Source organism: Cherax quadricarinatus, unplaced genomic scaffold (genome assembly GCF_038502225.1).
Source record: "Cherax quadricarinatus isolate ZL_2023a unplaced genomic scaffold, ASM3850222v1 Contig238, whole genome shotgun sequence".
Classification (NCBI taxonomy): domain Eukaryota; kingdom Metazoa; phylum Arthropoda; class Malacostraca; order Decapoda; family Parastacidae; genus Cherax; species Cherax quadricarinatus.
Window position 1 is genome coordinate 6781 of NW_027195264.1, and position 144179 is coordinate 150959.

Below are 144179 nucleotides of genomic sequence, written 5' to 3' on the forward strand. Positions count from 1 at the left end.
CTTCTCCAAAGATCTTAGAAGTGAAATTAGATCCCTGATCTGACTGTATCTCTCGTGGCAATCCAACCTGGGAGAAAAATTTCATCAGCGCTCTCACAATAGCATGAGAATTAATTTTTCTCATAGGAATAGCTACGGGATAGCGTGTTGCAGCGTCCATAATAGTAAATAAGTATTGGTTTCCTAGTTTGGTTCTAGGCAAAGGACCAACACAATCAATAATAAGACGTGAGAATGGTTCACCATCCATGGTGATAGGAATGAGAGGCGCAGGTGGAGGTGTGTGAGCTGGCTTGCCTGTCACTTGACACACGTGGCAACGTCGCACATGATCAGCTACTGTTTCCTTCATCTTTGGCCAAGCAAAATGTTTTGCCAGTTTACCGAGTGTCTCCTTGACACCCAAATGTCCTCCTATGGGACTATTGTGAGAAAAATCAATGGCTTGTTCACGAAATGTAACTGGTAACACTACGAGATGCTTGACTGTGGTGGAAACACTATCAGCTGACAACTTGCATGTATTTTTCTCCATCAGTACACCGTTACTATAATAGTAACAATTATCAAGATCTTTTGCTTCACTCTCAGTAACTGCTATATCTCTCAGTCTTTCCAGTGACTGATCAACAAACTGATCCTTGATTAAATCATCATGAGTTAGAATTTTAACATCAGGTGTGTCCTGACTAGGTTGATGACGGGGGGAGTCAGTGTTAATGATCCTGGGCGCAGAGCATCACTAAACAACATATTCAAGCCCAAATCATTGTCATCCACTAACTCAACAGGAGACAAGGATGGTTGTTGAATCTTTGACATAGCTCTAGTAATTGTGCTGAGAGGAAATAAAATAGGCTTCTCTCTACAAGCTTCAATGGCATAATTATCATCAGTGTTATTATCAATCACAAGTGGTTCTTTACATATACCAGCATGAAGGATATCGTTCCCTATCAACAAGTCCACTGACCTGATGGGAAATACACCACTGGATATACCCACTGAAATATAACCTGTATAATAGCTTGTTTCAATGTAAACTTTGTGCAGAGGCACTTTTATAGCAGCCCCTCCATAGGCTTCTAACAATACATCTATCTTGCAAGAGGTATCGTCAGTTATGGGCAGTACATCTTCTCTTAATAACGTGAGATAACTGCCAGTGTCTCTGAAAGTAATTATCAAAGTTAGATGTGATTCGTCAAATCCTATTCTACCTCTTGAAAAGTAAGGACTCATCGCTGAACGAATCTTTTCGTCAGATACACTTTCTGACGCTAGTCATCTATCCTGAGTAACATTATCTAAAACAGTAAGATCAGAGATATTACTAGGATTTTGGTGCCTTTGTTGCTCGGAAGAAGAAACAACTTGTGTGGGGGCGCCAGCCGCACGACTGCTTCTCGTATCTCTTTCTAACTTATAGCAATACTCTCTAGCATGTCCTTTTCTGTTACAATATGTACATTTAACTTTCTTCTTCTCGATATCAGATTTCTGTCTAGCCACAGAGACAGATTCAGGATTATGTGTTTTCCTGGTAAAGGTACGAGAAGTTACAGTAGCAGGTACATCAGGCCAGCGATGAGCAGCTGATTTAAGTTGCCAACTTCTAGGACAATTTTTAGTTAACTTGTTTCTCTGTGTTTTAATACGTACAAGTTTGTGAGAAATCTCGTAATTGTCTGTTAATGCTGCAGTTTCCAGAATATCAGAGGTAGTATGTTCGATCAAATATTCTTGTATGTCAACAGACATACAGTTGTTAAACTCTTCGTGTAGTAACACCTGAACAAGGCTGTCGTAGTTGTTACACTTGGCAGCTCTAGACCATCTCTCAAATGCAACTTTTTTCCCACGAGCAAACTCTACACAAGTTTGATCTTGTCGTCATTGTAATGTACGAAATGCTCTTTGATAATTTACAGGTAACAAGTTAAATGTCTCTAGAATAGTTTGTTTGACAGCGAACTAATGTACTTCGGAAATGGTAAAGCAGCAGTACAAGTTTGAGCTCTTCCTGTCAAAGCTGTATGCAACAAGGTTGCCCAGTGCTTACGTGGCCAGTTCATAGCACGTGCCTGGTTCTCAAACACATCAAAATAGGTGTCTAAGTCACTCTCAAAAAACTTAGGAACCATCAATGCGGCTTTCTGTACATTAAATGTGTCCTGTGATCTATCAGTCTTGTCTTCCAAGATGAATATTTTCTCTCTGGAAATCTTCTTCGTTCAATTTCCTCTGAGCCTCTATTTGAGCAGTCTGCAACATAATGAGGCGTTCAAACCTCTCAAACTGTTCCTGAGAGATAGGACCAGTGGGTAATGGAGGAGTAGGGAAATTAACATGGTCTGGACGGTCCTTAGGTCGGACACTTCGTCCAGCCGTCTCTAGAGGGTCTAGATCTGGTCTAGGATAAGTAGATACAGGTGTAGCATACACTGTACTATTATTAGGCTGTGTCATGCTAACAGTTAGGAGGGAAGGCGTGAGCGAGAACTGAGCTACACTAGGCTCAGACACTAGGCTCACTTCTGCCTTAGTTGCTCTTTCTTCTTCATCAAATAGAGACATACTTCCTAATTGTGACACTAGGCTTTCTGAATCTGAATCATAATTAGACATATCTGTATGAGCAGGAAACAATATATCTTTAATTAACGCTCTGACAGTTTCTGCGGTGTAATTCCTGTTATACGTCACACCGAGATATTTGGCTACTCGCCAACACGTCTGAAGTTTTAATGTACTTAACTCAGACAAAGTCAGAGTATCAATTAACTGTTTCACTTTGGCATACATCACGAAAATAATTGTACTACGAGAGAGTGATTATAGGAAACTATAATCCTAATAGGAATTTTAGTGTTGGTTGTCTTAGAGCTAGAGCTCATAAACAGTATTTCCATCTCCTTGGATCAAGAGACTCAGTCAGGTACATACATCCACCTGGTATGTTGTACAAGACTAAACTCAAAGTCTTCAGATTAGGAAAGTACTCAAAGTGTTTGATCATAGAGTTACTAGTATGTCAAACTGGACAATTTCTCCAACACCTTGGATCAAGAACATCCCGGACAGGCCCCATTTGTTACAAAAAACGCGATTCTAAAAGCTTAGAGATCTCCAGTGAATACTAGAAAGGACTGCCCTTCTAGCATCCAGCCTGTTACTGGGTTTTCCTAACAAGTAGTCAGTATCCTTGTCCAATTATCCATTAAAATTCAGTATTATTCAATAGTGCTTCAGGATTACAACTGGTAGGCTACTAACTAGAGAAATTAAAATTTAATAAATTTATTAAGTCTAGAGGTATATTATCAAATTAAATTAAATTAAATTAATCACAATAATCAAAATAATATCACTTCTCTCAAGTACAATATTATTGTGCTGAAAGCACATATCGCATTATCATTCTTAAGTACCGTCTGGTACATTAACATTTAATAAGATATTACAAATATGTACAAGTTTGTGTGTATGTGTGTAAGTGCTCTAAGTAGTTCGCTGTCTCACGACTCGACTAGACTTAAACAAGTGACTGACAAAGTCCCCTAATAAACTAACTTCTTGACCGACTGGCAACCAGAACAGTCTGCTTGAACAACAAAAAGAATGCTAAAGCCCAATAGCAATACAACAAGCAACTGCGACACAGAATCAGGAACAAGGAGATAATATAACGACACTAAGTAGGGATCATCAGCAGATCCTCCACGAAAGTACAAAACTCCCATACTACTGAATCTAAGTTCAGCATAAGAAAATCCCCGACTGTGATAATACACAGATACCAGTACAAATTAGGTCATAAGCTATAGTTCAGGACCTGAGTTACTCAGAGTGTCTATGAGACACACAACCTCAGTACAACGTCGAAAATCACTAAGTCTACACAAGGTTCTGTGAACAGAGTTCTACAGAACTAACAAGAATAATGAGACAGACAATCTGTCCAACCTCCAAGAGAGTCTAGAGCAGACTGAATACTTCAAGCGAGGTGAGGACACCCCCCTTGATCACGTGATAGTTCCGTGGGTTGCTGTCGCTGCCCAACAAGAAACCGGCAGGGAAACAAGCAAAGAGCGATAATTACAGTAGTTAGACAATCAAGACTTGAATCCAACTTAACAACATAACTACGTCAAATAACAATATAAAGCAATACAATTACGATTTAGCTATTATCGCAAATATAAGCAATATAAAATTAAATGAAAAGGTAATAATTATATATATACATAATAATCATTGCAACCCATTCAGGGGTTCCAACACACCACAACTGTGACTACAACCACTACTACCACTACCACCACTACTACCACTACCACCACTACTGGCACTATCACTACTAACACCACGACCACTACTGCCACTACCACCACTACTACCACTACGACCACTACCACCACTACTGCCACTACCACCACTATTACAACCACGACCACTACCACCACTACCACCACTACCACTACCACCACTACCACCAGTACTACCACTACCACCACTACCGCCACTACCACTACAACCACCATGACCACTACTGCCACTACCACCACTGCTACCACTACTACCACCATGACCACTACAACCACTACTGCCACTACCACCACTACTACCACTACTACCACCACGACCACTACCACCACTACCGCCACTACCACCACTACTACCACTACTACCACCACGACCACTACCACCACTACTGCCACTACCACCACTACTACCACTACTACCACTACTACCACTACTACCACCATGACCACTACCACCACTACCACCACTACTACCACTACCACAATTACTACCACCACGACCACTACCGCCACTACCACCACTACTACTACTACTACCACCACGACCACTAGCACCACTACCGTCACTACCACCACTACTACCACTACTACCACTACCGCCACTACCACAACTACTACCACTACTACCACCACGACCACTACCACCACTACCGCCACTACCACCACTACTACCACTACTACCACCACGACCACTACCACCGCTACCACCACTACCACCACTACTACCACTACTACCACCACGACCACTACCACCACTAACACCACTACTACCACCACGACCACTACCACCACTACTACCACCACGACTACTACTACCACTACCACCACGAAAACTACCACCACTACCGCCACTACCGCCACTACTACCACTGCTACTACCGCGACCACTACCACCACTACCACCACCACTACCACTACTACCACCACGACCACTACCACCACTACTACCACTACTACCACCACGACCACTACCACCACTACCACCACTACCACCACTACCACCATTACTACCAAAACTACCATCACGACCACTGCCACCACTACTACCACTACTACCACCACGACCACTACCACCACTACTACCACCACTACCGCCACTACCACCACTACTACCACCACTACCGCCACTACCACCACTACTGCTACTACCAGCACTACTTCCACTACTACCAATACGACCACTACCACCACTACCACCACTACTACCACCACAACTACCACCACGAGTACGGGGCACTCTCTCTGGCTTCTGCTTTGCCATCTGTCACCGTGGTGTACACTTACTATTCTCTCTGTACATATTGTACATAGTATACATACCTTATATATCATATAGTGAAGGTAAACATACATCGTAGTCTACTGTTGAGTTTTCTGTGCTCTACATTCCCATTACGACCAGGTCTCACAAGCCATTCTTAACCTGTGCTCATAATAACATACCTATAAATGTACATTTAACAATGCTGTAACAAGCACTTATCAACGTGTGTGGATTGTGGTCGGTCAGAGAATATTCCAAGAATCTCACTAAATACGTATAAGACTCGACGTTTGGACCAGGATTCATGGAACAACCTACATCGTAGTATCGGAATGTGTACATGTGCATGCTTCCACGTCTGTATCACCACAACTGAAGGCTGCTAAGTGTCTTTCACTGTTACAAGGCTTTTACAAGAAAGCTCCAGGCTCATGAGGTGGGGTGGAAGGTCTCCACCCAACAAGGGTATAACAACCCAGGGACAATAAGGCCTGTTATCCAGGGTGTAAAGAGGACCAAGGAGCACAACAAACACAGTTGAATGACTTTGATATATATTTTCCATCACCAAGGTTACGTACTCCTTGCATGCCACAATGAATCACTAAGAGGCACCTCACTTCTCCTGTTTTCCAATAATATGTTTATTTTTAACCTATAATCTACCGAGTCTATATTTACTATCGCATTTGTTGTGTCTCCTTCCGTAAGGTCATGTCCAGGATCTTCCCTTAAGTCACTGTATAACTTAAATCTTGGTAGAGGTCTGAGCTTTGGTCAGACCTCTACCACCACTACCATCACTACTACCACTACTACCACTACTACCACTACTACCACTACCACCACTACTACCACCATGACCACTACCACCACTACTGCCACTACCACCACTACCACCACTACTGCCACTACCACCACTACCGCCACTACCACCACTACTATCACTACCACCACTACCGCCATGTTGCAACCCCTGGATGGGTTGCAATGATTATTATGTATATATATAATTATTATCTTTTCATATAATTTTATACTGCTTATATTTGCGATAATAGCTAAATCGTGCAATTATTGCTTTTTAATATTATTTGACATAGTTATGTTGTTAGGTAGGATGTAACATATGTGCTCAGTTCAAGTCTTGATTGTCTAACTACTGTAATTATCGCTCTTTGCTCGTTAGACTGCCGGCTTCTGTTTCTGAGCTGCAGCTGTCCACGGAGCTATCACGTGATCGAGGGGGGGTGTCCTCACCTCGCCTGAAGTATTCAGTCTGATCTAGACTCTCTTGGTGGTTGGACAGATTGTCTGTCTCATTATTCTTGTTAGTTCTGTAGAACTCTGTTCACAGAACATTGCATAGACTTAGTGATTTTCGACGTTGTACTGAGGTTGTGTGTCTCATAGACACTCTAATCAACTCGGGGTCCTGAGCTGTAGCTTCTGACCTAATCTGTACTGGTATCTGTGTATTATCACAGTCGGGGATTTTCTTATGCTGAACTTAGATTCAGTAGTATGGGAGTTTTGTGACTTTTGTGGAGGATCTGCTGATGGTCCCTACTAGCTGTCGTTATATTATCTCCTCGTTCCTGATTCTGTGTCGCAGTTGCTTGTTATATTGCTATTGGGCTTAGCATTCTTTTTATTGCTCAAGCAGACTGTTCTGAGTGCCAGTTGGTCAAAAAGTTAGTTTATTTGAGGACTTTGTCAGTCACTTGTTTAAGTCTAGTCGAGTCTTGAGACATAGCGAACTACTTAGAGCACTTACACACATACACATAAAATTACTTGTACATATTTGTAATATCTTATTAAATGTTAATGTACCAGACGGTAGTAAGAATTATAAATGTGATATGTGCTTTCAGCACAATAATATTGTACTCGAGAGAAGTGATATTATTTTGATTACTGTGATTAATTTAATTTAATTTAATTTGATAATATACCTCTCGACTTAATAAATTTATTAAATTTTAATTTTCTTTAGTTAGTAGCCTACCACTTGTAATCCTGAAGCACTATTGAATCATACTGAATTCTAATGGATAATTGGACAAGGATACTGACTACTTGTTACGGAAACCCAGTAACAGGCTGGATGCTAGAAGGGCAGTCCTTTCTAGTATTCACTGGAGATCTCTAAGCTTTTAGAATCGCGTTTTCTGTAACACGCCACTACCACCACTACTACCACTACTACCACCACGACCACTACCACCACTACCGCCACTACCACCGCTACCGCCACTACCACCACAACTGCCACTACCACCACTACTACCACTACCACCACTACAGCCACTATCACTACTACCACCACGACCACTACCACCACTACTACCAATACGACCACTACCACCACTACCGCCACTACCACCACTACTACTCCTACTACCACCACTACCGCCACTACTACTACCCCTACTACCACCACGACCACTACCACTACTACCACCACGACCACTACCACCACTACCGCCACTACCACCACTACCGCCACTGCCACCACTACCACTACTACCACCACGACCACTACCACCACTACTACCACCACTACCACCACTACCACCACTACTATCACTACCACCACTACTACCACTACTACCACTACTACCACCACGACCACTACCGCCACTACCACCACTACTACCACTACCACCACGACCACTACCACAACTACCACCGCGACCACTACCACCACTACCGCCACTACCACCACTACCGCCACTACCACCACTACCACTACTACCACCACGACCACTACCACCACTACTACCACTACTACCACCACTACTACCACTACCACCACTACCACCACTACTACCACTACTACCACCACGACCACTACCGCCACTACCATCACTACCGCCACTACCACCACTACCACTACCGCCACTACCACCACTACCACTACTACCACTACCACCACTACTACCACCACTACACCACTACTACCACCACTACACCACTAGTACCACCACTACACCACTACTACCACTACTACCACAACGACCACCACGACCACTAAAGCCACTACCACCACTACTACCACTACCACCACGACCACTACAACCACTACTGCCACTTCCACCACTACCACTACTACCACCACGACCACTACCACCACTACCTCCACTACCACCACTACTACCACTACTACCACTACCACCACTACCACCACTACCACCACTACCACCACTACCACCACTACCACCATGACTACTAACACCACTACTGCCACTACCACCACTACTACCACTACTACCACGACCACTACCACCACTACCACCACCACCACTACTACCACTACCACCACTACTACCACTACCGCCACTACCACCACTACTACCACTACTACCACCACAACCACTACCACCACTACCGCCACTACCACCACTACTACCACTACTACCACCACGATCACTACCACCACTAGCACCACTACCACCACCACTACCACCACTACTACCACCACGACCACTACTACCACTACCACCACTACCGCCACTAACACCACTACTACCACTACTACCACCACGACCACTACCACCACTACCGCCACTACCACCACTACTACCACTACTACCACCACGACCAATACCACCATTACCGCCACTACCACCAATACTACCACTACTACCACCACGATCACTACCACCACGACCACTACCACCACTACCGCCACTACCACCACCACGACCACTACCACCACTACTATCACTACTACCACCACGACCACTACTACCACTACCACCACTACCGCCACTACCACCACTACTTCCACTACTACCACCACGACCACTACCACCACCACGACCACTACCACCACTACTATCACTACTACCACCACGACCACTACTACCACTACCACCACTACCGCCACTACCACCACTACTTCCACTACTACCACCACGACCACTACCACAACTACCACCACTACCACCACTACCACCACGACCACTACCACCACTACCACCACTACTACCACTACTGCCACCACTACTACTACCACTACTACCACCACGACCACTACCACCATTACCGCCACTACCACCAATACTACCACTACTACCACCACGATCACTACCACCACTACAGCAACTACCACCACCACGACCACTACCACCACTACTATCACTACTACCACCACGACCACTACTACCACTACCACCACTACCGCCACTACCACCACTACTTCCACTACTACCACCACGACCACTACCACAACTACCACCACTACCACCACTACCACCACGACCACTACCACCACTACCACCACTACTACCACTACTGCCACCACTACTACTACCACTACCACCACTACAACCACTACTACCACAACGACCACTACTACCACCACGACCACTAACACCACTACCGCCACTACCACCACTACTACCACTACTACTACCACGACCACTACCCCCACTACCACCACCACCACTACTACCACTACCACCACTACTACCACTGCTACAACCACGACCACTACTACAACTACCGCCACTACCACCACTACTACCACTACTACCACCACGATCACTACCACCACTACCGCCACTACCACCACCCCGACCACTACCACCATTACTACCACTACTACCACCACGACCACTACTACCACTACCACCACTACCGCCTCTACCACCACTACTACCACTACTACCACCACGACCACTACCACCACTACCACTACTACCGCCACTACCACCACTACCGCCACTACCACCACTTCCATTACTACCACCACTACCACTACCACCACGACCACTAAAACCACTACTACCACTACTGCCACCACTACCACTACTACCATTACCACCACTACCACCAATACTACCACCACGACCACTACCACCACTACCACCACTACCGCCACTACCACCACTACTACCACTACTGCCAGCACGACCACTACCACCACTACCGACTCTACCGACTATACCACCGCTACCACTACTACCACCACGACCACTACCACTACCGCCACTACCACCACTACTACCACTACTACCACCACGACTACTACTACCACTACCGCCACAACCACCACTATTACCACTACTACCATCACGACCACTACCACCACTACCACCACTACCGCCACTACCACCACCACGACCACTACCACCACTACTACCACCACTACTACAACCACTACTACCACCACGACCACTACCACCACTACTACCACCACGACCAATACCACTACTACCACTACTACCACCACGACAACTACCACCACTACCACCACTTCTACCACCACGACCACTACCACCACTACTACCACCACTACTACAACCACTACCACCACCACGACCACTACCACCACTACTACCACCACTACCACGACCACTACCACCACTACCGCCATCACCTCTACCACTACTACCACCACTACCACGACCACTACCACCACTACCGCCACTACGTCACCACCACTACTACCACCACTATCACAAGTAATACCATTTCCCCTACCACCACAACCGCCACCACCACTACTACCACCACTACCGCCATGACCACTACCACCACTACGACTACCACCACTTCCACTACCACCACTACTTCCAGCACTACCGCCACTACCGCCACCACCACTACTCCCAGCACTACCACCACTAACGCCACGACCACTACCACCACTACTACCACCACTACCGCCACTACCGCCACCACCACTACTACCACCATTACTCCCACCATCACTACCACTACTACCGCCACTACCGCGACGACCACTACCGCCACTACTACCACCAGTAATACCACTTCCACTACCGCCACGACCACTACAACCACTACTATCACCACTACCACCAGTAATACCACTTCCACTACCACCACTACCATCACCACTGCCACGACCACTACCACCACTACTACCACCAGTAATACCACTTCCACTACCGCCACGACCACTACAACCACTACTATCACCACTACCACCAGTAATACCACTTCCACTACCACCACTACCATCACCACTGCCACGACCACTACCACCACTACCGCCACGACCACTACCACCACTACCGCAACGACCACTACCCCCACTGCTACCACCAGTAATACCACTTCCACTACCACCAGTACCGCCACGACCACTACTACCACCACCACCACCACCACCACCAGTAATACTACTTCCACTACCGCCACGACCACTACCACCGCTACCGTCACCACCACTACCACCACTACCGCCACAACTACTACCACCACTACTACCACCAATACTACTATTAATACCACTTCCACTACCACCACTACCACCAGTAATACCACTTCCACTACCACCAGTCTCGCCACGACCACTACCACCACCACTACCACCACTACTACCACCACTACTACCACAACTACTACCACCTCTACCACCAATAATACCACTTCCACTACTACTACCACCGTATTACCACTTCCACTACCACCACAACCATCAGAACTACTACCACCACTACTACCACCTCTACCACCACTATTACCACTTCCACTACCACCACTACCGTCACTACCACCAGTATTACCACTTCCACTACCAACACTACCACCACTATTACCACTTCTACTACCACCACTACCACCACTATTACCACTTCTACTACCACCACTACAACCATTACCACCACAACCACTTCTACTACCACCACCACCACTACTACCACCACTATTACCACTTCCACTACGACCCCTACCACCACTACTACCACTACTACCACTACTTCCACCACAACCACTAACACCATTACCACCACCACTGCAGCCATTACCACCATTACCAGTACCACCACTACTACCACTACTACCACCATCACCACCACCACTACCATACCACTACCACCACTACCACCATCACTACCACCATTACCACTACCACCATCACTACCACCATTACCACTACCACTACTACCACCATTACAGCGGCAGCGTTGTTAGGTGACCAAGGTAGCCAGTCAGAAATACCACAGTCTACACTAATACACACATTGGTTAATGGGGTTTAAAGTCTATCTACTACACCAGTGTCATTAAGACTGGTTGGTTGGTTCATGGGGTTTAAAGTCTATCTACTACACCAGGGCGTTGCAACCCCTGAATGGGTCACAATGTATATAATGTATATTACCTTTTCATATAATTTTATATTGCTTATATTTGCAATAATAGCTAAATCGTAAATATATTGCTTTATATTATTATTTGACTTAGTTCTGTTAGGTAGGATGTAACAAATTATGTGCTCATAGTTCAAGTCTTGATTGTCTAACTGCTCTAATTATCGCTTGTGGCTCGTTACTCTGCCGGCTTCTCGTTGTTGCTGAGCAGCAACTGTCCACGGAGCTATCACATGACAGAGGGGGGATTGTTCACACCTTGCCTGAAGTATTCAGTCTGGTTTAGACTCGCTTGGTGGTTGGATGTATTCTTGACAAGAAGTGCCTAAATCTCCCTTATTGGCCCTTGTTGGAAGATCGTCTGTCTCATTATTGTTGTAGGTTCTGTGGGACTCTGTTCACAGAACATTGTATAGACTTAGTGATTTTCGACATTGTACTGAGGTTGTGTGTCGCATAGACACTCTGAGCAACTCAGGTCCTGAACTGTAGCTTCTGACCTAACTTGTACTGTTATCTGTGTACTGTCACAGACGAGTATTTTCTTATGCTGAACTTAGATTTAGTAGTATGGGACTTTTGTGACTTTTGTGGAGGATCTGCAGATGGTCCCTACTTAGTGTCGTTATATTATCTCCTTGTTCCTGATTGTATCGCAGTTGCTTGTTATATTGCTGTTCGGCTTATCAGTTGTTTTATTGTTCAAGAAAGCTGTTCTGATTGCCAGGTGGCCAAGAAGTTAGTTTATTTGAGGACTTTGTCAGTCACTTGTTTAAGTCTAGTCGAGTCGTGAGACATAGCGAACTACTTAGAGCACTTACACACATACTCACAAACTTACTTGGACATATTTGTAATATCTTATTAAATGTTAATGTACCAGACGGTACTTAAGAATTATAAATGTGATATGTGCTTTCAGAACGATAATACTGTACACGAGAGAAGTGATTATTCTTATTTTGTTGATATTAATTTAATTTAATTTGATACACGCCTAGACAACTTAATAAATTTATTAAATTTTAATTTCTCTAGTTAGTAGCCTACCAGTTGTAATCCTGAAGCACTATTAATTCTTATTGAATTCTAATGGATAATTGGACTAGGATACTGACTACTTGTTACGACAACCCAGTAACAGGCTGGATGCTAGAAGGGCAGTCCTTTCTAGTATACATAGTATTAGAAATCTTCCTTATGAAGAAAGATTGAAGACTCTTAAGTTACATTCACTTGTTAGACGAAGAATGAGGGGAGACCTGATCGAAGTGTATAAGTGGAAGATAGGTATTAATAAAGGGGATATTAATAAGGTCTTGAGGATGTCTCTCCAAGAGAGAACACGCAATAATGGATTTAAATTAGATAAGTTTAGATTTAGAAAGGACATAGGAAAGTATTGGTTTGGAAATAGGGTAGTTGATGAGTGGAACAGTCTACCTAGTTGGGTTATTGAGGCTAGGACTTTGGGTAGTTTCAAATCTAGGTTGGATAAGTACATGAGTGGGAGGGGTTGGATTTGAGTGGGACTTGCATATCAGAACTTATTTCTTGGGTAGCATTGAAAATTGGGTTGGGCAAATGTTTTGTTAGTGGGATGAATTGTAAAGGACCTGCTTAGTTTGGGCCAACAGGCCTCCTGCAGTGTTCCTCCTTTCTTATGTTCTTATGTATTCACTGGAGATCTCTAAGCTTTTTAGAAATCACGTTTTTTGTAACAAGTGGGGGCCTGTCTGGGAGGCTCTTGATCCAAGGTGTTGGAGAAATTGTCCAGTTTGACATACTAGTAATTCTATGGACAAACGCTTTGAGTACTTTCCTAATCTGAAGACTGAGTTTTGTCTTGTACAACATACTAGGTGGATGTATGTACTTGACTGAGTCTCTTGATCCGAGGAGATGGAAATACTGTTTATGAGTTCTAACTCTAAGACCACCAACACTAAAATTCCTCTTAGGATTATAGTTTTCCACAATCACTCTCTCGTAGTACAATTATTTTTGTGATGTATGCCAAAGTGAAACAGTTAATTGATACTCTGACTTTGTCTGAGTTTAGTACATTAAAACTTCAGACGTGTTGGCGAGTAGCCAAATATCTCGGTGTGACGTATAACAGGAATTACACCGCAGAAACTGTCAGAGCGTTAATTAAAGATATATTGTTTCCTGTTCATACAGAGATGTCTGATTATGATTCAGATTCTGAAAGCCTAGTGTCACAATTAGGAAGTATGACTCTATTTGATGACTTACAGAGAGCAAATAAGGCAGAAGTGTCTAAGCCTAGTGAAATTTTGTTCTCGCTCACACCTTCCCGCCTCACTGACACAATAGTACAGAGTGTAGCTGGTAGTATGACTCAGCCTTGTACTAGTACCATGTATGCTACACCTGTATATACTTATCCTAGGCCAGATCTAGACTCTCTAGGGACGGCTGGACTAGGTGCCCGACCTAAGGACCGTCCAGAAAGACATATTAATTTCCCTACTCCTCCGTTACCTACTGGTCCTATCTCTCAGGAACAGTTTGAGAGGTTGGAACGCCTCATTATGTTGCAAACTGCACAAATAGAGGCACAGAGGAAATTGAACGAAGAAGATGTCCAGAGAGAAAATGTTCGTCTTGGAAGACAACAGACTGATAGATCACAGGACACATTTAATGTGCAGAAAGCTGCATCCATGGTTCCTAAGTTTTTTGAGAGTGACTTAGACACCTATTTTGATGTGTTTGAGAACCAGGCACGTGCTATGAACTGGCCACGTAAACACTGGGCTACCTTGTTGCATACAGCTTTGACAGGAAGAGCTCAAACTTGAACTGCTGCTTTACCATTTGCCAAGTACATTAGTTATGATGCTGTCAAGCAAACTATTCTAGAGACATATAACTTGTTACCTGTAAGTTATCAACATGCATTTTGTACGTTACAAAGACGACAAGATCAAACTTGTGTAGAGTTTGCTCGTGAGAAAAAAGTTGCATTTGAGAGATGGTCTAGAGCTGCTAAATGTAACAATTATGACAGTCTTGATCAGTTGTTACTTCACAAAGAGTTTTACAACTGTATGTCCACTGACATACAAAAATATCTGATCGATCATACTACCTCGGATATTCTAGAAACTGCAGCATTAGCAGACAATTACGAGATTTCTCACAAACTTGTACATACTAAAACACAGAGAAACAAGGTAACTAAAAATTGTCCTAGAAGTTGGCAACCTAAATCAGCTGCTCAGTGCCGGCCTGATGTACCTGCTACTGTAACTTCTCGTACCTTTACCAGGAAAACTCACAATTCTGAATCTGTCTCTGTGGCTAGACAGAAATCTGATATCAAGAAGAAGAAAGTTAAATGTACCTATTGTAACAGAAAAGGACATGCTAGAGAGTATTGCTATAAGTTAGAAAGAGATACAAGAAGCAGTCATGCGGCTGGCATCCCCACACAAGTCGTACCCTCTTCCGAGCAACAAAGGCACCAAAATCCTAGCAATACCTCTGATCCTACTGTTTTAGATAATATTACTCAGGATAGATGACTAGCATCAGAAAGTGTATCTGACGAAAAGATTCATTCAGCAATGAGTTCTTACTTATCGAGAGGTTAGTTAGTTTAATATGTTTATTTATGCACCCCATACCCATCCTGTGGGCGGTAGTCAAAAGATTACAGAGGTACATAATGGGTCCAGGGACTGGGCCTCAAAGTTTTGATAGCTGAGCAAGTTACAGAGGTAATGAATTCACAATTTACAAAGGTAATGAACTCACAATTTACAAAGGTAATGAACTCCAGGTAGGTCTAGTCACAATCATGACAAGTTACAAAGGTATTTACAGATTACAGAGGTACACAATGGGTCCAGGGACCGGGCTCCAAAGTTTTGATGGCTGAACTAGGTACAAGGTAATGAACTCACAAGTTACAAAGGTAATGAACTCACAAGTTACAAAGGTAATGAATACTGTAAGAATGGTTACTTACGTTTATACATGGCTACAATCATGAACAAATTTTAGAGTAATGAGCAATTCACACTTCCACACCCGGTCACAACTGTAGTGAGTTATTGGTGCAAATGTTGATTGCTGAGTCTCTCTCTCTCTCTCTCTCACACACACACACACACAAAGACAGGATGTTCCAGGGAGGGGACACAGAAACAAGAGGCCACAATTGGAAGTTGAAGACACAAATGAGTCAGAGAGATAGTAGGAAGTATTTCTTCAGTCATAGAGTTGTAAGGCAGTGGAATAGCCTAGAAAATGACGTAGTGGAGGCAGGAACCATACACAGTTTTAAGACGAGGTTTGATAAAGCTCATGGAGCGGGGAGAGAGAGGGCCTAGTAGCAACCGGTGAAGAGGCGGGGCCAGGAGCTAGGACTCGACCCCTGCAACCACAAATAGGTGAGTACAAATAGGTGAGTACATACAAATTCATACACACACACACACATAAACACACACACACACACACACACACACACACACACACACACACACACACACACACACATACACACAAACTCATACACACACACGCACACACACTCATACACACACACACACTCATACACACACACACACTCATACTCACACACACACACACACACACACACACACACACACACACACACACACACACACACACACACACACACACACACACACACTCACACTCATACACATACACACACACACACACACACACACACACACACACACACACACACACACACACACACACACACACACACACACACACACACACACACATGCACATATGTGGTAATGCTTTATTTACAGCTAGCAAAGTCAGGGTATTTCTCCAGAATGGTCTGTAATATACCACTGTGGATAAAATACTTAGCCATTTCTTGAACACTTCTGAGTGAGTTGTTTCTAAATTCATTAATTTTATCGCACTCCAGTACATAATGACGCAGGGTGTGATGCACTCCAGTACATAATGACGCAGGGTGTGACAATAGTCCATCTGGCAAAGTTTACATTTCGTTTGGTCTACATCTGGTGGTGGTGATTTAACCTGCCAAAGATACTTGTAACCCAGCCGGAGCCGGGCAGTAGTGACATCCAAGAGTCTGCTTATTTTGTTGGATGCACCATAGACATGTGGCTCCTCCTGCATGATAGAATGATGATAGATGGACTCACTGGTGTCAATCTCCCTGAGCCTTAAGTCCATAAAATTCAGCTGAAGTTCTTTTCGTATTATTGTTCTCAAACTACTACCTGACAAGCCAAGATTGTAATCTACTGGAACGCAGGAGGGAGAGATACATGATTATATACACCTGGAAAATCCTAGAGGGACTAGTACCGAACTTGCACACGAAAATCACTCACTACGAAAGCAAAAGACTTGGTAGACGATGCACCATCCCCCCAATGAAAAGCAGGGGTGTCACTAGCACGTTAAGAGACCATACAATAAGTGTCAGGGGCCCGAGACTGTTCAACTGCCTCCCAGCACACATAAGGGGGATTACCAACAGACCCCTGGCAGTCTTCAAGCTGGCACTGGACAAGCACCTAAAGTCAGTTCCGGATCAGCCGGGCTGTGGCTCGTACGTTGGTTTGCGTGCAGCCAGCAGCAACAGCCTGGTTGATCAGGCTCTGATCCACCAGGAGGCCTGGTCACAGACCGGGCCGCGGGGGCGTTGACCCCCGGAACTCTCTCCAGGTAAACTCCAGGTACTCCCTCTTTGAAAGCATACAGCTTAGCCAATTTATCAGTTCTATCATGACCATAACTGACGATACCTATTGCAAGATAGATGTATTGTTAGAAGCGTATGGAGGCGCTGTTATAAAAGTGCCTCTGCACAAAGTTTACAGTGAAACAAGCTATTATACTGGTTATATTTCAGTGGGTATATCCAGTGGTGTATTTCCCATCAGGTCAGTGGACTTAAGATAAGATAAGATAAGATTTCGTTCGGATTTTTAACCCCGGAGGGTTAGCCACCCAGGATAACCCAAGAAAGTCAGTGCGTCATCGAGGACTGTCTAACTTATTTCCATTGTGGTCCTTAATCTTGTCCCCCAGGATGCGACCCACACCAGTCGACTAACACCCAGGTACCTATTTGGTGCTAGGTGAACAGGACAATAGGTGTAAGGAAACGTGTCGAAATGTTTCCACCCGCCGGGAATCGAACCCGGGCCCTCCGTGTGTGAAGCGGGAGCTTTAGCCACCAGGCCACCGGGTCACCTTGTTGATAGGGAACGATATCCTTCATGCTGGTATATGTAAAGAACCACTTGTAATTGATAATACCACTGATGATAATTATGTCATTGAAGTTTGTAGAGAGAAGCCTATTTTATTTCCTCTCAGCACAATTACTAGAGCTATGTCAAAGATACAACAACCATCCTTGTCTCCTGTTGAGTTAGTGGATGACAATGATTTGGGCTTGAATATGTTGTTTAGTGACGCTCTGCGCCCAGGATCATTAACACAAACTCCCCCCGTCATCAACCTAGTCAGGACACAACTGACGTTAAATTTCTAACTCATGATGATTTAATCAAGGATCAGTTTGTTGATCAGTCACTGGAAAGACTGAGAGATATAGCAGTTACTGAGAGTGAAGCAAAGGATCTCGATAATTGTTACTATTATAGTAACGGTGTACTGATGGAGAAAAATACATGTAAGTTGTCAGCTGATAGTGTTTCCACCACAGTCAAGCATCTAGTAGTGTTACCAGTTACATTTCGTGAACAAGCCATTGATTTTGCTCACAATAGTCCCATAGGAGGACATTTGGGTGTCAAGAAGACACTCGGTAAACTGGCAAAACATTTTACTTGGCCAAAGATGAAGGAAACAGTAGCTGATCATGTGCGACGTTGCCACGTGTGTCAAGTGACAGGCAAGCCAGCGCACACACCTCCACCTGCGCCTCTCACTATGTTCTCTAGTAGCAAAGTTCAGTTCATCTGGACTAGTGATTGTTCAGACTTGTTCAAAAGGTTGAAGCATCTGCTTTCCTCTGCTCCAGTGTTGAAAAGTCCTAATTTTAATCTTCCCTTCTTTTTACATATAGATGCGAGTGGTTATGCAGTGGGCGCTGTGCTGCTCCAACAGTCAACATCCACTGATATTCTCCATCCTATATGTTACTATTCATCTAAGCTTAAACAACACCAGAAAAATTATGCCACTATTGAGAAAGAGGCTCTAGCTCTTGTGGTGTCCTTGGAACATTTTGACGTGTATTTGGGCACTTCCCCATTTAAAATTAACGTTTTTTCAGACCACAATCCACTCATATAAATACTATGAAGAGTAAGAATGCTAGGATCATGAGGTGGGCACTCAGAATCCAGCCTTACTGTATTAGTATAAAACATATACGTGGTCATTGTAATGTAATTGCTGACGCTCTGTCATGTCCTTAATAATTATCAGTTACATTAAATTAACGTAATTTTATGCCCAAATACCTTTTGTTACTTGCTATGTCAAATTCAGTAAAATAACGTAATCTCTCTAGCCCATGTTAACTATATATACTCAAGTCTAATTAATCTATTTATATATTCACAGTAGTGGGGATATATGTGTAAGGAGGCAGAAGCTGAGTGATGAGTTTGTAGTGTTGTGTGACTATGTTACTGCGTGGCGGAACACTCCTGCCGCAGACCCCCCCTTACTACACACCTTGAGCTGTCTCATACTTAGATGTCCATACTGCCTCACATTCCACTACCACTACTTAAGAGTGGAATGCCATCTCCTGTCTATAGCACAAGACTATTGTTCATATGCAGTCTCCACTACTATGATCGAGCCTCAACGTGTCATGCTTGTCTACGCTATCCTGTCTCTACACTGATGTACATAACCACGAGTATGCAGAGGTACTGTGTATTGCCCTAGTACTAGGGGCATATCTTAGTGAAATAGACACTGTGAAATTATAGAAGTGCTTGGCACAAGATTGACTCTGATTTATTTTTTATATTAAATTATATTATTAAAGTAACATGAGTAATCAGTAATAAAGTGAAAGACATTAACGCAACTCCTAGTGCGACCGTGTGTCGTGTTGGGGGGGTGTTGCAACCCATGAATGGGTCACAATGTATATGATGTATATTATGTATATGTATATAATGTATATAACCTTTTCAAATAATTTTATAATGCTTATATTTGCGATAACAGCTAAATCGTAAATATATGACTTAATATTATTATTTGACTTAGTTATGTTGTTAGGTAGGATGTAACCTTCATATATTATTATTATGTGCTCATAGTTCAAGTCTTGATTGTCTAACTACTGTAATTATCGCTCGTGGTTCGTTACTCTGCCAGCTTCGGTGTTGCTAGGCAGCAACTGTCCACGGAGCTATCACGTGATCGAGGGGGGGGTGATCACACCTCGCCTGAAGTATTCAGTCTGGGCTAGACTCTCTTCATGGTTGGACGTATTCCTGGCAAGATGCCCCACACTCCTCTCTCTTGTGGGCCCTTGTTGGAAGATCATCTCTGTAGCTTTCTTGTTGGTTCTGTAGAATTCTGTTCACAGAACATTGTCTAGACTTAGTGATTTTCTACGTTGTACTGAGGTTGTGTGTCGCATAGACACTCTGAGCAACTCAGGTCCTGAGCTGTAGCTTCTGACCTAACTTGTCCTGGTATCTGTGTACTGTCACAGTCTGGAATTTTCTTATGCTGAACTTAGATTTAGTAGTATGGGAGTTTTGTGACTTCTGCGGAGGATCTGCTGATGGTCCCTACTTAGTGTAGTTATATTATCTCCTTGATCCTGATTCTGTGTCGCAGTTGCTTGTTATATTGCTATTGGGCCTAGCATTCCTTTTATTGTTCAAGCAGACTGTTCTGATTGCCAGTTGGTCAAGAAGTTAGCTTATTTGAGGACTTTGTCAGTCACTTGTTTAAGTCTAGTCGAGTCGTGAGACAGCGAACTACTTAGAGCACTTACACACATACACACAAACTTACTTGTACATATTTGTAATATCTTATTAAATGTTAATGTACCAGACGGTACTTGAGAATTATAAATGTGATATGTGCTTTCAGCACAATAATACTGTTCACGAGAGAAGTGATTAATATTATTTTGATTACTGTGATTAATTTAATTTAATTTAATTTGATAATATACCTCTAGACGTTATTAATAAATTTATTAAACTTTACTTTCTCTAGTTAGTAGCCTACCAGTTGTAATCTTGAAGCACTATTAATTCTTATTGAATTCTAATGGATAGTTGGACCAGGATACTGACTACTTGTTACGGAAACCCAGTAACAGGCTGAATGCTAAAAGGGCAGTCCTTTCTAGTATTTACTGGAGATCTCGAAGCTTATTAGAAATCGCGTTTTTTGTAACAGTCATTAAGACTGGTGAGTTTAAAGTCTGCTACACGAGGGTCATTAAGACTGGTTTGTTGGTTAATTTATTTATTTATTTATTTATTTATTTATTTGAACATGATACAGTAAGGTACAAAGTTATTACAGTGCAACATGCCAAAGTCCCTTGTATGCAGAGCATTATGGGCAGCTTAAAATTAATTTAAGATTAACTAAGCAATGATATATTCAGGGGTAAAAACATTATTGTAAACAGATAACAGTTTAGTACAAATGAGTATTACAAAGACAGGTCATATGGTCATTTACTGTGTTAATGCGTAATCAGTAGAATGTAATCAGTAGAATGTAATCAGTAGAATGGAGTATTATGTTAGGTTATGAAGTTAAATAGTAACAAAGTTTGACTGGGTCACAGGTTGACATTTATGAGATACAATAATGAGATACATATATGAGATACAATTTATGAGATACAATTATTCAGTATTTATTTAGTTGTGGGTGAGTAAGAGATTTTTGAGAAGAGACTTGAATTTATAAACAGACAGTGTTTCTTTTATATTTACAGGTAATGAATTCCAGATTTTTGGGCCTTTTATGTGCATTGAGTTTTTGCATAGCGTGAAATGGACTCTAGGAACATTAAAGAGTGATCTGTGTCTTGTGTTATGGTCGTGTGTTCTGTTGAGGTTGGCAAGATGTTTGAGGGGAGGGTTTATATCAGAGTTAAGTGTCCTATGTATGTAGTAGGTGTAGTAATAAGTATGGATGTTATGAATGGTGAATAGGTTTAGAGTTCTGAATATTGGTGGAGTGTGTTGTCTGTAGTGGGAATTTGTTATCATTCTGACTGCAGCCTTTTGTTGGGTAATTAATGGTCCGAGATGGTTTATTGTTGTTGAGCCCCATGCACAAATTCCATAGGTGAGATAGAGGTAAATAAGTAAGTGATATAGGGCCAGGAGGGCTGACTGTGGAACATAGTACCGTATCTTCGATAGTATGCCTACGGTCTTAGAATTTTTTTTGGAAATTTGTTGTATATGTGTTTTAAATTTGAGTCTATTATCAAGGTGGATTCCTAGGAATTTTCCCTCTGAGTTTTGTGATAGGTGATCCATTTATCATTATGTTAAGAGACACATCTGTAGCTCTGTTACCAAACTGAATGTAGTAGGTTTTGTCAATGTTTAGAGTAAGTTTGTTGGTCCTCATCCAGGTTGATATTTTCTGTAATTCGGTATTTACAGCATTGGCTAGCATGACTGGGCTCGTATGGGAGTAGACGTATGTAGTGTCATCTGCAAATAGTGTGGGCTTGAGTAGTTGCGATGCATTTGGTAGGTCATTTATGTATATGAGAAAGAGAAGAGGGCCTAGGACACTTCCCTGTGGAACACCGACTGTAATTGGCTGTGCGGAAGAGTTTGCCCCATTTGTGTACACATATTGGCTTCTGTTGCTGAGGTAAGACTTTAAGTAGTTGAGGGAGTGCCCTCTTATACCATAGTGCGACAATTTTATATGGAGCAAGTTGTGGCCAACTGTATCAAAAGCTTTACGTAAGTCTATGAAGATCCCCAGTGGGACTTCTTTTTTCTCTATTGCTGTATAAATATGTTCTAGCATGTGGATAATAACATCATTAGTATTTTTATTAGGCCTGAACCCAAATTGACAGGGGTTGAGTATGTTGTGGGAGATGAGGTAGGAATAGATATGCTTATGAATTAATTTATCAAAGATTTTAGAGAGAGGGTGTAAGTTGGATATTGGCCTATAGTTATTCAAGTCTGTGTGGTCTCCTCCTTTATGGATCGGGGTGACCCCTTGCTATTTTGAGAACTGTAGGGAAGGTAGAGGATTCAATGGATTTGTTAAAGAGTGTTGCAATGATTGGTGATAGCACCTGTGACACTTTTTTGTATATAAAGGGTTGTAAGGTATTTAAATCTCCTGTCTTGTTTTTTAGTTTGTTGATAATAAGGGAGACTTCAGTAGGGTTAGTCGGAGCTAGGAACAGTGTGTTCGGGTAGTTGCCAGTGAGGTAGTCATTTGGTGGGGTATCTGAGCTTGGGATTTTATTGGCAAGGTTTTTTCCTATAGTGGAGAAGAAATCATTGAGTCTGCAGTTTCAGTAGGTGGGAATTGGGGTTCATCTGGTTTTGTTAATTCAATTTCGCTATTTCGTGTTATCTTTTTTGTTCCTAGTATTTCTGATAGGATTTTCCAGGTCTTTTTTATGTCACCTCGTAAGTTGGATAATCTGTTCTCATAATACAATTTTTTAGCCCTTCTTATTAGGCTGGTTAGGAATGACGAGTAACGTTTTGTTTGGTCTCTGGTTATGTGGCCCATTCTGTACTGTTTTTCGTATAGGTGTTTTGTATTTATGGATTTGAAGATGTTGGGTGTTAGCCAGGGACTGTTCAGTCTCTTAGCTGTCATCTGTTTAGTTTTTTTAGGGTGGTGCTTGATGTAGAGGTATTGGGTCTTTTTTAGAAAATTGTTAATACATTCGTCAATATCTGTATAGATTTCTAGCTCACTGTGCCAGTCAATGTTTGTCACTGCTGCTGTGAAGTTATTGATAGCTACCTCATTGTGAAGTCTGAAAGTGACTTTAGTAGTGTCTTGGGTTAATTTGCCAAGGTTTGTTATGAGGAAGGTAGGGTGTTATTAGGTAAGACACATATGCAACAGTTAGGTATCTTTATTTTGAAACGTTTCGCCTACACAGTAGGCTTCTTCAGTCGAGTACAGAAAAGTTGATAGAAGCAGAAGATACTTGAAGACGATGTAATCAGTCCATCACCCTTAAAGTTTTGAGGTGGTCAGTCCCTCAGTCTGAAGGTAGGGTAGTGGTCTGTGGTATTATCTGTGATTATGCCTAATTTTAAAGGGGATATGGTGTTGGTCCAGATGTGGTCAAGTAGGGAAACACTAGTCTCCGTAACTCTTGTAGGTTTTGTTACTGTTGGTAGCAACAAGCAGTTACTCATAGTGTTTGTGAATTCAGTAACGTGTGGGTCCTGGTCTTGCAGGAGATTTATATTGAAGTCACCTGAGAGTAGTAAGTGATCTTCGTTCATGCGTGCATCAGTTATCATACTTCCTAGGTTTTGACTAAATCGGCTAATGTTTGACTGTGGAACTCTGTAGATGTTTATCACTGTGAGAGGTTTTTGTAGGTATTTGGATTTGAATTTAGCTATTATATATTCCCCATGTTCATCCCTTGTGCAAGTATTAGTGATACATTCTAGTTGGTCTGAGTAGTATATAGCAGTGCCACCCCCTTGTTGGTCTGGCCTACAGTTGTGTATGGCTGTGTAACCAGGAATGGCATAGACATCTGTAGTATCAGGCTTTAGCCAGGTTTCAGTTAGTGTAATAATGGACATATTGGCATGCAGGGAATTTAGTAATGCTATGAGGTCATCGTAATGCTTGCTTAAAGATCTGATATTGTACTTAAAGATAGTTATGTTGTTGTTGGCTCTGAGAAGTGCCTTTGATTGTTCTGCAGTGTAGTAATTAGAGTTACTGGGGTTTAAAGCCTACTACACCAGGGTTATTAAGACTGGTTAGTTGGTTAATGGGGTTTAAAGTCTCTCTACTACACCAGGGTTATTAAGACTGGTTAGTTGGTTAATGGGGTTTAAAGTCTCTCTACTACACCAGGGTCATTAACTGGTTAATTATTATGTCAGTAATAATAATAATAATAAAAATAAAACAAATTATGTCAGTTAAACTTTATTGATCGCTGGTGTTGGGCTCTTGATCCGAGGAGCTTGAGATGCTCTCTTTTTCCTCGGATTAAAGTTTATAACCAGCTGGTCAAACAAGGTGCTGAGTCAACCCTTACGGGTCTATAGCTTAATAACACTAATAACAAATAAATACGACATATACACCTCAGAGTGTATATATACTGAGATATACACCTCAGAGTGTATATATACTGAGATATACACCTCATAGTGTATATACACTGAGATATACACCTCATAGTGTATATATACTGAGATATACACCTCAGAGTGTATATACACTGAGATATACACCTCAGAGTGTATATACACTGAGATATACACCTCAGAGTGTATATACACTGAGATATACACCTCAGAGTGTATATATACTGAGATATACACCTCATAGTGTATATACACTGAGATATACACCTCATAGTGTATATATACTGAGATATACACCTCATAGTGTATATACACTGAGATATACACCTCATAGTGTATATATACTGAGATATACACCTCAGAGTGTATATACACTGAGATATACACCTCAGAGTGTATATACACTGAGATATACACCTCAGAGTGTATATACACTGAGATATACACCTCAGAGTGTATATATACTGAGATATACACATCATAGTGTATATACACTGAGATATACACCTCATAGTGTATATATACTGAGATATACACCTCAGAGAGTATATACACTGAGATATACACCTCAGAGTGTATATACACTGAGATATACACCTCATAGTGTATATACACTGAGATATACACCTCATAGTGTATATATACTGAGATATACACCTCAGAGTGTATATATACTGAGATATACACCTCATAGTGTATATACACTGAGATATACACCTCATAGTGTATATATACTGAAATATACACCTAATAGTGTATATATACTGAGATATACACCTCATAGTGTATATACACTGAGATATACACCTCATAGTGTATATATACTGAGATATACACCTCAGAGTGTATATATACTGAGATATACACCTCATAGTGTATATACACTGAGATATACACCTCATAGTGTATATACACTGAGATATACACCTCAGAGTGTATATATACTGCGATATACACCTCATAGTGTATATACACTGAGATATACACCTCAGAGTGTATATATACTGAGATATACACCTCAGAGTGTATATATACTGAGATATACACCTCAGAGTGTATATATACTGAGATATACACCTCAGAGTGTATATATACTGAGATATACACCTCAGAGTGTATATATACTGAGATATACACCTCAGAGTGTATATATACTGAGATATACACCTCAGAGTGTATATATACTGAGATATACACCTCAGAGTGTATATATGCTGAGATATACACATCGGAGTGTATATATACTGAGATATACACCTCAGAGTGTATATAAACTGAGATATACACCTCAGAGTGTATATATACTGAGATATACACCTCAGAGTGTATATATACTGAGATATACACCTCATAGTGTATATACACTGAGATATACACCTCATAGTGTATATACACTGAGATATACACCTCATAGTGTATATACACTGAGATATACACCTCAGAGTGTATATACAGTGAGATATACACCTCAGAGTGTATATACACTGAGATATACACCTCAGAGTGTATATATACTGAGATATACACCTCAGAGTGTACATATACTGAGATATACACCTCAGAGTGTATATATACTGAGATATACACCTCATAGTGTATATACACTGAGATATACACCTCATAGTGTATATACACTGAGATATACACCTCAGAGTCTATATACACTGAGATATACACCTCATAGTGTATATACACTGAGATATACACCTCAGAGTGTATATACTCTGAGATATACACCTCATAGTGTATATACACTGAGATATACACCTCACAGTGTATATATACTGAGATATACACCTCATAGTGTATATACACTGAGATATACACCTCAGAGTGTATATATACTGAGATATACACCTCAGAGTGTATATATACTGAGATATACACCTCAGAGTGTATATATACTGAGATATACACCTCATAGTGTATATACACTGAGATATACACCTCAGAGTGTATATATACTGAGATATACACCTCAGAGTGTATATATACTGAGATATACACCTCATAGTGTATATACACTGAGATATACACCTCATAGTGTATATACACTGAGATATACACCTCAGTGTATATACACTGAGATATACACCTCATAGTGTATATACACTGAGATATACACCTCATAGTGTATATACACTGAGATATACACCTCAGAGTGTATATATACTGAGATATACACCTCAGAGTGTATACATACTGAGATATACACCTCAGAGTGTATATGTACTAAGATATACACCTCATAGTGTATATATACTGAGATATAGACCTCATAGTGTATATACACTGAGATATACACCTCAGATTGCATATATACTGAGATACACACTTCAGAGTGTATATATACTGAGATATACACCTCATAGTGTATATACATTGAGATATACACCTCATAGTGTATAGACACTGAGATATACACCTCAGAGTGCATATACACTGGGATATACACCTCAGAGTGTATATATACTGGGATATACACCTCAGAGTGTATATATACTGAGATATACACCTCAGAGTGTACATATACTGAGATATACACTTCAGAGTGTATATATACTGAGATATACACCTCAGAGTGTATATTTGCTGAGATATACACCTCAGAGTGTATATATACTGAGATATACACTTCAGAGTGTATATATAATAAGATATACACCTCAGAGTGTATATTTACTGAGATATACACCTCAGAGTGTTTATTTGCTGAGATATACACCTCATAGTGTATATACACTGAGATATACACCTCAGAGTGTATATACACTGAGATATACACCTCATAGTGTATATACACTGAGATATACACCTCATAGTGTATATACACTGAGATATACACCTCAGAGTGTATATATACTGAGGTATACACCTCATAGTGTATATGCACTGAGATATACACCTCAGAGTGTATATACACTGAGATATACACCTCATAGTGTATATCCACTGAGATATACACCTCAGAGTGTATATATATTGAGATATATACCTCAGAGTGTATATATACTGAGATATACACCTCAGAGTGTATATATACTGAGATATACACCTCATAGTGTATATACACTGAGATATACACCTCAGAGTGTATATATACTGAGATATACACCTCAGAGTGTATATATACTGAGATATACACCTCAGAGTGTATATATACTGAGATATACACCTCATAGTGTATATACACTGAGATATACACCTCAGTGTATATACACTGAGATATACACCTCATAGTGTATATACACTGAGATATACACCTCATAGTGTATATACACTGAGATATACACCTCAGAGTGTATATATACTGAGATATACACCTCAGAGTGTATACATACTGAGATATACACCTCAGAGTGTATATGTACTGAGATATACACCTCAGAGTGTTTATATACTGAGATATACACCTCATAGTGTATATACACTGAGATATACACCTCAGAGTGCATATATACTGAGATACACACTTCAGAGTGTATATATACTGAGATATACACCTCATAGTGTATATACACTGGGATATACACCTCAGAGTGTATATATACTGAGATATACACCTCAGAGTGTACATATACTGAGATATACACTTCAGAGTGTATATATACTGAGATATACACCTCAGAGTGTATATTTCCTTAGATATACACCTCAGAGTGTATATATACTGAGATATACACTTCAGAGTGTATATATAATAAGATATACACCTCAGAGTGTATATATACTGAGATATACACCTCAGAGTGTATATTTGCTGAGATATACACCTCATAGTGTATATACTCTGAGATATACACCTCAGAGTGTATATACACTGAGATATACACCTCATAGTGTATATACACTGAGATATACACCTCAGAGTGTATATATACTGAGATATACACCTCATAGTGTATATACACTGAGATATACACCTCAGAGTGTATATACACTGTGATATACACCTCATAGTGTATATCCACTGAGATATACACCTCAGAGTGTATATATACTGAGATATACACCTCAGAGTGTATCTATACTGAGATATACACCTCAGAGTGTATATACACTGAGATATACACTTCAGAGTGCATATATACTGAGATATACACCTCAGAGTGTATATGCACTGAGATATACACCTCATAGTGTATATACACTGAGATATACACCTCATAGTGTATACATACTGAGATACACACCTCAGAGTGTATACATACTGAGATATACACCTCAGAGTGCATATATACTGAGATATACACCTCAGAGTGTATATGCACTGAGATATACACCTCATAGTGTATATACACTGAGATATACACCTCAGAGTGTATATACACTGAGATATACACCTCATAGTGTATATATACTGAGATATACACCTCAGAGTGTATATATACTGAGATATACACCTCAGAGTGTATATATACTGAGATATACACCTCAGAGTGTATATATACTGAGATATACACCTCAGAGTGTATATATACTGAGATATACACCTCAGAGTGTATATATACTGAGATATACACCTCATAGTGTATATATACTGAGATATACACCTCAGAGTGTATATATACTGAGATATACACCTCAGAGTGTATATATACTGAGATATACACCTCATAGTGTATATATACTGAGATATACACCTCAGAGTGTATATACACTGAGATATACACTTCAGAAGGTATATACACTGAGATATGCACATCACAGTATATATACACAGCTATGCACCTCACAGTGTATATACACTGAGGTATACACTTCACAATGTATATACACTAAGATATACACCTCACAGTGTATATGCACTGAGACGTACACCTCACAGTGTACATACACTGAGGTATGCACTTGTCAGTATATTCACACATTAAGTCTTATAAGTCAAGATTTACACGCGATGAATGATAACAATGAAGGTGAGGATAGTGAGAGAGAGAACCGCAGGGGGACCGGCAGCCTCAGAGTTACACAAGTCGTAGTTACAGTAGACTGACGTAGAGAAGCCGAAGTCAGCAGGAATTTCACCATCATCGTGAATGACCTTGTCACAGTCCAGTACACTGTCAACTGTGGGGAGAATGGGGGATGGGGTATTATTACACCAGGGTCATTAAGACTGGTTTGTTGGTTAATGGGGTTTAAAATCTATCTACTACACCAGGGTCATTAAGACTGGTTTGTTGATTAATGGGGGTTTAAAGTCTACTACACCAGGGTCATTAAGACTGGTTTGTTGGTTAATGGGGTTTAAAGTCTATCTACTACACCAGGGTTATTAAGACTGGTTTGTTGGTTAATGGGGTTTAAAGTTTATCTACTACACCAGGGTTATTAAGACTGGTTGGTTGGTTAATGGAGTTTAAAGTCTCTCTACTACACCAGGGTTATTAACACTGGTTTGTTGGTTAATGGGGTTTAAAGTTTATCTACTACACCAGGGTTATTAAGACTGGTTGGTTGGTTAATGGAGTTTAAAGTCTCTCTACTACACCAGGGTTATTAAGTATGGTTAAGTAATACTTACAACCACGGTTAATCTGGGCGTAGCAAGATCCACCACAATCAGCAATCCTCTTCTCATAGCACTGAACCGCATCACCTGCAGGACATCCAAACTCTAGAACATCCCAGCTGTCTAATCTTGAGGTATTACACTTATTTCTCTTATAATCTATATGTAAGGAGGTTGGAAGTACATTGTCTACATTCTGATAGACCAATGAGAGTGGTGGTAGTGGTGGTGGTAGTGGTGGTAGTGGTGGTAGTAGTGGTGGTAGTAGTGGTGGTAGTAGTGGATCAAGTCATGGCTCACCAACAGGAAGCAGAGAGTGTTCATAAATGGGGTTAAATCCGAGTGGGGATCTGTAACAAGTGGTGTTCCACAGGGATCTGTAACAAGTGGTGTTCCACAGGGATCTGTAACAAGTGGTGTTCCACAGGGATCTGTAACAAGTGGTGTTCCACAGGGATCTGTAACAAGTGGTGTTCCACAGGGATCTGTAACAAGTGGTGTTCCACAAGGATCTGTAACAAGTGGTGTTCCACAGGGATCTGTAACAAGTGGTGTTCCACAAGGATCTGTAACAAGTGGTGTTCCACAGGGATCAGTCTTAGGCCCGTTGTTGTTAATATACATTAATGACCTTGACGAGGGAATTACTAGTGATATGAGCAAATTCGCCGATGACACAAAGATAGGTAGGATAATTAATTCAAACGTAGATGTTAGGGAACTTCAGGAGGATTTAGACAAACTCTGTTCGTGGTCAGAAAAGTGGCAGATGCAGTTCAATGTAGATAAATGCAAGGTTCTGAAGCTTGGGAGTGCCCATAACACTAGTACTTATAAGTTAAATGATGTAGAACTTAGCCATACAGATTGCGAAAAGGACTTGGGGGTTATGGTGAGCAGCAACCTTAAACCAAGACAGCAATGCCTAAGTGTACGTAATAAGGCAAACAGATTACTGGGATTTATATCAAGAAGTGTAAGCAACAGAAGTCCAGAGGTCATACTGCAGCTTTATACATCATTAGTAAGGCCTCACCTAGATTATGCAGCTCAATTCTGGTCTCCATATTACAGAATGGACATAAATTCGTTAAAAAACATTCAGCGTAGGATGACTAAATTAATACATAGCATTAGAAACCTTCCTTATGAAGAAAGATTGAAGACTCTTAAATTACATTCACTTGTTAGATGAAGAATGAGGGAGACAGGATCGAAGTGTATAAGTGGAAGATAGGTATTAATAAAGAGCATATTAATAAGGTCTTGAGGATATCTCTCCAAGAGAGAACCCGCAGTAATGGATTTAAATTAGTTAAGTTTAGATATCGAAAGGATATAATAAAGTATTGGTTTAGAAATAGGGTAGTTGATGAGTGGAACAGCCTGCCTAGTTATTGAGTGGAACTGCCTGCCTAGTTGATGAGTGGAACTGCCTGCCTAGTTATTGAGTGGAACAGCCTGCCTAGTTGATGAGTGGAACTGCCTGCCTAGTTGATGAGTGGAACAGCCTGCCTAGTTATTGAGTGGAACAGCCTGCCTAGTTGATGAGTGGAACAGCCTGCCTAGTTGATGAGTGGAACAGCCTGCCCAGTTGATGAGTGGAACAGCCTGCCTAGTTGATGAGTGGAGCAGCCTGCCTAGTTGATGAGTGGAACTGCCTGCCTAGTTGATGAGTGGAACAGACTGCCCAGTTGATGAGTGGAACAGCCTGCCTGTTACACCTGGGGCCATGTCTATGGGTCTGTTTTGGCCACTTTTCGTAACAAGATGTCGAATCCAGCTCTCGTCTAGTTGTCCTTACACACACGTCAATTTAATATGTGGATTTTCATTAGGAGACTGATCCGACTAAATAAAAAGTGATCTTTATTTTAAAAGAATCCATATAAAACTTAGTATATGATACAAAGTTCTCTCTCTCTCTCTCTCTTGTAGTGTTATACATAAAAGTTCACGTTGTCTGGGACTAAGTAATCTTCTAGAGCGGGGGAATGTATTAAAGGCTGCGTGTCTGAATGTGCTCAGAAGAGTATGAACAAACTCTGAGAGTGTGTGGAAACCTACTCTGAGCAAGGGCTGAGAACCTACTCTGAGCAAGGACTGAGAAGCTACTCTGAGCAAGGACTGAGAAGCTACTCTGAGCAAGGGCTGAGAACCTGCTCTGAGCAAGGACTGAGAAGCTACTCTGAGCAAGGGCTGAGAACCTGCTCTGAGCAAGGACTGAGAACCTACTCAGAGCAAGGACTGAGAACCTACTCTGAGCAAGGGCTGAGAACCTACTCTGAGCAAGGGCTGAGAACCTAGTCTGAGCAAGGGCTGAGAACCTGCTCTGAGCAAGGGCTGAGAACCTACTCTGAGCAAGGACTGAGAAGCTACTCTGAGCAAGGGCTGAGAACCTGCTCTGAGCAAGGACTGAGAACCTACTCTGAGCAAGGACTGAGAAGCTACTCTGAGCAAGGGCTGAGAACCTACTCTGAGCAAGGACTGAGAAGCTACTCTGAGCAAGGGCTGAGAACCTACTCTGAGCAAGGGCTGAGAACCTGCTCTGAGCAAGGACTGAGAACCTACTCTGAGCAAGGACTGAGAAGCTACTCTGAGCAAGGGCTGAGAACCTACTCTGAGCAAGGACTGAGAAGCTACTCTGAGCAAGGGCTGAGAACCTACTCTGAGCAAGGGCTGAGAACCTACTCTGAGCAAGGACTGAGAAGCTACTCTGAGCAAGGACTGAGAAGCTACTCTGAGCAAGGGCTGAGAACCTACTCAGAGCAAGGGCTGAGAACCTACTCAGAGCAAGGGCTGAGAACCTACTCTTAGCAAGGGCTGAGAACCTACTCTGAGCAAGGGCTGAGAACCTACTCTGAGCAAGGGCTGAGAACCTACTCTGAGCAAGGACTGAGAACCTACTCAGAGCAAGGGCTGAGAACCTACTCAGAGCAAGGACTGAGAACCTACTCAGAGCAAGGGCTGAGAACCTACTCTGAGCAAGGGCTGAGAACCTACTCTGAGCAAGGACTGAGAACCTACTCAGAGCAAGGGCTGAGAACCTACTCAGAGCAAGGACTGAGAACCTACTCAGAGCAAGGGCTGAGAACCTACTCTTAGCAAGGGCTGAGAACCTACTCAGAGCAAGGGCTGAGAACCTACTCAGAGCAAGGGCTGAGAACCTACTCTGAGCAAGGGCTGAGAACCTACTCTGAGCAAGGGCTGAGAACCTACTCTGAGCAAGGGCTGAGAACCTACTCTGAGCAAGGGCTGAGAACCTACTCTGAGCAAGGGCTGAGAACCTACTCTGAGCAAGGACTGAGAAGCTACTCTTAGCAAGGGCTGAGAACCTACTCTGAGCAAGGGCTGAGAACCTACTCTGAGCAAGGGCTGAGAACCTACTCTGAGCAAGGACTGAGAACCTACTCAGAGCAAGGGCTGAGAACCTACTCAGAGCAAGGACTGAGAACCTACTCAGAGCAAGGGCTGAGAACCTACTCTGAGCAAGGGCTGAGAACCTACTCTGAGCAAGGACTGAGAACCTACTCAGAGCAAGGGCTGAGAACCTACTCAGAGCAAGGACTGAGAACCTACTCAGAGCAAGGGCTGAGAACCTACTCTGAGCAAGGGCTGAGAACCTACTCAGAGCAAGGGCTGAGAACCTACTCAGAGCAAGGGCTGAGAACCTACTCTGAGCAAGGGCTGGGAACCTACTCTGAGCAAGGGCTGAGAACCTACTCTGAGCAAGGGCTGGGAACCTACTCTGAGCAAGGGCTGAGAACCTACTCTGAGCAAGGGCTGAGAACCTACTCTGAGCAAGGGCTGAGAACCTACTCTGAGCAAGGGCTGTAAACCTACTGCCGGTACCACTGAGTGGTAAGCCGACGTCACGTTGGTCACGTGACTGAGGGAGACTTAAGTACCTGAAGTGCTAACCGGCACTTACACTAGTGGTTTCCCACTACATGACAATATTAACAACTGAAAGACACAAATATGTACAGTAAACAATGACCACTCCAATCCTTGAAGTAATGACATTATGTCTGGAACACTAAATCTAACCTAAAGACTCCTTGGCAGGTACATCTAATTCCTGATTGTACATCCTGCCACGGAATGTACACCTTACATTGTACATCCTGCCACGGAATGTACACCTTACATTGTACATCCTGCCACGGAATGTACACCTTACATTATACATCCTGCCACGGAATGTACACCTTACATTGTACATCCTGCCACGGAATGTACACCTTACATTGTACATTACATTGTACATCCTGCCACGGAATGTACACCTTACATTGTACATCCTGCCACGGAATGTACACCTTACATTGTACATCCTGCCACGGAATGTACACCTTACATTGTACATCCTGCCCCGGAATGTACACCTTACATTGTACATCCTGCCACGGAATGTACACCTTACATTGTACATCCTGCCACGGAATGTACACCTTACATTGTACATCCTGCCACGGAATGTACACCTTACATTGTACATCCTGCCACGGGATGTACACCTTACATTGTACATCCTGCCACGGAATGTACACCTTACATTGTTCATCCTGCCACGGAATGTACACCTTACATTGTACATCCTGCCACGGAATGTACACCTTACCACGGAATGTACACCTTACATTGTACATCCTGCCACGGAATGTACACCTTACATTGTACATCCTGCCACGGAATGTACACTTTACATTGTACATTGTACATCCTGCCACGGAATGTACACCTTACATTGTACATCATCCTGCCAAGGAATGTACACCTTACATTGTACATCCTGCCATGGAATGTACACCTTACATTGTACATCCTGCCACGGAATGTACACCTTACATTGTACATCCTGCCATGGAATGTACACCTTACATTGTACATGCCATGGAATGTACACCTTACATTGTACATCCTGCCATGGAATGTACACCTTACATTGTACATCCTGCCACGGAATGTACACCTTACATTGTACATCCTGCCATGGAATGTACACCTTACATTGTACATCCTGCCATGGAATGTACACCTTACATTGTACATCCTGCCACGGAATGTACACCTTACATTGTACATCCTGCCACGGAATGTACACCTTACATTGTACATCATGCCACGGAAAGTACACCTTACATTGTACATCCTGCCACGGAATGTACACCTTACATTGTACATCCTGCCACGGAATGTACACCTTACATTGTACATCCTGCCACGGAATGTACACCTTACATTGTACATCCTGCCATGGAATGTACACCTTACATTGTACATCCTGCCACGGAATGTACACCTTACATTGTACATCCTGCCATGGAATGTACACCTTACATTGTACATCCTGCCACGGAATGTACACCTTACATTGTACATCATGCCACGGAAAGTACACCTTACATTGTACATCATGCCACGGAAAGTACACCTTACATTGTACATCCTGCCACGGAATGTACACCTTACATTGTACATCCTGCCATGGAATGTACACCTTACATTGTACATCCTGCCACGGAATGTACACCTTACATTGTACATCATGCCACGGAAAGTACACCTTACATTGTACATCCTGCCATGGAATGTACACCTTACATTGTACATCCTGCCACGGAATGTACACCTTACATTGTACATCCTGCCACGGAATGTACACCTTACATTGTACATCCTGCCACGGAATGTACACCTTACATTCTGAAAACACTACCCCCCCCCCTTCTTGCATGTCAAGCCACCTGACACGTAACAATCTTTATATGTAACTGTATATTGTATGAAATACTTTCATTATTCCATATTGAACAACATAATACGTTCAGTATCACTCAATGTATTGATATAATATAAAATTCAATACTACATGATTCATGTACAACGTATATCTACTAAACACCCAAACATATCACCTTCTCCAGGAAGGTATAAATATATACATATGTTACAAACACTTTACAACACAACCAGTCAAACTACACAAACCTAATACTATGTCATCCATCAATTACCCTATAATATATATCAGTTCAATGGTAACCTAAACCTACGGGCTCTATAGAGCTCCCATGAAAAAACAATATGTATTAAGAAAACAGGATAAGTCAAGCTTTCTAAAAATATTTCGCCCATATCATTAAAACCAGTACTAAGATGTAAGTCTGTTATCACAAAACATAACAGTGCACGACCTTCACACGTCGATAAATACTGAAGCCTTCCTACCACACGCAATACTTCATGTGTATATATATATTTCACATTCACACAGTGCTCCCACATTGTCATTTCATTACACACATACCAATAATTTCGTTGCAGATATATAATATTCCATCACATTACGACGTCTGTCGTCCTTTGTCATTAGCATAATTAATAATTAAATTGAAGAACTTGTATCGTTCACAACACACAACCCGCTCATCACACAGTCAAAGGCACTTATATCTCAGTACTATATTCATTCTCTTCCACACTAAACCCTTTCACACTGTCCTTATGGGGAAGCCAGCCCGCCGCGACCCCTTACATTGCACGTAAATCCCATAAATCCCTCAACCTAAAACTCCGATAACCCTCAGTAAAAGCAGTCTCCCAACTCCCTCCATAAATTTCCCTATTACGACACTTAGTCCTGTAAAATGTCGCAGCTAACACCTTTATCCTCTCATCCACGCCCACCTCCCTCATGGCCCATGACGTATATATAAAATCCGTGACCAAATACGCCACTGCATTCTCCACCATCTTACTCACCCCACCTATATCCAAACTTAAAGCCCGCAACACCTGCAACCCTCCCCCACCCACTAACCTGAACACCTTTCCTAACCAGACCCGCACAACTTCTATACAGTCACAAAAATATACTGCATGAAAAATTGTCTCCATGCTTCCACACGCTCTACATTCCCCTCCCTCCCTTATCCTCCTATTGAATAGGACAACCCCAGACGGCAAAATCCCATGTAAAAATCTAAACATTACCTCCCGAACACCCGGTTTTACACGTAATTGTTTTAGACGCGTCCATATTTCGTTCCAGGCATACATAGGGTATGCTCCTTCAACAGCAGCCACCACTGACCTACTTTCCACTCCTTCGAGGACCCGCAATTTAACACACGACGGGCCCCTCACTGTCATTAATAACCTCAACATGGCCTCACCAACTATTAAATCCCTACCCCCCCCCCCACCACCGTTGCATATCCTTACGTACTCGCACAAGTCCACCTCCCCTCCCGCCCCCCTCCCTTATATAACTTCGTTTTAGGTACACGCTCATCATCCTTTTTTCCAGAGGTAAAAGTCCCAGCCCTCCTCGACTGACCAGAAGTGTTAACACCGCTCTACTTAACCATTCGCAGCCCGATCCCCATATAAACCTAAAAAACCCATGTTGTAAACGTTTCACCTCACGTCTCATCAGCGGGTACATGACAACGACATGCCATATCTTGCTGTACAATAGCACGTTCATCACTTTTACTCTTTGATGCAGCGTTAGTTGCGCCGCCCTCAAACCACCAAGTCTTTTCAATACTCCATCCACTATTCGCACCGAATTCACCTCTTGAGCCACCTGTGTATTTCTCACATAAATTATCCCACATATCATTAGTTGATCCACCACCTTCCACCCACCCCCTACCACCTCATCCCCATTTGTACTATCCCTTAGGTCTAGAAACTTAGTCTTCTCAACATTAATTTTCATACCTGAAGCCTCCCCAAACACATCCACCACCTTACCCACCCTAAGCAAGTCTCTATTACCTCTCACCAAAACAGTCGTGTCATCCACATAACCTACGATACCAGCCCCCCTCTCCCCGGTCAGTACCCTCCCCAACTCCCGCAACACACCTCCGAATGGCCCTATAAAATGGATCCTGTATACATGCAAACAATATTTGTGATAGTGGGCAGCCTTGGCGCAGTCCCCGTCGCATCTGTATTTTAACTCCTAGCCTCCCGTTAACCTGCACCCTCATCGACGCCCCCTGATACAATAATTTTGCCCAAGATATTATTTCTTCCCCAAAACCTTGCCAATGCATGAATCTCCATAATGCTTCCCTTTCTACACTATCATAAGCAGCCTTCCAATCTAACGCCAATACACCTCCATCACCCAACTCTCCCCGTTTCTCTATAAATTCTCGAATCATGCCATGCCCTTCATACATCGACCTTCCTGGCACCCCATATTGCCCCCTGTCAATTACCTTGCCTATTACCCTCTTGATATTGTTCCCTAATATTCTCGCAAACAACTTATAATCTCCACACATAAGCGAAAGTGCCCGATAATCCATTACCGTTGACTCCTCCCCTTTCAGTATCAACACCACAACGGCCGTCCGTTGCTGCTCTCTCATTACCTCAGCCACCTTAAGTATGTTAAACAGCCTTACTAAAAAAAACCTCAGAACCCCCCAATTCTTTACGTAGAAATCATTTGGCAGTCCATCTATACCCGGCGCCTTTCCCAAGCTCACTCCTGATAACGCCTGCCAAATCTCACACTCCGTAATCGGCCCACCTAATGCCACCCGATCTTGATCATCAAGCTCACACTGCACATACTCTCCCATTTTCCCCAATGCCACTTCACGGATGCCCATGCTTTGCGTATATGACTTAACCAAGCATCTACATATCCACTCATACCCTTTGTCGTTACCAATGCTTGACTCGCTCTATACCCTTTCATCCCTACATGTACGTTTAACCCCATCATCTCCGTCGTTACTCTCCTCTTTCTCTGGCCTCTTAACACGCAAGTCGATGGCCGATCACCCCATAGCACTTCTTCCAATCCTCCCATAATTCATGCACCATCAAAACGCTCGTTTTGCAATACCCTAATACTCTCCTTTAAACTCTCAATGTCCTGCACTGGATAGCTTGCTCCTCCTCGTGCATAACAGTCATGCAGCTGCCCTTCAAGATATCTTTGAAACCCATACTTTAACCGATTATATTCCCTCCCACGACAAATATAATATTCTCTGATACGACTTTTAGCCACCGAATCCCACCAATTTACCAGTTCATCATCCCCCGGCATCTCATCCACCAACCATTCCCACAATTGCGCAAAAGACTGACAACATTCCTCACCCTGCAAAAGCTTCACATTTAACTTCCAATAACCTTGACCCCTTCTAGGCAATCCCTCCCATTCTAGGTCCACCATTACTCTTCTGTGATCCGAAAAAACCGCATCCACCACACGCACTCAGCTCACTATTACTGTTCGGGGCACATACAAGCGATCCAGTCTAGCCGCATATCCACGTCTAACAAAAGTATGTTCTACAACCCCACCCCCTCCAACATCCATTAACCCCACTCCATTTAATAATTCCCCCAAAATTTCCAAACAGTATCCTGCCCCTCTAGGTTCCACATCCTTACGCCTTATCACACAATTCCAATCGCCACCAATTACAGCTACACCCAGCAAAGCACGCAAATAATATACTAGGACATCCTTCACAAATTTATTCTTAATACGCACATCTCCCTCTGCCGGACCATACACACACACCAAACTCATCTGTACCCTACCCCACCACCCATCTACACGAATCACCCTCCCCTCCCCACCCTCACAATGCCTCACTACGAACGGGCTAGTTTCCCTTACCAGGATGGCAACTCCTCCTTTCAACCTTATCGCATGCTCCACATACACATTATACCCATTCACCTTCAACTCATAACCTGGTCTGTAGTTGTGTTCCTGCACGAACACCACATCAACACTATTGCACACCAAATATTCACTAAACCATACACACTTTCTCTCTGATCTCAATCCATTAATGTTCAATGTCATGCACTTGAAGCTTACAGAGTGGTTTTCCTTCTTGACCCTGGTACTGTCTTGCCACCAGATCGTTTTGTGACACCTCGGTCCCTCTCCCCCCCCCCTTTAGAAACGCTCTTAACCAACTCCTGCCCCTTAGGGCTGCTGTGTCCTCTCTGCGTAACTTCCGCCCAGGACTTTTTGCCAGTGCACTGAGCAGGCTTGATCACGTCCTCGGAGTCAGATAGCGCAGCAGTGCGCTTCTGTGATGCTCCCTCTGCTTGCATCATGTCGTCTGTTACATTGTCCCGGTGGACCTCCACCTCCACCACTTGCATCAAAATATTCTTATCACACTGCACAGACCGCAGATCCTGTTCCACGCCCTGATCCACAGCAGACCCAAGAACTATGTCTGGACTCCCAACCTTCCCAATACTCTTGTCAGCCAATAACACATTTAAAGCCATGGTTAATGAGTCTTCCACATCACTATCACTCGCAGTCAGGGTGTTCTCTTCCAACACCTGAGCTGCGTTCAATGAAGGGGTGTCCCCCCCTCGTCACACCTGCTGACTCCATCTCCTCCGCTCTCTCGACCTCCTCACTCCAGGACCCACCTTGTGTAGGCAGAGCCACATAAAGCAAATCTTGCTCCTCACCCTTCTCTACTGCTGTATGTCGTTGCCGTTGTTCCATGTTGCCACGCCTCCTTCCACACAGAGCCGCTAGGTGATCATATGACCCACACAACCGACAGGTCCGGCGTTGCCCAGCATATGTCACAAACACCTGGGTCCAAAATTCTGGCAGCACTACTTATGATGGAATAGGGTAATGTAACATCATCTTCAGAGAATACGTTCCTTCGAGTATCCCTGCATATGGCCCAGTAGCCCACTTCCCAACAGTGGCTATATGTACTGTACCATATTTGCCCATCGCAAGACAGATGTCAGAATCATCTGCATCTAATGGCACATTTCTAATCTTAACCCATGTGTAATGGCGAGAAACGTCGTGAAGTCGCACGGTCACAGTGGAGTTAACTGTCAAAGTAACCTCCTGGTACTTGTCTACCACCACCTCATACACACTTGCCAAGTTAAACTTGACAAAGATCCTCGTCGTGCCATTCAGCGCTACTCCACATATCTCCTCGTTAGCAATACCATATGTATCTCGTATGATTGCAGGTAGTAGCAGGTCCATAGAAGTTCCTGTCACAGCCCCACGGATAAGCTCAACACAGACTGTGTTTATGCGTCTCCGGCTGGCTTGCACCATGCTGTGAAAATATAACTGCCACTAATCAACGCCAGGGGCAGCAGCAGCGCATGTCCTCACTACTCAAAGGTTGAGAGATGAAATGAGGTAGCTCACCTGAAAACAGCAGAGGGGTGCAGAGCACAACCGCACTCTACCGTGGTCACGCAGCGAAATGCGAGACTTAAGTACCTGAAGTGCTAACCGGTACTTACACTAGTGGTTTCCCACTACATGACAATATTAAGAACTGCTAACAAATCATATTATAATACAATATTAACATTACCATATTCTATTATAAAATATGACGGGAATGGAAAATTTTATAGGGGTGATTACTTGTACGTACCTCAACATTACATGCATACGAGTAATCTCCTTGGGAGACAGCAACTATATTGTTTACCGTAGTCACCCTGTGTAGACATGTGAGAAAACTTAACCACCTCTGGTCACTGCAGGTGGCCCCTCGACCCTCACAATCTTATCCATATCTATCCGAGACAAGTATAAATTGGGTAGCACCCTCAAGTATGGCGCTACTAACTAATTGTGGACTGTATAGATTATATTAGTTTAACTGAATGAAGGGGGGTAGGTTACACATGGATATATCCATCAAGGAAAAACACTTGTACATAATCCCACCACTTACCAGATATTCTCTGGTGGTCACTTGATATGGCTGGATCACCCATAACCTATCCAATTAAAACATACCTAACTGGCCAGTATCAGTCTGCTATAACTAGAAAGGTTACTTAACTGTGGGTGATTGATGCTCCTTATTTCCTCTATTCACCATCTCTTTTCGATGTCCTGCAACACCGACACGGTTCTTATTCCAGCAGGACGAGGTATCCATTGGTTTGGCCCAGTTTAGAAGTCGTGATTCCATAAAACTTCGCTACCCTCGGGATGAGAACCACGCGTTCAGTCGGAGCAGGGCGATTTATTTCACTTCCAGCATTCTCTTAACTTAATGTTATTATCACTGATTACATTACCATTCACAAGACGATTTAACGTCTCATAATTATTATACACATTAGAGGTCACTCCATTAAGATCTGAGACCGATGAGTGAGGATTAACTCATGAGTAATTTCCCCTGGACACATTCCATGGCGGCGCACCCGTCACCCCCGGTCCTACTATTATCCACTCATTTTACCACTTTATTACGGTGGTCACGTAAATCACGTTCCCTCACTCTTCACCAGGAACAGTTACGACACTTCCTATTAGGAAGTGAGGCCTATATTAATCCTTAGGCCGTTGTGAACGACAATTTCCTGATCTCATGTTTCACAGCTTCCTCACTACATTCAACACACTGCCGCCACCTCGTGCCCCAGCTCGACCTATACCCCCGCACATCTGCGCAGGCGCAGCGGGAACTCAGTTGGTTCCATTCAAAATACAAATACATTTTGACCCAAATCAACACATTAAACACTTATTAGGCACTATAGCTTCGGAAATTAAATAATTTCCACACTGCGGCCGGGCGGAAGTCGTTGTTAGACGACTTAAATTGCGTCTTCCTCCAAGAGACGATTCCAGCCCTCACTAGATTGTGCTGCTGTTTTCCTAGTGGGTCTTACTACAATTTCTTGCATTACTCGGTCAGAGTCTTCAATATCACTCGTGTCACTTTCCCTTAGATTTCCATCTGCACTGGATTGAACACCATTTAATTCTAAGGGAATTAATTTATTAATGGTACGCAAACTTTCCTGACCACGACACAACACTTTGACGTTTCTGACAACACCTTGTGCATCTGGGTATAATGTAACTACCTTGCCCAGAGGCCACAATGTTCGATGTTGTTCAATATCAATTAACACAATGTCACCTGGTTGAATGTTCTGTTGGTTTACTGCCTCTGGCGCACCATAAAAGTGTTCACGTAGTGTAAGAAGATATTCTTTATGCCACGCATCGGACCAATGAGTAATTACCTTATTTAACATCTTGAACTTATCACTCAACACAGTCACATTATTGTAATCCTCATCACTTCCCTCGGGATTATCTCTATAGATAGATGCAGCTTCTAACCTTCGTCCGCATATTAGGTGAGAGGGAGTCAGGATCTCCACGTCAGGAGTGTCGCTCATGTATGACAGAGGGCGATTGTTTACCCAATTCTCTGCCTCCACCAACACTGCACGGAATTCCTCCAAATTAATTATCTTCCTGTGTAGCACCTTACGAAGACATCTTTTCACTGTACCTATCATTCTTTCGTATAGTCCTCCCTGCCAAGGGGCTCTGGGAGTAATAAATTTCCAGACACACCCTCGCTGGGTCAACAAAGACTGTACATCATCACTCTTATTTAATTCCATCAAGTGTTGAGCACCCACTACAAAATTGGTGGCATTATCTGAGATCATCAATCTTGGACAGGATCTCCTAGCTGCAAATTTCCGGAACAGCTGTACGAACTGTTCTGCAGACAAGTCCTGAGCCACTTCTAGATGAACAGCCCTAGTAGCTGTACAAGTAAATAGACATACATACACCTTCAAGGGAACACCATCTGAAGTACCTGTTAAAATGATTGGCCCACTATAGTCCACTCCGGTCACATCAAATGGTTTTATCAACTGCACGCATTCCTTGGGCAATGGTAGAGAACCTGGGTACATGTAGGTTCTGGCATCCACCCGGCGACATATTACACTCGACTTGATAACCCTTTTTACACTTTGCCGTCCTTGTGGAATCCAGAAGGTTTCCCGAATACAGTTTAAGGTATCCTGTAACCCACCGTGCATCACGTTATTATGGGCATTAAAGACAATCAAGGTTGTCAGGTAATGAGTTTTGGGCAGCAAGATAGAGTGCTTAGCATATTCCCCCAATTCAGCATTTTGTAACCTGCCTCTGCACCTAATTACATCATCCTCTAAATACAGCCCCAGCTTTTCTATTATTGAGCCTTTCACAATTTTTCCGTCCATCATTAATTTAATCTCATCCCTGTAGGTTTCTTCTTGTACCCTCTGTAGCCAGTATTTCAGGGGATGGGGAAAATTATGTGAGATATTCATCTTACTTATAAATTTAAACACTAACCTTGTCACGCTAATCAGCTTGGGTAAGGAAGAATACCTATTCATGTCAATGGCTAAGGAGGGACTACTGACTGGAGCGGTGCTCACCGTAATTTCGACAGGAACAATATGTGCCTTTTGCACTGGCCAGTTAATTTTGTCCACCAGCCAACTTGGCCCTTTAAACCACGATAAAGCACTCACAAATTTTTCATAAGTCAAGCCTCGAGACAAGAAGTCAGCCGGATTCTCGTCACCAGGAATGTGATTAAAGGTTAACATATGTTGACCCAAACTGTTATATTTGTCCTGCATTTGATTGATTTCGGCGACTCTGTTTTGTACATACACAATCTTACTGTTACCATTACGAATCCATTGTAAGGATACCTCGTTATCAGACCAAATTACGGTGTCGCTGATATTTATCTCTCACAATTTATTTCTTATATAATTGGCTAATTTGACACCTACATAAATAGCCGTTAATTCCAACTGAGGTAAGGTACGTGATTTGATTGGAGCCACCTTAGCCTTAGACATAACAAGAGAAATGGCACTATTACATTGAAGGTAAGCGACTGCTCCATATGCAAATTTCGAAGCATCGCAAAAATGTGGAGTACATTTTCTCCATCTTGACTGGCCACATTACGTGGGAACTCCAACATTGGTAATTTTACATATTCACCTATTAGTTCTTCCCACCTTTCAACAAATTCCTCAGGTAGGGTTTCATCCCAAGCACACTTAAGCTTCCATGCTTCTTGTATCAACAATTTTCCTCTTATGGTAAGTGGGGACACTAAGCCTAGTGGATCGAAGCATTTTGAAACTTCCACAAGTAAGACTTGGGCATGCTGTAGTTATTAGACTTTAACGATAACAAGTCTCTCTGTGTGTCCCAAGTCAGTCCCAGCACATTACTATATTTAGACACTTCAACTCCAGGGTTGTCTTTATTTATTTGAGCCCTTAATTAAACTGGACGAATTACTGTTCCATTCCCTCAGGGGCATATTTGCACCTTGCATTATTTCATTAGCCCCTTCATATATGCTCATTTGTTCCTCTTCAGTAGACGTCACCCCCAGGAAGTTGTCCACATAAAATTGTTTACCCATTACTCCACTCAGTGGACCACCCGTACACTTAAGGTGTGCATTTATCGTTGCCTGGAGTAGGAACGGACTGGAGGTAGCACCAAACAATACACTCCTGAAGCGAAAAGTCTTCAGGGGACTAAGTGGGTCACTAGGATTCTCGGGCCATAAGAACCTTGTGCAATCCCGGTCAGCCTCCTGCAGACCCACTCTCAGGAAAGCTTTACTTATGTCTGCCGTAAAGGCATAATTCTTAACCCTGAAGTTTAATAATATGTCTCCCAGATTTTTCCGTCAACGACGGACCTGTCATCAAACAGTCATTCAAACTAGGTACATTTTTGTTACTCCTAGCACTACAATTAAACATAATCCTCAGAGGAATGGTCTTAGAATCCTTCTTCACTCCGTGATGTGGCAAATAGTGACCATAAATCTGGGCTTGCTCGGGAGGTACCTCCTCTATGAATTTATTATTTAACTGCTCATTAATTATATCATCATAAGCAGTCAACAGTTCTGGTGTCTTGCTCAGTTCGTGGAGCTGAGCCTTTAATTGTCCATACGCCATCCGGTAATTAGTTGGTAGGTCTGGATGGTTCAGCTTCCACGGAAGTCTCACCCAGTATTGTCCAGATTCAAATTTAACATCCTTCTGGTATTGTTCTTGAATAAAGGAATCATCTGGACTTTCTTCATTTACATTGATCCCTATGCTGTCCAATTCCCATAATTTATACACAGGTTCAACTTCATCCTCTATTGAAGTATATTTATACTGGGGTGATATTTCATGAGTAAGACACACCGTAACTGTATTTATGGCTTCCTCCAGTCATTCATTATCAGTACGAGGAAGCCTGCCATACATCACGAGACCTCCTGCGGTCCTTAGAAGGGTGACTCCGCATTTCTTTGTCATACCCTTTACAAAGGTGGCATAATGGTCACTACCTATCAAAATATCTATTGGCCCCACAGAATCATTATTTTCGCCAGAAGGTGCCAAATTTACCTTACTTGAAAGCCTTTCAGTAGCGTTACCAAGCCCTGTTGTAGATATTTTCTCTGGGAGCCTATCCACAATTACGGCATTAATACGTTTTCTCTCATTGCCCAGCCTGACAGTTACATAAACAGTGTCGTATGACTGGGCCTTCTTATTCGAGAGAAAGCCAGATAACTTGAGTATAGCAGGATCTCCCATTTGTACCTTCATCCCATTAAGGCAATTACGTTTTATGAAGATACGTTGTGATCCCTGATCCAGTAATGCTGTTACAGCTTTGGATTTACGCCGTTTATCATTAATCACCACATCCAACACAGGTAAAGCTACCTCAGCTAGGCCATCATTACCGACATTAGGGTTATTATCACTATCAGTACTATTGTTACCATCATTACCATTAGATCCGCCCTTACACATAGCTATGTGGTGTCTTCCCTTGTTACACTGATAATAATGGTGCAAGTTAGCACGGCAATCTCTTACATTATGATTTCCTAGACACCTGATACATCTAGCAAGCTCTTCCAATCTTTCCACTTTAACATCCCATGAATTATACACATTACAGTTCTTAGAGAAATGAGTACCGTTGCAGAAGATACAATCTCTCCTTTCTTTGCCTGACCTCTTATCAACTGGGCTACCCTTATTGTGGTACTTCCTCTTGCTTTGATGTGGAGAACCACTATTACTGCCCCCTGTCACTTGATATGTGCCTACGTAACCCCGTTTAGTAGGTGACTTATGATTATTGATATTGGGATAAAGTTTCCTTTTGTGGAACTTGACAGGTGCACTGGGGTCTGTAGACGTGGTATTCCTAGAGATAATGGGTTGGCTGATCTGCAGTTGGACAATTAGCTCCTGCAGGCCCATTCTTATTTCTTCCAACCCGAAGTAACCCTTGTGATATCTGTTAGATAGCCACTCTACTGTCTTGTGGTTCAATTTATTCTGAATCAAGGCACTCAACAACCACTCTGCTCCCTCCAGATCATATTTATTACTCAAGGTCTTAAGAGTGCTTTCTAGCTTGATCCTAAATTGCTGTAAGCTGTTGCGGTTGTGATCTGGAGTCTTCAAACTAGCCAAATTAGCTACTAGATCCAGCCTACTTTGCTCCAAGTTACCGTAAGTGACCTCCAACAAGTCAACTGCCTCACTATAGGAGTCATCTACATTTGGGAATGCTTGTATGAGAACATGCGCATCTCCCCTTACTTGTCCCTTTAAATAGCATAATTTGGTAACACTTGCAAGATCACTCCTATCATGTACGATTGCTTTAAAGATAGACCAAAACTCCTCCCAGTTTTCTCCCGGGTTAAACACAGGCATGCATAATTCTGGGAGTTTTGGTAGACACCTCTGATTTTCCTTACTAGGTTGACCAACAACATTGTTTACACCCTTTACCTCCTCTAAAGCCTTAGTTTTGCAGGACACAATGTTGTCCTCCACTTCATAATATTGATCCAGCAGCCACTCCTTTTCAGCATCATCTGCACAATTCACCAGAAGATCGCTCTCACAGTCCTTATACCACAATTTATATGACTCATATCAATTTTCTAAGGCATCTAGGTGTAACTTTAATTTATCAGGGTTTACCGTTTCTTTTCACGTTAACTCCATACACTTGTTGTATGATTTAGTAACATGACCCGTCCGAGCTTGTAGTGACGCTTTCTTTGCTTTGGCATCCATGGACTTGCCAGCCGCACTAACTTCCTCAGACCCAGCCATGGTTAGGGAATTAATAATCACCAATTATACAACGTAAGTAGACACCTTGTGAGAGTAATTCTTGCACTTTACTCTTGTATAAATCCTAGCCACCCAGTGCTAGTAATTAATTGGGCTAATTGTCATCCACCACACGACCGATTAAATTTGTGTACCCTATACCCACTTTCTTCAATCAGTCACTTAATTATTAAGTAATTAATTCAATTAATTTTTCACTGATTGCATCCGGTTCAGGAAGGACCAACGGGCAGATATGGAAAATTTTATAGGGGTGATTACTTGTACGTACCTCAACATTACATGCATATGAGTAATCTCCTTGGGAGACAGCAACTATATTGTTTACCGTAGTCACCCCGTGTAGACATGTGAGAAACCTTAACCACCTCTGGTCACTGCAGGTGGCCCCTCGACCCTCACAATGTTATCCATATCTATCCGAGACCATTATAAATTGGGTAGCACCCTCAAGTACGGCGCTACTAATTAATTGTGGACTGTATAGATCATATTAGTTTAACTGAATGAAGGGGGGGGGGTAGGTTACACATGGATATATCCATCAAGGAAAAACACTTGTACATAATCCCACCACTTACCAGATATTCTCTGGTGGTCACTTGATGTGGCTGGATCACCCATAACCTATCCAATTAAAACATACCTAACTGGCCAGTATCAGTCTGCTATAACTAGAAAGGTTACTTAACTGTAGGTGATTGATGCTCCTTATTTCCTCCATTCACCATCTCTTTTCGATGTCCTGCTACACCGACACGGTTCTTATTCCAGCAGGACGAGGTATCCGTTGGTTTGTCCCAGTTTAGAAGTAATGATTCCATAAAACTTCGCTATCCTTGGGACGAGAACCACGCGTTCACTCGGAGATGGGCAATTTATTTCACTTCCCGCATTCTCTTAACTTAATGTTATTATCACTGGTTACATTACCATTCACAAGATGATTTAACATATCATAATTATTATACACATTAGAGGTCACTCCATTAAGATCTGAGACCGAAGATTGAGGATTAACTCACAGGTAATTTCCCCTGGACACATTCCATGGCGGCGCACCCATCACCCCCGGTCCTACTATTATCCACTCATTTTACCACTTTATTACGGTGGTCACGTAAATCACGTTCCCTCACTCTTCACCAGGAAGTTACAACACTTCCTATTAGGAAGTGAGGCCTATGTTAATCCTTAGGTCGCTGTGAACGCCAATTTCTTGATCCCATGTTTCACAGTTTCCTCACTACATTCAACACACTGCCGCCACCTCGTGCCCCAGCTCGACCTATACCCCCGCACATCTGCGCAGGCGCCGCGGGCACCCAGTTGGTTCCATACCAAAATACAAATACATTTTGACCCAAATCAACACATTAAACACTTATTAGACACTATAGCTTCAGAAATTAAATAATTTCCACATACAACATTAAGAACTGCTGACAAATCATAATATAATACAATATTAACATTAGCATATATATTATAAAATATAACGGGAATGACCATACTGGTAACACTGCCTAGTTGATGAGTGGAACAGCCTGCCTAGTTGATGAGTGGAACAGCCTGCCTAGTTGATGAGTGGAACAGCCTGCCCAGTTGATGAGTGGAACAGCCTGCCCAGTTGATGAGTGGAACAGCCTGCCTAGTTGATGAGTGGAACAGCCTGCCTAGTTGATGAGTGGAGCAGCCTGCCTAGTTGATGAGTGGAACAGCCTGCCTAGTTGATGAGTGGAACAGCCTGCCCAGTTGATGAGTGGAACAGCCTGCCCAGTTGATGAGTGGAACAGTCTGCCTAGTTGATGAGTGGAACAGCCTGCCTAGTTGATGAGTGGAACAGCCTGCCCAGTTGATGAGTGGAACAGTCTGCCCAGTTGATGAGTGGAACAGTCTGCCTAGTTGATGAGTGGAACAGCCTGCCTAGTTGATGAGTGGAACAGCCTGCCTAGTTGATGAGTGGAGCAGCCTGCCTAGTTGATGAGTGGAGCAGCCTGCCTAGTTGATGAGTGGAACAGCCTGCCCAGTTGATGAGTGGAACAGCCTGCCTAGTTGATGAGTGGAACAGCCTGCCTAGTTGATGAGTGGAACAGCCTGCCTAGTTGATGAGTGGAACAGTCTGCCTAGTTGATGAGTGGAACAGCCTGCCTAGTTGATGAGTGGAGCAGCCTGCCTAGTTGATGAGTGGAGCACCCTGCCTAGTTGATGAGTAGAACAGCCTGCCCAGTTGATGAGTGGAACAGCCTGCCTAGTTGATGAGTGGAACAGCCTGCCTAGTTGATGAGTGGAACAGCCTGCCTAGTTGATGAGTGGAACAGTCTGCCTAGTTGATGAGTGGAACAGCCTGCCCAGTTGATGAGTGGAACAGCCTGCCCAGTTGATGAGTGGAACAGCCTGCCCAGTTGATGAGTGGAACAGTCTGCCCAGTTGATGAGTGGAACAGTCTGCCTAGTTGATGAGTGGAACAGTCTGCCCAGTTGATGAGTGGAACAGTCTGCCCAGTTGATGAGTGGAACAGCCTGCCCAGTTGATGAGAGGAACAGCCTGCCCAGTTGATGAGTGGAACAGTCTGCCCAGTTGATGAGTGGAACAGTCTGCCTAGTTGATGAGTGGAACAGCCTGCCCAGTTGATGAGTGGAACAGCCTGCCCAGTTGATGAGTGGAACAGCCTGCCCAGTTGATGAGTGGAACAGCCTGCCTACTTGATGAGTGGAACAGCCTGCCTAGTTGATGAGTGGAACAGTCTGCCCAGTTGATGAGTGGAACAGCCTGCCCAGTTGATGAGTGGAACAGCCTGCCCAGTTGATGAGTGGAACAGCCTGCCTAGTTGATGAGTGGAACAGTCTGCCCAGTTGATGAGTGGAACAGCCTGCCCAGTTGATGAGTGGAACAGCCTGCCCAGTTGATGAGTGGAACAGCCTGCCCAGTTGATGAGTGGAACAGCCTGCCCAGTTGATGAGTGGAACAGTCTGCCCAGTTGATGAGTGGAACAGCCTGCCTAGTTGATGAGTGGAACAGCCTGCCCAGTTGATGAGTGGAACAGCCTGCCCAGTTGATGAGTGGAACAGCCTGCCCAGTTGATGAGTGGAACAGTCTGCCCAGTTGATGAGTGGAACAGCCTGCCCAGTTGATGAGTGGAACAGCCTGCCCAGTTGATGAGTGGAACAGTCTGCCCAGTTGATGAGTGGAACAGCCTGCCCAGTTGATGAGTGGAACAGCCTGCCCAGTTGATGAGTGGAACAGCCTGCCCAGTTGATGAGTGGAACAGTCTGCCCAGTTGATGAGTGGAACAGCCTGCCTAGTTGATGAGTGGAACAGCCTGCCCAGTTGATGAGTGGAACAGCCTGCCCAGTTGATGAGTGGAACAGCCTGCCCAGTTGATGAGTGGAACAGTCTGCCCAGTTGATGAGTGGAACAGCCTGCCCAGTTGATGAGTGGAACAGTCTGCCCAGTTGATGAGTGGAACAGCCTGCCTAGTTGATGAGTGGAACAGCCTGCCCAGTTGATGAGTGGAACAGTCTGCCCAGTTGATGAGTGGAACAGCCTGCCCAGTTGATGAGTGGTACAGCCTGCCCAGTTGATGAGTGGAACAGTCTGCCCAGTTGATGAGTGGAGCAGCCTGCCAAGTTGATGAGTGGAACAGCCTGCCCAGTTGATGAGTGGAACAGTCTGTCCAGTTGATGAGTGGAACAGTCTGCCCAGTTGATGAGTGGAACAGTCTGCCCAGTTGATGAGTGGAACAGTCTGCCCAGTTGATGAGTGGAACAGTCTGCCCAGTTGATGAGTGGAACAGTCTGCCTAGTTGATGAGTGGAACAGTCTGCTCAGTTGATGAGTGGAACAGCCTGCCCAGTTGATGAGTGGAACAGCCTGCCCAGTTGATGAGTGGAACAGCCTGCCCAGTTGATGAGTGGAACAGTCTGCCCAGTTGATGAGTGGAACAGCCTGCCTAGTTGATGAGTGGAACAGCCTGCCCAGTTGATGAGTGGAACAGCCTGCCCAGTTGATGAGTGGAACAGCCTGCCCAGTTGATGAGTGGAACAGTCTGCCCAGTTGATGAGTGGAACAGCCTGCCCAGTTGATGAGTGGAACAGTCTGCCCAGTTGATGAGTGGAACAGCCTGCCTAGTTGATGAGTGGAACAGCCTGCCCAGTTGATGAGTGGAACAGCCTGCCCAGTTGATGAGTGGAACAGTCTGTCCAGTTGATGAGCGGAACAGTCTGCCCAGTTGATGAGTGGAACAGTCTGCCCAGTTGATGAGTGGAACAGTCTGCCCAGTTGATGAGTGGAACAGCCTGCCTAGTTGATGAGTGGAACAGTCTGCCCAGTTGATGAGTGGAACAGTCTGCCCAGTTGATGAGTGGAACAGTCTGCCCAGTTGATGAGTGGAACAGTCTGCCTAGTTGATGAGTGGAACAGTCTGCCCAGTTGATGAGTGGAACAGCCTGCCCAGTTGATGAGTGGAACAGTCTGCCCAGTTGATGAGTGGAACAGCCTGCCCAGTTGATGAGTGGAACAGCCTGCCCAGTTGATGAGTGGAACAGTCTGCCCAGTTGATGAGTGGAACAGTCTGCCCAGTTGATGAGTGGAACAGTCTGCCCAGTTGATGAGTGGAACAGTCTGCCCAGTTGATGAGTAGAACAGTCTGCCCAGTTGATGAGTGGAACAGTCTGCCCAGTTGATGAGTGGAACAGTCTGCCCAGTTGATGAGTGGAACAGTCTGCCCAGTTCATGAGTGAAACAGCCTGCCCAGTTGATGAGTGGAACAGCCTGGCCAGTTGATGAGTGGAACAGTCTGCCCAGTTGATGAGTGGAACAGCCTGCCCAGTTGATGAGTGGAACAGTCTGCCCAGATGATGAGTGGAACAGCCTGCCCAGTTGATGAGTGGAACAGCCTGCCCAGTTGATGAGTGGAACAGCCTGCCCAGTTGATGAGTGGAACAGTCTGCCCAGTTGATGAGTGGAACAGCCTGCCCAGTTGATGAGTGGAACAGTCTGCCTAATTGATGAGTGGAACAGCCTGCCTAGTTGATGAGTGGAGCAGTCTGCCTAGTTGATGAGTGGAACAGCCTGCCTAGTTGATGAGTGGAACAGTCTGCCCAGTTGATGAGTGGAACAGCCTGCCTAGTTGATGAGTGGAACAGTCTGCCCAGTTGATGAGTGGAACAGCCTGCCTAGTTGATGAGTGGAACAGTCTGCCTAGTTGATGAGTGGAACAGTCTGCCCAGTTGATGAGTGGAGCAGCCTGCCTAGTTGATGAGTGGAACAGTTTGCCCAGTTGATGAGTGGAACAGCCTGCCTAGTTGATGAGTGGAACAGTCTGCCCAGTTGATGAGTGGAACAGCCTGCCTAGTTGATGAGTGGAACAGCCTGCCCAGTTGATGAGTGGAACAGCCTGCCTAGTTGATGAGTGGAACAGTCTGCCCAGTTGATGAGTGGAACAGCCTGCCTAGTTGATGAGTGGAACAGCCTGCCTAGTTGATGAGTGGAACAGCCTGCCTAGTTGATGAGTGGAACAGTCTGCCTAGTTGATGAGTGGAACAGCCTGCCCAGTTGATGAGTGGAACAGCCTGCCCAGTTGATGAGTGGAACAGCCTGCCCAGTTGATGAGTGAAACAGTCTGCCCAGTTGATGAGTGGAACAGTCTGCCTAGTTGATGAGTGGAACAGTCTGCCCAGTTGATGAGTGGAACAGTCTGCCCAGTTGATGAGTGGAACAGCCTGCCCAGTTGATGAGAGGAACAGCCTGCCCAGTTGATGAGTGGAACAGTCTGCCCAGTTGATGAGTGGAACAGTCTGCCTAGTTGATGAGTGGAACAGCCTGCCCAGTTGATGAGTGGAACAGCCTGCCCAGTTGATGAGTGGAACAGTCTGCCCAGTTGATGAGTGGAACAGCCTGCCCAGTTGATGAGTGGAACAGCCTGCCCAGTTGATGAGTGGAACAGCCTGCCTAGTTGATGAGTGGAACAGTCTGCCAATTTGATGAGTGGAACAGCCTGCCCAGTTGTTGAGTGGAACAGCCTACCTAGTTGATGAGTGGAACAGCCTGCCCAGTTGATGAGTGGAACAGCCTGCCTAGTTGATGAGTGGAACAGCCTGCCCAGTTGATGAGTGGAACAGCCTGCCCAGTTGATGAGTGGAGCAGCCTGCCCAGTTGATGAGTGGAACAGCCTGCCCAGTTGATGAGTGTAACAGCCTGCCCAGTTGATGAGTTGAACAGCTTGCCCATTTGATGAGTGGAACAGCCTGCCTAGTTGATGAGTGGAACAGCCTGCCCAGTTGATGAGTGGAACAGCCTGCCCAGTTGATGAGTGGAACAGTCTGCCCAGTTGATGAGTGGAACAGCCTGCCCAGTTGATGAGTGGAACAGCCTGCCCAGTTGATGAGTGGAACAGCCTGCCCAGTTGATGAGTGGAACAGTCTGCCCAGTTGATGAGTGGAACAGCCTGCCCAGTTGATGAGTGGAACAGCCTGCCCAGTTGATGAGTGGAACAGCCTGCCCAGTTGATGAGTGGAACAGTCTGCCCAGTTGATGAGTGGAACAGCCTGCCTAGTTGATGAGAGGAACAGCCTGCCCAGTTGATGAGTGGAACAGCCTGCCAGTTGATGAGTGGAACAGCCTGCCCAGTTGATGAGTGGAACAGTCTGCCCAGTTGATGAGTGGAACAGCCTGCCCAGTTGATGAGTGGAACAGTCTGCCCAGTTGATGAGTGGAACAGCCTGCCTAGTTGATGAGTGGAACAGCCTGCCCAGTTGATGAGTGGAACAGTCTGACCAGTTGATGAGTGGAACAGCCTGCCCAGTTGATGAGTGGAACAGCCTGCCCAGTTGATGAGTGGAACAGTCTGCCCAGTTGATGAGTGGAGCAGCCTGCCCAGTTGATGAGTGGAACAGCCTGCCCAGTTGATGAGCGGAACAGTCTGTCCAGTTGATGAGTGGAACAGTCTGCCCAGTTGATGAGTGGAACAGTCTGCCTAGTTGATGAGTGGAACAGTCTGCCCAGTTGATGAGTGGAACAGTCTGCCCAGTTGATGAGTGGAACAGTCTGCCTAGTTGATGAGTGGAACAGTCTGCCCAGTTGATGAGTGGAACAGCCTGCCCAGTTGATGAGTGGAACAGTCTGCCCAGTTGATGAGTGGAACAGCCTGCCCAGTTGATGAGTGGAACAGCCTGCCCAGTTGATGAGTGGAACAGTCTACCCAGTTGATGAGTGGAACAGTCTGCCCAGTTGATGAGTGGAACAGTCTGCCCAGTTGATGAGTGGAACAGTTTGCCCAGTTGATGAGTGGAACAGTCTGCCCAGTTGATGAGTGGAACAGTCTGCCCAGTTGATGAGTGGAACAGTCTGCCCAGTTGATGAGTGGAACAGTCTGCCCAGTTGATGAGTGGAACAGCCTGCCTAGTTGATGAGTGGAACAGCCTGCCCAGTTGATGAGTGGAACAGTCTGCCCAGTTGATGAGTGGAACAGCCTGCCCAGTTGATGAGTGGAACAGTCTGCCCAGATGATGAGAGGAACAGCCTGCCCAGTTGATGAGTGGAACAGCCTTCCCAGTTGATGAGTGGAACAGCCTGCCCAGTTGATGAGTGGAACAGTCTACCCAATTGATGAGTGGAACAGCCTGCCCAGTTGATGAGTGCAACAGTCTGCCTAATTGATGAGTGGAACAGCCTGCCTAGTTGATGAGTGGAGCAGTCTGCCTAGTTGATGAGTGGCACAGCCTGCCTAGTTGATGAGTGGAACAGTCTGCCCAGTTGATGAGTGGAACAGCCTGCCTAGTTGATGAGTGGAACAGTCTGCCCAGTTGATGAGTGGAACAGCCTGCCTAGTTGATGAGTGGAACAGTCTGCCTAGTTGATGAGTGGAACAGTCTGCCCAGTTGATGAGTGGAACAGCCTGCCTAGTTGATGAGTGGAACAGTCTGCCCAGTTGATGAGTGGAACAGCCTGCCTAGTTGATGAGTGGAACAGCCTGCCCAGTTGATGAGTGGAACAGCCTGCCTAGTTGATGAGTGGAACAGTCTGCCCAGTTGATGAGTGGAACAGCCTGCCCAGTTGATGAGTGGAACAGCCTGCCCAGTTGATGAGTGGAACAGCCTGCCCAGTTGATGAGTGGAACAGTCTGCCCAGTTGATGAGTGGAACAGCCTGCCTAGTTGATGAGTGGAACAGCCTGCCCAGTTGATGAGTGGAACAGCCTACCCAGTTGATGAGTGGAACAGCCTGCCCAGTTGATGAGTGGAACAGTCTGCCCAGTTGATGAGTGGAACAGCATGCCCAGTTGATGAGTGGAACAGTCTGCCCAGTTGACGAGTGGAACAGCCTGCCTAGTTGATGAGTGGAACAGCCTGCCCAGTTGATGAGTGGAACAGTCTGCCCAGTTGATGAGTGGAACAGTCTGCCCAGTTGATGAGTGGAACAGCCTGCCCAGTTGATGAGTGGAACAGTCTGCCCAGTTGATGAGTGGAGCAGCCTGCCCAGTTGATGAGTGGAACAGCCTGCCCAGTTGATGAGTGGAACAGTCTGTCCAGTTGATGAGTGGAACAGTCTGCCCAGTTGATGAGTGGAACAGTCTGCCCAGTTGATGAGTGGAACAATCTGCCCAGTTGATGAGTGGAACAGTCTGCCCAGTTGATGAGTGGAACAGTCTGCCTAGTTGATGAGTGGAACAGTCTGCCCAGTTGATGAGTGGAACAGCCTGCCCAGTTGATGAGTGGAACAGCCTGCCCAGTTGATGAGTGGAACAGCCTGCCCAGTTGATGACTGGAACAGTCTGCCCAGTTGATGAGTGGAACAGCCTGCCTAGTTGATGAGTGGAACAGCCTGCCCAGTTGATGAGTGGAACAGCCTGCCCAGTTGATGAGTGGAACAGCCTGCCCAGTTGATGAGTGGAACAGTCTGCCCAGTTGATGAGTGGAACAGCCTCCCCAGTTGATTAGTGGAACAGTCTGCCCAGTTGATGAGTGGAACAGCCTGCCTAGTTGATGAGTGGAACAGCCTGCCCAGTTGATGAGTGGAACAGCCTGCCCAGTTGATGAGTGGAACAGTCTGTCCAGTTGATGAGCGGAACAGTCTGCCCAGTTGATGAGTGGAACAGTCTACCCAGTTGATGAGTGGAACAGTCTGCCCAGTTGATGAGTGGAACAGCCTGCCTAGTTGATGAGTGGAACAATCTGCCCAGTTGATGAGTGGAACAGTCTGCCCAGTTGATGAGTGGAACAGTCTGCCCAGTTGATGAGTGGAACAGTCTGCCTAGTTGATGAGTGGAACAGTCTGCCCAGTTGATGAGTGGAACAGCCTGCCCAGTTGATGAGTGGAACAGTCTGCCCAGTTGATGAGTGGAACAGCCTGCCCAGTTGATGAGTGGAACAGCCTGCCCAGTTGATGAGTGGAACAGTCTGCCCAGTTGATGAGTGGAACAGTCTGCCCAGTTGATGAGTGGAACAGTCTGCCCAGTTGATGAGTGGAACAGTCTGCCCAGTTGATGAGTAGAACAGTCTGCCCAGTTGATGAGTGGAACAGTCTGCCCAGTTGATGAGTGGAACAGTCTGCCCAGTTGATGAGTGGAACAGTCTGCCCAGTTCATGAGTGGAACAGCCTGCCCAGTTGATGAGTGGAACAGCCTGCCCAGTTGATGAGTGGAACAGTCTGCCCAGTTGATGAGTGGAACAGCCTGCCCAGTTGATGAGTGGAACAGTCTGCCCAGATGATGAGTGGAACAGCCTGCCCAGTTGATGAGTGGAACAGCCTGCCCAGTTGATGAGTGGAACAGCCTGCCCAGTTGATGAGTGGAACAGTCTGCCCAGTTGATGAGTGGAACAGCCTGCCCAGTTGATGAGTGGAACAGTCTGCCTAATTGATGAGTGGAACAGCCTGCCTAGTTGATGAGTGGAGCAGTCTGCCTAGTTGATGAGTGGAACAGCCTGCCTAGTTGATGAGTGGAACAGTCTGCCCAGTTGATGAGTGGAACAGCCTGCCTAGTTGATGAGTGGAACAGTCTGCCCAGTTGATGAGTGGAACAGCCTGCCTAGTTGATGAGTGGAACAGTCTGCCTAGTTGATGAGTGGAACAGTCTGCCCAGTTGATGAGTGGAGCAGCCTGCCTAGTTGATGAGTGGAACAGTTTGCCCAGTTGATGAGTGGAACAGCCTGCCTAGTTGATGAGTGGAACAGTCTGCCCAGTTGATGAGTGGAACAGCCTGCCTAGTTGATGAGTGGAACAGCCTGCCCAGTTGATGAGTGGAACAGCCTGCCTAGTTGATGAGTGGAACAGTCTGCCCAGTTGATGAGTGGAACAGCCTGCCTAGTTGATGAGTGGAACAGCCTGCCTAGTTGATGAGTGGAACAGCCTGCCTAGTTGATGAGTGGAACAGTCTGCCTAGTTGATGAGTGGAACAGCCTGCCCAGTTGATGAGTGGAACAGCCTTCCCAGTTGATGAGTGGAACAGCCTGCCCAGTTGATGAGTGAAACAGTCTGCCCAGTTGATGAGTGGAACAGTCTGCCTAGTTGATGAGTGGAACAGTCTGCCCAGTTGATGAGTGGAACAGTCTGCCCAGTTGATGAGTGGAACAGCCTGCCCAGTTGATGAGAGGAACAGCCTGCCCAGTTGATGAGTGGAACAGTCTGCCCAATTGATGAGTGGAACAGTCTGCCTAGTTGATGAGTGGAACAGCCTGCCCAGTTGATGAGTGGAACAGCCTGCCCAGTTGATGAGTGGAACAGTCTGCCCAGTTGATGAGTGGAACAGCCTGCCCAGTTGATGAGTGGAACAGCCTGCCCAGTTGATGAGTGGAACAGCCTGCCTAGTTGATGAGTGGAACAGTCTGCCTAGTTGATGAGTGGAACAGCCTGCCCAGTTGTTGAGTGGAACAGCCTGCCTAGTTGATGAGTGGAACAGCCTGCCCAGTTGATGAGTGGAACAGCCTGCCTAGTTGATGAGTGGAACAGCCTGCCCAGTTGATGAGTGGAACAGCCTGCCCAGTTGATGAGTGGAGCAGCCTGCCCAGTTGATGAGTGGAACAGCCTGCCCAGTTGATGAGTGAAACAGCCTGCCCAGTTGATGAGTTGAACAGCCTGCCCATTTGATGAGTGGAACAGCCTGCCTAGTTGATGAGTGGAACAGCCTGCCCAGTTGATGAGTGGAACAGCCTGCCCAGTTGATGAGTGGAACAGTCTGCCCAGTTGATGAGTGGAACAGCCTGCCCAGTTGATGAGTGGAACAGCCTGCCCAGTTGATGAGTGGAACAGCCTGCCCAGTTGATGAGTGGAACAGTCTGCCCAGTTGATGAGTGGAACAGCCTGCCCAGTTGATGAGTGGAACAGCCTGCCCAGTTGATGAGTGGAACAGCCTGCCCAGTTGATGAGTTGAACAGTCTGCCCAGTTGATGAGTGGAACAGCCTGCCTAGTTGATGAGTGGAACAGCCTGCCCAGTTGATGAGTGGAACAGCCTGCCCAGTTGATGAGTAGAACAGCCTGCCCAGTTGATGAGTGGAACAGTCTGCCCAGTTGATGAGTGGAACAGCCTGCCCAGTTGATGAGTGGAACAGTCTGCCCAGTTGATGAGTGGAACAGCCTGCCTAGTTGATGAGTGGAACAGCCTTCCCAGTTGATGAGTGGAACAGTCTGACCAGTTGATGAGTGGAACAGCCTGCCCAGTTGATGAGTGGAACAGCCTGCCCAGTTGATGAGTGGAACAGTCTGCCCAGTTGATGAGTGGAGCAGCCTGCCCAGTTGATGAGTGGAACAGCCTGCCCAGTTGATGAGCGGAACAGTCTGTCCAGTTGATGAGTGGAACAGTCTGCCCAGTTGATGAGTGGAACAGTCTGCCCAGTTGATGAGTGGAACAGTCTGCCCAGTTGATGAGTGGAACAGTCTGCCCAGTTGATGAGTGGAACAGTCTGCCTAGTTGATGAGTGGAACAGTCTGCCCAGTTGATGAGTGGAACAGCCTGCCCAGTTGATGAGTGGAACAGTCTGCCCAGTTGATGTGTGGAACAGCCTGCCCAGTTGATGAGTGGAACAGCCTGCCCAGTTGATGAGTGGAACAGTCTACCCAGTTGATGAGTGGAACAGTCTGCCCAGTTGATGAGTGGAACAGTCTGCCCAGTTGATGAGTGGAACAGTTTGCCCAGTTGATGAGTGGAACAGTCTGCCCAGTTGATGAGTGGAACAGTCTGCCCAGTTGATGAGTGGAACAGTCTGCCCAGTTGATGAGTGGAACAGTCTGCCCAGTTGATGAGTGGAACAGCCTGCCTAGTTGATGAGTGGAACAGCCTGCCCAGTTGATGAGTGGAACAGTCTGCCCAGTTGATGAGTGGAACAGCCTGCCCAGTTGATGAGTGGAACAGTCTGCCCAGATGATGAGAGGAACAGCATGCCCAGTTGATGAGTGGAACAGCCTGCCCAGTTGATGAGTGGAACAGCCTGCCCAGTTGATGAGTGGAACAGTCTACCCAATTGATGAGTGGAACAGCCTGCCCAGTTGATGAGTGCAACAGTCTGCCTAATTGATGAGTGGAACAGCCTGCCTAGTTGATGAGTGGAGCAGTCTGCCTAGTTGATGAGTGGCACAGCCTGCCTAGTTGATGAGTGGAACAGTCTGCCCAGTTGATGAGTGGAACAGCCTGCCTAGTTGATGAGTGGAACAGTCTGCCCAGTTGATGAGTGGAACAGCCTGCCTAGTTGATGAGTGGAACAGTCTGCCTAGTTGATGAGTGGAACAGTCTGCCCAGTTGATGAGTGGAACAGCCTGCCTAGTTGATGAGTGGAACAGTCTGCCCAGTTGATGAGTGGAACAGCCTGCCTAGTTGATGAGTGGAACAGCCTGCCCAGTTGATGAGTGGAACAGCCTGCCTAGTTGATGAGTGGAACAGTCTGCCCAGTTGATGAGTGGAACAGCCTGCCTAGTTGATGAGTGGAACAGTCTGCCCAGTTGATGAGTGGAACAGCCTGCCTAGTTGATGAGTGGAACAGCCTGCCCAGTTGATGAGTGGAACAGCCTGCCTAGTTGATGAGTGGAACAGTCTGCCCAGTTGGTGAGTGGAACAGCCTGCCTAGTTGATGAGTGGAACAGTCTGCCCAGTTGATGAGTGAAAAAGCCTGCCTAGTTGATGAGTGGAACAGCCTGCCCAGTTGATGAATGGAACAGCCTGCCCAGTTGATGAGTGGAACAGTCTGCCCAGTTGATGAGTGGAACAGCCTGCCCAGTTGATGAGTGGAACAGCCTGCCCAGTTGATGAGTGGAACAGCCTGCCTAGTTGATGAGTGGAACAGTCTGCCCAGTTGATGAGTGGAACAGTCTGCCCAGTTGATGAGTGGAACAGTCTGCCCAGTTGATGAGTGGAACAGCCTGCCCAGTTGATGAGTGGAACAGCCTGCCTAGTAGATGAGTGGAACAGTCTGCCAATTTGATGAGTGGAACAGCCTGCCCAGTTGTTGAGTGGAACAGTCTGCCCAGTTGATGAGTGGAACAGCCTGCCCAGTTGATGAGTGGAACAGCCTGCCTAGTTGATGAGTGGAACAGCCTGCCCAGTTGATGAGTGGAACAGCCTGCCCAGTTGATGAGTGGAGCAGCCTGCCCAGTTGATGAGTGGAACAGCCTGCCCAGTTGATGAGTGAAACAGCCTGCCCAGTTGATGAGTGGAACAGCCTGCCCAGTTGATGAGTGGAACAGCCTGCCTAGTTGATGAGTGGAACAGCCTGCCCAGTTGATGAGTGGAACAGCCTGCCCAGTTGATGAGTGGAACAGTCTTCCCAGTTGATGAGTGGAACAGCCTGCCCAGTTGATGAGTGGAACAGTCTGCCTAGTTGATGAGTGGAACAGCCTGCCTAGTTGATGAGTGGAACAGTCTGCCTAGTTGATGAGTGGAACAGCCTGCCTAGTTGATGAGTGGAACAGTCTGCCCAGTTGATGAGTGGAACAGCCTGCCTAGTTGATGAGTGGAACAGTCTGCCCAGTTGATGAGTGGAACAGCCTGCCTAGTTGATGAGTGGAACAGTCTGCCTAGTTGATGAGTGGAACAGTCTGCCCAGTTGATGAGTGGAACAGCCTGCCTAGTTAATGAGTGGAACAGTTTGCCCAGTTGATGAGTGGAACAGCCTGCCTAGTTGATGAGTGGAACAGTCTGCCCAGTTGATGAGTGGAACAGCCTGCCTAGTTGATGAGTGGAACAGTCTGCCCAGTTGATGAGTGAAAAAGCCTGCCTAGTTGATGAGTGGAACAGCCTGCCCAGTTGATGAATGGAACAGCCTGCCCAGTTGATGAGTGGAACAGTCTGCCCAGTTGATGAGTGGAACAGCCTGCCCAGTTGATGAGTGGAACAGCCTGCCCAGTTGATGAGTGGAACAGCCTGCCTAGTTGATGAGTGGAACAGTCTGCCCAGTTGATGAGTGGAACAGTCTGCCCAGTTGATGAGTGGAACAGTCTGCCCAGTTGATGAGTGGAACAGCCTGCCCAGTTGATGAGTGGAACAGCCTGCCCAGTTGATGAGTGGAACAGCCTGCCTAGTTGATGAGTGGAACAGTCTGCCCAGTTGATGAGTGGAACAGCCTGCCCAGTTGTTGAGTGGAACAGCCTATCTAGTTGATGAGTGGAACAGCCTGCCCAGTTGATTAGTGGAACAGCCTGCCTAGTTGATGAGTGGAACAGCCTGCCCAGTTGATGACTGGAACAGCCTGCCCAGTTGATGAGTGGAGCAGCCTGCCCAGTTGATGAGTGGAACAGCCTGCCCAGTTGATGAGTGAAACAGCCTGCCCAGTTGATGAGTGGAACAGCCTGCCCAGTTGATGAGTGGAACAGCCTGCCTAGTTGATGAGTGGAACAGCCTGCCCAGTTGATGAGTGGAACAGCCTGCCCAGTTGATGAGTGGAACAGCCTGCCCAGTTGATGAGTGGAACAGCCTGCCTAGTTGATGAGTGGAACAGCCTGCCCAGTAGATGAGTGGAACAGCCTGCCCAGTTGATGAGTGGAACAGCCTGCCCAGTTGATGAGTGGAGCAGCCTGCCCAGTTGATGAGTGGAACAGCCTGCCCAGTTGATGAGTGGAACAGCCTGCCCAGTTGATGAGTGGAACAGCCTGCCCAGTTGATGAGTGGAACAGCCTGCCTAGTTGATGATTGGAACAGCCTGCCCAGTTGATGAGAGGAACAGCCTGCCCAGTTGATGAGTGGAACAGCCTGCGTAGTTGTTGAGTGGAACAGCCTGCCTAGTTGATGAGTGGAACAGCCTGCCTAGTTGTTGAGTGGAACAGCCTGCCTAGTTGATGAGTGGAACAGCCTGCCTAGTTGTTGAGTGGAACAGCCTGTCTAGTTGATGAGTGGAACAGCCTGCCCAGTTGATGAGTGGAACAGTTTGCCTAGTTGATGAGTGGAACAGCCTGCCTAGTTGATGAGTGGAACAGCCTGCCTAGTTGTTGAGTGGAACAGCCTGCCTAGTTGATGAGTGGAACAGCCTGCCCAGTTGATGAGTGGAACAGCCTGCCCAGTTGATGAGTGTAACAGTTTGCCTAGTTGATGAGTGGAACAGCCTGCCTAGTTGATGAGTGGAACAGCCTGCCTAGTTGTTGAGTGGAACAGCCTGCCTAATTGATGAGTGGAACAGCCTGCCTAGTTCATGACTTGAACAGCCTGCCTAGTTGTTGAGTGGAACAGCCTGCCTAGTTGATGAGTGGAACAGCCTGCCTAGTTGTTGAGTGGAACAGCCTGCCTAGTTGATGAGTGGAACAGTCTGCCTAGTTGATGAGTGGAATAGCCTGCCTAGTTGATGAATGGAACAGCCTGGTTAGTTGATGAGTGGAACAGCCTACCTAGTTGATGAGTGGAACAGCCTGCTTAGTTGATGAGTGGAACAGCCTACCTAGTTCATGAGTGGAACATCCTGCCTAGATGATGAGTGGAACAGCCTGCCTAGTTGAGATGGGTGGATCAGCCTGCCCAGTTGATGAGTGGAACAGCCTGCCTAGTTGATTAGTGGAACAGCCTGCCTAGTTGATGAGTGGAACAGCCTGCCTAGTTGATGAGTGGAACAGCCTGCCCAGTTGATGAGTGGAACAGCCTGCCTAGTTGATGAGTGGAACAGTCTGCCCAGTTGATGAGTGGAACAGCCTGCCTAGTTGATGAGTGGAACAGTCTGCCCAGTTAATGAGTGGAACAGCCTGCCTAGTTGATGAGTGGAACAGCCTGCCTAGTTGATGAGTGGAACAGCCTGCCTAGTTGATGAGTGGAACAGTCTGCCCAGTTGATGAGTGGAACAGCCTGCCTAGTTGATGAGTGGAACAGTCTGCCCAGTTGATGAGTGAAAAAGCCTGCCTAGTTGATGAGTGGAACAGCCTGCCCAGTTGATGAATGGAACAGCCTGCCCAGTTGATGAGTGGAACAGTCTGCCCAGTTGATGAGTGGAACAGCCTGCCCAGTTGATGAGTGGAACAGCCTGCCCAGTTGATGAGTGGAACAGCCTGCCTAGTTGATGAGTGGAACAGTCTGCCCAGTTGATGAGTGGAACAGTCTGCCCAGTTGATGAGTGGAACAGTCTGCCCAGTTGATGAGTGGAACAGCCTGCCCAGTTGATGAGTGGAACAGCCTGCCCAGTTGATGAGTGGAACAGCCTGCCTAGTTGATGAGTGGAACAGTCTGCCCAGTTGATGAGTGGAACAGCCTGCCCAGTTGTTGAGTGGAACAGCCTATCTAGTTGATGAGTGGAACAGCCTGCCCAGTTGATGAGTGGAACAGCCTGCCTAGTTGATGAGTGGAACAGCCTGCCCAGTTGATGACTGGAACAGCCTGCCCAGTTGATGAGTGGAGCAGCCTGCCCAGTTGATGAGTGGAACAGCCTGCCCAGTTGATGAGTGAAACAGCCTGCCCAGTTGATGAGTGGAACAGCCTGCCCAGTTGATGAGTGGAACAGCCTGCCTAGTTGATGAGTGGAACAGCCTGCCCAGTTGATGAGTGGAACAGCCTGCCCAGTTGATGAGTGGAACAGCCTGCCCAGTTGATGAGTGGAACAGCCTGCCTAGTTGATGAGTGGAACAGCCTGCCCAGTTGATGAGTGGAACAGCCTGCCCAGTTGATGAGTGGAACAGCCTGCCCAATTGATGAGTGGAGCAGCCTGCCCAGTTGATGAGTGGAACAGCCTGCCCAGTTGATGAGTGGAACAGCCTGCCCAGTTGATGAGTGGAACAGCCTGCCCAGTTGATGAGTGGAACAGCCTGCCTAGTTGATGATTGGAACAGCCTGCCCAGTTGATGAGAGGAACAGCCTGCCCAGTTGATGAGTGGAACAGCCTGCGTAGTTGTTGAGTGGAACAGCCTGCCTAGTTGATGAGTGGAACAGCCTGCCTAGTTGTTGAGTGGAACAGCCTGTCTAGTTGATGAGTGGAACAGCCTGCCCAGTTGATGAGTGGAACAGTTTGCCTAGTTGATGAGTGGAACAGCCTGCCTAGTTGATGAGTGGAACAGCCTGCCTAGTTGTTGAGTGGAACAGCCTGCCTAGTTGATGAGTGGAACAGCCTACCCAGTTGATGAGTGGAACAGCCTGCCCAGTTGATGAGTGTAACAGTTTGCCTAGTTGATGAGTGGAACAGCCTGCCTAGTTGATGAGTGGAACAGCCTGCCTAGTTGTTGAGTGGAACAGCCTGCCTAATTGATGAGTGGAACAGCCTGCCTAGTTCATGACTTGAACAGCCTGCCTAGTTGTTGAGTGGAACAGCCTGCCTAGTTGATGAGTGGAACAGCCTGCCTAGTTGTTGAGTGGAACAGCCTGCCTAGTTGATGAGTGGAACAGTCTGCCTAGTTGATGAGTGGAATAGCCTGCCTAGTTGATGAATTTAACAGCCTGGTTAGTTGATGAGTGGAACAGCCTACCTAGTTGATGAGTGGAACAGCCTGCTTAGTTGATGAGTGGAACAGCCTACCTAGTTCATGAGTGGAACATCCTGCCTAGATGATGAGTGGAACAGCCTGCCTAGTTGAGATGGGTGGATCAGCCTGCCCAGTTGATGAGTGGAACAGCCTGCCTAGTTGATTAGTGGAACAGCCTGCCTAGTTGATGAGTGGAACAGCCTGCCTAGTTGATGAGTGGAACAGCCTGCCTAGTTGATGAGTGGAACAGCCTGCCTAGTTGATGAGTGGAACAGCCTGCCTAGTTGATGAGTGGAACAGCCTGCCTAGTTGATGAGTGGAACAGCCTGCCTAGTTGATGAGTGGAACAGCCTGCCTAGTTGATGAGTGGAACAGCCTGCCTAGTTGATGAGTGGAACAGCCTGCCTAGTTGATGAGTGGAACAGTCTGCCTAGTTGATGAGTGGAACAGCCTGCCTAGTTGATGAGTGGAACAGCCTGCCTGGTTGATGAGTGGAACAGTCTGCCTAGTTGATGAGTGGAACAGCCTGCCTAGTTGATGAGTGGAACAGCCTGCCTAGTTGATGAGTGGAACAGTCTGCCTAGTTGATGAGTGGAACAGCCTGCCTAGTTGATGAGTGGAACAGCCTGCCTAGTTGATGAGTGATGAGTGGAACAGTCTGCCCAGTTGATGAGTGGAACAGCCTGCCTAGTTGATGAGTGGAACAGCCTGCCTAGTTGATGAGTGGAACAGTCTGCCTAGTTGATGAGTGGAACAGCTTGCCTAGTTGATGAGTGGAAACAGTGGAACAGCCTGCCTAGTTGATGAGTGAAACAGTCTGCCTGCCTAGTTGATGAGTGTCTAGTTGATGAGAGAAACAGCTTGCCTAGTTGATGAGTGGAACAGTCTGCCTAGTTGATGAGTGGAACAGCCTGCCTAGTTGATGAGTGAAACAGTCTGCCTGGAACAGCCTGTCTAGTTGTTGATGAGTGAAACAGTCTGCCTAGTTGATGAGTGAAACAGACTGCCTAGTTGATGATGCCTAGATGAGTGGAACAGTCTGCCTAGTTGATGAGTGGAACAGCCTGCCTAGTTGATGAGTGGAACAGTCTGCCTAGTTGATGAGTGGAACAGGCTGCCTAGTTGATGAAACATGCCTAGTTGATGAGTGAAACAGTCTGCCTAGTTGATGAGTGAAACAGTGGAACAGCCTGCCTAGTTGATGAGTGGAACAGTCTGCCTAGTTGATGAGTGGAACAGTCTGCCTAGTTGATGAGTGGAACATGCCTAGTTGATGAAACAGTCTGCCTAGATTGATGAGATGAAACAGCCTGCCTAGTTGATGAGTGGAACAGCCTGCCTAGTTGATGAGTGAAACAGTCTGCCTAGTTGATGAGTGAAACAGTCTGCCTGGTTGATGAGTGAAACAGTCTGCCTAGTTGATGAGTGGAACAGCCTGTCTAGTTGATGAGTGAAACAGTCTGCCTAGTTGATGAGTGAAACAGCCTGCCTAGTTGATGAGTGGAACAGCCTGCCTAGTTGATGAGTGAAACAGTCTGCCTAGTTGATGAGTGAAACAGTCTGCCTAGTTGATGAGTGGAACAGCCTGCCTAGTTGATGAGTGAAACAGTCTGCCTAGTTGATGAGTGGAACAGCCTGCCTAGTTGATGAGTGAAACAGTCTGCCTAGTTGATGAGTGAAACAGTCTGCCTAGTTGATGAGTGGAACAGCCTGCCTAGTTGATGAGTGGAACAGCCTGCCTAGTTGATGAGTGGAACAGCCTGCCTAGTTGATGAGTGGAACAGCCTGCCTAGTTGATGAGTGAAACAGTCTGCCTAGTTGATGAGTGGAACAGCCTGTCTAGTTGATGAGAGAAACAGCTTGCCTAGTTGATGAGTGGAACAGCCTGTCTAGTTGATGAGAGAAACAGCTTGCCTAGTTGATGAGTGGAACAGCCTGCCTAGTTGATGAGTGGAACAGCCTGCCTAGTTGATGAGTGGAACAGTCTGCCTAGTTGATGAGTGGAACAGTCTGCCTAGTTGATGAGTGGAACAGCCTGCCTAGTTGATGAGTGAAACAGTCTGCCTAGTTGATGAGTGGAACAGCCTGCCTAGTTGATGAGTGGAACAGTCTGCCTAGTTGATGAGTGGAACAGCCTGCCTAGTTGATGAGTGGAACAGTCTGCCTAGTTGATGAGTGGAACAGCCTGCCTAGTTGATGAGTGGAACAGCCTGTCTAATTGATGAGTGGAACAGCCTGCCTAGTTGATGAGTGGAACAGCCTGTCTAGTTGATGAGAGAAACAGCTTGCCTAGTTGATGATTGGAACAGCCTGCCTAGTTGATGAGTGGAACAGTCTGCCTAGTTGATGAGTGGAACAGTCTGCCTAGTTGATGAGTGGAACAGTCTGCCTAGTTGATGAGTGGAACAGCCTGCCTAGTTGATGAGTGGAACAGCCTGCCTAGTTGATGAGTGGAAAAGCCTGCCTAGTTGATGAGTGGAACAGCCTGCCTAGTTGATGAGTGGAGCAGCCTGCCTAGTTGATGAGTGGAAAAGCCTGCCTAGTTGATGAGTGGAACAGCCTGCCTAGTTGATGAGTGGAACAGCCTGCCTAATTGATGAGTGGAACAGCATGCCTAGTTGACGAGTGGAACAGCCTGTCTAGTTGATGAGTGGAACAGTCTGCCCAGTTGATGAGTGGAACAGTCTGCCTAGTTGATGAGTGGAACAGTCTGCCCAGTTGATGAGTGGAACAGTCTGCCCAGTTGATGAGTGAAAAAGCCTGCCTAGTTGATGAGTGGAACAGCCTGCCCAGTTGATGAATGGAACAGCCTGCCCAGTTGATGAGTGGAACAGCCTGCCCAGTTGATGAGTGGAACAGCCTGCCCAGTTGATGAGTGGAACAGCCTGCCTAGTTGATGAGTGGAACAGTCTGCCCATTTGATGAGTGGAACAGTCTGCCCAGTTGATGAGTGGAACAGTCTGCCCAGTTGATGAGTGGAACAGCCTGCCCAGTTGATGAGTGGAACAGCCTGCCCAGTTGATGAGTGGAACAGCCTGCCTAGTTGATGAGTGGAACAGTCTGCCCAGTTGATGAGTGGAACAGCCTGCCCAGTTGTTGAGTGGAACAGCCTATCTAGTTGATGAGTGGAACAGCCTGCCCAGTTGATGAGTGGAACAGCCTGCCTAGTTGATGAGTGGAACAGCCTGCCCAGTTGATGACTGGAACAGCCTGCCCAGTTGATGAGTGGAGCAGCCTGCCCAGTTGATGAGTGGAACAGCCTGCCCAGTTGATGAGTGAAACAGCCTGCCCAGTTGATGAGTGGAACAGCCTGCCCAGTTGATGAGTGGAACAGCCTGCCTAGTTGATGAGTGGAACAGCCTGCCCAGTTGATGAGTGGAACAGCCTGCCCAGTTGATGAGTGGAACAGCCTGCCCAGTTGATGAGTGGAGCAGCCTGCCCAGTTGATGAGTGGAGCAGCCTGCCCAGTTGATGAGTGGAACAGCCTGCCCAGTTGATGAGTGAAACAGCCTGCCCAGTTGATGAGTGGAACAGCCTGCCCAGTTGATGAGTGGAACAGCCTGCCTAGTTGATGAGTGGAACAGTCTGCCCAGTTGATGAGTGGAACAGCCTGCCCAGTTGATGAGTGGAACAGCCTGCCTAGTTGATGAGTGGAACAGCCTGCCCAGTTGATGAGTGGAACAGCCTGCCCAGTTGATGAGTGGAACAGCCTGCCCAGTTGATGAGTGGAACAGCCTGCCTAGTTGATGAGTGGAACAGTCTGCCCAGTTGATGAGTGGAACAGCCTGCCCAGTTGATGAGTGGAACAGCCTGCCTAGTTGATGAGTGGAACAGCCTGCCCAGTTGATGAGTGGAACAGCCTGCCCAGTTGATGAGTGGAACAGCCTGCCCAGTTGATGAGTGAAACAGCCTGCCCAGTTGATGAGTGGAACAGCCTGCCCAGTTGATGAGTGGAACAGCCTGCCTAGTTGATGAGTGGAACAGTCTGCCCAGTTGATGAGTGGAACAGCCTGCCCAGTTGATGAGTGGAACAGCCTGCCTAGTTGATGAGTGGAACAGCCTGCCCAGTTGATGAGTGGAACAGCCTGCCCAGTTGATGAGTGGAACAGCCTGCCCAATTGATGAGTGGAGCAGCCTGCCCAGTTGAAGAGTGGAACAGCCTGCCCAGTTGATGAGTGGAACAGCCTGCCCAGTTGATGAGTGGAACAGCCTGCCCAGTTGATGAGTGGAACAGCCTGCCTAGTTGATGATTGGAACAGCCTGCCCAGTTGATGAGAGGAACAGCCTTCCCAGTTGATGAGTGGAACAGCCTGCGTAGTTGTTGAGTGGAACAGCCTGCCTAGTTGATGAGTGGAACAGCCTGCCTAGTTGTTGAGTGGAACAGCCTGTCTAGTTGATGAGTGGAACAGCCTGCCCAGTTGATGAGTGGAACAGTTTGCCTAGTTGATGAGTGGAACAGCATGCCTAGTTGATGAGTGGAACAGCCTGCCTAGTTGTTGAGTGGAACAGCCTGCCTAGTTGATGAGTGGAACAGCCTGCCCAGTTGATGAGTGGAACAGCCTGCCCAGTTGATGAGTGTAACAGTTTGCCTAGTTGATGAGTGGAACAGCCTGCCTAGTTGATGAGTGGAACAGCCTGCCTAGTTGTTGAGTGGAACAGCCTGCCTAATTGATGAGTGGAACAGCCTGCCTCGTTCATGACTTGAACAGCCTGCCTAGTTGTTGAGTGGAACAGCCTGCCTAGTTGATGAGTGGAACAGCCTGCCTAGTTGTTGAGTGGAACAGCCTGCCTAGTTGATGAGTGGAACAGTCTGCCTAGTTGATGAGTGGAATAGCCTGCCTAGTTGATGAATGGAACAGCCTGGTTAGTTGATGAGTGGAACAGCCTACCTAGTTGATGAGTGGAACAGCCTGCTTAGTTGATGAGTGGAACAGCCTACCTAGTTCATGAGTGGAACATCCTGCCTAGATGATGAGTGGAACAGCCTGCCTAGTTGAGATGGGTGGATCAGCCTGCCCAGTTGATGAGTGGAACAGCCTGCCTAGTTGATTAGTGGAACAGCCTGCCTAGTTGATGAGTGGAACAGCCTGCCTAGTTGATGAGTGGAACAGCCTGCCTAGTTGATGAGTGGAACAGCCTGCCTAGTTGATGAGTGGAACAGCCTGCCTAGTTGATGAGTGGAACAGCCTACCTAGTTGATGAGTGGAACAGCCTGCATAGTTGATGAGTGGAACAGCCTGCCTAGTTGATGAGTTGAACAGCCTGCCTAGTTGATGAGTGGAACAGCCTGCCTAGTTGATGAGTGGAACAGTCTGCCTAGTTGATGAGTGGAACAGCCTGCCTAGTTGATGAGTGGAACAGCCTGCCTGGTTGATGAGTGGAACAGTCTGCCTAGTTGATGAGTGGAACAGCCTGCCTAGTTGATGAGTGGAACAGTCTGCCTAGTTGATGAGTGGAACAGCCTACCTAGTTGAAGAGTGGAACAGTCTGCGTAGTTGATGAGTGAAACAGTCTGCCTAGTTGATGAGTGGAACAGCCTGCCTAGTTGATGAGTGGAACAGCCTGCCTAGTTGATGAGTGGAACAGCCTGCCTAGTTGATGAGTGGAACAGCCTGCCTGGTTGATGAGTGGAACAGCCTGCCTAGTTGATGAGTGGAACAGTCAGCCTAGTTGATGAGTGGAATAGTCTACCTAGTTGATGAGTGGAACAGTCTGCCTAGTTGATGAGTGGAACAGTCTGCCTAGTTGATGAGTGGAACAGCCTGCCTAGTTGATGAGTGGAACAGCCTGCCTAATTGATGAGTGGAACAGCCTGCCTAGTTGATGAGTGGAACAGCCTGTCTAGTTGATGAGAGAAACAGCTTGCCTAGTTGATGAGTGGAACAGCCTGCCTAGTTGATGAGTGGAACAGCCTGCCTAGTTGATGAGTGGAACAGTCTGCCTAGTTGATGAGTGGAACAGTCTGCCTAGTTGATGAGTGGAACAGTCTGCCTAGTTGATGAGTGGAACAGTCTGCCTAGTTGATGAGTGGAACAGCCTGCCTAGTTGATGAGTGGAACAGTCTGCCTAGTTGATGAGTGGAACAGCCTGCCTTGTTGATGAGTGGAACAGTCTGCCTAGTTGATGAATGGAACAGCCTGCCTAGTTGATGAGTGGAACAGTCTGCCTAGTTGATGAGTGGAACAGCCTGCCTAGTTGATGAGTGGAACAGCCTGTCTAATTGATGAGTGGAACAGCCTGCCTAGTTGATGAGTGGAACAGCCTGTCTAGTTGATGAGAGAAACAGCTTGCCTAGTTGATGATTGGAACAGCCTGCCTAGTTGATGAGTGGAACAGTCTGCCTAGTTGATGAGTGGAACAGTCTGCCTAGTTGATGAATGGAACAGTCTGCCTAGTTGATGAGTGGAACAGCTTGCCTAGTTGATGAGTGGAACAGCCTGCCTAGTTGATGAGTGGAAAAGCCTGCCTAGTTGATGAGTGGAACAGCCTGCCCAGTTGATGAGTGGAGCAGCCTGCCTAGTTGATGAGTGGAAAAGCCTGCCTAGTTGATGAGTGGAACAGCCTGCCTAGTTGATGAGTGGAACAGCCTGCCTAATTGATGAGTGGAACAGCATGCCTAGTTGATGAGTGGAACAGCCTGTCTAGTTGATGAGTGGAACAGTCTGCCCAGTTGATGAGTGGAACAGTCTGCCTAGTTGATGAGTGGAACAGTCTGCCCAGTTGATGAGTGGAACAGTCTGCCCAGTTGATGAGTGAAAAAGCCTGCCTAGTTGATGAGTGGAACAGCCTGCCCAGTTGATGAATGGAACAGCCTGCCCAGTTGATGAGTGGAACAGTCTGCCCAGTTGATGAGTGGAACAGCCTGCCCAGTTGATGAGTGGAACAGCCTGCCCAGTTGATGAGTGGAACAGCCTGCCTAGTTGATGAGTGGAACAGTCTGCCCAGTTGATGAGTGGAACAGTCTGCCCAGTTGATGAGTGGAACAGTCTGCCCAGTTGATGAGTGGAACAGCCTGCCCAGTTGATGAGTGGAACAGCCTGCCCAGTTGATGAGTGGAACAGCCTGCCTAGTTGATGAGTGGAACAGTCTGCCCAGTTGATGAGTGGAACAGCCTGCCCAGTTGTTGAGTGGAACAGCCTATCTAGTTGATGAGTGGAACAGCCTGCCCAGTTGATGAGTGGAACAGCCTGCCTAGTTGATGAGTGGAACAGCCTGCCCAGTTGATGACTGGAACAGCCTGCCCAGTTGATGAGTGGAGCAGCCTGCCCAGTTGATGAGTGGAACAGCCTGCCCAGTTGATGAGTGAAACAGCCTGCCCAGTTGATGAGTGGAACAGCCTGCCCAGTTGATGAGTGGAACAGCCTGCCTAGTTGATGAGTGGAACAGCCTGCCCAGTTGATGAGTGGAACAGCCTGCCCAGTTGATGAGTGGAACAGCCTGCCCAGTTGATGAGTGGAACAGCCTGCCTAGTTGATGAGTGGAACAGCCTGCCCAGTTGATGAGTGGAACAGCCTGCCCAGTTGATGAGTGGAACAGCCTGCCCAATTGATGAGTGGAGCAGCCTGCCCAGTTGATGAGTGGAACAGCCTGCCCAGTTGATGAGTGGAACAGCCTGCCCAGTTGATGAGTGGAACAGCCTGCCCAGTTGATGAGTGGAACAGCCTGCCTAGTTGATGATTGGAACAGCCTGCCCAGTTGATGAGAGGAACAGCCTGCCCAGTTGATGAGTGGAACAGCCTGCGTAGTTGTTGAGTGGAACAGCCTGCCTAGTTGATGAGTGGAACAGCCTGCCTAGTTGTTGAGTGGAACAGCCTGTCTAGTTGATGAGTGGAACAGCCTGCCCAGTTGATGAGTGGAACAGTTTGCCTAGTTGATGAGTGGAACAGCCTGCCTATTTGATGAGTGGAACAGCCTGCCTAGTTGTTGAGTGGAACAGCCTGCCTAGTTGATGAGTGGAACAGCCTGCCTAGTTCATGACTTGAACAGCCTGCCTAGTTGTTGAGTGGAACAGCCTGCCTAGTTGATGAGTGGAACAGCCTGCCTAGTTGTTGAGTGGAGCAGCCTGCCTAGTTGATGAGTGGAACAGTCTGCCTAGTTGATGAGTGGAATAGCCTGCCTAGTTGATGAATGGAACAGCCTGGTTAGTTGATGAGTGGAACAGCCTACCTAGTTGATGAGTGGAACAGCCTGCTTAGTTGATGAGTGGAACAGCCTACCTAGTTCATGAGTGGAACATCCTGCCTAGATGATGAGTGGAACAGCCTGCCTAGTTGAGATGGGTGGATCAGCCTGCCCAGTTGATGAGTGGAACAGCCTGCCTAGTTGATTAGTGGAACAGCCTGCCTAGTTGATGAGTGGAACAGCCTGCCTAGTTGATGAGTGGAACAGCCTGCCTAGTTGATGAGTGGAACAGCCTGCCTAGTTGATGAGTGGAACAGCCTGCCTAGTTGATGAGTGGAACAGCCTACCTAGTTGATGAGTGGAACAGCCTGCATAGTTGATGAGTGGAACAGCCTGCCTAGTTGATGAGTTGAACAGCCTGCCTAGTTGATGAGTGGAACAGCCTGCCTAGTTGATGAGTGGAACAGTCTGCCTAGTTGATGAGTGGAACAGCCTGCCTAGTTGATGAGTGGAACAGCCTGCCTGGTTGATGAGTGGAACAGTCTGCCTAGTTGATGAGTGGAACAGCCTGCCTAGTTGATGAGTGGAACAGTCTGCCTAGTTGATGAGTGGAACAGCCTACCTAGTTCAAGAGTGGAACAGTCTGCGTAGTTGATGAGTGAAACAGTCTGCCTAGTTGATGAGTGGAACAGCCTGCCTAGTTGATGAGTGGAACAGCCTGCCTAGTTGATGAGTGGAACAGCCTGCCTAGTTGATGAGTGGAACAGCCAGCCTGGTTGATGAGTGGAACAGCCTGCCTAGTTGATGAGTGGAACAGTCAGCCTAGTTGATGAGTGGAATAGTCTACCTAGTTGATGAGTGGAACAGTCTGCCTAGTTGATGAGTGGAACAGTCTGCCTAGTTGATGAGTGGAACAGCCTGCCTAGTTGATGAGTGGAACAGCCTGCCTAATTGATGAGTGGAACAGCCTGCCTAATTGATGAGTGGAACAGCCTGTCTAGTTGATGAGAGAAACAGCTTGCCTAGTTGATGATTGGAACAGCCTGCCTAGTTGATGAGTGGAACAGTCTGCCTAGTTGATGAGTGGAACAGTCTGCCTAGTTGATGAGTGGAACAGCCTGCCTAGTTGATGAGTGGAACAGCCTGTCTAGTTGATGAGAGAAACAGCTTGCCTAGTTGATGATTGGAACAGCCTGCCTAGTTGATGAGTGGAACAGCCTGCCTAGTTGATGAGTGGAACAGCCTGCCTAGTTGATGAGTGGAACAGCCTGCCTAGTTGATGAGTGGAAAAGCCTGCCTAGTTGATGAGTGGAACAGCCTGCCTAGTTGATGAGTGGAGCAGCCTGCCTAGTTGATGAGTGGAAAAGCCTGCCTAGTTGATGAGTGGAACAGCCTGCCTAGTTGATGAGTGGAACAGCCTGCCTAATTGATGAGTGGAACAGCATGCCTAGTTGATGAGTGGAACAGCCTGTCTAGTTGATGAGAGGAACAGCTTGCCTAGTTGATGAGTGGAACATCCTGCCTAGTTGATGAGTGGAACAGTCTGCCTAGTTGATGAGTGGAACAGTCTGCCTAGTTGATGAGTGGAACAGCCTGCCTAGTTGATGAGTGGAACAGCCTGCCTAGTTGTTGAGTGGAACAGCCTGCCTAGTTGATGAGTGGAACAGTCTGCCTAGTTGATGAGTGGAATAGCCTGCCTAGTTGATGAATGGAACAGCCTGCTTAGTTGATGACTGGAACAGCCTGCCTAGATGATGAGTGGAACAGCCTGCCTAGTTGAGATGGGTGGAACAGCCTGCCCAGTTGATGAGTGGAACAGCCTGCCTTGTTGATGAGTGGAACAGCCTGCCAAGTTGCTGAGTGGAACATCCTGCCTAGTTGATGAGTGGAGCAGCCTGCCTAGTTGATGAGTGGAACAGCCTGCCTAGTTGATGAGTGGAACAGCCTACCTAGTTGATGAGAGGAACAGCCTGCATAGTTGATGAGTGGAACAGCCTGCCTAGTTGATGAGTTGAACAGCCTGCCTAGTTGATGAGTGGAACAGCCTGCCTAGTTGATGAGTGGAACAGCCTGCCTAGTTGATGAGTGGAACAGCCTGCCTAGTTGATGAGTTGAACAGCCTGCCTGGTTGATGAGTGGAACAGCCTGCCTAGTTGATGAGTGGAACAGTCAGCCTAGTTGATGAGTGGAATAGTCTACCTAGTTGAAGAGTGGAACAGTCTGCCTAGTTGATGAGTGGAACAGTCTGCCTAGTTGATGAGTGGAACAGCCTGCCTAGTTGATGAGTGGAACAGCCTGCCTAATTGATGAGTGGAACAGCATGCCTAGTTGATGAGTGGAACAGCCTGTCTAGTTGATGAGAGGAACAGCTTGCCTAGTTGATGAGTGGAACAGCCTGCCTAGTTGATGAGTGGAACAGTCTGCCTAGTTGATGAGTGGAACAATCTGCCTAGTTGATGAGTGGAACAGTCTGCCTAGTTGATGAGTGGAACAGCCTGCCTAGTTGATGAGTGGAACAGCCTGCCTAGTTGATGAGTGGAACAGCCTGCCTAGTTGATGAGTGGAACAGCCTGCCTAGTTGATGAGTGAAGCAGCCTGCCTAGTTGATGAGTGGAAAAGCCTGCCTAGTTGATGAGTGGAACAGCCTGCCTAGTTGATTAGTGGAACAGCCTGCCTAGTTGATGAGTGGTACAGCCTGCCTAGTTGATGAGTGGAACAGTCTGCCTAGTTGATGAGTGGAACAGCCTGCCTAGTTGATGAGTGGAACAGTCTGCCTAGTTGATGAGTGGAACAGCCTGCCTAGTTGATGAGTGGAACAGCCTGCCTAGTTGATGAGTGGAACAGCCTGCCTAGTTGATGAGGGGAACAGTCTGCCTAGTTGATGAGTGGAACAGCCTGCCTAGTTGATGAGTGAAACAGCCTGCCTAGTTGATGAGTGGAACAGCCTGCCTAGTTGATGAGTGGAACAGCCTGCCTAGTTGATGAGTGGAACAGCCTGCCTAGTTGATGAGTGGAACAGCCTGCCTAGTTGATGAGTTGAACAGCCTGCCTGGTTGATGAGTGGAACAGCCTGCCTAGTTGATGAGTGGAACAGTCAGCCTAGTTGATGAGTGGAATAGTCTACCTAGTTGAAGAGTGGAACAGTCTGCCTAGTTGATGAGTGGAACAGTCTGCCTAGTTGATGAGTGGAACAGCCTGCCTAGTTGATGAGTGGAACAGCCTGCCTAATTGATGAGTGGAACAGCATGCCTAGTTGATGAGTGGAACAGCCTGTCTAGTTGATGAGAGGAACAGCTTGCCTAGTTGATGAGTGGAACAGCCTGCCTAGTTGATGAGTGGAACAGTCTGCCTAGTTGATGAGTGGAACAATCTGCCTAGTTGATGAGTGGAACAGTCTGCCTAGTTGATGAGTGGAACAGCCTGCCTAGTTGATGAGTGGAACAGCCTGCCTAGTTGATGAGTGGAACATCCTGCCTAGTTGATGAGTGGAACAGCCTGCCTAGTTGATTAGTGGAAGAGTCTGCCAAGTTGATGAGTGGAACAGCCTGCCTAGTTGAGGAGTGGAACAGCCTGCCTAGTTGATGAGTGGAACAGCCTGCCTAGTTGATGAGTGGAACAGCCTGCCTAGTAGGGTTATTGAGGCTAAGACCTTGGATAGTTTCAAATTTAGGTTGGATAAATACATTAGTGAGAGCGGTTGGATTTGTGTGGGACTTGCTCATGAGTTAATAGAATTATCAAAGCTTGTCCCTTGAGTAGAACTGAAAATTGGATTGGGCAAATATTCTGTTAGTGGGATGGATTGTGAAGGACCTGCCTAGCATGGGCCAACAGGCCTGCTGCAGTGTTCCTCCTTTCTTATGTTCTTATGGTGTTGGTGGTAGTGGTGGTGGTGATAGTGGTAGTGGTGGTGGTGATAGTGGTAGTGGTGGTGGAGGTGGTAGTTGAGATGTATGTGGTGGAGGTGGTGTAGCTGATGGTAATGATAGTGGTGGTTGTGGTGATAGTGATAGTGGTGATAGTGCTACTGGTGGTCATGGTGGTAGTGGTAGTTACTGTGGTGGTGGAGGTAGTGTTGGTGGGGGTGGTAGTTATAGTGGTCGTCGTGGCTGTTGTGGTGATATTGGTGGTAGTGGTGGTGGTGATGGTAGTTTTCGTGGTAGTGGTGGTGGCAGTGACGGTGGTGGTAGTGGTGGTGGTAGTGGAGGTGGTAGTGTTAGTGGTGGTACTGATAGTAGTGGTTGTGGTGATAGTGGTAGTTGTGGTGATGGTAGTAGTGGTGGTGGTAGTGGTGGTATCCGGGATGGTGGTTGGTGGTGGTTGTGGTTGTAGTAGTAGTGGTTGTGGTGATGGTAGTGGTGGTGGTGCTGGTGGTAGTGTTGGTGGCGGTGGTGGTGATAGTGGTGTTGGTGGTTGTTGTGGTGGTAGTGGTGGTTGTGGTGGTGACGGTAGTTTTCGTGGTAGTGGTAGTGGTGCTGGTGGTGGTGGTGATATAGGTGGTGGTAGTGGTGGTGGTTGTAGTGATTGTGTTAGTGGTAGTGGTGGTGGTGGTAGTTGTGGTGGTAGTGGTAGTGGTGATGGTGGTAATGGTGGTGCTGGTGGTAGTGGTAGTAGTGGTGGTGGTGTGTTGCAACCCCTGAATGGGTTACAATGATTATTATGTATATATATAATGTATATTACCTTTTCAAATAATTTTATATTGATTATATTTGCGATAATAGCTAAATCGTAAATGTATTGCTTTATATTGTTATTTGACTTATGTTGTTAGGATGTAACATATTATGTGCTCAGTTCAAGTCTTGATTGTCAAACTACTGTAATTATCGCTTGTCGCTCGTTATACTGCCGGCTTCTGAGCTGCAGTTGTCCACGTAGCTATCACGTGATCGAGGGGGGGTGTCCTCACCTCGCCTGAAGTATTCAGACTGCTGTAGACTCTCTTGGTGGTTGGACAGATTGTCTGTCTCATTATTCTTGTTAGTTCTGTAGAACTCTGTTCACAGAACATTGTATAGACTTCGTGATTTTCGACGTTGTACTGAGGATGTGTGTCACATAGACACTCTGAACATCTCAGGTCCTGAGCTGTAACTTCTCACTTAATTTGTACTGGTTTCTGTGTATTATCACAGTCGGGGATTTTCTTATGCTGAACTTAGATTCAGTAGTATGGGAGTTTTGTGTCTTTTGTGGAGGATCTGCTGATGGTCCCTACTTAGTGTCGTTATATTATCTCCTTGTTCCTGATTCTGTGTCGCCGTTGCTTGTTACATTGCTATTGGGCTTAGCATTCCTTTTATTGTTCAAGCAGACTGTTCTGATTGCCAGTTGGTCAAGAAGTTAGTTTATGTGAGGACTTTGTCAGTCACTTGTTTAAGTCTAGTAGAGTCGTGAGACATAGTGAACTACTTAGAGCACTTACACACATACATACTTACTTGTACATATTTGTAATATCTTATTAAATGTTAATGTACCAGACGGTATGTTGCAACCCCTGAATGGGTTACAGTGATTATTATGTATATATGTAATGTATATTACCTTTTCATTTAATTTTATATTGCTTATATTTGCGATAATAGCTAAATCGTAAATGTATGACTTTATATTATTATTTGACTGTTATATTGTTATTTAGCTTATGTTGTTAGGATGTATATAAAATGTGCTCAGTTAGTCTTGATTGTCAAACTACTGTAATTATCGCTTGTCGCTCGTTATACTGCCGGCTTCTGAGCTGCAGTTGTCCACATAGCTATCACGTGATCGAGGGGGGGGGTGTCCTCACCTCTCGTGAAAGAGTCAGTCTGCTCGGGACTCGCTTGCTGGTTGGACAGATTGTCTGTCTCATTATTCTTGTTAGTTCTGTAGAACTTTGTTCACAGAACATTGTATAGACTTTGTGATTTTCGACGTTGTACTGAGGTTGTGTGTCACTTAGACACTCTGAACATCTCAGGTCCTTAGCTATAGCTTCTGACCTAATTTTGTACTGGTTCCTGTGTATTGTCACAGTCACAGTTTTACCTATGCTGAACAAAGATTCAGTATTATGGGAGTTTTGTGGAGGATCTGCTGATGGTCCCTACTTAGTGTCGTTATATTATTTCCCAGTTCCTGATTCTGTGTCGCTGTCGCTTGATATTGCATTGCTATTGGGCTTAGCATTCTTTGTTGTTCAAGCAGACTGTTCGGGTTGCCAGTCGGTCAAGAAGTTAGTTTATTTGAGGACTTTGTCAGTCACTTGTTTAAGTCTTATTCGAGTCTTGAGACACAGCTAACTACTTAAGAGCACTTATACGCATACACACACTTGTACATATTTGTAATATCTTATTAAATGTTAATGTACCTGACGGTACTTAAGAATTATAAATGTGATATGTGCTTTCAGCACAATAATATTGAACTCGAGAGATTGATTTTATGTTGATTGCTGTAATTAATTTAATTTGATAATATACCTCTAGACAACTTATAGACTTAATAAATTTATTAAATTTTAATTTCTCTAGTTAGTAGCCTACCAGTTGTAATCCTAAAGCACTATTGAACCATACTGAATTTTAATGGATAATTGGGCAAGGATACTGACTACTTGTTACGAAAACCCAGTAACAGGCTGGATGCTAGAAGGGCAGTCCTTTCTAGTATTCACTGGAGATCTCTAAGCTTTTAGAATCGCGTTTTTTGTAACAAATGGGGGCCTGTCCGGGAGGCTCTTGATCCAAGGTGTTGGAGAAATTGTCCAGTTTGACATACTAGTACTTCTATGATCAAACACTTTGAGTACTTTCCTAATCTGAAGACTTTGAGTTTAGTCTTGTACAACATACCAGGTGGATGTATGTACCTGACTGAGTCTCTTGATCCAAGGAGATGGAAATACTGTTGATGAGTTTCTAGCTCTAAGACAACCAACACTAAAATTCCTATTAGGATTATAGTTACCCATAATCACTCTCTCGTAGTACAATTATTTTCGTGATGTATGCCAAAGTGAAACAGTTAATTGATACTCTGACTTTGTCTGAGTTAAGTACATTAAAACTTCAGACGTGTTGGCAAGTAGCCAAATATCTCGGTGTGACGTATAACAGGAATTACACCGCTGAAACTGTCAGAGCATTAATTAAAGATATATTGTTTCCTGCTCATACAGAGATGTCTGATTATGATTCAGATTCTGAAAACCTAGTGTCACAATTAGGAAGTATGGCTCTATTTGAAGTTGAAGAAAGAGCAACTAAGGCAGAAGTGAGCCTAGTGTCTGAGCCTAGTGTAGCTCAGTTCTCGCTCACACCTTCCCGCCTCACTGACACTATAGCACAGAGTGTAGCTGGTAGGATGACACAGCCTAATACTAGTACCGTGTATACTACACCTGTATTTACTTATCCTAGACCAGATCTAGACACTCTAGAGACGGCTGGACCAAGTGTCCGACCTAAGGACCGTCCAGACCATGTTAATTTCCCTACTCCTCCATTACCCACTGGTCCTATCTCTCAGGAACAGTTTGAGAGGTTGGAACGCCTCTTTATGTTGCAGACTGCACAAATTGAGGCACAGAGGAGATTGAACGAAGAAGATTTCCAAAGAGAAACCTATTTTATTTCCTCTCAGCGCAATTACTAGAGCTATGTCAAAGACTCAACAACCATCCTTGTCTCCTGTTGAGTTAGTGGATGACAATGATTTGGGGTTGAAAATGTTGTTTAGTGACGCTCTGCGCCCAGGATCATTAACACTGACTCCCCCCGGTCATCAACCTAGTCAGGACACAACTGACGTTAAATTTCTAACTCATGATGATTTAATCAAGGATCAGTTTGTTGATCAGTCACTGGAAAGACTGAGAGATATAGCAGTTACTGAGAGTGAAGCAAAGGATCTTGATAATTGTTACTATTATAGTAACGGTGTACTGATGGAGAAAAATACTTGTAAGTTGTCAGCTGATAGTGTTTCCACCACAGTCAAGCATCTCGTAGTGTTACCAGTTACATTTCGTGAACAAGCCATTGATTTTGCTCACAATAGTCCCATAGGAGGACATTTGGGTGTCAAGAAGACACTCGGTAAACTGGCAAAACATTTTACTTGGCCAAAGATGAAGGAAACAGTAGCTGATCATGTGCGACGTTGCCACGTGTGTCAAGTGACAGGCAAGCCAGCGCACACACCTCCACCTGCGCCTCTCATTCCTATCACCGTGCATGGTGAACCATTCTCACGTCTTATTATTGATTGTGTTGGTCCTTTGCCTAGAACCAAACTAGGAAACCAATACTTATTTACTATTATGGACGCTGCAACACGCTATCCCGAAGCTATTCCTATGAGAAAAATTAATGCTCGTGCTATTGTGAGAGCGCTGATGAAATTTTTCTCCCAGGTTGGATTGCCACGAGAGATACAATCAGATCAGGGATCTAACTTCACTTCTAAGATCTTTCGAGAAGCATTATCCCACCTAGGAATAAAGTCTGTACTTTCAACCAGTTATCATCCACAGTCACAAGGTGCTCTAGAGAGATTTCATCAGACATTGAAGTCTATGATGAGAGTTTATTGTGAACATTTTTCTAGAGACTGGGATGAGGGTATACCTTTTCTTCTGTTCGCTATGAGAGAAAGTGAGCAAGAAAGTCTCGGATTTAGTCCGTTTGAATTAATATTCGGACACCAAGTGCGTGGTCCTCTTGCAGTGTTGAAAGACGTGTGGACAGGAAAATCAAATCCATCATTGAGTACTTCACCTTCATTAATGCAGCAACATTTGACAGCCGCTAGAGAGCTAGCTTCGAAAAACCTAGTTTCAGCCCAAGCTAGAATGAAGCAACATTATAACAAGCGTGCTGTCTCTCGCTCTTTTAAAGCAGGAGATAAGGTGATGGCTAGGAAATTAGTACCAGGTCATGCTCTACAAGCCAGGTATGATGGTCCCCTGGAAGTAGTGAAAAAGCTTAGCGACGTAAATTATTTGGTACGTACGCCTGGGAAAAAGAAATCTAATCATGTGTACCATGTTAACCAGCTCAAGGCATACTACGCTAGTCCTCTACCTACTACTTCTATTCTTCCTAGGACAGAGGAAGAAAACGTCAGTCTACCTGACATCTCTAGAGGTATAGAGGTTCGTTTAGAAAATTCAGTGACTCTACAGTCACTAGACGATTTTCTTAGTAACCTTGGGATTGTTAAAGCTAGTGATGTTAAAAACATGATTTTGCATTTCCCTGAATTGTTCGGTGATGTTCCTAAACGTTGTACTCTGGGTGTACATGACGTTGATGTACAGGGAGCATCACCCATTAAGCAATCACCATATAGGATGAGTCCAACAAAGCATAAAGCATTGAGAGAAGAGGTTGATTTTCTGTTAGCTCACGGACTTATTGAACGCAGTAAAAGTCCATGGGCATCTCCCTGTATTTTAGTGCCTAAACCTGACGGTAGTTTCAGGATGTGCACTGATTACAGGAAAGTGAACTCTGTCACCTTGCCTGATGGTTATCCTCTACCTCGCATTGACGACCTTATTGACCGTGTGTCAGGAGCCCAGTTTGTCAGCCGTTTAGATCTCTTACGAGGCTATTATCAAGTCCCGCTTACTGAACGTGCTCAAGAAATATCTGCTTTTACTGTTCAAGATGGATTGTTTAACTACCTCGTCACCCCCTTCGGCCTATGTAACGCGGCTTCTTCATTCCAACGTATAATGAACGAGTTGACCCACAACTTAGAAGGAGTAGAAGCCTACCTTGACGACTTAGTGGTGTACAGTGACGAATGGGAACAGCACTTGACGCGTCTCAGAGCATTGTTTGAGAGACTGGCGCACTACAACTTCACTGTCAACTTAGCTAAATGTAGTTTTGGTCAAGCCAAGATTACCTATCTAGGCTTTTGTATCGGCCAAGGTGAGGTTGCTCCTATTGAGGCTAAGGTTCGTGCAATTTCTGAATTTCCAGTGCCACAGGATAGGAAAGGAGTACAGAGATTCCTGGGTATGGCAGGATATTATCGCAGGTTCTGTCCAAACTTTTCTCAGATTGCAGCTCCTCTCACTGAGCTTACTAGTAGCAAAGTTCAGTTCACCTGGACTAGAGATTGTTCAGACTCGTTCAAAAGGTTGAAGCGCTTGCTATCCTCTGCTCCTGTGTTGAAGAGTCCTAATTTCAATCTTCCCTTCTTTTTACATATAGATGCGAGTGGCTATGCAGTGGGTGCTGTGCTGCTCCAACAGTCAACATCCACTGACATTCTCCATCCTATATGTTACTATTCATCTAAGCTTAAACGACACCAGAAAAATTATGCCACTATTGAGAAAGAGGCTCTAGCTCTTGTGGTGTCCTTGGAACATTTTGATGTGTATTTGGGCACTTCCCCATTTAAAATTAACGTTTTTTCAGACCACAATCCACTCACTTATATTAATACCATGAAAAGTGGGTGGGCCCTCAGAATCCAACCTTATTCTATTAGTATAAAACACATAAGTGGTCATTGTAATGTAATTGCCGACGCTCTGTCTCGTCCTTAATAATTATCAGTTACATTAAATTAACGTAATTTTATGCCCAAATACCTTTTGTTACTTGCTATGTCAAATTCAGTAAAGTAACTTAATCCCTCCAGCCCATATTAACTATATATACTCATGTCATGTCTAATTATTATATTTATATATTCACAGTAATGTTGTGTGAGGAGGAGACAAGCTGAGTGTTGAGTGAGTAGTGTGGTGTGGGAGATGGTACTGCGCGTGACGCAACACTGTCCTGTCGCAGACCCCCCCCCTCACTACACACCTTAAGCTGTTTCATACTCAGATGTTCATACTGCCTCGCATTCCACAACCACTACTTAAGAGTGGAATGCAGTCTCCTCTACTATGATCGAGCATCAACGTGCCCTCCTTGTCAGCGCTATCCTGTCTCTACACTGATGTATATAACCACGAGTATGAAGATATACGATACTGTGTACTGCCCTAGTACCTAGGGGCATATCCTAGTGACGGACGCTGTGAAATTGTAGAAGTGCTTGGCACAAGAGACTCGTTAATATTGATATTGATAATATTGATATGAGTAACCAGAAATAATGTGAAAGACATTCATGCAACTCCTAGTGCGACCCTCTGTCGTGTTGGGGGGGGTGTTGCAACCCCTGAATGGGTTACAATGATTAATATGTATATATGTAATGTATATTATCTTTTCATATAATTTTATATTGCTTATATTTGCGATAATAGCTAAATCGTAAATGTATGACTTTATATTATTATTTGACTTTTATATTGTTATTTAGCTTATGTTGTTAGGATGTATATAAAATGTGCTCAGTTAGTCTTGATTGTCAAACTACTGTAATTATCGCTTGTCGCTCGTTATACTGCCGGCTTCTGAGCTGCAGTTGTCCACGTAGCTATCACGTGATCGAGGGGGGGGGTGTCCTCACCTCTCGTGAAAGAGTCAGTCTGCTCGGGACTCGCTTGCTGGTTGGACAGATTGTCTGTCTCATTATTCTTGTTAGTTCTGTAGAACTTTGTTCACAGAACATTTTATAGACTTAGTGATTTTCGACGTTGTACTGAGGTTGTGTGTCACATAGACACTCTGAGTATCTCAGGTCCTTAGCTATAGCTTCTGACCTAATTTTGTACTGGTTCCTGTGTATTGTCACAGTCACAGTTTTACCTATGCTGAACAAAGATTCAGTATTATGGGAGTTTTGTAACTTTTGTGGAGGATCTGCAGATGGTCCCTACTTAGTGTCGTTATATTATCTCCTTGTTCCTGATTCTGTGTCGCAGTCGCTTGATATTGCATTGCTATTGGGCTTAGCATTCTTTGTTGTTCAAGCAGACTGTTCGGGTTGCCAGTCGGTCAAGAAGTTAGTTTATTTGAGGACTTTGTCAGTCACTTGTTTAAGTCTTATTCGAGTCTTGAGACATAGCTAACTACTTAAGAGCACTTATACGCATACACACACTTGTACATATTTGTAATATCTTATTAAATGTTAATGTACCTGACGGTACTTAAGAATTATAAATGTGATATGTGCTTTCAGCACAATAATATTGAACTCGAGAGATTGATTTTATTTTGATTGCTGTAATTAATTTAATTTGATAATATACCTCTAGACAACTTACTACTTAATAAATTTATTAAATTTTAATTTCTCTAGTTAGTAGCCTACCAGTTGTAATCCTAAAGCACTATTGAACCATACTGAATTTAATGGATAATTGGACAAGGATACTGACTACTTGTTACGAAAACCCAGTAACAGGCTGGATGCTAGAAGGGCAGTCCTTTCTAGTATTCACTGGAGATCTCTAAGCTTTTAGAATCGCGTTTTTTGTAACATGGTGGTAGTGGTGATAGTGGTGGTAGCGGTGGTAGTAGTGATAGTGGTGATAGTAGTGGTGGTAGTGGTAGTGGTGATAGTGGTGGTAGGGGTGGTAATAATGATAGTGGTGATAGTAGTGGTGGTAGTGGTGGTGGTAGTGGTGATAGTGGCGATAGTAGTAGTGGTAGTTGTGGTAGTGGTGGTAGTAGTGGTGGTAGTGGAGATAGTGGTGATAGTAGTGGTGGTAGTGGTGGTAGTAGTGGTGGTAGTGGTGATAGTGGTGGTGATAGTGGTGATAGTAGTGATGGTAATGGTGGTAGTGGTGGTAGTAGTGGTGGTAGTGGTGATAGTGGAGACAGTGGTGATAGTGGTGGTAGTAGTGGTGGTAGTGGTGATAGTGGTGGTAGTGGTAGTAGTGATAGTGGTGGTAGTGGTGATAGTAGTGGTGGTAGTGATGATAGTGGTGATAGTAGTGATGGTAGTGGTGGTAGTGGTGGTTGTGGTGATAGTGGTGGTAGTGGTGGTAGTGATGGTAGTGGTGATAGTGGTGGTAGTGGTGATAGTAGTGTTGGTAGTGGTGATGGTGGTAGTGGTGATAGTAGAAGTGGTAATGGTGGTAGTGGTGGTAGTGGTGGTGGTAGTGGTGATAGTAGTGGTGGTAGTGGTGGTAGTAGTGGTGGTGGTAGTGGTGGTAGTGATGGTGGTAGTGATGATAGTGGTAATAGTAGTGGTGGTAGTGGTGATATTGATGGTGGTAATGGTGATGGTAGTGGTGGTGGTAGTGGTAGTGGTGGTAGTGGTGGTAGTGATGATAGTGGTGATAGTGGTGGTGGTAGTGATGATAGTGGTGATAGTGGTGGTAGTGGTGATAGTGGTGGTGTAGTGGTGATAGTAGTGGTGGTAGTGGTGGTAGTAGTGGTGGTGGTAGTGGTGGTGGTAATGGTGGTAGTGGTGGTGGTAGTGATGATAGTGGTGATAGTGGTGGTAGTGGTGGTGGTAGTGGTGATAGAGGTTGTGGTAGTGGTGATAGTAGTGGTGGTAGTGGTGGTAGTAGTGGTGGTAGTGGTGGTGGTAGTGGTGATAGTGGTGGTGGTGATGGTAGTGGTGAAAGTAGTGGTGGTAGTGGTGGTGGTAGTGGTGATAGTAGTGGTGGTAGTGGTAATAGTAGTGGTAGTGATGATAGAGACAGTAGTGGTGGTAGTGGTGGTGGTAGTGGTGATAGTGGTGGTGGTAGTGGTGATAGTAGTGGTAGTGGTGGTAGTGGTGGTGGTTGTGGTGATAGTAGTGGTGGTAGTGGTGGTAGTGGTGATAGTAGTGGTGGTAGTGGTGATAGTGGTTGTAGTGGTGGTGGTAGTGATGATAGTGATGGTAGTGGTGGTAGTGGTGGTGGTAGTGGTTATAGTAGTAGTGGTAGTGGTGATAGTAGTGGTGGTAGTGGTGGTGGTAGTGATGATAGTGATAGTAGTGGTGGTAGTGGTGGTGGCAGTGGTGATAGTAGTGGTATTAGTGGTGATAGTGGTGGTGGTAGTGGTGGTGGTAGTGGTGATAGTAGTGGTGATAGTGGTGGTAGTGGTGGTGGTAGTGATGATAGTGGTGATAGTGGTGGTGGTAGTGGTGATAGTGGTGGTAGTGGTGGTGGTAGTGGTGATGGTAGTGGTGGTAGTAGTGGTGGTAGTGGTGATAGTGGTGGTGGTAGTGATGATAGTGGTGATAGTAGTAGTGGTGGTAGTGGTGGTAGTAGTGGTGATAGTGGTGATAGTAGTGGTGGTAGTAGTGGTGGTAGTGGTGATAGTAGTGGTGGTAGTAGTGGTGGTAGTAGTGGTGATAGTAGTGGTGGTAGTAGTAGTGGTGATAGTAGTGGTGGTAGTAGTGGTGGTAGTAGTGGTAGTAGTGGTGATAGTAGTGGTGGTAGTAGTGGTGGTAGTAGTGGTGGTAGTAGTGGTGGTAGTATTGGAGGTAGTAGTAGTGGTGATTGTAGTGGTTGTAGTGGTTATAGTAGTAGTGGTGATAGTAGTGGTGATAGTAGTGGTGGTAGTAGTGGTGGTAGTAGTGGTAGTAGTGGTGATAGTAGTGGTGGTAGTAGTGGTGGTAGTAGTGGTGGTAGTAGTGGTGGTAGTAGTGGTGGTAGTAGTGGTGGTAGTAGTAGTGGTGATAGTAGTGGTGATAGTAGTGGTGGTAGTAGTGGTGGTAGTAGTGGTGATAGTAGTGGTGATAGTAGTGGTGGTAGTAGTGGTGATAGTAGTGGTGGTAGTAGTGGTGGTAGTAGTGGTGGTAGTAGTAGTGGTGATAGTAGTGGTGATAGTAGTGGTGGTAGTAGTGGTGATAGTAGTGGTGGTAGTAGTGGTGGTAGTAGTGGTGATAGTAGTGGTGGTAGTAGTGGTGATAGTGGTGGTACTAGTGGTGGTAGTAGTGGTGATAGTAGTGGTGATAGTAGTGGTGGTAGTAGTGGTGATATTAGTGGTGGTAGTAGTGGTGTTAGTAGTGGTGGTAGTAGTGGTGGTAGTAGTGGTGGTAGTAGAGGTTATAGTAGTGGTGATAGTAGTGGTGATAGTAGTGGTGATAGTAGTGGTGATAGTAGTGGTGGTAGTAGTGGTGGTAGTAGTGGTGGTAGTAGTGGTGATAGTAGTGGTGATAGTAGTGGTGATAGTAGTGGTGATAGTAGTGGTGATAGTAGTGGTGATAGTAGTGGTGGTAGTGGTGGTAGTAGTGGTGGTAGTAGTGGTGATAGTAGTGGTGATAGTAGTGGTGGTAGTAGTGGTGGTAGTAGTGGTGGTAGTAGTGGTGATAGTGGTAGTAGTAGTGGTGATAGTAGTGGTGATAGTAGTGGTGATAGTAGTGGTGGTAGTAGTGGTGATAGTGGTGGTAGTAGTGGTGGTAGTAGTGGTGGTGGTGGTGGTAGTAGTGGTGGTAGTGGTAGTAGTGGTGATAGTAGTGGTGATAGTAGTGGTGATAGTAGTGGTGGTAGTAGTGGTGGTAGTAGTGGTGGTAGTAGTGGTGGTAGTAGTGGTGGTAGTAGTGGTGGTAGTAGTGGTGATAGTAGTGGTGGTAGTAGTGGTGGTAGTAGTGGTGATAGTAGTGGTGGTAGTAGTGGTGGTAGTAGTGGTGATAGTAGTGGTGATAGTAGTGGTGATAGTAGTGGTGGTAGTAGTGGTGGTAGTAGTGGTGATAGTAGTGGTGGTAGTAGTGGTGGTAGTAGTGGTGATAGTAGTGGTGGTAGTAGTGGTGGTAGTAGTGGTGGTAGTAGTGGTGATAGTAGTGGTAGTAGTGGTGGTAGTAGTGGTGATAGTAGTAGTGGTGATAGTAGTAGTAGTGATAGTAGTGGTGATAGTGGTGGTAGTAGTGGTGGTAGTAGTGGTGATAGTAGTGGTGGTAGTAGTGGTGATAGTAGTGGTGGTAGTAGTGGTGGTAGTAGTGGTGATAGTAGTGGTGGTAGTAGTGGTGGTAGTAGTAGTGGTGATAGTAGTGGTGATAGTAGTGGTGGTAGTAGTAGTGGTAGTAGTGGTGATAGCAGTGGTAGTAGTGGTGATAGTAGTGGTGGTAGTAGTGGTGGTAGTAGTGGTGATAGTAGTGGTAGTAGTGGTGATAGTAGTGGTGGTAGTAGTGGTGATAGTAGTGGTAGTAGTGGTGATAGTAGTGGTGGTAGTAGTGGTGGTAGTAGTGGTGATAGTAGTGGTGATAGTAGTGGTGGTAGTGGTGGTAGTAGTGGTGGTAGTGGTGGTGGTAGTGGTGGTAGTGGTGATAGTGGTGTAGTAGTGTAGTAGTGGTCAGGTAGTGGTGGTAGTAGTGGTGATAGTAGTGGTAGTAGTAGTGGTGATAGTAGTGGTGATAGTAGTGGTGATAGTAGTGGTGGTAGTAGTGGTGGTAGTAGTGTTGGTGGTGCTAGTAGTGGTAGTGGTGATAGTAATGGTAGTAGTGGTGATAGTGTCACTCACCTTGGTGATAGTAGTAAGGTGGTACAACAGTCACCAGTGGTGATAGTAGTGGTGATAGTAGTGGTGATAGTAGTGGTGGTAGTGGTGGTAGTAGTGGTGGTGGTGATAGTAGTGGTGATAGTAGTAGTGATAGTAGTGGTGGTGATAGTGGTGATAGTGTCACTCACCTTGGTGAACTAAGGTACACACAACAGTCACCATCATGATGTACACAACAGTCACCTTCATGATGCTCTTGTTACTGATCCTGTTACTGCTGTTGTTACTGTTGTTGTTACTGTTGTTACTGCTGTTGTTACTGTTGTTACTGCTGTTGTTACTGTTGTTGTTACTGCTGTTGTTACTGCTGTTGTTGCTGTTGTTACTGCTGTTGTTACTGCTGTTGTTACCCTGTTGTTACTGCTGTTGTTACTGCTGTTGTTACCCTGTTGTTGTTACTGCTGTTGTTACTGCTGTTGTTACTGCTGTTGTTACTGTTGTTACTGTTGTTACTGCTGTTGTTACTGCTGCTGTTACTGTTGGTGTTACTGCTGCTGTTACTGCTGTTCCAGCTGCTGTTACTGTTGTTTCAGCTACTGTTGCTGTCACTGCAGCTGCTGTTCCTCCCGTTGCTGGTTTTCCTTCTGTTAACAGAAAAATAGGCCTTCCCTATGCCTATAAAGCCTACTGTGTTCAGGTGAGCTCACCTAATTAAGGGTACCTAATGGGTGGTGTTGTAGCTACGTGTGTGGCTATGCAGGTTGCATGCACTAACAGTGAGATGGGTCGAGGTAGAGTTCCTGGCACTCACAACAGTGACTCGTGCTCTACTGAACCCTATTACTGAAGTGACAGTGACGTAGACGGTACTGTGTATTACTGTTGTCCTGGTGACCACCTCACTCCCTCACTCCCTCCCTCACTCCCTCACTCCCTCACTCCCTCACTCCCTCCCTCACTCCCTCCCTCACTCCCTCATTCCCTCCCTCACTCCCTCCCTCCAGTTCAAGAAGAGTGCCAAAAGGTGTCTGATGAATGGAGCTACAGAAAGGGAGGGGAATGATTTTCTATTTTTTAGCTAACATACGTGTAAATTTTACCTTATTCCTTGTAATGACCCTCGTATTGTAGATAGTCTTAATGACCCTCGTGTAGTAGATAGTCTTAATGACCTTCGTGTAGTAGTCTTAATGACCCTCGTATTGTAGATAGTCTTAATGACCCTCGTGTAGTAGATAGTCTTAATGACCTTCGTGTAGTAGTCTTAATGACCCTCGTATTGTAGATAGTCTTAATGACCCTCGTGTAGTAGATAGTCTTAATGACCTTCGTGTAGTAGTCTTAATGACCCTCGTATTGTAGATAGTCTTAATGACCCTCGTGTAGTAGATAGTCTTAATGACCTTCGTGTAGTAGTCTTAATGACCCTCGTATTGTAGATAGTCTTAATGACCCTCGTGTAGTAGATAGTCTTAATGACCTTCGTGTAGTAGTCTTAATGACCCTCGTATTGTAGATAGTCTTAATGACCCTCGTGTAGTAGATAGTCTTAATGACCCTCGTGTAGTAGATAGTCTTAATGACCCTCGTGTAGTAGATAGTCTTAATGACCCTCGTGTAGTAGATAGTCTTAATGACCCTCGTGTAGTAGATAGTCTTAATGACCCTCGTGTAGTAGACAGTCTTAATGACCCTCGTGTAGTAGATAGTCTTAATGACCCTCGTGTAGTAGATAGTCTTAATGACCCTCGTGTAGTAGATAGTCTTAATGACCCTCGTGTAGTAGATAGTCTTAATGACCCTCGTGTAGTAGACAGTCTTAATGACCCTCGTGTAGTAGATAGTCTTAATGACCCTCGTGTAGTAGACAGTCTTAATGACCCTCGTGTAGTAGATAGTCTTTTTAGTATGATAATAAGATGTTCAACTGCCTCCCAGCACACATAAGGGGGATTACCAACAGACCCCTGGCAGTCTTCAAGCTGGCACTGGACAAGCACCTAAAGTCAGTTCCTGATCAGCCGGGCTGTGGCTCGTACGTTGGTTTGCGTGCAGCCAGCAGCAACAGCCTGGTTGATCAGGCGCTGATCCACCAGGAGGCCTGGTCACAGACCGGGCCGCGGGGGCGTTGACCCCCGAAACTCTCTCCAGGTAAACTCCAGGTAGAATAATAAGAAAATATTATAACCTTTATATTATAATAATAAGGTAAAAGGACCACAATGGAAATAAGTCACTCTGTCTGACTTTTTTGGGTTATCCCAGGTTCTCTACACATATGCTGCTATGTATGATAATTCTATGTAACTGTATTTGTGTATACCTGAATAAACTTACTTACTTACTCCCTCACTCCCTCATTCTGGGTAGCGAGCATGGTAATAATTAAAAGATATAGGATAAGTAAGGGAGACGATACGAGAGGTCACTAGTGACAGGAGCTTGAAGTCATGTGAGGTCACTAGTGACAGGAGCTTGAAGTCATGTGAGGTCACTAGTGACAGGAGCCTGAAGTCATGTGAGGTCACTAGTGACAGGAGCTTGAAGTCATGTGAGGTCACTAGTGACAGGAGCTTGAAGTCATGTGAGGTCACTAGTGACAGGAGCTTGAAGTCATGTGAGGTCACTAGTGACCACCACACTACACATTGACACTACCATAGACCCTCTACCCTCCCTCCACCTTATTACAATAGTTCCTCCGCGTGCACACAGATTATCATCTTCTGGTACAGTAACATCTGGGGAAGGAAGATCTGGACGGGATCACTGGAGACTGTACCCAAGTTGAGGCAGGAATACAGTTTAGTTGTCATAATTGAATGTAACTTACAAGTTTAGTAGGTCAGGTGACCTCTAGGAGCTCGGTCACAAACTAGCCACAGGTCCCAAGACCCACACTGACGATAGCTATCTCTCCAGAGCCTTCAGCTCTTTTCAGAGCCTTCAGCTCTTTCCAGAGCCTTCAGCTCTCTCCAGACCCTTCAGCTCTCTCCAGACCCTTCAGCTCTCTCCAGAGCTTCCAGCTCTCTCCAGACCCTTCAGCTCTTTCCAGAGCCTTCAGCTCTCTCCAGATCCTTCAGCTCTCTCCAGAGCCTTCAGCTCTCTCCAGAGCCTTCAGTTCTCTCCAGAGCCTCCAACTTTCTCTAGAGCCTCCAGCTCTCTCCAGACCCTTCTCTTTCCAGAGCCTTCAGCTCTTTCCAGAGCCTTCATCTCTCTCCAGACCCTTCAGCTCTCTCTAGAGCCTCCAGCGCTCTCCAGAGCCTCCAGCGCTCTCCACAACTCTCTGTTCCCAGCTGCTTCCTTTGCATCCCCTAAGTCGACTTAGTTGCCTCCATTGCATCATTCCTTTCTTCAAAGTATCCCCGTCACTAAAAAAAAACTTATAGCCAGATTTACTCAAATTTTACTTTATGTCCATAAGAGTAAAAAATCCTTACTACCCATTTTCCCTAAAAAAAACAGAAAAAATCCTAACAAATCGAACTCTGGAGAGGAGTTCATCAAATATATTTTCTTTGCGAGCAAAGTGCCGAAGGAAGACGTTATAGTCAGTGTTGCAGCAGCAATGATCACCTTATGACACGAGTGTTTGTATTTCTCATGCTGCTGAGGTATGTCACAGGACTGTGATCACTGAAGACGGTGACCACATGAAGCGTAATGGAGACAAGGCCCAAGTACTACGGCCTCTTCAGTAGTGGAGTAAGTTGGCTGATAGTTCTGATTCTTGGCTGAATAAAAACCCACAGGCTGCAGATGTCCCTCACCAGATGCTTGTAGTAAGACTGACTCCACTCTAGAGTCAAATGCATCAACCTGCATTTATACTTCACCCGATTATCTGGTTCTCGACTGTTGTTTTTCTCCTGATGTGGCTGTACAACAGCTTCATAAGAATATAAGAAAGAAGGAATACTGCAGCAGGCCTACTGGCCCAAGTGGGACAGGTCTATGTCAACCCCCGGCTTACACCAATGGCCCACCCAGTCTGGTCGCCTCCACTCAAGGATGGAGCACTGCACCAGACCCAGCAGCACAAGCTAGTCAGGTCCAACTCACACCCACACACACTGTTGCGAATAAGAAATTTTTTAAAGAACTTCAGAATGTGGCCTGTTACCATTTATTTCTTATGCAACAAGATTTTTGGATCCGAGTTCTTTAAAGGTCTTTTAGAGTCTAGGGGAAATAATTTCAACTGGGAAACTCCATAGAATAATATTCAAATTTATTAAAGTATTTAAATACAATACTTTATCTTCTCTTTGTAGTTAATGTAACTTAATACTTTGTACAATTAATTTACCATATACATTTAGTTCAAAATCATGGAAATGTCACATTAATAAGGAAGTTTAATTATTCTTCCTGTATCTAAGTCCTCATTAATATTTACGTCTCTTAACAAGACTGTAAACTCAAAATACAAAAGGTACAAGATTTAACAAGACCTTTGAATCTGGCCGTAAAGTATCTATGGATTACTGAACTGACCAAGAATATAAATATCAAAAGAATCTTTCAAAGTAATGAGGAACAAAGTGAGTCAGCTCTAGAGTCCAATTCTCAAAACCATTCAACTGTACACCGTAAGAGCCAATATACGATCAGTTGTCAGGGCTAGAGCAGGGAGCAGACTGACTACTTGCCAGTCTGTTGACGCGTCGTCAGGTTGGATCAGCTGAGCCACGTCAGCCAGCCGGACATAAACAATTGAACAATTCACCGGATGGTTCCGAGACTTAAACTCTATATACACAAGAAATCCTACCTAACCATAATAATAGTGATAATAACGATAATAGTGATAATAGTGATAATAACGATAATAGTGATAATAACGATAATAGCGATAATAACGATAATACCATGGTATTTTACATATATTAACAGATAATAATATAACGCCGAAAGTCTCTATTTTAGCTATAAACGGGGACTTTCGCGCTGTAATATTAAGTGATGAACATATTCTCTTACAATAGTTAAATAACACAGGATGACCAATTTCGAAGATATAACACACACCCACTCATGTATTTATCTGACCTATTTTTAAAACTACACAATTTTCGATGCTGTATTGTTCTGGTATTACTGCTGGGTTTCTCTCTCCTTATCTGTGCATGTTCGTCTCTGGCTCTTCGGCTCATCTCCTTATTTTCCTGAGTCCTTTGTCTTCCATATTTTTTCCTTGCTCTAGCACACTTAGTTTTGGCCTCTCTACACCTTCGGGTGAACCAATTGCTCGCTCTGGTCTTCCCATTGTTTTCATTGTTTACATTGCCCTTTGGGTACAAACTTCTTCTTTTGACTTTCTGAACTTTGTAGTCACGTGATCCATCATTTCCTTTACCGTCTATCCTTCCAGTTCTCTTCCCCACTGCACCTCGTGAAGGAATTACCTCATGCTTGTGTATTCCTCTCTTTTGTACCTTGGCTTCTCCCATCCTTCTCATGTAGCTTCACTTTCCACTCTTAACTCTACAATGTAGTCGAAGATCAGGATCCTGTGATCACTAGCTCCAAGGGGCCTTTCGTATGTGATGTCCTCAATGTCTGAACTACTCAAGGTGAATACGAGCTCCAGCCTTGCTGGTTCATTCCCTCTCGTTCTGGTAGTGTCCCTAACATGTTGGTATAAGGTGTCCTGTAGCTCGATCGCTAGCATACTCAGCTCACACACTAAGGTCCGGAGTTCGAATCTTCTCCGGTACGGCTGGAAAACATTAGGGACGTATTTCCATAAGACACCTGCCGTCCATGTTTACCCATCAGTATAAAATGGGTACCTGGGAGTTAGTGGACTGGTGTGGGTCGCATCCTGGGACAAAACTGACCTAATTTGCCCGAAATGCTCAACATAACAAACAACTTTCTATATAGTAGTATGTCATTGAAGTCAGCTATGGTCTGTATACCTTGTACATGTACTTGTAGAATTAAAGATATTATTATTATTATTATTATTATTATTATTATTATTATTATTATTATTATTATTATTATTATTATTATATGAGGTTTTCCAGTACTACCTCCATCATCTTGGCTTTCCATGTTTCTGGTCCCCATGTGGCTCCAGATTTTCCAGTCAATTTCCTTGTGATTGAAATCACCCACCAGTAACTTTACACTACCCATATGGGTCCTTCTGGCCACCTCACCTAATTGTACTCATCTAATTGTGGTTGCAGGGGTCGAGTCATAGCTCCTGATCCCGCCTCTTCACTGGTCGCTACTAGGTCCACTCCCTGCTCCACAAACTTTATCATACCTCTTCTTAGAGCTACATATGGATCCTGCCTCCACTACGTCACTCTCCAGACTATTCCACTTCCTAACAACTCTATGACTGAAGAAATACTTCCTAACATCCCTGTGACTCATCCGAATCTTCAACTTCCAGTTGTGACCCCTTGTTGCCGAGTCACATCTCTGGAACATCTTGTCACTGTCCACCTTTTCAATTCCTCTCGACATTTTATATGTCGTTATCATGTCCTCTGTCTGTCTCCTGTCCTCCAGTATCGTCAGGTCCATTTCCCTTAACCTCTCCTCAAAGGACATGCCTCTTAGCTCTGGGACAAGTCTTGTTGTAAGCCTTTGCAATTTCTCTAATTTCTTGACGTGCTTGACCAGGTGTGGTTTCCACTGGTGCTGCATACTCTAATATGGGCCTGACATACACTGCGAACAGAGTTCTGAACGATTCTTCACTGAGGTGTCGGAACGCTATTCCTAAGTTTCCTAGTCGCTCATATGCTGAAGTAGTTATTTTGATTTATGTGCGCCTCAGGATATGTGCTCAATACTATGCTCACCCTTTTCCTTGAGTGAGGTTTGCTGTCTTTGGCCCCTTCATGACTTTGTACTTGATGGGGTTAAACTCTAGGAGCCAGCTGCTGGACCAGGCTTGCAGCCTATCCAGATCCCTTTGTAGTCCTGCTGATCCTCGTCCGATTGAATTCTCCTCATTAGCTACACATTGTCTGGAAACAGGGACACTTCTGAGGCTATCCCTTCCGTTATGTCATTCACACATACCAGAAACAGCACCGGTCCTAGGACCGACCCCTGTGGAACCCCGCTCGTTACAGGCGCCCACTCTGACACCTCATTGCATACCATACTCGTTGTTGCCTGCCTGTCAGGTATTCTCTGATTCATTGCAGTGCCTTTCCTGTTATATCTGCCTGGTCTTCCAACTTTTACGCTAATTTCTTGTGTGGAACTGTTTCAAAAGCATTCTTACAGTCCAAGAAAACGCAGTCTGCCCACGTCTCTCTCTCTCTCTCTCTCTCTCTCTCTCTCTCTCTCTCTCTCTCTCTCTCTCTCTCTCTCTCTCTCTCTCTCTCTCTCTTGTCTTACTCCTGTCACCTTGTCATAGAACTCCAGTAGGTTTGTGACAGGATTTCCCTTCCCTGAAACGGTGCTGGTTGTCGTTGATAAGCTCATTTCTTTCTAGGTGCTCCACCACTCTTCTCCTGATAATCTTCTCCATGACTTTGCATACTATACATGTCAGTGACACTAGTCTATAGTTAAATGCTTCGTGTCTGTCTCCTTTTTTTAAAATTGGGACTACATTTGCTGTCTTTCATGCCTCAGGTAATCACCCTATTTTGATGTGTTGAAGATTGTTGTTAGTGGTACACACAGTGCGGAGCCCCAGACCGACATAATGAGATTAGTCACGAGGGAGCTTTCACCAAATTCAACTTCAATAACAAAAACATAAAGTGGGACCAAGTAAACCAAGTCCTAACCGATATAAGCTGGGAAGATATACTAAGCAACACAGACCCCAACTTATGCCTAGAACAGATTAACTCGGTAGCACTCGATGTATGCACAAGGCTTATTCCTCTAAGAAAAAGGAGGAGTAGATGTAAAACAGAAAGAGACAGGCGCTCCCTTTACAGGCGACGGAAAAGAATAACAGAGCGGCTAAAAGAGGTCAATATATCTGAAATGCGTAGGGAGACACTGGTCAGAGAAATAGCAAGCATCGAACTTAAGCTAAAAGAATCCTTTAGGAGTCAGGAATCGCGGGAAGAACTAAAAGCCATAAATGAAATCGAAAGAAACCCAAAGTATTTCTTCTCCTATGCCAAATCAAAATCGAGAACAACGTCCAGTATTGGGCCCCTACTTAAACAAGATGGGTCCTACACAGATGACAACAAGGAAATGAGTGAGCTACTCAAGTCCCAATATGACTCAGTTTTTAGCAAGCCGCTAACCAGACTGAGAGTCGAAGATCAAAATGAATTTTTTATGAGAGAGCCACAAAATTTGATTAACACAAGCCTATCCGATGTTATCCTGACGCCAAATGACTTCGAACAGGCGATAAATGACATGCCCATGCACTCTGCCCCAGGGCCAGACTCATGGAACTCTGTGTTCATCAAGAACTGCAAGAAGCCCCTATCACGAGCCTTTTCCATCCTATGGAGAGGGAGCATGGACACGGGGGTCGTCCCACAGTTACTAAAAACAACAGACATAGCCCCACTCCACAAAGGGGGCAGTAAAGCAACAGCAAAGAACTACAGACCAATAGCACTAACATCCCATATCATAAAAATCTTTGAAAGGGTCCTAAGAAGCAAGATCACCACGCATCTAGAAACCCATCAGTTACACAACCCAGGGCAACATGGGTTTAGAACAGGTCGCTCCTGTCTGTCTCAACTATTGGACCACTACGACAAGGTCCTAAATGCACTAGAAGACAAAAAGAATGCAGATGTAATATATACAGACTTTGCAAAAGCCTTCGACAAGTGTGACCATGGCGTAATAGCGCACAAAATGCGTGCTAAAGGAATAACAGGAAAAGTCGGTCGATGGATCTATAATTTCCTCACTAACAGAACACAGAGAGTAGTCGTCAACAGAGTAAAGTCCGAGGCAGCTACGGTGAAAAGCTCTGTTCCACAAGGCACAGTACTCGCTCCCATCTTGTTCCTCATCCTTATATCCGACATAGACAAGGATGTCAGCCACAGCACCGTGTCTTCCTTTGCAGATGACACCCGAATCTGCATGACAGTGTCTTCCATTGCAGACACTGCAAAGCTCCAGGCAGACATCAACCAAATCTTTCAGTGGGCTGCAGAAAACAATATGAAGTTCAACGATGAGAAATTTCAATTACTCAGATATGGTAAACATGAGGAAATTAAATCTTCATCAGAGTACAAAACAAATTCTGGCCACAAAATAGAGCGAAACACCAACGTCAAAGACCTGGGAGTGATCATGTCGGAGGATCTCACCTTCAAGGACCATAACATTGTATCAATCGCATCTGCTAGAAAAATGACAGGATGGATAATGAGAACCTTCAAAACTAGGGAGGCCAAGCCCATGATGACACTCTTCAGGTCACTTGTTCTATCTAGGCTGGAATATTGCTGCACACTAACAGCACCTTTCAAGGCAGGTGAAATTGCCGACCTAGAAAATGTACAGAGAACTTTCATGGCGCGCATAACGGAGATAAAACACCTCAATTATTGGGAGCGCTTGAGGTTCCTAAACCTGTATTCCCTGGAACGCAGGAGGGAGAGATACATGATTATATACACCTGGAAAATCCTAGAGGGACTAGTACCGAACTTGCACACGAAAATCACCCACTACGAAAGCAAAAGACTTGGCAGATGATGCACCATCCCCCCAATGAAAATTATTATTATTATAATCAAAAAGAAGCGCTAAGCCACAAGGACTATACAGCCCCCCAATGAAAAGCAGGGGTGTCACTAGCACGTTAAGAGACCATACAATAAGTGTCAGGGGCCCGAGACTGTTCAACTGCCTCCCAGCACACATAAGGGGGATTACCAACAGACCCCTGGCAGTCTTCAAGCTGGCACTGGACAAGCACCTAAAGTCAGTTCCGGATCAGCCGGGCTGTGGCTCGTATGTTGGTTTGCGTGCAGCCAGCAGCAACAGCCTGGTTGATCAGGCTCTGATCCACCAGGAGGCCTGGTCTCAGACCGGGCCGCGGGGGCGTTGACCCCCGGAACTCTCTCCAGGTAAACTCCAGGTAAACTCCAGTGCTTCTGCTCCCTCTCTCAGGACCCATGGCAAGATGTTGTCCAGCCCCATAGCCTTTGAGGTATCTAGTTCACTTAGCAGCCTCTTCAGTTGTGTGTTGTGTCCAGCACTTGATGGTGTACCCCACCACTCTGGCTTTCTGGGGTCCTTTCTGCCCCCACTGTAAATACTTCTGTAAATCTCTTGTTGAGCTCCTCATACTTTTCAGTCGTTTCTTGTTATCTTCCCTCCCTCTTACTTCAGCCTGATTACCTGGTCCTTGACTGTTGTTTTCCTCTTGATGTGGCTGTACAACAGCTTCGGGTCTGAAATGGCTTTCGCTGCTATGTCAGTGTTATGACCACAGTCACTTAAAACTTGATTTATATAGAATGTATTGACCACTTAATATTATACTCGGGGTTTCCTTAATATTAGCTAAATTAAAGATTCCAGTAGATTATAATATTATCTGGTTTAGGAATATGTAATTATTATGATTATACCCGGGTATGATGTGTGTGTATTGAGTAATGTTTTAGGTGGGTAACACATGACTCGGGTTTATAACTCGGGTTTATAACTAGGTATGTCGTTGGTGGGTTCAGACCGCTCTGCCGTCTCCCCTTTGACAAACTGACGTCATAAAGGGATTTACTGTGTAAGTTCAGTTTACCTTCACTGCTGACTTGGTGAACAGTGTCTTAGCAGACTACTAGTACTCCAGTACTGTTGTTTCTTGGTGTTTTAGAGAGTCTAGTTTAGAAACTCCTGAACTGGTTTGAGTTGGGAATTCTGTGGTGAAGTCAGTGGACAGTTATATCCAGATATCTTCAGTATACAATGTAACTACGTGTGTCGTGGGTAGAATGCCAAGTGATTGAAGGTGCTAGTTTACTGTTGATAAAACCCGTACTCTTCCTGCTTCACTCTCCACTTGTAGCTCTACTGTGTACTCGAAGCACAGGACCACGTGATCATTAGCTCCGAGGGGCCTGTCATATGTGATGTGTATGTGTGGTATGTGTGTGTATGTGTGTTGACGATGGTTGTCAGGTATCGATCAAGTCTCTTGGTAACTAACCTCTACTACCACTAACTAACACTTACGCTAACTTCCCTCCCATATGCACTAACCTCCCTTCACGCCTGCACTATCCTTTCCACCCCCAACACTAGTACTGTACCACCACCATCTCTCCCAGTACTGTACCACCACCACCATCTCTCCCAGTACTGTACCACCACCACCATCTCTCCCAGTACTGTACCACCACCACCATCTCTCCCAGTACTGTACCACCACCACCATCTCTCCCAGTACTGTACCACCACCACCATCTCTCCCAGTACTGTACCACCACCACCATCTCTCCCAGTACTGTACCACCACCATCTCTCCCAGTACTGTACCACCACCATCATCTCTCCCAGTACTGTACCACCGCCACCATCTCTCCCAGTACTGTACCACCACCACCATCTCTCCCAGTACTGCACCACCACCACCATCTCTCCCAGTACTGTACCACCACCACCATCTCTCCCAGTACTGTACCACCACCACCATCTCTCCCAGTACTGTACCACCACCATCATCTCTCCCAGTACTGTACCACCACCACCATCTCTCCCAGTACTGTACCACCACCACCATCTCTCCCAGTACTGTACCACCACCACCATCTCTCCCAGTACTGTACCACCACCACCATCTCTCCCAGTACTGTACCACCACCATCATCTCTCCCAGTACTGTACCACCACCACCATCTCTCCCAGTACTGTACCACCACCACCATCTCTCCCAGTACTGTACTACCACCACCATCTCTCCCAGTACTGTACCACCACCATCTCTCCCAGTACTGTACTACCACCACCATCTCTCCCAGTACTGTACCACCACCACCATCTCTCCCAGTACTGTACCACCACCATCTCTCCCAGTACTGTACCACCACCATCATCTCTCCCAGTACTGTACCACCACCACCATCTCTCCCAGTACTGTACCACCACCATCATCTCTCCCAGTACTGTACCACCACCACCATCTCTCCCAGTACTGTACCACCACCACCATCTCTCCCAGTACTGTACCACCACCATCTCTCCCAGTACTGTACCACCACCACCATCTCTCCCAGTACTGCACCACCACCATCATCTCTCCCAGTACTGCACCACCACCACCATCTCTCCCAGTACTGCACCACCACCATCTCTCCCAGTACTGCACCACCACCATCATCTCTCCCAGTACTGCACCACCACCATCATCTCTCCCAGTACTGCACCACCACCATCATCTCTCCCAGTACTGCACCACCACCATCATCTCTCCCAGTACTGCACCACCACAACCTACCACCTCTGCCACGCCTGACACAGCTGCCACACTTGACACACCTGACACACCTACCACGCCTGATACACCTGCCGTACCTAGCGCACCTGACACCTGCCTCTCCTGACACACCTTCCTCACCTGCCACACCTGACGCTCTTGACATACCTGACACACCTGCCAAAATTAACACGCCTTCCACTCCTGACACAACTGACACTTGATATACCTGTCTCACCTGCCACATCTGCCGCACCTGACACACTTGCCACACCTGGTTCACCTGACTCGCCTGTCATACCTGCCACACCTGACCCACCTGCCATAACTAACACACCTGACACACTTCCCATGCATAACACACCCGGCTCACCTGGCACAACTAACACACCTGCCACACCTACTATACCTTACACACCTGCTGCAACCGCCAGATAGGTTATTCCCTGTGTGCTTAACGTCACTCATGTTACCTTTGTTACCCCCCGTCCCTAGGTCCCTCTCCCCCTACCAGTGATGTTCCCTCTCCCCCTACCAGTGATGTTCCCTCTCCCCCTACCAATGATGTTCCCTCTCCCCCTACCAGTGATGTTCCCTCTCCCCCTACCAGTGATGTTCCCTCTCCCCCTACCAATGATGTTCCCTCTCCCCCTACCAGTGATGTTCCCTCTCCCCCTACCAGTGATGTTCCCTCTCCCCCTACCAGTGATGTTCCCTCTCCCCCTACCAGTGATGTTCCCTCTCCCCCTACCAGTGATGTTCCCTCTCCCCCTACCAGTGATGTTCCCTCTCCACCCTACCAGTGTGTTCCCTCTCCCCCTACCAATGATGTTCCCTCTCCCCCTACCAGTGATGTTCCCTCTCCCCCTAACAGTGATGTTCCCTCTCCCCCTATCAGTGATGTTCCCTCTCCCCCTACCAGTGATGTTCCCTCTCCCCCTACCAATGATGTTCCCTCTCCCCCTACCAGTGATGTTCCCTCTCCCCCTACCAGTGATGTTCCCTCTCCCCCTATCAGTGATGTTCCCTCTCCCCCTATCAGTGATGTTCCCTCTCCCCCTACCAGTGATGTTCCCTCTCCCCCTACCAGTGATGTTCCCTCTCCCCCTACCAGTGATGTTCCCTCTCCCCCCTACAAGTATGTTCCCTCTTCCCCCTACAAGTATGTTCCCTCTCCCCCCTACAAGTATGTTCCCTCTCCCCCCTACAAGTATGTTCCCTCTCCCCCCTACAAGTATGTTCCCTCTCCCCCCTACAAGTATGTTCCCTCTCCACCCTACAAGTATGTTCCCTCTCCACCCTACCAGTGTGTTCCCTCTCCCCCCAACCAGTGTGTTCCCTCTCCCCCCTACACGTATGTTCCCTCTCCACCCTACCAGTGTGTTCCCTCTCCCCCTACCAGTGTGTTCCCTCTCCCCCCTACAAGTATGTTCCCTCTCCCCCCTACCAGTGTTTTCCCTCTCCCCCCTACAAGTATGTTCCCTCTCCCCCCTACCAGTGTGTTCCCTCTCCCCCCAACCAGTGCGTTCCCTCTCCCACTACCAGTTTGTTCCCTCTCCCCCTACCAGTGTGTTCCCCCTCCACCCTACCAGGGTGTTCCCTCCACACACTACCAGGATTTTCCCTGTTCACCCTACCACGGTCGTCCATGTTCACTCTACAAGGTTCTTTCACATTTACCCTAACAGTCTTCATCCTTCACCCTACCAGGGTCTTACAGGTTCACCCTTTTAGTGCCTACCATGTTCACTCTACCATGATGTTCAGTGATCACCCTACCAGGGTGTTGAATGTTCACCATACCAGGGTGTTGAATGTTCACCATACCAGGGTGTTGAATGTTCACCATACCAGGGTGTTGAATGTTCACCATACCAGGGTGTTCTATGATCACCATACCAGGGTGTTGAATGTTCACCATACCAGGGTGTTGAATGTTCACCATACCAGGGTGTTGAATGTTCACCATACCAGGGTGTTGAATGTTCACCATACCAGGGTGTTGAATGTTCACCATACCAGGGTGTTGAATGTTCACCATACCAGGGTGTTGAATGTTCACCATACCAGGGTGTTGAATGTTCACCATACCAGGGTGTTGAATGTTCACCATACCAGGGTGTTGAATGTTCACCATACCAGGGTGTTGAATGTTCACCATACCAGGGTGTTGAATGTTCACCATACCAGGGTGTTGAATGTTCACCATACCAGGGTGTTGAATGTTCACCATACCAGGGTGTTGAATGTTCACCATACCAGGGTGTTGAATGTTCACCATACCAGGGTGTTGAATGTTCACCATACCAGGGTGTTGAATGTTCACCATACCAGGGTGTTGAATGTTCACCATACCAGGGTGTTGAATGTGCACCATACCAGGGTGTTGAATGTTCACCATACCAGGGTGTTCTATGATCACTCTACCAGTGTGTTCTATGATCATTATACCAGGGTGTTCTATGATCACTCTACCAGAGTGTTCTATGATCACTCTACCAGAGTGTTCTATGATCACTCTACCAGAGTGTTCTATGATCACTCTACCAGTGTGTTCTATGATCACTCTACCAGAGTGTTCTATGATCACTCTACCAGTGTGTTCTATGATCACCCTACCAGAGTGTTCTATGATCACTCTACCAGAGTGTTCTATGATCATTATACCAGGGTGTTCTATGATCACTCTACCAGAGTGTTCTATGATCACTCTACCAGAGTGTTCTATGATCATTATACCAGGGTGTTCTATGATCACTCTACCAGAGTGTTCTATGATCACCCTACCAGAGTGTTCTATGATCATTATACCAGGGTGTTCTATGATCACTCTACCAGAGTGTTCTATGATCATTATACCAGAGTGTTCTATGATCATTATACCAGGGTGTTCTATGATCACTCTACCAGAGTGTTCTATGATCATTATACCAGGGTGTTCTATGATCATTATACCAGGGTGTTCTATGATCACTCTACCAGAGTGTTCTATGATCACCCTACCAGAGTGTTCTATGATCACTCTACCAGAGTGTTCTATGATCACCCTACCAGAGTGTTCTATGATCACTCTACCAGGGTGTTCTATGATCACTCTACCAGAGTGTTCTATGATCACTCTACCAGTGTGTTCTATGATCACCCTACCAGAGTGTTCTATGATCACTCTACCAGAGTGTTCTATGATCACTCTACCAGAGTGTTCTATGATCACTCTACCAGAGTGTTCTATGATCACTCTACCAGAGTGTTCTATGATCACTCTACCAGTGTGTTCTATGATCACTCTACCAGGGTGTTCTATGATCACTCTACCAGGGTGTTCTATGATCACCCTACCAGGGTGTTCTATGATCATTATACCAGGGTGTTCTATGATCACTCTACCAGGGTGTTCTATGATCACTCTACCAGGGTGTTCTATGATCACTCTACCAGGGTGTTCTATGATCACTCTACCAGGGTGTTCTATGATCACTCTACCAGGGTGTTCTATGATCACTCTACCAGGGTGTTCTATGATCACTCTACCAGGGTGTTCTATGATCACTCTACCAGGGTGTTCTATGATCACTCTACCAGGGTGTTCTATGATCACCCTACCAGGGTGTTCTATGATCATTATACCAGGGTGTTCTATGATCACTCTACCAGGGTGTTCTATGATCACCCTACCAGGGTGTTCTATGATCATTATACCAGGGTGTTCTATGATCACTCTACCAGTGTGTTCTATGATCACTCTACCAGGGTGTTCTATGATCATTATACCAGGGTGTTCTATGATCACTCTACCAGTGTGTTCTATGATCACTCTACCAGGGTGTTCTATGATCACTCTACCAGGGTGTTCTATGATCACCCTACCAGGGTGTTCTATGATCATTATACCAGGGTGTTCTATGATCACTCTACCAGGGTGTTCTATGATCACCCTACCAGGGTGTTCTATGATCACTCTACCAGTGTGTTCTATGATCATTATACCAGGGTGTTCTATGATCACCCTACCAGGGTGTTCTATGATCATTATACCAGGGTGTTCTATGATCACTCTACCAGAGTGTTCTATGATCACTCTACCAGGGTGTTCTATGATCACCCTACCAGGGTGTTCTATGATCACCCTACCAGGGTGTTCTATGATCACTCTACCAGGGTGTTCTATGATCACCCTACCAGGGTGTTCTATGATCACTCTACCAGGGTGTTCTATGATCACTCTACCAGAGTGTTCTATGATCACTCTACCAGGGTGTTCTATGATCACTCTACCAGGGTGTTCTATGATCACCCTACCAGAGTGTTCTATGATCACTCTACCAGAGTGTTCTATGATCACTCTACCAGGGTGTTCTATGATCACCCTACCAGGGTGTTCTATGATCACTCTACCAGGGTGTTCTATGATCACTCTACCAGGGTGTTCTATGATCACTCTACCAGGGTGTTCTATGATCACCCTACCAGAGTGTTCTATGATCACTCTACCAGGGTGTTCTATGATCACTCTACCAGGGTGTTCTATGATCACCCTACCAGAGTGTTCTATGATCACCCTACCAGGGTGTTCTATGATCACTCTACCAGGGTGTTCTATGATCACCCTACCAGAGTGTTCTATGATCACTCTACCAGGGTGTTCTATGATCACCCTACCAGAGTGTTCTATGATCACTCTACCAGGGTGTTCTATGATCACTCTACCAGGGTGTTCTATGATCACCCTACCAGGGTGTTCTATGATCACTCTACCAGAGTGTTCTATGATCACTCTACCAGAGTGTTCTATGATCACTCTACCAGGGTGTTCTATGATCACTCTACCAGGGTGTTCTATGATCACTCTACCAGAGTGTTCTATGATCACTCTACCAGTGTGTTCTATGATCACTCTACCAGAGTGTTCTATGATCACTCTACCAGGGTGTTCTATGATCACTCTACCAGAGTGTTCTATGATCACTCTACCAGAGTGTTCTATGATCACTCTACCAGAGTGTTCTATGATCACTCTACCAGAGTGTTCTATGATCACTCTACCAGGGTGTTCTATGATCACCCTACCAGAGTGTTCTATGATCACTCTACCAGAGTGTTCTATGATCACTCTACCAGAGTGTTCTATGATCACTCTACCAGAGTGTTCTATGATCACTCTACCAGGGTGTTCTATGATCACCCTACCAGAGTGTTCTATGATCACTCTACCAGGGTGTTCTATGATCACCCTACCAGAGTGTTCTATGATCACTCTACCAGGGTGTTCTATGATCACTCTACCAGGGTGTTCTATGATCACTCTACCAGAGTGTTCTATGATCACTCTACCAGAGTGTTCTATGATCACCCTACCAGAGTGTTCTATGATCACTCTACCAGGGTGTTCTATGATCACTCTACCAGAGTGTTCTATGATCACTCTACCAGAGTGTTCTATGATCACTCTACCAGGGTGTTCTATGATCACTCTACCAGAGTGTTCTATGATCACTCTACCAGAGTGTTCTATGATCACCCTACCAGGGTGTTCTATGATCACTCTACCAGGGTGTTCTATGATCATTATACCAGGGTGTTCTATGATCACCCTACCAGGGTGTTCTATGATCACTCTACCAGGGTGTTCTATGATCATTATACCAGGGTGTTCTATGATCATTATACCAGGGTGTTCTATGATCACTCTACCAGAGTGTTCTATGATCACTCTACCAGGGTGTTCTATGATCACTCTACCAGGGTGTTCTATGATCACTCTACCAGAGTGTTCTATGATCACTCTTCCAGGGTGTTCTATGATCACTCTACCAGAGTGTTCTATGATCACTCTACCAGAGTGTTCTATGATCACCCTACCAGGGTGTTCTATGATCACTCTACCAGGGTGTTCTATGATCATTATACCAGTGTGTTCTATGATCATTATACCAGGGTGTTCTATGATCACCCTACCAGGGTGTTCTATGATCACTCTACCAGGGTGTTCTATGATCATTATACCAGGGTGTTCTATGATCACCCTACCAGGGTGTTCTATGATCACTCTACCAGGGTGTTCTATGATCATTATACCAGGGTGTTCTATGGTCATTATACCAGGGTGTTCTATGATCACTCTACCAGGGTGTTCTATGATCATTATACCAGGGTGTTCTATGATCATTATACCAGGGTGTTCTATGATCATTATACCAGGGTGTTCTATGGTCATTATACCAGGGTGTTCTATGATCACTCTACCAGGGTGTTCTATGATCATTATACCAGGGTGTTCTATGATCATTATACCAGGGTGTTCTATGATCATTATACCAGGGTGTTCTATGATCATTATACCAGGGTGTTCTATGATCACTCTACCAGGGTGTTCTATGATCATTATACCAGGGTGTTCTATGATCACTCTACCAGGGTGTTCTATGATCATTATACCAGGGTGTTCTATGATCATTATACCAGGGTGTTCTATGATCATTATACCAGGGTGTTCTATGATCACCCTACCAGGGTGTTCTATGATCACTCTACCAGGGTGTTCTATGATCATTATACCAGGGTGTTCTATGGTCATTATACCAGGGTGTTCTATGATCACTCTACCAGGGTGTTCTATGATCATTATACCAGGGTGTTCTATGATCACCCTACCAGGGTGTTCTATGATCACTCTACCAGGGTGTTCTATGATCATTATACCAGGGTGTTCTATGATCACCCTACCAGGGTGTTCTATGATCACTCTACCAGGGTGTTCTATGATCATTATACCAGGGTGTTCTATGATCACTCTACCAGGGTGTTCTATGATCACTCTACCAGGGTGTTCTATGATCATTATACCAGGGTGTTCTATGATCACTCTACCAGGGTGTTCTATGATCATTATACCAGTGTGTTCTATGATCATTATACCAGTGTGTTCTATGATCACTCTACCAGGGTGTTCTATGATCATTATACCAGTGTGTTCTATGATCATTATACCAGGGTGTTCTATGATCATTATACCAGGGTGTTCTATGATCATTATACCAGTGTGTTCTATGATCACTCTACCAGGGTGTTCTATGATCATTATACCAGGGTGTTCTATGATCACTCTACCAGGGTGTTCTATGATCATTATACCAGTGTGTTCTATGATCATTATACCAGGGTGTTCTATGATCACTCTACCAGAGTGTTCTATGATCACTCTACCAGGGTGTTCTATGATCACCCTACCAGGGTGTTCTATGATCACTCTACCAGGGTGTTCTATGATCACTCTACCAGGGTGTTCTATGATCACTCTACCAGTGTGTTCTATGATCACTCTACCAGGGTGTTCTATGATCACTCTACCAGTGTGTTCTATGATCACCCTACCAGGGTGTTCTATGATCACTCTACCAGTGTGTTCTATGATCACTCTACCAGTGTGTTCTATGATCACTCTACCAGTGTGTTCTATGATCACTCTACCAGTGTGTTCTATGATCACTCTACCAGTGTGTTCTATGATCACTCTACCAGTGTGTTCTATGATCACCCTACCAGGGTGTTCTATGATCACTCTACCAGAGTGTTCTATGATCATTATACCAGTGTGTTCTATGATCATTATACCAGGGTGTTCTATGATCACTCTACCAGTGTGTTCTATGATCACCCTACCAGGGTGTTCTATGATCACTCTACCAGTGTGTTCTATGATCACTCTACCAGTGTGTTCTATGATCACTCTACCAGGGTGTTCTATGATCACTCTACCAGTGTGTTCTATGATCACCCTACCAGTGTGTTCTATGATCACTCTACCAGGGTGTTCTATGATCACTCTACCAGTGTGTTCTATGATCACTCTACCAGTGTGTTCTATGATCACTCTACCAGGGTGTTCTATGATCACTCTACCAGTGTGTTCTATGATCACCCTACCAGTGTGTTCTATGATCACTCTACCAGGGTGTTCTATGATCACTCTACCAGTGTGTTCTATGATCACTCTACCAGTGTGTTCTATGATCACTCTACCAGGGTGTTCTATGATCACTCTACCAGAGTGTTCTATGATCATTATACCAGTGTGTTCTATGATCATTATACCAGGGTGTTCTATGATCACTCTACCAGTGTGTTCTATGATCACCCTACCAGTGTGTTCTATGATCACTCTACCAGTGTGTTCTATGATCACTCTACCAGGGTGTTCTATGATCATTATACCAGGGTGTTCTATGATCACTCTACCAGTGTGTTCTATGATCACCCTACCAGTGTGTTCTATGATCACTCTACCAGTGTGTTCTATGATCACTCTACCAGTGTGTTCTATGATCACTCTACCAGTGTGTTCTATGATCACCCTACCAGGGTGTTCTATGATCACTCTACCAGTGTGTTCTATGATCACTCTACCAGTGTGTTCTATGATCACTCTACCAGTGTGTTCTATGATCACTCTACCAGTGTGTTCTATGATCACTCTACCAGGGTGTTCTATGATCATTATACCAGGGTGTTCTATGATCACTCTACCAGTGTGTTCTATGATCACTCTACCAGTGTGTTCTATGATCATTATACCAGGGTGTTCTATGATCACTCTACCAGTGTGTTCTATGATCACTCTACCAGTGTGTTCTATGATCACTCTACCAGTGTGTTCTATGATCACTCTACCAGGGTGTTCTATGATCACTCTACCAGGGTGTTCTATGATCACTCTACCAGGGTGTTCTATGATCACTCTACCAGTGTGTTCTATGATCATTATACCAGGGTGTTCTATGATCACTCTACCAGTGTGTTCTATGATCACTCTACCAGTGTGTTCTATGATCACTCTACCAGTGTGTTCTATGATCATTATACCAGGGTGTTCTATGATCACTCTACCAGTGTGTTCTATGATCACTCTACCAGTGTGTTCTATGATCATTATACCAGGGTGTTCTATGATCACTCTACCAGTGTGTTCTATGATCACTCTACCAGTGTGTTCTATGATCACTCTACCAGGGTGTTCTATGATCACTCTACCAGGGTGTTCTATGATCATTATACCAGGGTGTTCTATGATCATTATACCAGGGTGTTCTATGATCACTCTACCAGTGTGTTCTATGATCACTCTACCAGGGTGTTCTATGATCATTATACCAGTGTGTTCTATGATCATTATACCAGGGTGTTCTATGATCACTCTACCAGTGTGTTCTATGATCACTCTACCAGGGTGTTCTATGATCATTATACCAGGGTGTTCTATGATCATTATACCAGGGTGTTCTATGATCACTCTACCAGTGTGTTCTATGATCATTATACCAGGGTGTTCTATGATCACTCTACCAGGGTGTTCTATGATCATTATACCAGGGTGTTCTATGATCACTCTACCAGGGTGTTCTATGATCATTATACCAGGGTGTTCTATGATCACTCTACCAGTGTGTTCTATGATCACTCTACCAGTGTGTTCTATGATCACTCTACCAGGGTGTTCTATGATCACTCTACCAGGGTGTTCTATGATCACTCTACCAGGGTGTTCTATGATCACTCTACCAGTGTGTTCTATGATCACTCTACCAGGGTGTTCTATGATCACTCTACCAGGGTGTTCTATGATCACTCTACCAGGGTGTTCTATGATCATTATACCAGGGTGTTCTATGATCATTATACCAGGGTGTTCTATGATCACTCTACCAGTGTGTTCTATGATCATTATACCAGGGTGTTCTATGATCATTATACCAGGGTGTTCTATGATCACTCTACCAGTGTGTTCTATGATCATTATACCAGGGTGTTCTATGATCACTCTACCAGTGTGTTCTATGATCACTCTACCAGTGTGTTCTATGATCACTCTACCAGTGTGTTCTATGATCACTCTACCAGGGTGTTCTATGATCACTCTACCAGGGTGTTCTATGATCATTATACCAGGGTGTTCTATGATCACTCTACCAGGGTGTTCTATGATCATTATACCAGGGTGTTCTATGATCACTCTACCAGTGTGTTCTATGATCACTCTACCAGTGTGTTCTATGATCACTCTACCAGGGTGTTCTATGATCACTCTACCAGGGTGTTCTATGATCACTCTACCAGGGTGTTCTATGATCACTCTACCAGTGTGTTCTATGATCACTCTACCAGTGTGTTCTATGATCACTCTACCAGTGTGTTCTATGATCACTCTACCAGGGTGTTCTATGATCATTATACCAGGGTGTTCTATGATCACTCTACCAGTGTGTTCTATGATCACTCTACCAGTGTGTTCTATGATCACTCTACCAGTGTGTTCTATGATCACTCTACCAGGGTGTTCTATGATCACTCTACCAGTGTGTTCTATGATCACTCTACCAGTGTGTTCTATGATCACTCTACCAGGGTGTTCTATGATCACTCTACCAGGGTGTTCTATGATCATTATACCAGGGTGTTCTATGATCACTCTACCAGGGTGTTCTATGATCATTATACCAGTGTGTTCTATGATCATTATACCAGGGTGTTCTATGATCACTCTACCAGGGTGTTCTATGATCATTATACCAGGGTGTTCTATGATCATTATACCAGGGTGTTCTATGATCACTCTACCAGGGTGTTCTATGATCATTATACCAGGGTGTTCTATGATCATTATACCAGGGTGTTCTATGATCACTCTACCAGGGTGTTCTATGATCATTATACCAGTGTGTTTTATGATCATTATACCAGGGTGTTCTATGATCATTATACCAGGGTGTTCTATGATCACTCTACCAGGGTGTTCTATGATCACTCTACCAGGGTGTTCTATGATCACTCTACCAGTGTGTTCTATGATCACTCTACCAGGGTGTTCTATGATCACTCTACCAGGGTGTTCTATGATCATTATACCAGGGTGTTCTATGATCATTATACCAGGGTGTTCTATGATCACTCTACCAGTGTGTTCTATGATCATTATACCAGGGTGTTCTATGATCACTCTACCAGTGTGTTCTATGATCACTCTACCAGGGTGTTCTATGATCACTCTACCAGGGTGTTCTATGATCATTATACCAGGGTGTTCTATGATCACTCTACCAGTGTGTTCTATGATCACTCTACCAGGGTGTTCTATGATCACTCTACCAGTGTGTTCTATGATCATTATACCAGGGTGTTCTATGATCACTCTACCAGTGTGTTCTATGATCATTATACCAGGGTGTTCTATGATCACTCTACCAGGGTGTTCTATGATCACTCTACCAGTGTGTTCTATGATCATTATACCAGGGTGTTCTATGATCACTCTACCAGGGTGTTCTATGATCACTCTACCAGGGTGTTCTATGATCACTCTACCAGTGTGTTCTATGATCATTATACCAGGGTGTTCTATGATCACTCTACCAGTGTGTTCTATGATCATTATACCAGGGTGTTCTATGATCACTCTACCAGTGTGTTCTATGATCACTCTACCAGGGTGTTCTATGATCACTCTACCAGTGTGTTCTATGATCACTCTACCAGGGTGTTCTATGATCACTCTACCAGGGTGTTCTATGATCATTATACCAGGGTGTTCTATGATCACTCTACCAGTGTGTTCTATGATCACTCTACCAGTGTGTTCTATGATCACTCTACCAGGGTGTTCTATGATCACTCTACCAGGGTGTTCTATGATCACTCTACCAGGGTGTTCTATGATCACTCTACCAGGGTGTTCTATGATCACTCTACCAGTGTGTTCTATGATCATTATACCAGGGTGTTCTATGATCACTCTACCAGTGTGTTCTATGATCATTATACCAGAGTGTTCTATGATCACTCTACCAGTGTGTTCTATGATCACCCTACCAGTGTGTTCTATGATCATTATACCAGGGTGTTCTATGATCACTCTACCAGTGTGTTCTATGATCACTCTACCAGTGTGTTCTATGATCACTCTACCAGGGTGTTCTATGATCACTCTACCAGTGTGTTCTATGATCACTCTACCAGTGTGTTCTATGATCACCCTACCAGTGTGTTCTATGATCATTATACCAGGGTGTTCTATGATCACTCTACCAGTGTGTTCTATGATCACTCTACCAGTGTGTTCTATGATCACCCTACCAGTGTGTTCTATGATCATTATACCAGGGTGTTCTATGATCACTCTACCAGTGTGTTCTATGATCACTCTACCAGTGTGTTCTATGATCATTATACCAGAGTGTTCTATGATCACTCTACCAGTGTGTTCTATGATCACCCTACCAGTGTGTTCTATGATCATTATACCAGGGTGTTCTATGATCACTCTACCAGTGTGTTCTATGATCACCCTACCAGTGTGTTCTATGATCATTATACCAGGGTGTTCTATGATCATTATACCAGGGTGTTCTATGATCACCCTACCAGGGTGTTCTATGATCATTATACCAGTGTGTTCTATGATCACTCTACCAGTGTGTTCTATGATCACTCTACCAGGGTGTTCTATGATCACTCTACCAGGGTGTTCTATGATCATTATACCAGGGTGTTCTATGATCACTCTACCAGTGTGTTCTATGATCACCCTACCAGTGTGTTCTATGATCATTATACCAGGGTGTTCTATGATCATTATACCAGGGTGTTCTATGATCACCCTACCAGGGTGTTCTATGATCATTATACCAGTGTGTTCTATGATCACTCTACCAGTGTGTTCTATGATCACTCTACCAGGGTGTTCTATGATCACTCTACCAGGGTGTTCTATGATCATTATACCAGGGTGTTCTATGATCACTCTACCAGTGTGTTCTATGATCACTCTACCAGGGTGTTCTATGATCATTATACCAGGGTGTTCTATGATCACTCTACCAGTGTGTTCTATGATCACTCTACCAGGGTGTTCTATGATCATTATACCAGGGTGTTCTATGATCATTATACCAGGGTGTTCTATGATCACCCTTTCAGGGTGTTCTATGATCATTATACCAGGGTGTTCTATGATCACCCTACCAGTGTGTTCTATGATCACTCTACCAGCGTGTTCTATGATCACTCTACCAGGGTGTTCTATGATCACTCTACCAGTGTGTTCTATGATCATTATACCAGGGTGTTCTATGATCATTATACCAGGGTGTTCTATGATCATTATACCAGGGTGTTCTATGATCATTATACCAGGGTGTTCTATGATCACCCTACCAGGGTGTTCTATGATCATTATACCAGGGTGTTCTATGATCATTATACCAGGGTGTTCTATGATCACCCTACCAGGGTGTTCTATGATCATTATACCAGGGTGTTCTATGATCACCCTACCAGTGTGTTCTATGATCACTCTACCAGTGTTCTATGATCACTCTACCAGTGTTCTATGATCACTCTACCAGAGTGTTCTATGATCACTCTACCAGAGTGTTCTATGATCACTCTACCAGTGTTCTATGATCACTCTACCAGAGTGTTCTATGATCACTCTACCAGAGTGTTCTATGATCACTCTACCAGAGTGTTCTATGATCACTCTACCAGAGTGTTCTATGATCACTCTACCAGGGTGTTCTATGATCACTCTACCAGAGTGTTCTATGATCACTCTACCAGAGTGTTCTATGATCACTCTACCAGAGTGTTCTATGATCACTCTACCAGTGTGTTCTATGATCACTCTACCAGAGTGTTCTATGATCACTCTACCAGAGTGTTCTATGATCACTCTACCAGTGTGTTCTATGATCACTCTACCAGAGTGTTCTATGATCACTCTACCAGAGTGTTCTATGATCACTCTACCAGGGTGTTCTATGATCACTCTACCAGGGTGTTCTATGATCACTCTACCAGGGTGTTCTATGATCACTCTACCAGTGTTCTATGATCACTCTACCAGAGTGTTCTATGATCACTCTACCAGAGTGTTCTATGATCACTCTACCAGAGTGTTCTATGATCACTCTACCAGAGTGTTCTATGATCACTCTACCAGAGTGTTCTATGATCACTCTACCAGAGTGTTCTATGATCACTCTACCAGAGTGTTCTATGATCACTCTACCAGAGTGTTCTATGATCACTCTACCAGAGTGTTCTATGATCACTCTACCAGAGTGTTCTATGATCACTCTACCAGAGTGTTCTATGATCACTCTACCAGAGTGTTCTATGATCACTCTACCAGAGTGTTCTATGATCACTCTACCAGAGTGTTCTATGATCACTCTACCAGAGTGTTCTATGATCACTCTACCAGAGTGTTCTATGATCACTCTACCAGAGTGTTCTATGATCACTCTACCAGAGTGTTCTATGATCACTCTACCAGAGTGTTCTATGATCACTCTACCAGAGTGTTCTATGATCACTCTACCAGAGTGTTCTATGATCACTCTACCAGAGTGTTCTATGATCACTCTACCAGAGTGTTCTATGATCACTCTACCAGTGTTCTATGATCACTCTACCAGTGTTCTATGATCACTCTACCAGAGTGTTCTATGATCACTCTACCAGAGTGTTCTATGATCACTCTACCAGTGTTCTATGATCACTCTACCAGAGTGTTCTATGATCACTCTACCAGAGTGTTCTATGATCACTCTACCAGAGTGTTCTATGATCACTCTACCAGAGTGTTCTATGATCACTCTACCAGAGTGTTCTATGATCACTCTACCAGAGTGTTCTATGATCACTCTACCAGAGTGTTCTATGATCACTCTACCAGTGTGTTCTATGATCACTCTACCAGGGTGTTCTATGATCACTCTACCAAGGTGTTCTATGATCACTCTACCAGGGTGTTCTATGATCACTCTACCAGGGTGTTCTATGATCACTCTACCAGAGTGTTCTATGATCACTCTACCAGAGTGTTCTATGATCACTCTACCAGAGTGTTCTATGATCACTCTACCAGAGTGTTCTATGATCACTCTACCAGAGTGTTCTATGATCACTCTACCAGTGTGTTCTATGATCACTCTACCAGGGTGTTCTATGATCACTCTACCAGGGTGTTCTATGATCACTCTACCAGGGTGTTCTATGATCACTCTACCAGGGTGTTCTATGATCACTCTACCAGAGTGTTCTATGATCACTCTACCAGGGTGTTCTATGATCACTCTACCAGTGTGTTCTATGATCACTCTACCAGTGTGTTCTATGATCACTCTACCAGTGTGTTCTATGATCACTCTACCAGAGTGTTCTATGATCACTCTACCAGGGTGTTCTATGATCACTCTACCAGGGTGTTCTATGATCACTCTACCAGGGTGTTCTTTGATCACTCTACCAGTGTGTTCTATGATCACTCTACCAGTGTGTTCTATGATCACTCTACCAGAGTGTTCTATGATCACTCTACCAGGGTGTTCTATGATCACTCTACCAGTGTGTTCTATGATCACTCTACCAGTGTGTTCTATGATCACTCTACCAGGGTGTTCTATGATCACTCTACCAGTGTGTTCTATGATCACTCTACCAGGGTGTTCTATGATCACTCTACCAGTGTGTTCTATGATCACTCTACCAGGGTGTTCTATGATCACCCTACCAGGGTGTTCTATGATCATTATACCAGGGTGTTCTATGATCACCCTACCAGGGTGTTCTATGATCACTACCAGGGTGTTCTACCAGGGTGTTCTATGATCACTCTACCAGTGTGTTCTATGATCACTCTACCAGTGTGTTCTATGATCACTCTACCAGGGTGTTCTATGATCACTCTACCAGGGTGTTCTATGATCACTCTACCAGTGTGTTCTATGATCACTCTACCAGTGTGTTCTATGATCACCCTACCAGTGTTCTATGGTGTTCTATGATCACTCTACCAGTGTGTTCTATGATCACTCTACCAGTGTGTTCTATGATCACTCTACCAGTGTTCTATGATCACTCTACCAGAGTGTTCTATGATCACTCTACCAGAGCATAGGTGTTCGCAATAAAGCTAATAGAATCCTTGGCTTCATATCAAGAAGCATAAATAATAGGATTATTCAGGTTGTTCTTCAACTCTATACATCCTTGGTTAGGCCTCATTTAGATTATGCTGCACAGTTTTGGTCACCGTATTACAGGATGGATATAAATGCTCTGGAAAATGTACAAAGGAGGATGACAAAGATGATCCCACTTATCAGAAACCTTCCCTATGAGGATAGACTAAGGGCCCTGAAACTGCACTCTCTAGAAAGACGTAGAATTAGGGGGGATATGATTGAGGTGTATAAATGGAAGACAGGAATAAATAAAGGGGATGTAAATAGTGTGCTGAAAATATCTAGCCTAGACAGGACTCGCAGCAATGGTTTTAAGTTGGAAAAATTCAGATTCAGGAAGGATATAGGAAAGTACTGGTTTGGTAATAGAGTTGTGGATGAGTGGAACAAACTCCCAAGTACAGTTATAGAGGCCAGAACGTTGTGTAGCTTTAAAAATAGGTTGGATAAATACATGAGTAGATGTGGGTGGGTGTGAGTTAGACCTGATAGCTTGTGCTAACAGGTCGGTTGCCGTGTTCCTCCCTTAAGTCAATGTGACCTGACCTGACTAGGCTGGGTGCATTGGCTTAAGCCGGTAGGAGACTTGGACCTGCCTCGCATGGGCCAGTAGGCCTTCTGCAGTGTTCCTTCGTTCTTATGTTCTTATGTTCTTATGATCACTCTACCAGAGTGTTCTATGATCACTCTACCAGAGTGTTCTATGATCACTCTACCAGGGTGTTCTATGATCACTCTACCAGAGTGTTCTATGATCACTCTACCAGAGTGTTCTATGATCACTCTACCAGGGTGTTCTATGATCACTCTACCAGAGTGTTCTATGATCACTCTACCAGAGTGTTCTATGATCACTCTACCAGAGTGTTCTATGATCACTCTACCAGAGTGTTCTATGATCACTCTACCAGGGTGTTCTATGATCACTCTACCAGAGTGTTCTATGATCACTCTACCAGAGTGTTCTATGATCACTCTACCAGGGTGTTCTATGATCACCCTACCAGGGTGTTCTATGATCACACTACCAGAGTGTTCTATGATCACTCTACCAGTGTGTTCTATGATCACTCTACCAGAGTGTTCTATGATCACTCTACCAGAGTGTTCTATGATCACTCTACCAGAGTGTTCTATGATCACTCTACCAGGGTGTTCTATGATCACTCTACCAGGGTGTTCTATGATCACTCTACCAGAGTGTTCTATGATCACCCTACCAGTGTGTTCTATGATCATTATACCAGGGTGTTCTATGATCATTATACCAGGGTGTTCTATGATCACCCTACCAGGGTGTTCTATGATCACTCTACCAGGGTGTTCTATGATCACTCTACCAGGGTGTTCTATGATCACCCTACCAGGGTGTTCTATGATCATTATACCAGGGTGTTCTATGATCACCCTACCAGTGTGTTCTATGATCACCCTACCAGGGTGTTCTATGATACCAGGGTGTTCTATGATCACCCTACCAGGGTGTTCTATGATCATCTACCAGGGTGTTCTATGATCACTACCAGTGTGTTCTATGATCACTCTACCAGGGTGTTCTATGATCACCCTACCAGGGTGTTCTATGATCACCCTACCAGGGTGTTCTATGATCACCCTACCAGGGTGTTCTATGATCACCCTACCAGGGTGTTCTATGATCACCCTACCAGGGTGTTCTATGATCACCCTACCAGTGTGTTCTATGATCACCCTACCAGGGTGTTCTATGATCACCCTACCAGGGTGTTCTATGATCACCCTACCAGTGTGTTCTATGATCACTCTACCAGTGTGTTCTATGATCACCCTACCAGTGTGTTCTATGATCACTCTACCAGGGTGTTCTATGATCACCCTACCAGGGTGTTCTATGATCACCCTACCAGTGTGTTCTATGATCACTCTACCAGTGTGTTCTATGATCACTCTACCAGAGTGTTCTATGATCACTCTACCAGTGTGTTCTATGATCACTCTACCAGGGTGTTCTATGATCACTCTACCAGAGTGTTCTATGATCACTCTACCAGAGTGTTCTATGATCACTCTACCAGAGTGTTCTATGATCACTCTACCAGAGTGTTCTATGATCACTCTAACAGGGTGTTCTATGATCACTCTACCAGTGTGTTCTATGATCACTCTACCAGTGTGTTCTATGATCACTCTACCAGGGTGTTCTATGATCACTCTACCAGTGTGTTATATGATCACTCTACCAGTGTGTTATATGATCACTCTACCAGAGTGTTCTATGATCACTCTACCAGGGTGTTCTATGATCACTCTACCAGGGTGTTCTATGATCACTCTACCAGGGTGTTCTATGATCACCCTACCAGTGTGTTCTATGATCACCCTACCAGTGTGTTCTATGATCACTCTACCAGTGTGTTCTATGATCACTCTACCAGTGTGTTCTATGATCACTCTACCAGGGTGTTCTATGATCACTCTACCAGTGTGTTCTATGATCACTCTACCAGTGTGTTCTATGATCACTCTACCAGGGTGTTCTATGATCACTCTACCAGTGTGTTCTATGATCACTCTACCAGGGTGTTCTATGATCACTCTACCAGGGTGTTCTATGATCACTCTACCAGTGTGTTCTATGATCACTCTACCAGGGTGTTCTATGATCACTCTACCAGGGTGTTCTATGATCACTCTACCAGTGTGTTCTATGATCACTCTACCAGGGTGTTCTATGATCACTCTACCAGGGTGTTCTATGATCACTCTACCAGTGTGTTCTATGATCACTCTACCAGGGTGTTCTATGATCACCCTACCAGGGTGTTCTATGATCACCCTACCAGGGTGTTCTATGATCACCCTACCAGTGTGTTCTATGATCACCCTACCAGTGTGTTCTATGATCACTCTACCAGTGTGTTCTATGATCACTCTACCAGGGTGTTCTATGATCACTCTACCAGTGTGTTCTATGATCACTCTACCAGTGTGTTCTATGATCACCCTACCAGTGTGTTCTATGATCACCCTACCAGTGTGTTCTATGATCACCCTACCAGTGTGTTCTATGATCACCCTACCAGTGTGTTCTATGATCACCCTACCAGTGTGTTCTATGATCACTCTACCAGTGTGTTCTATGATCACTCTACCAGTGTGTTCTATGATCACTCTACCAGTGTGTTCTATGATCACCCTACCAGTGTGTTCTATGATCACTCTACCAGTGTGTTCTATGATCACTCTACCAGTGTGTTCTATGATCACTCTACCAGGGTGTTCTATGATCACTCTACCAGTGTGTTCTATGATCACTCTACCAGTGTGTTCTATGATCACTCTACCAGGGTGTTCTATGATCACTCTACCAGGGTGTTCTATGATCACTCTACCAGGGTGTTCTATGATCACTCTACCAGTGTGTTCTATGATCACTCTACCAGTGTGTTCTATGATCACTCTACCAGTGTGTTCTATGATCACTCTACCAGTGTGTTCTATGATCACTCTACCAGTGTGTTCTATGATCACTCTACCAGGGTGTTCTATGATCACTCTACCAGTGTGTTCTATGATCACTCTACCAGGGTGTTCTATGATCACCCTACCAGGGTGTTCTATGATCATTATACCAGGGTGTTCTATGATCACCCTACCAGGGTGTTCTATGATCACCCTACCAGGGTGTTCTATGATCACTCTACCAGTGTGTTCTATGATCACTCTACCAGTGTGTTCTATGATCACTCTACCAGTGTGTTCTATGATTACTCTACCAGAGTGTTCTATGATCACTCTACCAGAGTGTTCTATGATCACTCTACCAGGGTGTTCTATGATCACTCTACCAGTGTTCTATGATCACTCTACCAGAGTGTTCTATGATCACTCTACCAGAGTGTTCTATGATCACTCTACCAGAGTGTTCTATGATCACTCTACCAGAGTGTTCTATGATCACTCTACCAGAGTGTTCTATGATCACTCTACCAGAGTGTTCTATGATCACTCTACCAGAGTGTTCTATGATCACTCTACCAGAGTGTTCTATGATCACTCTACCAGAGTGTTCTATGATCACTCTACCAGAGTGTTCTATGATCACTCTACCAGTGTGTTCTATGATCACTCTACCAGAGTGTTCTATGATCACTCTACCAGAGTGTTCTATGATCACTCTACCAGGGTGTTCTATGATCACTCTACCAGGGTGTTCTATGATCACTCTACCAGGGTGTTCTATGATCACTCTACCAGTGTTCTATGATCACTCTACCAGAGTGTTCTATGATCACTCTACCAGAGTGTTCTATGATCACTCTACCAGAGTGTTCTATGATCACTCTACCAGAGTGTTCTATGATCACTCTACCAGAGTGTTCTATGATCACTCTACCAGAGTGTTCTATGATCACTCTACCAGAGTGTTCTATGATCACTCAACCAGAGTGTTCTATGATCACTCTACCAGTGTGTTCTATGATCACTCTACCAGAGTGTTCTATGATCACTCTACCAGAGTGTTCTATGATCACTCTACCAGAGTGTTCTATGATCACTCTACCAGAGTGTTCTATGATCACTCTACCAGAGTGTTCTATGATCACTCTACCAGAGTGTTCTATGATCACTCTACCAGTGTGTTCTATGATCACTCTACCAGAGTGTTCTATGATCACTCTACCAGAGTGTTCTATGATCACTCTACCAGAGTGTTCTATGATCACTCTACCAGAGTGTTCTATGATCACTCTACCAGAGTGTTCTATGATCACTCTACCAGTGTGTTCTATGATCACTCTACCAGTGTGTTCTATGATCACTCTACCAGAGTGTTCTATGATCACTCTACCAGAGTGTTCTATGATCACTCTACCAGAGTGTTCTATGATCACTCTACCAGAGTGTTCTATGATCACTCTACCAGAGTGTTCTATGATCACTCTACCAGAGTGTTCTATGATCACTCTACCAGAGTGTTCTATGATCACTCTACCAGAGTGTTCTATGATCACTCTACCAGAGTGTTCTATGATCACTCTACCAGAGTGTTCTATGATCACTCTACCAGAGTGTTCTATGATCACTCTACCAGAGTGTTCTATGATCACTCTACCAGAGTGTTCTATGATCACTCTACCAGAGTGTTCTATGATCACTCTACCAGTGTGTTATATGATCACTCTACCAGGGTGTTCTATGATCACTCTACCAGGGTGTTCTATGATCACTCTACCAGGGTGTTCTATGATCACTCTACCAGGGTGTTCTATGATCACTCTACCAGGGTGTTCTATGATCACTCTACCAGTGTGTTCTATGATCACTCTACCAGTGTGTTCTATGATCACTCTACCAGTGTGTTCTATGATCACTCTACCAGAGTGTTCTATGATCACTCTACCAGGGTGTTCTATGATCACTCTACCAGGGTGTTCTATGATCACTCTACCAGGGTGTTCTTTGATCACTCTACCAGTGTGTTCTATGATCACTCTACCAGTGTGTTCTATGATCACTCTACCTATGATCACTCTAACAGTGTTCTATGATCACTCTACCAGGGTGTTCTATGATCACTCTACCAGTGTGTTCAATGATCACTCTACCAGTGTGTTCTATGATCACTCTACCAGGGTGTTCTATGATCACTCTACCAGTGTGTTCTATGATCACTCTACCAGTGTGTTCTATGATCACTCTACCAGAGTGTTCTATGATCACTCTACCAGAGTGTTCTATGATCATTATACCAGGGTGTTCTATGATCACCCTACCAGAGTGTTCTATGATCATTATACCAGGGTGTTCTATGATCACCCTACCAGGGTGTTCTATGATCACCCTACCAGGGTGTTCTATGATCACTCTACCAGTGTGTTCTATGATCACTCTACCAGTGTGTTCTATGATCACTCTACCAGTGTGTTCTATGATCACTCTACCAGGGTGTTCTATGATCACTCTACCAGGGTGTTCTATGATCACTCTACCAGTGTGTTCTATGATCACTCTACCAGTGTGTTCTATGATCACTCTACCAGTGTTCTATGATCACTCTACCAGAGTGTTCTATGATCACTCTACCAGAGCATAGGTGTTCGCAATAAAGCTAATAGAATCCTTGGCTTCATATCAAGAAGCATAAATAATAGGATTATTCAGGTTGTTCTTCAACTCTATACATCCTTGGTTAGGCCTCATTTAGATTATGCTGCACAGTTTTGGTCACCGTATTACAGGATGGATATAAATGCTCTGGAAAATGTACAAAGGAGGATGACAAAGATGATCCCACTTATCAGAAACCTTCCCTATGAGGATAGACTAAGGGCCCTGAAACTGCACTCTCTAGAAAGACGTAGAATTAGGGGGGATATGATTGAGGTGTATAAATGGAAGACAGGAATAAATAAAGGGGATGTAAATAGTGTGCTGAAAATATCTAGCCTAGACAGGACTCGCAGCAATGGTTTTAAGTTGGAAAAATTCAGATTCAGGAAGGATATAGGAAAGTACTGGTTTGGTAATAGAGTTGTGGATGAGTGGAACAAACTCCCAAGTACAGTTATAGAGGCCAGAACGTTGTGTAGCTTTAAAAATAGGTTGGATAAATACATGAGTAGATGTGGGTGGGTGTGAGTTAGACCTGATAGCTTGTGCTAACAGGTCGGTTGCCGTGTTCCTCCCTTAAGTCAATGTGACCTGACCTGACTAGGCTGGGTGCATTGGCTTAAGCCGGTAGGAGACTTGGACCTGCCTCGCATGGGCCAGTAGGCCTTCTGCAGTGTTCCTTCGTTCTTATGTTCTTATGTTCTTATGATCACTCTACCAGAGTGTTCTATGATCACTCTACCAGAGTGTTCTATGATCACTCTACCAGGGTGTTCTATGATCACTCTACCAGAGTGTTCTATGATCACTCTACCAGAGTGTTCTATGATCACTCTACCAGGGTGTTCTATGATCACTCTACCAGAGTGTTCTATGATCACTCTACCAGAGTGTTCTATGATCACTCTACCAGAGTGTTCTATGATCACTCTACCAGAGTGTTCTATGATCACTCTACCAGGGTGTTCTATGATCACTCTACCAGAGTGTTCTATGATCACTCTACCAGGGTGTTCTATGATCACCCTACCAGGGTGTTCAATGATCATTATACCAGGGTGTTCTATGATCACCCTACCAGAGTGTTCTATGATCACTCTACCAGTGTGTTCTATGATCACTCTACCAGAGTGTTCTATGATCACCCTACCAGTGTGTTCTATGATCATTATACCAGGGTGTTCTATGATCACCCTACCAGGGTGTTCTATGATCATTATACCAGGGTGTTCTATGATCACCCTACCAGGGTGTTCAATGATCATTATACCAGGGTGTTCTATGATCACCCTACCAGGGTGTTCTATGATCATTATACCAGGGTGTTCTATGATCACTCTACCAGGGTGTTCTATGATCACTCTACCAGGGTGTTCTATGATCACTCTACCAGAGTGTTCTATGATCACCCTACCAGTGTGTTCTATGATCATTATACCAGGGTGTTCTATGATCATTATACCAGGGTGTTCTATGATCACCCTACCAGGGTGTTCTATGATCACTCTACCAGGGTGTTCTATGATCACTCTACCAGGGTGTTCTATGATCACCCTACCAGGGTGTTCTATGATCATTATACCAGGGTGTTCTATGATCATTATACCAGGGTGTTCTATGATCACCCTACCAGGGTGTTCTATGATCATTATACCAGGGTGTTCTATGATCACCCTACCAGGGTGTTCTATGATCACCCTACCAGGGTGTTCTATGATCACCCTACCAGGGTGTTCTATGATCACCCTACCAGTGTGTTCTATGATCACCCTACCAGGGTGTTCTATGATCACCCTACCAGGGTGTTCTATGATCACCCTACCAGTGTGTTCTATGATCACCCTACCAGGGTGTTCTATGATCACCCTACCAGGGTGTTCTATGATCACCCTACCAGGGTGTTCTATGATCACTCTACCAGGGTGTTCTATGATCACTCTACCAGTGTGTTCTATGATCACTCTACCAGGGTGTTCTATGATCACCCTACCAGGGTGTTCTATGATCACCCTACCAGTGTGTTCTATGATCACTCTACCAGTGTGTTCTATGATCACTCTACCAGAGTGTTCTATGATCACCCTACCAGTGTGTTCTATGATCACTCTACCAGTGTGTTCTATGATCACTCTACCAGAGTGTTCTATGATCACTCTACCAGGGTGTTCTATGATCACTCTACCAGGGTGTTCTATGATCACCCTACCAGGGTGTTCTATGATCATTATACCAGGGTGTTCTATGATCACCCTACCAGGGTGTTCTATGATCACCCTACCAGGGTGTTCTATGATCACCCTACCAGTGTGTTCTATGATCACCCTACCAGGGTGTTCTATGATCACCCTACCAGGGTGTTCTATGATCACCCTACCAGGGTGTTCTATGATCACTCTACCAGGGTGTTCTATGATCACTCTACCAGTGTGTTCTATGATCACTCTACCAGGGTGTTCTATGATCACTCTACCAGAGTGTTCTATGATCACTCTACCAGTGTGTTCTATGATCACTCTACCAGGGTGTTCTATGATCACTCTACCAGTGTGTTCTATGATCACTCTACCAGAGTGTTCTATGATCACTCTACCAGTGTGTTCTATGATCACTCTACCAGGGTGTTCTATGATCACTCTACCAGTGTGTTCTATGATCACTCTACCAGGGTGTTCTATGATCACTCTACCAGAGTGTTCTATGATCACTCTACCAGAGTGTTCTATGATCACTTTACCAGAGTGTTCTATGATCACTCTACCAGGGTGTTCTATGATCACTCTACCAGTGTGTTCTATGATCACTCTACCAGTGTGTTCTATGATCACTCTACCAGTGTGTTCTATGATCACTCTACCAGTGTGTTCTATGATCACCCTACCAGTGTGTTCTATGATCACTCTACCAGTGTGTTCTATGATCACTCTACCAGGGTGTTCTATGATCACTCTACCAGTGTGTTCTATGATCACTCTACCAGGGTGTTCTATGATCACTCTACCAGTGTGTTCTATGATCACTCTACCAGTGTGTTCTATGATCACTCTACCAGTGTGTTCTATGATCACCCTACCAGTGTGTTCTATGATCACTCTACCAGTGTGTTCTATGATCACTCTACCAGTGTGTTCTATGATCACTCTACCAGGGTGTTCTATGATCACTCTACCAGGGTGTTCTATGACCACTCTACCAGTGTGTTCTATGATCACCCTACCAGGGTGTTCTATGATCACTCTACCAGGGTGTTCTATGATCACTCTACCAGGGTGTTCTATGATCACTCTACCAGTGTGTTCTATGATCACTCTACCAGTGTGTTCTATGATTACTCTACCAGAGTGTTCTATGATCACTCTACCAGTGTGTTCTATGATCACTCTACCAGTGTGTTCTATGATTACTCTACCAGAGTGTTCTATGATCACTCTACCAGGGTGTTCTATGATCACTCTACGAGAGTGTTCTATAATCACTCTACCAGTGTTCTATGATCACTCTACCAGAGTGTTCTATGATCACTCTACCAGAGTGTTCTATGATCACTCTACCAGGGTGTTCTATGATCACTCTACCAGAGTGTTCTATGATCACTCTACCAGAGTGTTCTATGATCACTCTACCAGAGTGTTCTATGATCACTCTACCAGAGTGTTCTATGATCACTCTACCAGTGTGTTCTATGATCACTCTACCAGAGTGTTCTATGATCACTCTACCAGAGTGTTCTATGATCACTCTACCAGTGTGTTCTATGATCACTCTACCAGAGTGTTCTATGATCACTCTACCAGAGTGTTCTATGATCACTCTACCAGGGTGTTCTATGATCACTCTACCAGGGTGTTCTATGATCACTCTACCAGGGTGTTCTATGATCACTCTACCAGTGTTCTATGATCACTCTACCAGAGTGTTCTATGATCACTCTACCAGAGTGTTCTATGATCACTCTACCAGAGTGTTCTATGATCACTCTACCAGAGTGTTCTATGATCACTCTACCAGAGTGTTCTATGATCACTCTACCAGAGTGTTCTATGATCACTCTACCAGAGTGTTCTATGATCACTCAACCAGAGTGTTCTATGATCACTCTACCAGTGTGTTCTATGATCACTCTACCAGAGTGTTCTATGATCACTCTACCAGAGTGTTCTATGATCACTCTACCAGAGTGTTCTATGATCACTCTACCAGAGTGTTCTATGATCACTCTACCAGAGTGTTCTATGATCACTCTACCAGAGTGTTCTATGATCACTCTACCAGAGTGTTCTATGATCACTCTACCAGTGTGTTCTATGATCACTCTACCAGAGTGTTCTATGATCACTCTACCAGTGTTCTATCATCACTCTACCAGAGTGTTCTATGATCACTCTACCAGAGTGTTCTATGATCACTCTACCAGTGTTCTATGATCACTCTACCAGAGTGTTCTATGATCACTCTACCAGAGTGTTCTATGATCACTCTACCAGAGTGTTCTATGATCACTCTACCAGTGTTCTATGATCACTCTACCAGAGTGTTCTATGATCACTCTACCAGAGTGTTCTATGATCACTCTACCAGAGTGTTCTATGATCACTCTACCAGAGTGTTCTATGATCACTCTACCAGAGTGTTCTATGATCACTCTACCAGAGTGTTCTATGATCACTCTACCAGTGTGTTATATGATCACTCTACCAGGGTGTTCTATGATCACTCTACCAGGGTGTTCTATGATCACTCTACCAGGGTGTTCTATGATCACTCTACCAGGGTGTTCTATGATCACTCTACCAGGGTGTTCTATGATCACTCTACCAGTGTGTTCTATGATCACTCTACCAGTGTGTTCTATGATCACTCTACCAGTGTGTTCTATGATCACTCTACCAGAGTGTTCTATGATCACTCTACCAGGGTGTTCTATGATCACTCTACCAGGGTGTTCTATGATCACTCTACCAGGGTGTTCTTTGATCACTCTACCAGTGTGTTCTATGATCACTCTACCAGTGTGTTCTATGATCACTCTACCAGAGTGTTCTATGATCACTCTACCAGGGTGTTCTATGATCACTCTACCAGTGTGTTCAATGATCACTCTACCAGTGTGTTCTATGATCACTCTACCAGGGTGTTCTATGATCACTCTACCAGTGTGTTCTATGATCACTCTAACAGGGTGTTCTATGATCACTCTACCAGTGTGTTCTATGATCACTCTACCAGGGTGTTCTATGATCACCCTACCAGGGTGTTCTATGATCATTATACCAGGGTGTTCTATGATCACCCTACCAGGGTGTTCTATGATCACCCTACCAGGGTGTTCTATGATCACTCTACTTGGCTGATTTCATAGGACTGAAAAATTACTTAGGTGGGCTGAACTGGAATGACCTGACTAGGGGTCAGGTAGGTGGTGATGGTTGCCGATATGATGCTTTCCAGGGCATAGTTCTAGCTGCTCAGTCAAATTATGTTCCAAATAGGGAAATCAGATCAAACAAAAATGATCCTAAATGGATGAACAATAGATTAAAATATCTGATTGGTCAAAAGAGAGGCATATATAGGCAAATCAAAAGAGGAGAGGGGCAATTAAGAAATCGATATATTCAGTTAAAGAGAGAAATAAAAAAGGGAATTAGAAAAGCAAATAGAGATTATGAGGTTAAAGTTGCAAGAGAATCGAAGACTAACCCAAAAGGATTCTTTCAGGTATACAGAAGTAAGATCAGGGACAAGATAGGCCCAATCAAAAGTTCCTCGGGTCAGCTCACTGACAGTGATAAGGAAATGTGTAGAATTTTTAACACATACTTCCTCTCAGTTTTTACACAGGAGGATACCAGCGATATTCCAGTAATGATAAATTATGTAGAACAGGACGATAATAAACTGTGCACTATTAGGGTCACAAGTGACATGGTCCTTAGGCAAATAGATAAATTAAAACCTAACAAATCCCCAGGCCCTGATGAACTGTATGCAAGGGTTCTAAAGGAATGTAAAGAGGAGCTTAGCACACCTTTGGCTAATCTTTTCAACATATCACTACAAACTGGCATGGTGCCAGATAAGTGGAAAATGGCAAATGTGATACCTATTTTCAAAACAGGTGACAGGTCCTTAGCTTCGAACTATAGACCAATAAGCCTAACCTCCATAGTGGGAAAATTTATGGAATCAATAATTGCCGAGGCAGTTCGTAGCCACCTTGAAAAGCATAAATTAATCAACGAATCTCAGCATGGTTTTACAAAGGGGCGTTCCTGCCTTACGAATTTATTAACTTTTTTCACTAAGGTATTTGAGGAGGTAGATCATGGTAATGAATATGATATTGTGTATATGGACTTCAGTAAGGCTTTTGACAGGGTCCCACATCAGAGACTATTGAGGAAAATTAAAGCACATGGAATAGGAGGAGAAATTTTTTCCTGGATAGAGGCATGGTTGACAAATAGGCAGCAGAGAGTTTGCATAAATGGGGAGAAATCAGAGTGGGGAAGCGTCACGAGCGGTGTTCCACAGGGGTCAGTGTTGGGCCCCCTGCTGTTCACAATCTACATAAACGACATAGATGAGGGCATAAAGAGCGACATCGGCAAGTTTGCCGATGACACCAAAATAGGCCGTCGAATTCATTCTGACGAGGACATTCGAGCACTCCAGGAAGATTTGAATAGACTGATGCAGTGGTCGGAGAAGTGGCAGATGCAGTTTAATATAGACAAATGCAAAGTTCTAAATGTTGGACAGGACAATAACCATGCCACATATAAACTAAATAATGTAGATCTTAATATTACGGATTGCGAAAAAGATTTAGGAGTTCTGGTTAGCAGTAATCTGAAACCAAGACAACAGTGCATAAGTGTTCGCAATAAAGCTAATAGAATCCTTGGCTTCATATCAAGAAGCATAAATAATAGGAGTCCTCAGGTTGTTCTTCAACTCTATACATCCTTGGTTAGGCCTCATTTAGATTATGCTGCACAGTTTTGGTCACCGTATTACAGAATGGATATAAATTCTCTGGAAAATGTACAAAGGAGGATGACAAAGATGATCCCATGTATCAGAAACCTTCCCTATGAGGATAGACTAAGGGCCCTGAAACTGCACTCTCTAGAAAGACGTAGAATTAGGGGGGATATGATTGAGGTTTATAAGTGGAAGACAGGAATAAATAAAGGGGATGTAAATAGTGTGCTGAAAATATCTAGCCTAGACAGGACTCGCAGCAATGGTTTTAAGTTGGAAAAATTCAGATTCAGGAGGGATATAGGAAAGTACTGGTTTGGTAATAGAGTTGTGGATGAGTGGAACAAACTCCCAAGTACCGTTATAGAGGCCAGAACGTTGTGTAGCTTTAAAAATAGGTTGGATAAATACATGAGTAGATGTGGGTGGGTGTGAGTTGGACCTGATAGCTTGTGCTAACAGGTCGGTTGCCGTGTTCCTCCCTTAAGTCAATGTGACCTGACCTGACTAGGTTGGGTGCATTGGCTTAAGCCGGTAGGGACTTGGACCTGCCTCGCATGGGCCAGTAGGCCTTCTGCAGTGTTCCTTCGTTCTTATGTTCTTATGTTCTTATGATCACTCTACCAGTGTGTTCTATGATCACTCTACCAGTGTGTTCTATGATCACTCTACCAGGGTGTTCTATGATCACTCTACCAGAGTGTTCTATGATCACTCTACCAGAGTGTTCTATGATCACTCTACCAGGGTGTTCTATGATCACTCTACCAGAGTGTTCTATGATCACTCTACCAGAGTGTTCTATGATCACTCTACCAGAGTGTTCTATGATCACTCTACCAGAGTGTTCTATGATCACTCTACCAGGGTGTTCTATGATCACTCTACCAGAGTGTTCTATGATCACTCTACCAGGGTGTTCTATGATCACCCTACCAGGGTGTTCAATGATCATTATACCAGGGTGTTCTATGATCACCCTACCAGAGTGTTCTATGATCACTCTACCAGTGTGTTCTATGATCACTCTACCAGAGTGTTCTATGATCACCCTACCAGTGTGTTCTATGATCATTATACCAGGGTGTTCTATGATCACCCTACCAGGGTGTTCAATGATCATTATACCAGGGTGTTCTATGATCACCCTACCAGGGTGTTCTATGATCATTATACCAGGGTGTTCTATGATCACTCTACCAGGGTGTTCTATGATCACCCTACCAGGGTGTTCTATGATCACTCTACCAGGGTGTTCTATGATCACTCTACCAGGGTGTTCTATGATCACTCTACCAGAGTGTTCTATGATCACTCTACCAGAGTGTTCTATGATCACTCTACCAGAGTGTTCTATGATCACTCTACCAGAGTGTTCTATGATCACTCTACCAGAGTGTTCTATGATCACTCTACCAGAGTGTTCTATGATCACTCTACCAGAGTGTTCTATGATCACTCTACCAGAGTGTTCTATGATCACTCTACCAGGGTGTTCTATGATCACTCTACCAGAGTGTTCTATGATCACTCTACCAGAGTGTTCTATGATCACTCTACCAGAGTGTTCTATGATCACTCTACCAGAGTGTTCTATGATCACTCTACCAGAGTGTTCTATGATCACTCTACCAGAGTGTTCTATGATCACCCTACCAGTGTGTTCTATGATCATTATACCAGGGTGTTCTATGATCATTATACCAGGGTGTTCTATGATCACCCTACCAGGGTGTTCTATGATCACTCTACCAGGGTGTTCTATGATCACTCTACCAGGGTGTTCTATGATCACCCTACCAGGGTGTTCTATGATCATTATACCAGGGTGTTCTATGATCATTATACCAGGGTGTTCTATGATCACCCTACCAGGGTGTTCTATGATCATTATACCAGGGTGTTCTATGATCACCCTACCAGGGTGTTCTATGATCACCCTACCAGGGTGTTCTATGATCACCCTACCAGGGTGTTCTATGATCACCCTACCAGTGTGTTCTATGATCACCCTACCAGGGTGTTCTATGATCACCCTACCAGGGTGTTCTATGATCACCCTACCAGGGTGTTCTATGATCACTCTACCAGGGTGTTCTATGATCACTCTACCAGTGTGTTCTATGATCACTCTACCAGGGTGTTCTATGATCACCCTACCAGGGTGTTCTATGATCACCCTACCAGTGTGTTCTATGATCACTCTACCAGTGTGTTCTATGATCACTCTACCAGAGTGTTCTATGATCACTCTACCAGTGTGTTCTATGATCACTCTACCAGGGTGTTCTATGATCACTCTACCAGTGTGTTCTATGATCACTCTACCAGGGTGTTCTATGATCACCCTACCAGTGTGTTCTATGATCACCCTACCAGTGTGTTCTATGATCACTCTACCAGTGTGTTCTATGATCACTCTACCAGTGTGTTCTATGATCACTCTACCAGTGTGTTCTATGATCACTCTACCAGTGTGTTCTATGATCACTCTACCAGGGTGTTCTATGATCACTCTACCAGTGTGTTCTATGATCACTCTACCAGGGTGTTCTATGATCACTCTACCAGGGTGTTCTATGATCACTCTACCAGTGTGTTCTATGATCACTCTACCAGGGTGTTCTATGATCACTCTACCAGGGTGTTCTATGATCACTCTACCAGTGTGTTCTATGATCACTCTACCAGGGTGTTCTATGATCACTCTACCAGGGTGTTCTATGATCACTCTACCAGTGTGTTATATGATCACTCTACCAGTGTGTTCTATGATCACTCTACCAGGGTGTTCTATGATCACTCTACCAGGGTGTTCTATGATCACTCTACCAGTGTGTTCTATGATCACTCTACCAGGGTGTTCTATGATCACTCTACAAGTGTGTTCTATGATCACTCTACCAGGGTGTTCTATGATCACCCTACCAGGGTGTTCTATGATCACCCTACCAGGGTGTTCTATGATCACCCTACCAGTGTGTTCTATGATCACCCTACCAGTGTGTTCTATGATCACTCTACCAGTGTGTTCTATGATCACTCTACCAGGGTGTTCTATGATCACTCTACCAGTGTGTTCTATGATCACTCTACCAGTGTGTTCTATGATCACCCTACCAGTGTGTTCTATGATCACCCTACCAGTGTGTTCTATGATCACCCTACCAGTGTGTTCTATGATCACCCTACCAGTGTGTTCTATGATCACCCTACCAGTGTGTTCTATGATCACTCTACCAGTGTGTTCTATGATCACTCTACCAGTGTGTTCTATGATCACTCTACCAGGGTGTTCTATGATCACCCTACCAGTGTGTTCTATGATCACTCTACCAGTGTGTTCTATGATCACTCTACCAGTGTGTTCTATGATCACTCTACCAGTGTGTTCTATGATCACCCTACCAGTGTGTTCTATGATCACCCTACCAGTGTGTTCTATGATCACTCTACCAGTGTGTTCTATGATCACTCTACCAGTGTGTTCTATGATCACTCTACCAGTGTGTTCTATGATCACCCTACCAGTGTGTTCTATGATCACCCTACCAGTGTGTTCTATGATCACCCTACCAGTGTGTTCTATGATCACCCTACCAGTGTGTTCTATGATCACTCTACCAGTGTGTTCTATGATCACTCTACCAGTGTGTTCTATGATCACTCTACCAGTGTGTTCTATGATCACCCTACCAGTGTGTTCTATGATCACTCTACCAGTGTGTTCTATGATCACTCTACCAGTGTGTTCTATGATCACTCTACCAGTGTGTTCTATGATCACTCTACCAGTGTGTTCTATGATCACTCTACCAGGGTGTTCTATGATCACCCTACCAGTGTGTTCTATGATCACTCTACCAGTGTGTTCTATGATCACCCTACCAGTGTGTTCTATGATCACTCTACCAGTGTGTTCTATGATCACTCTACCAGTGTGTTCTATGATCACCCTACCAGTGTGTTCTATGATCACCCTACCAGTGTGTTCTATGATCACTCTACCAGTGTGTTCTATGATCACTCTACCAGTGTGTTCTATGATCACTCTACCAGTGTGTTCTATGATCACCCTACCAGTGTGTTCTATGATCACCCTACCAGTGTGTTCTATGATCACCCTACCAGTGTGTTCAATGATCACCCTACCAGTGTGTTCTATGATCACTCTACCAGTGTGTTCTATGATCACTCTACCAGTGTGTTCTATGATCACTCTACCAGTGTGTTCTATGATCACTCTACCAGTGTGTTCTATGATCACCCTACCAGTGTGTTCTATGATCACTCTACCAGTGTGTTCTATGATCACTCTACCAGTGTGTTCTATGATCACCCTACCAGTGTGTTCTATGATCACCCTACCAGTGTGTTCTATGATCACCCTACCAGTGTGTTCTATGATCACCCTACCAGTGTGTTCTATGATCACCCTACCAGTGTGTTCTATGATCACCCTACCAGTGTGTTCTATGATCACTCTACCAGTGTGTTCTATGATCACTCTATCAGTGTGTTCTATGATCACTCTACCAGTGTGTTCTATGATCACCCTACCAGTGTGTTCTATGATCACTCTACCAGTGTGTTCTATGATCACTCTACCAGTGTGTTCTATGATCACTCTACCAGTGTGTTCTATGATCACTCTACCAGTGTGTTCTATGATCACTCTACCAGGGTGTTCTATGATCACCCTACCAGTGTGTTCTATGATCACTCTACCAGTGTGTTCTATGATCACCCTACCAGTGTGTTCTATGATCACTCTACCAGTGTGTTCTATGATCACTCTACCAGTGTGTTCTATGATCACCCTACCAGTGTGTTCTATGATCACCCTACCAGTGTGTTCTATGATCACTCTACCAGTGTGTTCTATGATCACTCTACCAGTGTGTTCTATGATCACTCTACCAGTGTGTTCTATGATCACCCTACCAGTGTGTTCTATGATCACCCTACCAGTGTGTTCTATGATCACCCTACCAGTGTGTTCTATGATCACCCTACCAGTGTGTTCTATGATCACTCTACCAGTGTGTTCTATGATCACTCTACCAGTGTGTTCTATGATCACTCTACCAGTGTGTTCTATGATCACCCTACCAGTGTGTTCTATGATCACTCTACCAGTGTGTTCTATGATCACTCTACCAGTGTGTTCTATGATCACTCTACCAGTGTGTTCTATGATCACTCTACCAGTGTGTTCTATGATCACTCTACCAGGGTGTTCTATGATCACCCTACCAGTGTGTTCTATGATCACTCTACCAGTGTGTTCTATGATCACCCTACCAGTGTGTTCTATGATCACTCTACCAGTGTGTTCTATGATCACTCTACCAGGGTGTTCTATGATCACTCTACCAGTGTGTTCTATGATCACTCTACCAGGGTGTTCTATGATCACCCTACCAGGGTGTTCTATGATCACCCTACCAGGGTGTTCTATGATCACCCTACCAGGGTGTTCTATGATCACTCTACCAGGGTGTTCTATGATCACTCTACGAGAGTGTTCTATGATCACTCTACCAGTGTTCTATGATCACTCTACCAGAGTGTTCTATGATCACTCTACCAGAGTGTTCTATGATCACTCTACCAGGGTGTTCTATGATCACTCTACCAGAGTGTTCTATGATCACTCTACCAGAGTGTTCTATGATCACTCTACCAGAGTGTTCTATGATCACTCTACCAGTGTGTTCTATGATCACTCTACCAGAGTGTTCTATGATCACTCTACCAGAGTGTTCTATGATCACTCTACCAGTGTGTTCTATGTTCACTCTACCAGAGTGTTCTATGATCACTCTACCAGAGTGTTCTATGATCACTCTACCAGGGTGTTCTATGATCACTCTACCAGGGTGTTCTATGATCACTCTACCAGGGTGTTCTATGATCACTCTACCAGTGTTCTATGATCACTCTACCAGAGTGTTCTATGATCACTCTACCAGAGTGTTCTATGATCACTCTACCAGAGTGTTCTATGATCACTCTACCAGAGTGTTCTATGATCACTCTACCAGAGTGTTCTATGATCACTCTACCAGAGTGTTCTATGATCACTCTACCAGAGTGTTCTATGATCACTCAACCAGAGTGTTCTATGATCACTCTACCAGTGTGTTCTATGATCACTCTACCAGAGTGTTCTATGATCACTCTACCAGAGTGTTCTATGATCACTCTACCAGAGTGTTCTATGATCACTCTACCAGTGTTCTATGATCACTCTACCAGAGTGTTCTATGATCACTCTACCAGAGTGTTCTATGATCACTCTACCAGAGTGTTCTATGATCACTCTACCAGTGTGTTCTATGATCACTCTACCAGAGTGTTCTATGATCACTCTACCAGAGTGTTCTATCATCACTCTACCAGAGTGTTCTATGATCACTCTACCAGAGTGTTCTATGATCACTCTACCAGAGTGTTCTATGATCACTCTACCAGTGTGTTCTATGATCACTCTACCAGAGTGTTCTATGATCACTCTACCAGAGTGTTCTATGATCACTCTACCAGAGTGTTCTATGATCACTCTACCAGTGTTCTATGATCACTCTACCAGAGTGTTCTATGATCACTCTACCAGAGTGTTCTATGATCACTCTACCAGAGTGTTCTATGATCACTCTACCAGTGTTCTATGATCACTCTACCAGAGTGTTCTATGATCACTCTACCAGAGTGTTCTATGATCACTCTACCAGAGTGTTCTATGATCACTCTACCAGAGTGTTCTATGATCACTCTACCAGAGTGTTCTATGATCACTCTACCAGAGTGTTCTATGATCACTCTACCAGTGTGTTATATGATCACTCTACCAGGGTGTTCTATGATCACTCTACCAGGGTGTTCTATGATCACTCTACCAGGGTGTTCTATGATCACTCTACCAGGGTGTTCTATGATCACTCTACCAGGGTGTTCTATGATCACTCTACCAGTGTGTTCTATGATCACTCTACCAGTGTGTTCTATGATCACTCTACCAGTGTGTTCTATGATCACTCTACCAGAGTGTTCTATGATCACTCTACCAGGGTGTTCTATGATCACTCTACCAGGGTGTTCTATGATCACTCTACCAGGGTGTTCTTTGATCACTCTACCAGTGTGTTCTATGATCACTCTACCAGTGTGTTCTATGATCACTCTACCAGAGTGTTCTATGATCACTCTACCAGGGTGTTCTATGATCACTCTACCAGTGTGTTCAATGATCACTCTACCAGTGTGTTCTATGATCACTCTTCCAGGGTGTTCTATGATCACTCTACCAGTGTGTTCTATGATCACTCTAACAGGGTGTTCTATGATCACTCTACCAGTGTTCTATGATCACCCTACCAGTGTTCTATGATCACTCTACCAGGGTGTTCTATGATCACCCTACCAGGGTGTTCTATGATCATTATACCAGGGTGTTCTATGATCACCCTACCAGGGTGTTCTATGATCACCCTACCAGTGTGTTCTATGATCACTCTACCAGTGTGTTCTATGATCACTCTACCAGTGTTCTATGATCACTCTACCAGGGTGTTCTATGATCACCCTACCAGGGTGTTCTATGATCATTATACCAGGGTGTTCTATGATCACCCTACCAGGGTGTTCTATGATCACCCTACCAGTGTGTTCTATGATCACTCTACCAGTGTGTTCTATGATCACTCTACCAGGGTGTTCTATGATCACTCTACCAGGGTGTTCTATGATCACTCTACCAGTGTGTTCTATGATCACTCTACCAGTGTGTTCTATGATCACTCTACCAGTGTTCTATGATCACTCTACCAGAGTGTTCTATGATCACTCTACCAGAGCATAGGTGTTCGCAATAAAGCTAATAGAATCCTTGGCTTCATATCAAGAAGCATAAATAATAGGATTATTCAGGTTGTTCTTCAACTCTATACATCCTTGGTTAGGCCTCATTTAGATTATGCTGCACAGTTTTGGTCACCGTATTACAGGATGGATATAAATGCTCTGGAAAATGTACAAAGGAGGATGACAAAGATGATCCCACTTATCAGAAACCTTCCCTATGAGGATAGACTAAGGGCCCTGAAACTGCACTCTCTAGAAAGACGTAGAATTAGGGGGGATATGATTGAGGTGTATAAATGGAAGACAGGAATAAATAAAGGGGATGTAAATAGTGTGCTGAAAATATCTAGCCTAGACAGGACTCGCAGCAATGGTTTTAAGTTGGAAAAATTCAGATTCAGGAAGGATATAGGAAAGTACTGGTTTGGTAATAGAGTTGTGGATGAGTGGAACAAACTCCCAAGTACCGTTATAGAGGCCAGAACGTTGTGTAGCTTTAAAAATAGGTTGGATAAATACATGAGTAGATGTGGGTGGGTGTGAGTTAGACCTGATAGCTTGTGCTACCAGGTCGGTTGCCGTGTTCCTCCCTTAAGTCAATGTGACCTGACCTGACTAGGTTGGGTGCATTGGCTTAAGCCGGTAGGAGACTTGGACCTGCCTCGCATGGGCCAGTAGGCCTTCTGCAGTGTTCCTTCGTTCTTATGTTCTTATGATCACTCTACCAGAGTGTTCTATGATCACTCTACCAGGGTGTTCTATGATCACTCTACCAGAGTGTTCTATGATCACTCTATCAGAGTGTTCTATGATCACTCTACCAGAGTGTTCTATGATCACTCTACCAGAGTGTTCTATGATCACTCTACCAGAGTGTTCTATGATCACTCTACCAGGGTGTTCTATGATCACTCTACCAGAGTGTTCTATGATCACTCTACCAGGGTGTTCTATGATCACTCTACCAGGGTGTTCTATGATCACTCTACCAGGGTGTTCTATGATCACTCTACCAGGGTGTTCTATGATCACTCTACCAGAGTGTTCTATGATCACTCTACCAGTGTGTTCTATGATCACTCTACCAGTGTTCTATGATCACTCTACCAGAGTGTTCTATGATCACTCTACCAGAGTGTTCTATGATCACTCTACCAGTGTGTTCTATGATCACTCTACCAGAGTGTTCTATGATCACTCTACCAGAGTGTTCTATGATCACTCTACCAGAGTGTTCTATGATCACTCTACCAGTGTGTTCTATGATCACTCTACCAGAGTGTTCTATGATCACTCTACCAGAGTGTTCTATGATCACTCTACCAGAGTGTTCTATGATCACTATACCAGAGTGTTCTATGATCACTCTACCAGAGTGTTCTATGATCACTCTACCAGTGTTCAATGATCACTCTACCAGTGTGTTCTATGATCACTCTACCAGAGTGTTCTATGATCACTCTACCAGTGTGTTCTATGATCACTCTACCAGAGTGTTCTATGATCACTCTACCAGTGTGTTCTATGATCACTCTACCAGAGTGTTCTATGATCACTCTACCAGAGTGTTCTATGATCACTCTACCAGTGTGTTCTATGATCACTCTACCAGAGTGTTCTATGATCACCCTACCAGAGTGTTCTATGATCACTCTACCAGAGTGTTCTATGATCACTCTACCAGAGTGTTCTATGATCACTCTACCAGAGTGTTCTATGATCACTCTACCAGAGTGTTCTATGATCACTCTACCAGGGTGTTCTATGATCACTCTACCAGTGTGTTCTATGATCACTCTACCAGTGTGTTCTATCACTCTACCAGTGTGTTCTATGATCACTCTACCAGTGTGTTCTATGATCACCCTACCAGGGTGTTCTATGATCACTCTACCAGGGTGTTCTATGATCACTCTACCAGTGTGTTCTATGATCACTCTACCAGAGTGTTCTATGATCACTCTACCAGAGTGTTCTATGATCACCCTACCAGTGTGTTCTATCACTCTACCAGTGTGTTCTATGATCACTCTACCAGTGTGTTCTATGATCACTCTACCAGTGTGTTCTATGATCACTCTACCAGAGTGTTCTATGATCACTCTACCAGAGTGTTCTATGATCACCCTACCAGTGTGTTCTATCACTCTACCAGTGTGTTCTATGATCACTCTACCAGTGTGTTCTATGATCACTCTACCAGTGTGTTCTATCACTCTACCAGTGTGTTCTATGATCACTCTACCAGTGTGTTCTATGATCACTCTACCAGGGTGTTCTATGATCACTCTACCAGTGTGTTCTATGATCACTCTACCAGTGTGTTCTATGATCACTCTACCAGGGTGTTCTATGATCACTCTACCAGAGTGTTCTATGATCACTCTACCAGAGTGTTCTATGATCACTCTACCAGTGTGTTCTATGATCACTCTACCAGGGTGTTCTATGATCACTCTACCAGAGTGTTCTATGATCACTCTACCAGTGTGTTCTATGATCACTCTACCAGGGTGTTCTATGATCACTCTACCAGAGTGTTCTATGATCACTCTACCAGGGTGTTCTATGATCACTCTACCAGTGTGTTCTATGATCACTCTACCAGTGTGTTCTATGATCACTCTACCAGTGTGTTCTATGATCACTCTACCAGGGTGTTCTATGATCACTCTACCAGAGTGTTCTATGATCACTCTACCAGTGTGTTCTATGATCACTCTACCAGTGTGTTCTATGATCACTCTACCAGTGTGTTCTATGATCACTCTACCAGGGTGTTCTATGATCACTCTACCAGTGTGTTCTATGATCACTCTACCAGAGTGTTCTATGATCACTCTACCAGGGTGTTCTATGATCACTCTACCAGTGTGTTCTATGATCACTCTACCAGTGTGTTCTATGATCACTCTACCAGTGTGTTCTATGAT

At 44.8% G+C, this 144179-nt stretch overlaps 1 protein-coding gene across 1 annotated transcript; it reads right to left on the reverse strand.

The window, feature by feature from the left end:
* Positions 1-30900: 30900 nt before the first annotated feature.
* Positions 30901-92190, reverse strand: LOC138851277 (uncharacterized). Its single transcript, XM_070080226.1, has 3 exons — positions 92067-92190; positions 31575-31649; positions 30901-31117 (listed from the first exon to the last, which is right to left on the reverse strand). The coding sequence occupies exons 1-3, from the start codon at positions 92125-92127 to the stop codon at positions 30939-30941; spliced, it is 315 nt and encodes a 104-aa protein (XP_069936327.1). The 5' UTR covers positions 92128-92190; the 3' UTR covers positions 30901-30938.
* Between the last annotated feature and the right edge of the window lie 51989 nt (positions 92191-144179).

Bases quoted from the DNA above. Each gene is read 5' to 3' on its own strand.
- LOC138851277 (XM_070080226.1), bottom strand. From the start codon at position 92,127: ATGAAGGTGACTGTTGTGTACATCATGATGGTGACTGTTGTGTGTACC. The intron at 31,650-92,066 runs GTGAGTGACACT...GATGTCCTGCAG, and splicing joins GTGTACCTTAGTTCACCAAG to GTGATGCGGTTCAGTGCTAT. The intron at 31,118-31,574 runs GTAAGTATTACT...TTCTCCCCACAG, and splicing joins CGCCCAGATTAACCGTGGTT to TTGACAGTGTACTGGACTGT.